The 144,179-nt window shown below is 41.4% G+C and overlaps 6 protein-coding genes and 2 long non-coding RNA genes across 9 annotated transcripts; 3 read left to right on the top strand and 5 right to left on the bottom strand.

Moving 5' to 3' along the window:
- Window positions 1-11,783: 11,783 nt before the first annotated feature.
- LOC114559374 (uncharacterized) lies at window positions 11,784-13,229 on the bottom strand. The gene is made up of 3 exons (XR_003693086.1): window positions 13,145-13,229; window positions 12,795-12,839; window positions 11,784-12,264 (listed from the first exon to the last, which is right to left on the bottom strand). It is a non-coding gene; the product is annotated as an uncharacterized LOC114559374 (long non-coding RNA).
- A 2,090-nt stretch (window positions 13,230-15,319) lies between these two features.
- LOC114558226 (THAP domain-containing protein 6-like) lies at window positions 15,320-24,722 on the top strand. The gene is made up of 7 exons (XM_028582041.1): window positions 15,320-15,329; window positions 15,712-15,718; window positions 19,810-19,858; window positions 22,723-22,926; window positions 23,049-23,138; window positions 23,413-23,625; window positions 23,965-24,722. The coding sequence occupies exons 1-6, from the start codon at window positions 15,320-15,322 to the stop codon at window positions 23,569-23,571; spliced, it is 519 nt and encodes a 172-aa protein (XP_028437842.1). The 3' UTR covers window positions 23,572-23,625; window positions 23,965-24,722.
- Window positions 24,723-26,360: 1,638 nt separating this feature from the next.
- hsd17b10 (hydroxysteroid (17-beta) dehydrogenase 10) lies at window positions 26,361-33,070 on the bottom strand. Its single transcript, XM_028583495.1, has 6 exons — window positions 32,985-33,070; window positions 29,648-29,812; window positions 28,938-29,102; window positions 28,283-28,411; window positions 27,789-27,897; window positions 26,361-26,914 (listed from the first exon to the last, which is right to left on the bottom strand). Exons 1-6 carry the CDS (start codon window positions 33,006-33,008, stop codon window positions 26,724-26,726), a joined length of 783 nt encoding a protein of 260 aa, XP_028439296.1. The 5' UTR covers window positions 33,009-33,070; the 3' UTR covers window positions 26,361-26,723.
- Window positions 33,071-34,462: 1,392 nt separating this feature from the next.
- LOC114559074 (uncharacterized) lies at window positions 34,463-39,721 on the bottom strand. The gene is made up of 3 exons (XR_003693009.1): window positions 39,523-39,721; window positions 39,069-39,126; window positions 34,463-35,476 (listed from the first exon to the last, which is right to left on the bottom strand). It is a non-coding gene; the product is annotated as an uncharacterized LOC114559074 (long non-coding RNA).
- A 4,979-nt stretch (window positions 39,722-44,700) lies between these two features.
- LOC114558313 (family with sequence similarity 120 member C) lies at window positions 44,701-69,345 on the bottom strand. Its single transcript, XM_028582196.1, is given in 18 exon segments — window positions 44,701-46,978; window positions 47,147-47,210; window positions 47,367-47,502; window positions 49,360-49,525; window positions 49,527-49,598; window positions 50,585-50,794; window positions 52,052-52,166; window positions 56,979-57,228; window positions 57,779-57,950; window positions 58,753-58,836; window positions 58,952-59,114; window positions 59,349-59,623; window positions 59,996-60,060; window positions 60,201-60,303; window positions 63,502-63,630; window positions 64,913-64,995; window positions 65,176-65,422; window positions 67,754-69,345. Coding segments are annotated over 18 exon segments (3,108 nt in total). The 5' UTR covers window positions 68,270-69,345; the 3' UTR covers window positions 44,701-46,720.
- Window positions 69,346-70,530: 1,185 nt separating this feature from the next.
- Window positions 70,531-83,466, top strand: LOC114559019 (isocitrate dehydrogenase [NAD] subunit gamma, mitochondrial-like). 2 transcript variants are annotated; one of them, XM_028583408.1, is made up of 12 exons: window positions 70,531-70,784; window positions 72,768-72,815; window positions 73,673-73,678; window positions 73,892-73,989; window positions 75,190-75,305; window positions 75,680-75,740; window positions 77,607-77,739; window positions 78,175-78,308; window positions 78,880-78,982; window positions 80,600-80,746; window positions 82,203-82,358; window positions 82,900-83,466. In XM_028583408.1, exons 1-12 carry the CDS (start codon window positions 70,716-70,718, stop codon window positions 82,999-83,001), a joined length of 1,173 nt encoding a protein of 390 aa, XP_028439209.1. In that variant the 5' UTR covers window positions 70,531-70,715; the 3' UTR covers window positions 83,002-83,466. The 2 variants fall into 2 exon arrangements, with proteins under 2 accessions (XP_028439209.1, XP_028439210.1); XM_028583409.1 differs by lacking the exon at window positions 73,673-73,678.
- A 3,959-nt stretch (window positions 83,467-87,425) lies between these two features.
- LOC114558409 (vasopressin V2 receptor) lies at window positions 87,426-99,725 on the top strand. The gene is made up of 7 exons (XM_028582400.1): window positions 87,426-87,443; window positions 91,234-91,410; window positions 92,538-92,783; window positions 93,998-94,144; window positions 96,729-96,852; window positions 97,631-97,750; window positions 98,437-99,725. Exons 1-7 carry the CDS (start codon window positions 87,426-87,428, stop codon window positions 98,619-98,621), a joined length of 1,017 nt encoding a protein of 338 aa, XP_028438201.1. The 3' UTR covers window positions 98,622-99,725.
- A 2,657-nt stretch (window positions 99,726-102,382) lies between these two features.
- On the bottom strand, window positions 102,383-136,046 carry LOC114558408 (monocarboxylate transporter 1-like). The gene is made up of 5 exons (XM_028582399.1): window positions 135,894-136,046; window positions 116,708-117,028; window positions 105,665-105,808; window positions 103,959-104,774; window positions 102,383-103,194 (listed from the first exon to the last, which is right to left on the bottom strand). The coding sequence occupies exons 2-5, from the start codon at window positions 116,922-116,924 to the stop codon at window positions 102,905-102,907; spliced, it is 1,467 nt and encodes a 488-aa protein (XP_028438200.1). The 5' UTR covers window positions 116,925-117,028; window positions 135,894-136,046; the 3' UTR covers window positions 102,383-102,904.
- Between the last annotated feature and the right edge of the window lie 8,133 nt (window positions 136,047-144,179).

Raw genomic sequence — 144,179 nt, 5'->3', positions numbered from 1 at the left:
TACGTCAGCAGGCTCTCGATGGACGAGCGGTAGAAGGTCAGCAGCAGGTTGGAGTCCAGGTTGTGGTTCCTGAAGACCCTCAGGAAGTGTAGCTGCTGTTGAGCCTTCTTGATGACCGCTGTGATATTGTCTGTCCAGGAGATGTCAGCAGAGATAAGGACGTCGAGAAACTGGAAGGTGTGGACCCTCTACCAACAGTCACATGAGCTAAACAGTTCACATCACCTGCAAAACTCATTCACAGCAACACAACTCTTAACACACTTCTCAGAACAGGAAAGGAAGTGTTTTTCACATGTTTTATAGCTGTGTATGTAACGTCGAACATCTTACCTGGACATATTGGTATCTTTGCTCTTTTATCTGTTCACTTTTTCTCTCGAACGGTACAATGCATAACTGTTTCATTCCTATTTTAGTTTCTTTATAAAAAAAAGTCTTTCTGAGCTTTCCCTATATATACACAGTATGTAAATATATATGTACAGTACAGGCCAAAAGTTTGGACACACCTTCTCATTCAATGTGTTTCTTTATTTTCATGACTATTTACTATGTAGATTCTCACTGAAGGCATCAAAACTATGAATGAACACATATGGAGTTATGTACTTAACAAAAAAGTGTGAAATAACTGAAAACATGTCTTATATTTTAGATCCTTCAAAGTAGCCACCCTTTGCTTTTTTGATAACCCTGCAAACCCTTGGTGTTCTCTCAATGAGCTTCATGAGGTAGTCACCTGACATGGTTTTCACTTCACAGGTGTGCTTTGTCAGGGTTAATTAGTGGAATTTTTTCCCTTATTAATAAAAAAGCAAAGGGTGGCTACTTTGAAGAATCTAAAATATAAGACATGTTTTCAGTTATTTCACACTTTTTGGTTAAGTACATAACTAATGTGTTCATTCATAGTTTTGATGCCTTCAGTGAAAATCTACAATGTAAATAGTCATGAAAATAAAAGGAAACGCATTTGAATGAGAAGGTGTGTCCAGACTTTTGGCCTGTACTGTATACCGTATATGTTCACTAACAAGTCTAAAAAAAGACACCTGCTTACGCAGTCTTTCAGCTAAAATTGCAATCAGCAGGGCTGAAATCCATTCTGTTTTGAGTGTGTGGTTAACAGTTTTGACAGCAGTGTGTTAGCATTTGGACAAAGTGCTGTAGATCCACAGTGTTGTGCACGTTGTGGTTAAAGTCATGGGATAAGTGTGTAGAGTTATGAAAACTGTGTTCAAGCAATGGAAAACGAACTAGAGTTTGATCCACATGAACTGCTGCTGTGCAGACTGGAGTTAGAGTTTTGCACATGTGACTCCACTGTGTCCACTGTCGTTTAGAAATTGAAAAAAAAAACTGTAATGAATTACTTTGTTTTCAGTGTCATGATAATGCAGAGAGCAAATCCCAAAGGTCGGCCAAACACAAAACATGTGTGTGTGTGTGTGTGTGTGTGTGTGTGTGTGTGTGTGTGTGTGTGTGTGTGTGTGGAGGAAATGTGTTACCATCAAACACCCTCCTCTTTCTCTTCAGAAAATTATTTAAAAGATTATTACAAATACAAAAATTCATTTAATCATGGTTAAGCTGTTATGTTTAGCATTACATGTCCTTCTCACATGCCAAGTTGTTGGCACGAAATGGAGCAATCGAGGCAATGCTGCCATCTCATAATGTAAGATCATCGTTATTATTCCTGAGGAGCAATTTGTTGCAAAGCCAGCCTTAAAACAACCATTGCAGCAATAGCTGCCGATCATAACAACTGTTTTTCTTCCAGTGAGATGACTCTTTTTACAAGCAATAGACAAAGATCGGAGGCAGCGATATCTTTTATGTTTATCACAGTATAATCTGATAAATGTAGGGTTATACAGCCCAATACACTCTCCAGGGGTTAATACCTCCAAAATCAGATAACTTTATCATATTTCCAAACCGGTCCCTTTCTGTACAGCTGAGACACGCTTGTTGTTTCCATTTGTGGTCCACGCCTTTATCTCCTCCAGACTGGATAACTGTAACGCACTTCTCATCGGGATCGATAACAAAAGCCTGCAGAGACTGCAGTATGTTCACAATAGTGCTACAAGGATCCTGATGAGAGTGTGAAAATACGACCACATCACACCCATTCTCCATTCACTTCACTGGCTTCCCGTTTCTGTCAGGATTGAATATAAGGTCTCACTTCTTACCCACCAGTGCATCTATGGAAATGTGGAAATAGCTGTTTGGAGCAGTTTGTGAACAATGTTTTCTGTTGGAGATGGTCCCTTTGGGGTGGACTTTGGGCTTTTTCCCTTTCTAAACCTATAACATGCACAAAAAAAGAGATATGTGATATAACACAATAAAGGAAAGGGAAAGAGCCAAACAGCATACTATGAATATGGTCCTGCATCTTTGCACCAGGTGGAAGCAACCAGAACTCACTTAACAAATGGTGACTAACGTTGGCCTTCTTTGTGACTTTGTGATATTAAACATTCTCATAAAGGTGGTGAAAATGTTAAAACTTCTGAGCTTCTGATAAAAGTGCATGCACAACACCAGTATTAGGCCCAAAGGTCATCATCAATAATTGTCCAGATATACTGTTAAACAACTTGAACAACAGGAAGAGTGAGGGGGGGGGAGGCTTCTTCCTAAAGTCAATTATCATTTTTATTTTGAATATGTTTATGTTAAAGAAGATAAATGTTTGGAGCAATTCATCCACCGCTGCACCATTGTCAGTTTCATCTTCACTCAGCAGGGTCACAGTAATGACAATCGTACAATCTTTTTTCTGCACTTTATTTTCACACTGCTACATTTTATACTATGTGCATTCTATGTTATTTAAGAGCAGCAGACACAGAAAAAAACAGTTTGTCATGTTCAAATGTTAGATCTGCAGTGACATTAATACAGGATATAAGAACGATATCTCGGTGGAGATTGGAAATGTCAGAACCAGTTTCATTAATAATGCTGCTCATTTCAAATGCTTTCATTGTTTCATTGTTGTCATAGATGACATAACACACACTCACAAAGAGCTGTGTTTGGCACAAAGCCACAGTCTACCATAATTTAATTTCAACCCCAGTGCCAAACACATAAACGCCCATAGTACGACCGAAGGAGAATCCTGTTCCCAGCACTTTTGCCTCTATACCTGACGGACCGATGCTGCCACCGGTGTCTATTGCCAGACCGAGTGTGGCTTTCAGCGGACCAGCGGAGGCTGAAGCACTGGCCAGTTCTGCTTTGGCTATGGCTCTGACACCCACTGCTCTAGAGATTTCGGCCCCTGCGCTGACGTTGGGCCCTTTGGCCTCTGCATCAAAAAAGCTCCATTCAGCACGGACGTGGCCAAGTCCTGCACCAGCATAAAATCCAGTTTCCTCCTCAGATTCATCTTCGAATTTCCCGGCACCAGCATAGGTACCAGCAGCAAAAGCTTTACCGGGCCGGTCAATGGCATCGGTCATCATCTGATTCCCGCCTGTGCCGACCGCTAGATCTCCTCTCACTACTGCATGGGTTACAAACAAAAAGACGCTACAGTTAATCTCAAAGAAGATATTTGAAAAAATAGATGTACTTGAGAATAACATTGTAAAAAACATTTCAAAACTAACAATTTCCAAACAGATATCCGCAGAGACCTTGTGATAGTGTTATTTATAAAGTGTTGGGTTGATCAAGCCTGACTGTGTCAATGGTATGAAATCTTTTAATAAATGATCAGGCAGTGTTTTCTTCTTGGTGAAACATGTGATTATATGGGACATCTAAATTGGGATGCAGCAAACCCAGAGTTCGGGTTCGGGTATGGCTGAATATTGAGCTTTTTGACGGAGTTCGGTTTCTGCCGAACTTCAGAATTTTTTTCCACCGAAGCAAACTCTACCAAAGAGAAGTAACAAGAGGCGAAACTCAATAGAACGTTGCGTTGACTTTCTCCGTTCCTTCGTTCCACTGCAACAAACGCACCCATGACCGAGCTTCAGCTCCGCCATCTTGGACTGAACGCAACACAACGTTCTATTGAGTTTCGCCTCTTGTTACTTCTATACTCTTTGACCCTACGCTTGCACTATGCGCGCTACGCTGATCGACGTAATGACGGCAGCGTTGATTACGGGAAGGTGTTTACGGAGGTGGAGCGTTCAATGCAGTAGGCCGTGAGAAAGTGAAAATGGAACTCATGAGCAGAAAAAGTGTTGTTTGGCAGTACTTTCAGTCAAAAGAAGGTGATTCAAGTCGAGCTACATGTTCAATTTGCAATGCCGATTTGTCTCGTGGTGGCGAGGACCCTAAACAATACACAACATCGCCGCTGTTAAAACATTTGGTATGACACATCCGAATACGAGTTGTGCATGAAGGAATCTCCAGACAGCAGCCAAAATGCAGCAACTTCAGGTACGGCAAAGGAAGGACAGTCACAGCTAAAAACTTGCGTTAACCAGACGTTGTTTACTACATTAATGTGTTTACCGTGTTAATGGACTGAGGATGGGAGTAGGGTTTGGTTCGGTTCGGGGTTCGGCAGAATCTTAACCAGTGGGTTCGGTATTTGTCCGAACCCCAAAAATCTGGGTTCGGTGCATCCCTACATCTAAGCTCATATTTCAATATGTTAACTCAAATAAATACCACTTTAATTTGTTTTCATAATTTAAAAAAATCTCTATATTTGGAAAGTATCACATTTGGCTTTTTCTCAAAATGTTGTTCTCATAATCAACAGACCACTGGACTCAAAGTTCAATTTGACTGACAAAAAAAACTATCCAAAATGTTTCTTTACTTACTCTTATCAGCATGGTCTAAAAAAAAGAGAAGGGGAAAATTAGTTGGATGCTTATTCAGGCAAGTTAATTTCTTTCTTTTGAAATCATAACGTCACATGAAAAATGTAAACAACAACAACAGAGTGATGGACTCTGCACATATACTAGGTTTATATAGCATCAAGATACTTCAATACTAACGTTAGAGATTAACTAAAAGATTATCAGTCCTCAATAAACCAGATTTCTATTAATAGAAAGTATGCACTGCTGTACACGATTGGTGTTTGCCTACCGGACATCTTCAGAAGAGTAGTTCACTGGGAAAGAAAAACAGGAAATGTCAGCAGCAGATTACAGCTAGAGTTTCTCTCAACTGCCTCAATAAGATCTGCAGCAACTTATACTTTATATTATATATTATTTTTCTTCACATTACATAACACATTGCATTCAAATGGTATTTGTTGATTATTGTAAATTAATTCATGGATTAATTGGAATAGATAATGATGTTACTGACGATAACATTTCATTATTCTGTACTGAATACAAACAGTCAAAAATATAAATTACTGATACAAACTGAACTATTTAGTGCAAGATACTAATAATACCATAAAGCATGCATACATTGTTGTTTGCATAACAAACTTTACATGATTGATCAGTTACCTGAACGAGGTTGTTGATAGAAGGTGATGTGTGCTGCGCGCTGCTCTCAGCTTGACTGCTGGACTGCACCCAGTGGAGGCATATATTCCCCACTGCAACAGATACTGAAAGTCTGAAGTTCACCTTCGTAACAGCTCAGAGCAAAGGGGCATAGAAAGGGAGGGGGCATTGGGGAGATTTCCTCCATTTTTATAAAAAAAACACACAAAACTAATTTAAAGCTGCAAGCAGCAATAGACGGGCCCTCACTTCTTCCGCATGTCTAGATCAGAAATAGTGTACCAAGTATAGGGGGCGGGGCAAACCATGACCAATGAAAAAGGAACTCTCTGCTGAGCACAACGATGCAACACACATGTGTCTTGGTCAAACGGTTCATTAGTTATGAAAGGGGGTGTGGCTACAGTTTAGAGGGCGGTACTAGACATGTATTTTTTTTGCTCGATATCATGTGTAGACTGGATGACGTTTGTCACATTAAGCTCCAGCAGGGGACCCCAAACTTCCCTTTCCCGAGCCACATTTAAACAGCTCTGACTGGGTGATCCCGCGGCGTTCCTTATGATCTCTCCACCTAGTCCTGGGTCTTCCCCGAGGCCTCCTCCCAGCTGGACGTGCCTGGAACACCTCCTTAAGGAGGCGCCCAGGGGGCAACCTTAACAGATGCCCAAACCCCCTCAACTGGCTCCTTTCCACGCAAAGGAGCAGTGGCTCTTCTCCGAGTTCCTCATGGATGACTGAGCTTCTCACCCTATTTTTAAGGGAGATGCCAGCCACCCTCCTGAGGGAACCCATTTCGGCCGCTTGTACCCTGGATCTCATGACCCAGCCTTCATGACCATAGGTAAGGGTAGGAATGGAAATTGACAGGTCTAAGACTGTATCAGAAAATGATTAAAAGCATCAAATTATCCTCAAATGTTTACCATTCAGTGTATAATTCTAATTAAAAAATGTGCTTCCAAATAACTATCAATCTAGACTTGTACTGTTTGAACCAGACCACATTGTTTGGTTTTTGGTTTGTTTATTTGACTGCTAAATCGATGCCCACAATAAACAAACAGTTTGCATTTTCCAGACTGAATGAACGAATTGAATTTCATGTGGGGTTTTTCATATATTCATTCATTCATTACCAAGCTGCAGTCAAGCACTTACAGTATATTTGTATTTTGTCTGACAATGTTTTGATCATATAATAATGACTTTACCTGCAGCTTAGCAGCTTGGTAATACTGCTGCTCAACTGGCTTGGTATTTATGAGCCACAATGAAGTTTCATACTTTAAAATATTACTAAATAAGAACAACTTTTTGGTGAATTCTGCTGTATTAAACCACAGCGATCATCCAAAGCAAAATGGGCCATCTTGGAGGTCAAACGCGCACAGTTTATTAATCTGTTTCCACCTATTTTTACATCAATTTTTATGTACTACCACATTACCCTTGGGTGTCTTCATGCCATTTAACATTGTCTTTGTGATGATAGAAAACCGAAATCTTTGGGATTTGGCCTTTGGTTTAATAATATATGAATAACTCATCCTGGGCTGTGGGAGTTTATAATCATCATTTTACAGACAATCATCCATCAAGATGAACTTATAAATAAAAATCATCTTTAGCTGGAGCCCTACTGTACATATTTCCACTCCATTTATACAAACTCCATCCCAGTCATTCATGAGTGGCATGATTCCCAAAGAGGTCCGATTGTTTGTTCCTAGTTGTGCATGTTACTTATACTACTTCTGAAAAAGTTCAATGTCATAAATTGGAAAATGAGAGAGTCAGAGGGCTCTTTTAAAATGGTCTTGAGCAGTTTATTTGGAGCTGACAATGTCTCTGAAGGTTGCAGTTGCCGTCACTCACTTTACATCAGGTCTTGTAGGAATCTATAGGAGACAGAACAAAAAAGCAGTCTCTTAGTGGTCATTAATGTCTACAGGATGGGCCTTTATAAGTTCTTTTGAAAGACAATCTCACATTTCCACTGGCTGGAGTCACATTGATATATTAGCACATTATATTACATTACACTGACTTTACTAACTAACTTTACATTACATTTCCTACTGATCACAGGTACCTGGCTGATGCCACTCAAAAACACTAAATTATTTTTTTTTTTTTCAGTTGTCACTGTTCAATTGCGAGATCATTTCGAGCTGGTCTTTGTGTTGTTGGTTCTTACCTTCTTCAGAAAATCCCTTTCACTGCTGGTAAGTTAGTGTGAGGCTGTGGTGTCTGTTGTAAAGCAGTTTGCGCGTACTGTGCAGGGTGTGTTGTGTGACAATCTGGTTTGAACTGTTTGCGGCTTGGGAGTTATTTAGACTTGGATTTGGACTTTTGACTTATTGTCACCAAGAGGAAATTCTTTTTCACAACACTGTTCGTTATGGACAATACGCTTACAGAGAAACAAAAGTCCAAACATAAAAGAATGCCATATAAGGAAATAACAGACATATAGATAACACAGAGTGGCAGAGATGTGTTTTCTCTCGGTCTCTTGACTGCTATGGCTGCGGGCACCAAACTTTTGCCATGGCCAACTCTCTTGCACCTCAGGGTCCTGTACCTGCGTCCAGGGGGCAGAATGGTGACATGGCTGTTGATTTGTACTTCTAAGTACTAATCTCTATACTTATTTACAGTGTGTTGGGTTGATCAAGCCTGACTGTGTCAATGGTATAATACCTTTTAATAGCTAATGTGTCACACAGTGTTTTCTTCTTGAGGAAACAGGTAAAGATAAGAGACATCTGAACTTATATTTTAATATGTTAACTCTCAAACCCTTGTCCTCAAAATAATACAGCTTTAATTTATTTTTATAGTAAATACTGTGCACATCCAGGATACTGGATGTTTATGCAGCATCAACATACTTCAATAATCATAACACTTTCTTCAATAAAAAACAAAGTATGGACATTTTTATCTGACATCTCTTTGTTCTGCTTGTAATCACGCTTTCAATGACCAAATCAACTTTGTTCTCTTTTTTCTGGCAAAACACTGTATATCTGCAGCACATTGTTCAAATGCTAACACACTGCTTTCAACACTGTTAGGAACACATTCAAAGCAGAAGTGTGCAAATTCTGTGCATTACCTCTCTCTCTCTCTCTCTCTCTCTCTCTCTCTCTCTCTCTCTCTCTCTCTCTCTCTCTCTCTCTCTCTCCTGGTTCTAAGTCTGTCGCCCAGGTTATGTCCTGCCTCTGGTTGTATGCATAGGTGTAAATATTTACAGTGGTTGTAACCCCCCAATTATCAAAACTGGCCAGTGCAACCCCACAAAAGAACTAATACAATATCCTTTACATGAATAAAGACATTTGCACAATAACTTGATGCAGAAAAGGCAAACATTTTTGTAGAAAAATTCACCAGAATGCAGGAAATGAAGTGATTGTGTTTGATATGCTCAAAATTGAGCATATCAATATTTGAGCACCATAACCCCCATTTTGAACCCAAAGTAACGCTGTTGTATGTGTCTCTGTGGTTGTGCTGTGTGCTGTTGCCGTGTTGCTCTACAAATGGAAGACCAGTGAGTTACCCTCCAACTCTTTCTATCCTGTCAGTAAATATCCATTCACATACAGACACAGATCATTGTTTTTGTTCTTTGTGCTGCACAGGTTTGAACACCAGAGGGCGGTCAGATGACAGGAACACACAGGTGACTTTCTTCAGGCTCCTGGATGTCTGACTGATCACGTATTTGTACCAGGGGTGGAGGAAGGAGTCAGAGCTTTTACTCAGGTAAAACTTACAATAGTACTCGGTTAAATGTGAAAGTCCTGCATTCAAACTCTCACTTACAAATACAATAGTATCAGCAAAAAAGTAACAAAAGTAAAGGTACTCAGTATGCAGAATGGCCCTTTACAGAATCATGTTATCACTAGATTATAATTATTGATGCATTAATGTGTTCATCACTTTAATGTTGCAGCTAAAGGTGGAGCTCATTTTAATTACTGTAAACTGCTGGGTATCTTAAAGGAACACGCCGACTTATTGGGAATTTAGCTTATTCACTGTAACCACCAGAGTTAGACAAGTCGATACATACCCTTCTCATCTCCGTGCGTGCTGTAAGGCTGTCTGATGGCTCCAGCGGCATCAGGCCAGCACAGAACATGCAGGTGAATGGTTCCAGTAATCCTACTGCTCCGAATAAGTGACAAAATAACGCCAACATGTTCCTATTTACATGTTGTGATTTATAGAGTCACAGCGTGTACAAAAAACAACGTAACATGAGACACAGCCATCTTCTAACTGTAAATAAACAGGGAACTATATTCTCAGGCGGAAGAATATAGTACTTGGGCAGAGTGATATGCTCGCAGCAAGCCTGTCTGAGAATATAGTTCCCGGTTTGTTTACAGTTAGAAGATGGCTGTGTCTCATGTTACGTTGTTTTTTGTACACGCTGTGACTCTACAAATCACAACATGTAAATAGGAACATGTTGGCGTTATTTTGTCACTTTTGTCACAATTTGGAGCAGTAGGCTAGTTGGAACCAGTTACCTGCAGGATCTGTGCTGGGCTAAGCTAATGCTGGAACCGTCAGACAGCGTTACAGCACGCACGGAGATGAGAAGGGTATGTATTGACTTGTCTTACTCTGGGGGTTACGGTGAATAAGCTAAATTCCCAATAAGTCGGCGTGTTCCTTTAACTAGTGATGGTCAAATGAAGCTTCGTGAACCACTGTTTTCTGAGCTCACTAGATGGCGCTCTCTGTTCAAAGAAAAAGGTTAAAGGAATGGCATTTCAGTGTGTTTTCAACCCTTTGTTAAACAGCGAGCGCCATTTAGTGAGCTCAGAAAATAAAGACAGTGGTTCGCGAAGCTTCATTTGACCATCACTAATCTTAACCCATAGTCTGGATCAGTGGAAGTACATTTCCAGGATAATTGCCCAACATCCTCGCCCTCTGCTCTCTTTGTCAGTGACCACCTAGGATCATAAAATGGCCCTGGCATTTGCAACACACCGGCCCTATTTCTGTCGCAAACCTAGCTTGGAAAGTAGTAACTCTGCCTTCTGAGGGAATCTCCACGCACCTCTACAATCTTGAACATTTGTTGCTGCATGCATAAAATAACTTATCACAATTAACCAAAGACAAATTATCAATGGTGGCCAATAGGGGTCCGTAAGGTGGGCAGGCCTTCTAGAATTTGCCCAAATTCCAAATGGCCAGTCCGTCACTGCTCTGTGTGTTGCCGTTCTCAAATTCTGCTCGCATCAGAAAACAACAAACTACACGCAAAAAAAGTTTTGAAGAAAATTTGGATGGTGCAACAAGGCAGGCCTGCTTGGTTCTTTCGGGCAATGATTGTAAATATTTACAAAGAATATGTTTACGGCATTTCCTCTCTAACTGGAACTTTTTTGGGCCAATTGGTGGGATTGTTGTGGACGACGTACACACGGAGATACACTGGTAAGAGCTAATGAGGTTACACCATGTATCAGCTAATTTAAATAGCTCACGTTACTGTATTGTGTCAACAGTTAACTTAATTTTATATTGTATGTGGCGTTTTCTTTTGCAGGTTGCAAACGTTCCATCAAAACCAATTCCTTCCTGAGACTATTTTTAGCAGAGCCACTGTCGCTGTGTCCAGAGCTCAACACCGCCCAAGACTATTGTGATTGGTTTAGAGAAATGCAAACAAAAAATAAAGCATTTTTTTCTCCTATCCCAGAATGTATGTGTGGTGGTGATAGTTATGGTAATGCAAGACTAGGGTTTGCCTAACTGGACAGATTTTTCAAAAGTACTTTCAAAAGTATATGGCCAGGTTGGCTCAGTGGGTAGAGCAGGCACACATATACTTGTATACAGTGGTCCAGGGTTCAAGTCCAACTTGTGACAATTTCCTGCATGTCTTCCCCCTCTCTCTCCCTAGCTGTCCTGTCGATTAAAGGCAGAAAACCCCAAAAGTCAGTTCCTTTGTTTTTTGACACATTTATGTCCAAGATGGAGCGTTTGAAGCAATTCATCCACCTCTGCACCATTGCTCCTTCCCTACTTCCTAGTCCCTACATTCGGCATCCTTGCTCAGACCACACCCATTTTTTTAATTCTGCATTTATTTTGATCCCACCTTCACACCTGTAAAGTTTCTGGACTGCATCTAGAACGGTTGTGATGCTGTCATTTTGTTTTAAATATGTTTATGTTAAAGAAGATAAATGTTTGGAGCAATTCATCCACCGCTGCACCATGGTCAGTTTCATTTTCACTCAGCAGGGACACAGTAATGACAATAGTACAATCATCTTTTTGCTGTACTTTATTTTCAGTATGACAAAGATTGCGACATTTTATGTTATTTAAAAGCAGCAGACACAGAAAAAACCCTTCATCATTTGCATGAATAAAAACATAATTTGCAAACATTTCAAATGCTTTCATCCTTTCATTGTTGTCATAGAAGACATAACACACACTCACAAAGAGCTGTGTTTGGCACAAGCCACAGTCTACCATAAGTTGAATTCAAACCCAGTGCCAAACAGAGAAATGCCCATAGTACGACCGACGGAGAAGCCTGTTCCCAGAATTTTTGCCTCTACACCTGAAGGACCGACACCGATACCAGTGTCTGCTGACAGACCGACTGTAGCTTTTACCGAACCTGCAGACAGTGAAACACTGGCTAGTGTTGCTTCAACAAAGACTCTGGCACCCTCTCCACTAGAGATTCCAATCGCTGCACTGGCGTTGGGCCCTTTGGCCTCAACTCCAGAAAAGCTCCCTGGTGGGATGGGTTACAAACAAAGAGATGTTACATTTATTCTCAAAGAAGATATTTGATATACTCATGAATGACATTCTAAAAACATTACAGAAATAATATTTTCTAAACAGATATCATCCACAGAGACTCTGATATACATCTTTATAATGTTTTGGGTTGATCAAGCCTGACTGTGTCAATGGTATAATACCTTTTAATAACTGATGTGTCAGACAGTGTTTTCTTATATTTCAATATGTTAACTCTCAAACCCTTGTCCTCAAAATAATACCACTTTAATTTGTTTTTATAGTAAATACTTTTCACATCCAGTATACTGGATGTTTGTGCAGCAACAAGATACTTCAATAATCATAACACTTTGTTCAATAAAAAACAAAGTATGGACATTTTCATCTGACAGCTCTTTGTTCAGCTTTTAATCATTGAAGTTAGAAATTATTAGAAACTAAAGGTGTATCAGTCCTCAATATACTATATTATGTATAGAAAGTATACACAGCTGTACACGGTTGGTGTTTGCCTACCGGACATCTTCAGGAAGAGTAGTTCAGAGTAAGCCAAGTAGGTCACTGGGAAAGAAAAGGAGGAAATGTCAGCAACAGATTACAGCTAGAGTTTCTCTCAACTGCCTCAATAAGATCTGCAGTAACTTATACTTTATATTATACATTACATATTGCATACAAAATGGTATTTTATCAATGTTACTGAAAATGCAGCTAACATTTCATTATTCTGTACTGAATATAAACAGTCAATAAAAATATAAATAAGTGATACAAACTGCACTATTTAGTGCAAAATACTAATACTATCCATAAAGCATGAACACATTTTTGTTTGCATAACAAACTTTACATGATTGATCAGTTACCTGAACGAGGTTGTTGATAGAAGGTGATATATGCTGCGTGCTGCTCTCAGCTTCACTGCTGGACCGCACCCGTTGAGGAGGCATATATTCCCCACTGCAACAGAAAGTGAAAGTTAAAATTCACTTTCAGAACAGCTCAGATGGGCTTCCCCCCCCACACACACACACACACACACACACACATTTATTGTAAAACCTGCAATTTCCCTGAAATTTTCCACTTTTTACTTTTGCTTTTAGAGGCCTAAACAGTCAGCTGTAACAGTGAAAGTTAAAATTCACTTTCAGAACAGCTCAGAGGGGGTACACATCTCTTTCTCCAAACAGAAGAAATGTCTCTGTAGTCAGCTGTGTGTCTATGCATCAAGAAGGCTAATCTTAGAACATGGAAAAAAATAAAAAAATAATCTAATTAAAATAAAAAATTAGCTCATTCAGAGTGTCATATTTCCATTCATGGAAGTATATTTGCTGAAAAACTGTACTTCTGTACAATTTGGAAAATGTATTTTCAATTGAATCTTGCTTCATACTATTAATCCACTGCATTATCCTTTTGATTTGTTACTTTGCAAATCAACATTTTACTTACAAAATATATAGATAAGATAAGATATACTTTATAGTCACCAAAGGAAAATTTGTTTTGGACTCTGTCCGTTCCTCAGCTTTACAAAGACAACACAAAACATACAGAAAATAAGCATCTCTCAACACATACTCTCATGCAACACAAAACATGCTTTCATATACATTAGACAGGTACGTATATACTAAGCACACAAACTCCTCCTTTCATTGGCAGTTTTGAATTGAACAACCCTGTCGGGAGCATTCTCCACAATAAGTGTAGCACAGCCCTTGCACAATGAGATATTGCAAAACTAACATATTGCCCAACCCCAACAGCCTACGTATTGCACAAATGACACAATGCACTGACATAATGCACAACCCAAATAGCCTACAGTATATCAACATCTTATGAAGGATGATACATTGTTTTAGATTAGACAAGCCAGCTGTCTGGGACTAGTTTCTTCAATAATGTTTTCATACATGGGAAATAAACGGAAGTTACAGTGTGTGAAAAAGATAATCAACAGTAAATATTTATAATATTTTGAGTGATTAGTTTTTTTGTGAAGTGGTTTTTGATCTGTTTTATTCTGTTTATTTTTCACTCAAGAGAAAGTCATGACTGTCCTGTGTGGTTTTCTTCTCTTTTTTTTAATTTTTTTACAATATAACAAATTATTGAATTAGTTCTGCATTTTGTTGTCCATCTGTGTGTGTGTCTCTGGGGGAAACACTTCTCTATCTGCCTTTCACATTAATGTGTTATCTGAGGTTTTACTTTCGCTTTCTGTTTAACAGGGTGGAGATCCCTAATTTGTGAATCAAACTCAAAGCATGTTATGCTGTTAGGATACAGCATCTCCTGTTCTAAAATATTAGAAACACTAAAGCAGAACCAGAAAACCAAAGACGTTATAAATGTGGTGTTGCTCCATTATTTCTGAGATCAGAAGTGTCGGCGAGTTTCGGATATTCTGTCCATTAACCAAGCGACAGTTTTCGATCACCAAATGAAAAATGCAACAATGTTGCAACTTCACCCCCGAATCACACTGAGTCTACCAAACTATAGATGTGAAAGCGCCCTTAAATGAAAAGATGAATATGCACTATTGTCATTACTGTGTCTAGACAGTGGACTAATTGTTGCTAGACATTTCACATCTCATATGTAATGATGGTTCGAGGAACTTATTTGTCAGACTTATTTGTCTTGAAGCGTTATTATGTTGTTGAATACATAGACAAGGCAATATTTTCTTTTTTTTACTAAAGCCCACAATTTGCATGAAGTTTTTACTTTTGCTTCTGTAACTGTCAGCTGTAACTGTCAGTCCAGCGGAAAGTACCTTTGAAACAACCTATAATAAAAACCATGTCCCCCATAACTGAGTGTTTGACTATTTGCTTCCTGTTTATGTTCCAATCACGGAGGGGGAAATACGACCCAACCCACTTCCTCTCTGTCCCACTTTGTTCCAAACTGTTATAAAGAAGTTAGTGTCTTACTTTCTGTTACACACACATCTCCTGTAGATCAAGCAACATAATTCTGGTAAGTAATCCTTCATGTGAAGCTTATTATGCAAAACAGAAATGTATACACGTATATGGTAATATTGGTGTTTTACTAAATATACAAAATGTTAGTTTTATCAGTAAATTATATTTTTTATTCACTAAGGTCCAGTGATCTATACTTTTCTTATAAATTACTTTCTTTTTACTTTTTCTAATTCAGTTCAGAATAAGGAAATCTTACTCACATGCATTTAATCTGACCATTAACACAATTGTGCTGGTTGACCATTGATGAACAAATATTTCTATATATCATACCTGTAATTTGCTATAGATCTATACAGAATATCTACACTACCATCATTGCTTTTATTCCATTTGAGGCAGTTACCACAGGAAAAATTCTAGTTCTAATCTGCTGCCGACATTTCTTCTTTTTCTTTCAGAGTCTTAAGTATATACGACAGAACCCAGGTAGGCAAACGTCATCTCAAAGAAATAGTATATATATATATATATATATATATATATATATATATATATATATATATATATATATATATATATATATAATGAATAGGAAGACCCGGATGACACTGACAAAAAAAAGTGACAAAACAGGGCTATTAGGTCAGGCTGCGTTGACAAACACTGCTGCCGTCCTCAGATGGCCCGGCAAAAACACAGGTCTTCCTATTCATTTTGAATGGGGGTAGTGCGTTTTGGCGTTGGGTTCCACAGAACAGATCTAACTTTTGGAGAAACGCAACCCAACATCATGCTGCAGTGGCCAATCCTATAAATAGACTTGTACTGTTTGTTGGTAAATGCTTTGTATCTGACAATGTACCTCATCATAAAATTATATTTTTTGTAACAAAATTCTTGAATAGCCTATATAACAAGCTCACTCTTAAAATGTTACTTTAAAATGTCATTTTTTTCATTCTTCCAATTGTACTTAAACCTTTCCTAGTGGTGTGGGATGTTTTCATTCACTGTTCATAGTTACTGTGTACTAGGGGTGCATGATATATCGACTCAATATCGTTATATTACGTTGCGCAATATTATATCGAAAGTGTCACGATAAGTATAAATATTTTGTTTATATCGTGGAGTGCTTTGTCCCGTCCGTTGGTTAGTTGTGTTCAATTAAGAGCCCGCTTGAAACGCTATAATGATCATGTTTCATTGGACAGTTACCGTGCCACTTGAAACGCTATGATAATCATGTTTCATTGGCCAGTTACCGTGCCACTTGCACATGTTACATAGTACACGTCAGCGCACCGGTCCACTACGTGACAAACCCTATGTAGCGTACCACGTGTGTGCACATTTCGACAGAGTGACAGTGTAAGTGAAGAAATAGATAGAGACAAAAAAATGGAACAAATCAGAAAAGCAAAAGAAAAGTTGTGTCCTGTTCCCTTTATTTATTTGGTAACACTTTACAATAAGGGTACATTAATTAGCATTAGTTAATGCATTAATAAGCATTAACTAACCGTTATTAAGGGTTGAATAAATTGTCTAATAAACATTTGTTAACAATGCTCATGTTAACTAAGGTATTAATTGATGCATTATTTACCATTAGTTGATGCCTTAACTGTTAATCACAGTTAATTAAGGTGTCTATTATATCATTAGTAAATGCAATAATAAGCCTTGACTAACTGTTAATAACAGTTAAATGTGTATATTTAACCATTAGTTAATGCAGTAACAAGCATTGACTAACTGTTTATAACAGTTAACTAAGGTGTCTATTTTACTATTAGCTAATGCAGTAACAAGCCTCGACTAACTTTTAATCACAGTTAACTAAGGTGTCTATTTTACCATTTGTGAATGCAGTAACAAGCCTTGACTAACTGTTAATTAATATGTGTATATTTTAACATTAGGTAATTTACTAAAAAGCCTAAACTGGAAATAAAAGCTAACTAAAGTGTCTAAGTAAGCCCTTAGTTGATGTTGATGAAGGTATTTTCCTAATATATTACCAGGTGGTTGATGAAAATGTTTGATAGCATGTATGTCTTAAGGTTTACGGCCAAGCCATGTCATTATGAGAAAACTTTTTTTATTGTTTATTTACGGGTTATGATTGTCCACATACCTTTGTCCACTATATTTGCCCATCCTCCAACATATGACTTACTTTTGATAGAGGGTGAGATCAGGGAAAAGACTCCATAGTCTCCAGGCAGAGGTTTGCTTCTTCCTTTGTCTTCATGTAGACATTAATTTAAATCCCAACCTACATAAATTATTGTGCATGCTATATAAGCATTACTTAACCTTAAATGGTCATTTAATTAATGTGTAACAATACTGAATAAGCCTTACTAAACCATAACTAAACAGTTGTTAATGCTCTTTGGTAGACTTATTGTAAAGTAGAGAACATATGCACCTTAACTAACACTTAACCAATGTGTAACAATACTGAATAAGCCTTACTACACCATCACTAAACAGTTATTAATGCTCTTTGGTAGACTTTTTGTAAAGTAGAGAACATATGCACCTTAAATAACAATTCATGTATAACAATACTGAATAAGCCTTATTAAACCATACTTAAACGGTTATTTATTCTCTTTGGTAGACTTATTGTAAAGTTGAGAACATATGCACCTTAACTAACACTTAATTTAGTATTTAACAATACTGAACAAGCCTTACTAAACCATAACTAAACAGTTATTAATGCTCTGGTAGACTTATTGTAAAGTAGAGAACATATGCACCTTAACTGACAATTATACTGAACAAGCCTTACTAAACCATCAGTAAACAGTTATTAATGCTCTATGGTAGACTTATTGTAAAGTAGAGAACATATGCACCTTAACTAACACTTAATTAAGTATTTAACAATACTGAATACGCCTTACTAAACCATAACTAAACAGTTATTAATGCTCTTTGGTAGACTTATTGTAAAGTAGAGAACATATGCACCTTAACTGACAATTATACTGAACAAGCCTTACTAAACAATAAGTAAACAGTTATTAATGCTCTATGGTAGACTTATTGTAAAGTAGAGAACATATGCACCTTAACTAACACTTAATTAAATATTTAACAATACTGAATACGCCTTACTAAACCATAACTAAACAGTTATTAATGCTCTTTGGTAGACTTATTGTAAAGTAGAGAACATACACACCTTAAATAACACTTAATTAATGTATAACAATACTGAATAAGCCTTATTAAACCATACTTAAACGGTTATTAATTCTCTTTGGTAGACTTATTGTAAAGTTGAGAACATATGCACCTTAACTAACACTTAATTTAGTATTTAACAATACTGAACAAGCCTTACTAAACCATAACTAAACAGTTATTAATGCTCTGGTAGACTTATTGTAAAGTAGAGAACATATGCACCTTAACTGACAATTATACTGAACAAGCCTTACTAAACCATCAGTAAACAGTTATTAATGCTCTATGGTAGACTTATTGTAAAGTAGAGAACATATGCACCTTAACTAACACTTAATTAAATATTTAACAATACTGAATACGCCTTACTAAACCATAACTAAACAGTTATTAATGCTCTTTGGTAGACTTATTGTAAAGTAGAGAACATACACACCTTAAATAACACTTAATTAATGTATAACAATACTGAATAAGCCTTATTAAACCATACTTAAATGGTTATTAATTCTCTTTGGTAGACTTATTGTAAAGTTGAGAACATATGCACCTTAACTAACACTTATTTTAGTATTTAACAATACTGAACAAGCCTTACTAAACCATAACTAAACAGTTATTAATGCTCTTGGTAGACTTATTGTAAAGTAGAGAACATATGCACCTTAACTGACAATTAAATATTTAACAATACTGAACAAGCCTTACTAAACCATCAGTAAACAGTCATTAATGCTCTTTGGTAGACTTATTGTAAAGTAGAGAACATACACACCTTAAATAACACTTAATTAATGTATAACAATACTGAATAAGCCTTACTAAACCATACTTTTATTAATGCTCTTTGGTAGACTTATTGTAAAGTAGAGAATATATGCACCTTAACTAACACTTAATGTATAACAATACTGAACAAGCCTTACTAAACCATAACTTAACAGTTAGTAATGCTCATTTGGTAGACTTATTGTAAAGTAGAGAACATATGCACCTTAAATAACACTTAATTAATGTATAACAATACTGAACAAGCCTTACTAAACCATAACTAAACAGTTATTAATGCTCTTTGGTAGACTTATTGTAAAGTTGAGAACATATGCACCTTAACTAATTATTAATGTATAACAATACGGAATAAGCATTACTAAACCATAACTAAACAGTTATGAATGCTCTTTGATAGACTTATTGTAAAGTTAAGAACATATGCACCTTAACTTACACTTGATAAATGCATCAACAGCATGAACCACTTTAAAACAGCAACCGTAAATTCATTGGAATACGTTGATGCATAGTAACATTTTGGTAACATTGATGTTTAGTCCTCTTTGAGATTAAATGTAGTATCTCTTTATTTGCAGCCCATGCAGTTGTGAAAGGAAGTGCAGAAGTTTCTGTTGGAACAGCCGGGTTAGTGGAGATGATTGACACCATTGACCGGCCTGGTTCATCTACTGCTGTTGGTACCTACGCAGATGCCGGGGTATATGCAGATGGTTTAGAGGATAAACCTGGGAAGCGTATTCCCAAGGCAGGACTGTGCGCTGGTGCAGGAGTGGGCCTTGCTCGTGCTGAATAGAGCATTTTTGAGGCTCAGGCCAAAGGGCCCAATGCCAGCGCAGGAGTCGGAGCCTCTGCTGCCTCTCTCAGTGCCAGAGCCTTTGCCAAAGCATAAGTGGCCAGTGCTTCAGCTTCTGCTGGTCCACTGAAAGCTACAGTCGGTCTGGCAATAGACACCGGCGTCAGTGTCGGTCTGACAGGTGCAGAGGTAAAGGCTTCTCCTTTGGTCTGGCACTGGGTTTGAAGTTAACTTATGGTAGACTGCAGCCAAATGAAGCTCTTTGTGAATGTGTTTTGTGCCTTCTATTCCAACAATAAAAGCATTTGAAATGTGCAGCATTTATAAATTAAACTTCATTTATGAAAATCTGTTAGATTTGTTAGGTCAGCACTGTGGAATATTAAATCATCTATTTTTGCTCACAACTAGGGCTGACGGTACAGGGACACACAGAAAGGCATTCTCTATGGGCCCCTCCCCGCATCCACTGCTATTCATTGTAGCATCTTTTTGGTCCCTCTTCACGAGGGCCCTGGGTAGTCAGTCCCTTCCACCCCCAGTCCGACACCCCTGGTAGAGAGCTATAATCCGTAGATAACCCAATTGTGAGCCAGGAGGCGGAGCTTATTACGACCCATACTGGCGTTTGTAATGCGGCGACCTCTAGTGGCCGTATTAGTAGAGACAGGCGCAAAAGAGTAAGTAAGGCGACGAATTACAAAGAGCGATAAAGTCCCTTTAAGGATGGATGGGTCAACAAACACAGGACTTTGACCCCGTGTAAAAACAAAAGTCAAAGTTATTTTTAAGTAAACTTATAAACTAATTTCTGTACTAACATGCGTCACTATGTCATATACTTATCTGCTTCCAGTAGTTACAGTATGTATGAAATAGTTGTTTTGACCCAAACCCTGGTTTTTTGAGGCTCAGGCCAAAGGGCCCAACGTCAGCGCAGGAGTCGGAGCCTCTGCAGCCACTCTCAGTGCCGGAGCCTTTGCCAGAGCAGAACTGGCCAGTGCTTCAGCCGCTGCTGGTCCGCTGAAAGCTACAGCTGGTCTGACAGGTGTAGAGGCAAGGGTGCTGGGAACCGGCTTCTCCTTTGGTCGTAAAATGGGCGGTTCTCTGTTTGGCACTGGGTTTGAATTGAAGCTCTTTGTAGTGTGTTGTGCCTTCTATTCCAACAATAAACACATTTGAAATGTGCAGCATTTATAAATTAAACTTCATTCATGAAAATCTGTTAGATTTGTTAGGTCAGCACTGTGGAATATTAAATCATCTATTTTTGCTCACAACTAGGGCTGTGACGGTATAGTGTTTTTTTTACCGTGGTGACGGAGCAGCATATCACCGCGGTATGGCGGTTAACCTTAACCCCCTTACGAGAGTAGCATAAGTTAGAGCGAGAATGGCAGGGTGCCTAAAAGGGGTGATAGAATGCAAAACTGATTTTACCCTGTCATAGTTGAATAACGACAGTTTGGTGGGTAAATAGGACATACATAGAACCTCTAAATCCCATTGACACCCCTTTCCTCTGCAAATCTCACAATTTGAAACTGCTGCTGAAAACGGGCCAATCTGAACAAAGCTTGTTATATTATATATTAGCTACACTTTTGTTGTCATGTGAAATTAGCGCAACTTAAAGTAGTGTTGAAGATAAAAAAGTTAAAACCATGTTTTCAATTTTAGTACAATATACTTTTAGGTAAAAAATGTAACTTAAAAATGTAAACTGCTGTGTGACTGAGTGAAGGAATGTTTCAATACTGATTAAGTCTAATCAGCATTGGTCTGGCTCACACCTACTCAAGCTTCTAAAGAATTAATTAAGTCATCGCTGTTATTTAGCATGAATGTAAAAGCTCTAGAAGACTTATTGTTTAAACAACTTTGAGAGCCATCCCCTGTTGAGCTAGACGTGATTAGAACAAAGAATGTGTATTCATATAGTTGGATTGATTGGGAACGTACACCTTTTCGTTTGAGAGACATCTGACCAATAGGAGAAGATTTCATTTGAGGAACCACCCAGGTTTAGGGAATAAATGTGTTATCCGGGGAATGTCTCATGACTTCAACTGTGACCCCACAAGGGGAAGCATGTTGAGGTCCGCTGTTTACAGTGTATTTGTTTTGTCATGTCTCGTGACTGATTGACGTAATTCCTGAAGAGGAGGCATGTCATTTCGGTCCGCTGTCAGCTGCAGTGTATCATTTTGTTTTTGTCTTGTCGTTTTCATCATGTTATTCATTAAACCTTTTGCTTAACTTTCAATTCGACCCCAGCCTCTCCTTCCTCCTCAGAAATTGAACGAACACGTCTTTTAGAGATTTCTTAACAGTAGCTTCCTATGTAGTGAACTAGCTACTGCTGTTTTTGGGTTACTTAGCTTGCTACATGTGACTGGGTGGTAGTTGGTAGCTTAGCTCACTACAATTTCCAAACTGCTTGCCCATATTATTCACATGTAATTCACCCTAACAAAAGTAAGATACCTCTCATGTCTCATACCCACCCCACTTACATAAAATAAAGGCAACAGAACATCTGACTGTAGAACGGTTTGCAAACAAGTTTATTCACAATTTCAGCAACTTTGGTTCATTGTCAACAGATATGCATCAAAATAGGAGTTTTGTTGAAGAAAGATTCTAAGAAATGTGAAGGAAGAAAATAAACTTGACCTCCTTTGTGAATTTTCAGAAGGTTTTCAGGTTTCCCAAGAACAAAGATGTGAGGAAGAAGTGGGAAGTGGCTTTGAGGAGAGAAGGATTTACTGCCACTTGTTCATTAGTGCTTTGCTGTCACCATTTCAAGGAAGGCGATTTTGATAGGTCGGGTCAGATTGTTCGACTCCGAGATTGTGTTATTCCATCCGTCTTCAGCTTCCCGGTTCACCTCCAAAGAGTAGGTGTATCATCAGGCTCTTAGCATTCATAAATGTAAATATTATATTATCAATCACAGGGCAGGGTGAGATGCTTATCCCTTTTATATTGTATTATGTTTATTATGCTTCTTCATTTTAGTTGGAAAAGGGCAGGGCTACGTCTACCTCCAGAAGAGCTGAAGAAAGCCTGTCCGTGGCCTCTCAGGATTCCCAACCTCAGCCTAATGATGTGAATATTTCTCTTTTAACATCGCATCATAATGTTCCTGGACATATTAAAATCTCACTTTTTTGCTGCCACTCATTAAACACACTCACAAATAAACCCATACACACACAATTGAAGACACATTGAACATGCATTCTTGGCACACACACACACACACACAGTGCCGGCAGTGGCTTTGACAGGTGATGCCTATAAGAAAGAATGTGGGTCATAGCCAAGCCATGTTTGTGAAGTGAAACATTACTCAAACCATGTTCATCCCTCTTTCTACTAGGATCATGGCTATGCCTTGCCTTCATCTCCTACTGCTCTTAAGACCAGACTCAAAGAGGCCTTGGCAAGAGTGGAAAGTCTGGAGCGAGAGAAGAAGAATGCCATGGCCAGAGAAAAGAGGGCAGGGACCACAGTGAAGAGTCTTTTTGGGGGGATTTGAGGGAAAAGAACCTCATTAATGAAGAGCTCCAAGAGAAGCTTGAATTCTACTCCGGTAAGACAAAATTAGCACTTTGAAATTCATGTACATGTTATTCTTACTCTCTTTAAACTCCTTAGTTATTATCTGAAGGGGACTTATTCATTTGAAATCATAACATTTCAGATCTTCAGATAGACCTCATGGCAAAGCAGGGTCATGAGTACACAAAGGATTACAGAGAGTTTGCGCTCACGCTCCATCTACATGGTCCAAAGGCATAAAAATACCTCAGAGAGACTCAACATTTTCCCCTCCCACACATCCACATACATTACAAAGCTAGGCTTAATGTTGTCCGAATTTTTGGAATTACTGATGCAAACAAATAGCTTCTTCTCAATTTTTTTACAGGTGGCTGCCAACCTTGGCCTGAATAAGATTTTTTAATTTAACCAGGTAAGTTGATTGAGAACAAGTTCACATTTGCAGCAACATCCTGTAGTCCTAGTATGCATGTCTTTATGGTGGGAAGAAACCAGAGCACCTGGAGGAAACCCACACAAACACAGGGAGAACATGCGAACTCAGCACAGGCCCGGAACTACCTGGACTCAAACCCAGAACCTTCTTGCTGTGAGGCAGAAGCGCTAACCACTGAACCACCGTGCCGGATATGCTGGAGAGAAGATGCCAGGTAGATCAGGCTGAATATGGATGTGTTTCACACATGTTGGATGCCATGTCCATCAGAAAACATGTGCAATATAATGCAGATACCCAGTCAACGTCTGGTTTTGTAGACATGGGTGATGGAATCAGTGAGACTGATGCTGCTACTGAGGCTCTTGTGTTCATGGTGGTTGGCCTACAAGGACATTGGAAGGCTCCCATTGCTTACTTCCTGACCAAGTCTCTCTCAGGGTCCTTCTCAGTCATGCTTTGGAGGAGTTGCATGCACGGGGCATTCGGGTGGTATGTGTTACAATGGATGGGCATGCCTCCGATGTCAGCATATGCAACCAACTTGGGTGTGAGCTGAAGGGAAACCCACGAGAGCCGCTTCAAACCAATTTCTCGCATCCGGTGACTGGCGAGAAAGTATTTGTAATGATGGACGCTTGCCACAACTGTAACAACCAGTAGAACATGTCCTGTTCTCTTTATTTATATATTTATTTTATACTGTACAACAAGTAGAACATGTCCTTTTCTCTTTATTTATATATTTATTTTATACTGTACAACAAGTAGAACATGTCCTGTTCTCTTTTATATATTTATTTTATACTGTACACCCGGTAAAACATGTCCTGTTCTGTAGACATGGTCCTTATTTATTTATTCATGTTGTACCAGTCCAATATGTCAGTCAGTTGAAATAAACCTTTTGTTGTAAGAAAACTTGGTTTAATTTGTTATGAATCTATTTTGTAATTTTACGTATGTTGAAAAATATCGAAATTCATATCGATATCGCAATATCACATTTTGTCAATATTGTGTAACCCGTGTGTGTGTGTTGGGAAGGGGGCTGCTAAATGTCAAGGGCTGGGAGATGGATGCAGAATAGCGTGGTAGAACAGTGTGTGTGTCTGTGTGTGTGAGACAGAGAGAGACAAATATAAAAAGCTTCAAGTAGACTCTAATATAATATAATCATATATTGTTTGTTCAACTTATTAAAATATCTGACTTTACTGCCACTATCTGTTTCTGCTTTTCTATCATATTTTTAGTGTGTGCTTTGCAAAATACCTATCATAGCCTACATCACATATCATACGATGACCAGACGTCCCAGGTTTCAGGGGACAGTTCCCGTTTCCGATTGCCTGTCCCTGGCTAAATACAGAAGAAAAAAAAAAAACTACCTCTGTCCCTAATTTGTTTCTGAAGTCACATTAGGATTTTTCCATCAGATTGATAGTCAAACTGGAAAATGTCCTTGTTTTTCTCCCCTTTTCGGGGATTATGTTCCCAGTTTTGATCTCGGACGTCCGGTCACTTAATATCATATATCAGAATATTCTATTACTGTTAAGCCCACTATGAATATTAAAATACACCGAACCATGTGTCTTGTATCATAGGAACACGTATGACCTTTGCACCTCTTTCTTAGTACCTTGGTTCATAGAATCACTCTTTGTATTAGTTTCACTTCATGGATGAGGTGTAATATGTATCTGTTACGCTCAAAATCCTACAAAAAAAAAAAAAAAAAAAAAAAAAAAAAAAAAGAAGGTTGGAAGCGGAATTGTCCTTTACCGTTCTCATTCGAACTACAGATCCGCTACCTGATCTGGCAAACTTGCATAGTGCGGTTATAACCGACAGAGGGCCGCAAAGTGAACACAGGAGTGCCGTTCACCCTGTTACGAGTTGATGAACCACTGAAATCATTTTGGAGACATTATTTGAAGGTACAAAAGGTGTTGGTGTTGCTTTAAAAAATAAATTCTCTCCATAAACTCTTGAATGTAGGATAGAAGACAGTCGATGAGGAGGACTACACAATGATTATTGCTTTGATTATATTTCATATCACACGATATCCGTTAACTCCTGTAACTTCCACGAGCAAAAAGTAAAAAAAAAAAAAATCACCGCAGTAGTGGCACGTCACCTCTGGTATTGCGGTGATGCGGTTATCGTCACAGTCCTACACACAACATCTTAGCCTTTCTTACCCTCAGCTGTGCATACACAACAGTTTATGACCTTTTTAAAATACAAAAATGTCACATTAGTTGTGCGATCAGGAGGATTTGAAAGACCCTGTATGCCAATAACATTTCTACACTTTCTGAAATAGATCATCAAACCCATCGGAGGTTTATTATAATCTGGATTAGTTTACAAAACAACCAAGGTGGAGTTCATAAAGTACTGCAATGCTCTGAATGATGTACAGACATTTTTTACACACTTTCTCTCACACAAACTTGATAAATGGTGTTTCTGATCCATCACAGTTTATGTTTACCGTATGCAGCTTTCTACAACAAAACTACACCAGGTAGCCAGGCACACGCATACTCAGACATAAAAGTGTTCTTAATTTGAGGAAGGTGGTGATCAATGCCTTGTTTTTGTGGCCCCGCAGACAGACAGACAGACAGACAGACAGACAGACAGACAGACAGACAGACAGACACCGGCTGTCCATCTCAGGGTTGCATGCGAATGGCTCCGTCCAGTCTGATCACCTCTCCATTAATCATGGGGTTCTCAGCCAGCGCGGTCACCAGGTGGGCAAACTCAGCAGGGTCTCCCAGGCGCGAAGGGAAGGGCACCTGGCGGGCAAGGAAGGAGCGCACCTTCTCTGGGAGACCAGCCAGTAGGGGAGTGGAGAACAGACCTGGAGGGGGAGGGGGAGATTTAGCCACCAAGGAAATGTCTCTTTCCATTCTTAAGATAACTCCGATCATATGATTGAACATGGGAAACAGGGATAGAAGGCCACAATTGTTGGAAAAGAAAACACGTGAAAAGTGAAAATATGCACTGATATGTTGCCCAGCCCTACCATGAACACACAGCGGAGTTTATTTTTGACTTAATCCCACATACAGTGTGCTGTTCACTAGCGCACCGAATGTGGATTACTTTACAGCTGAAAACAGTTCCCAACGAATGCACCATTTCCTCCTGTTGGAATAACATTTCTTAAAAAAGTACAGTGCCCCAGCTGTTTCAGGAAAATCACTGAGCTCTTTTTAAAAGTGAAAGTAAATATTCATACCTTGTTTTTAAAAAAAGGGTTAGTTACATTTTGGGAAACCCATATTCGAGTTTGGGCCCGAGAATTTAGGCGAGAAGATCGCGACCACTCTCATGTCTGTACGGTAAATATGAAGCTCTTCAGCAGCCGCTTAGCTTAGCATAAAGACTAAAAACAGTGAGAAACAACTAGCCCCGGCTCTGTCAAAAGGTAAAAAAAAAATAAAATAAATCTGCCTACCGGCTTCTCTGAAGCTCACAAATTCACACTTTACATCTTGTTGGTTTAATCCGTACAAAAACCTGAAGTATGAAAACTAGTGCTGTCAAACTAAATATTGAATTTGCGATTAATCGCATTAATGTCATAGTTAACTCGCAATTAATCGCACACAAAATGTACGCCGTTAAAATGTGTTTGTGTTAACGCTGTTAATAGCACGTTTAACTGACAGCACTAATGACAACGTTGTGTAATGTTTACACTCTTTAAGTATGTAGAGTACACTGACCGGGTGCTATGGTGATGACTCGGATGCCCATGGGTGCCAGGTCTCGTGCGATGGGGAGGGTCATTCCAACGATGCCACCTTTAGAAGCCGAATATGCTGCTTGGCCAACCTGGGGGGAAAAAGGGAGAGCAAAAAAGAAAAGAATAAGTTGATAAAGCCTTATATTTGTTGTGACTATTATTGCTACTGTTCATCACACCCCCAACCGGCACCGGCAGACGCCCGCCCACCAAAAAGCCCGAGTCTGTCCGAGGTTTCTCCCTAAAAAGGGAGTTTTTCCTCGCCACTGCTTGCTCTTGGGGGAATTACTGGAATTGATGGGTCTTTGTAAATTATAGAGTGTGGTCTAGACCTACTCCATCTGTAAAGTGTCTTGAGATAACTCTTGTTATGATTTGATACTATAAATTAAAATTGGAAAATCGAATAAACGGCGCAACAAATTAGTTATTTATTTATTTATTTTTTATGTTTGCGTGTGTGTTTCAAATGACCTGCCCATCAAAGGCAGCCACGCTGGCCGTGTTGATGATGCAGCCTCGGTGTCCATCAGCGTCAGGCTCGTTCTTCCCCATCGCACCCACAGCCAGGCGGATCACATTAAAGGTTCCTGCTATGTTCACCTGCAGGAAAACGCACAAAAGGAAAAGTAACTAACACAATACTCTATATGAATACTGCATTCAAAATAACTTTTTTTTACTTCCAAGTATTATCAGCAAAATGAAATTCAAAAGTATCAAAGTGAAGTGTTCCCTCTCTTCTATTGGATGTTTCTGGATTCATATTCCAGCTGCATTCATGTGTATGTTGTATTTTACTGCTGTAGATGTTTGAGGTCGTGCTCTTTATGAACTCTTCATCCTTCAGTTTATCACAACCCTTCAACATCAACACATCTGGAGATACGTGGTTTTCACTGGACAGGAAGGGGATGAGAAACCGTAATCTCAAAAAATTGACTACTGCTGTCAGACATTAAAAAAAGGACAATATAAACCTCTGGGATGTAGTGGAGTAGAAGTATAAAATTGCATTAAATGCAAATCCTCAAGTAAAGTATAAGTACCTTGAATTTGTACTTAGTTACTTCCCACCCACTGGTATTTGTTTTTCTACTAATGCATGTGTTTTTTTAGTACATCTTACATTGATGACACGCTGGAAGTCCTCCAGGCTGTGAGGGAGGTCCTTCTTAAAGTTGTACGTTTTAACAGCGACGGCGATGCCGGCACAGTTAACCGCCAGGTCCAGCTTCCCAAACTTCTCTCTGGCCAGGGACACTGCTGACTGCACGTCTGCCTCCGACGTCACCTAAGAAATGACAAGGCCACGACCCAAATATCACCAAAACATACATGTGGAAATGCACATTTTTCGTTCATTTTGTATTCAAGAATTGGAAAAAGGTCCGGTATAAATAATTTGGAGCTTGAACTTGTGTCAACATGTACCACATTCTGTAGTGTGGGAGTGTTGGATGATGGGTGGGCGCCATCTGCTGGATGTGAGAGTGTATTAAAAGCTGCAGTTACAGCCGTCAATTGTATTTTATGGTTTTTATCTTACAATTATAACCACGGCAATTAGTACACCTTCTCCCTACGGAGATAGACCTTTGGTTGGTCGGTTCGTCTTTCCACTGAAATTATTCACTGCATCGATGCATCGCGATGCGGACCTGGACGATTCTGCATCCATGAAGTGACGGACCAATTTTCTGTTCATATTAGTTAGTTAGACACCAATGCATGGGAAAATAGGGTCCAGTTTGAAAAAAAAAAATACCAAAATGACCCTTTATTGGGCCATACAACAATGATGGCAATGATATCATGTCTGGTGAGTTTTGAACTCACGTCTGCAGGAGCGAAGGCACAGCGGTCCCCCAGACTGGCTGCCAGAGCCGGTCCATCAGACGAGGGCAGGTCCAGGATCACCGCAGACGCTCCGTTCTGGACCAGCCGCTCCACAGTGGCCCGGCCCAGACCGGACGCACCGCCCGTCACGAGGCCAACCATACCCTATACACAGACACACACAGACACACACAGACAAGAGGAGGGAGGGGAGTACAGGAAAGGGGAAATAGAAAAATGTAAACAAGTTCAATCACAGGGGAAAAACTGGTCACTGAGCTACGTAGAGGCATCACTTCAGCATCTGGGAGTTGGACAGCTGGGAAACTTGTGTATCACAGCCTGTCGTGAGCTATTGCTATAAGTATTTACCTCTAAATTGTAGTGGAGAAGAAGTATGAAATGGCATAAAGAAATAATACTCAAGTAAAGTACAAGTAACGTAAATTTGAATAAGCAGAGTAACGTAAGTGTGACCATGTTCGGACAGCGTTTGCGGTTATTGGCCATATCCGGACACATCCACTCTGATGCAATTTCTATACACATCTAAATATACGTGTGAACTTTCCCATGCACATTTAAATGTTTAAATAGCATACAAAAGTGACTTTGAGAAAACACCAAGAAGGCTTGGGCGACGGATGCTCAGGTTGGCGGTGATAGAAATAGAAAAAATAGAAATGAATAGACATAACTAATACAAATACAATTGTGTACTACTACAAGTTATGTTTATTAAATGAAGCCCAAAATATGTCGCCGACTAGAAATCGCTAGTATCAGCCATAGACAGTATATAATGGACCAATAGACCCCGTTGCTCTGGACGGAGACCAGTGAAGGATATTAGAAGCACTTTTCCGGTGATCTCTTGCTTTACTGCGCAGCCTCCAACTGACAGAGACAACGTAAATGTGACGTGAGCAACGTGTCTGAAAGTTGTAAGTCTTCTGGTAGCTGTGCCAAGAGAAATCTCAATCATTCCCAATCTTACAGAGACGGAGAGTGTAGGTATATGTAAGGAGATAACATAAGCACAGGCTAATTATTGCTAACTAACATGCTAGTTAACATTAGTAATTAAACCTAAACAGCTAATTTAAGTCGAAACTGCCTGCAAGCTTCTCCTGTACTATACGGTAATTCCTCTACTGTGCGACAGTAAGTCACTTGGTTATGACACAATCGTTATTTTTACAAAAGCGTCTGGTATCAGCTAGCGCTAGCTAACGTCAACGTTAGGTAGCCTAAAGGGTTTGTCGTGACTTTGCCTGGAATGCTACCAAGTCATGAGTCATGACTTGAAGTCGTAACTTGCGGGCTAAAAATTGTGTCTGGAACGCAGCATAACTTTACAATCATAGTTACAATTAGGAGCTTTTACTGAATTATTTTGAGTTTTTGAAACATGTCATTTTATGTTATGCTGTGTTCCAGACACAATTTTTAGCCCGCAAGTTACGACTTCAAGTCACGACTCACGACGTAGCGTTCCAGACAAAGTCACGACAAACCCTTCTAGCTAGCGTTAGCTAGCGGCTACCTAACGTGTAGCTGATACTAGCGATTTCTGGTCGCCAACATATTTTGGGCTTTATTTAATAAACATAACCTGTAGCATCATTACAATCATTTGTGTATTGTTTTGATTACAAAAAAAAATTACTTTACATTGCCTATTTATGTATTTCTATTTCTCACTGTTAATCATGGTATCTGTACAGCGTTGTACACATTGTTGTTTATGTGTGTGTGACATATAGAATATTAGCCAAAAAGTGTTCAAGCATGGGCAGCATTCCCGTTACTTGACTAATACGTTATGGACATTTTTGACTTGCCATAGTAGGAAAAGCACAGCTGAAATTGATAACCTTAACATGGCTCAATTGCACCAAGTGTCCCAGTAAGCTATTTCAGTAAGTCGGCATGCCCAGTACCAGGGCCTCTCCCAAGTGGACTGCAGCCATCATTAATGGTTTTGAATACACCTGTGCTTTTCCTACTATGACATGTCAATATGTCTGACTGTAGGGTGACCAAACGGACATGTCCACTTTTTACCTACTGTCCGGGGCGTCCGGGGGGTGGGGGGTGGGGGGTTATAAATTCATTAAAATGTCCGGTTTTCACTGTTTTTCATGGGACCATTAAGCGTGTACTTAAATTGACTGGCACTTTGCTCAACACAATGCTACGGTAGGCTACTTTGTTGTGTGACGTAATTGCCTTGTGAGCGGCTCTGCGACGCGCACATACACAGGGACCAGGGCAGACAGCGGAGCAGCATTACACACAAAATGCCGAAGCGTTTCCTGCTAAAGATTTCCCACCGTGGTCAGAAAACACAGGGGAGACACTTTGCTTCTCTCACTATGACTCGCTCGCTGTCACTCTAACTTCTCCCCCGCTCTATATCACCCACTCCCCCCACACACACACCGTCTCGACGCACACACTAGCGCACAAGTATAAACATCGGTTCACTTACAACCATAAAACAAGACTAGTGCAGCTTCACAGTTGAACTGCAAAAAAAATGTCCCACGTACCGTCCCGGTCGGGACCGGACAAGTGGGAGGCGGAGTGCACCGTGTGCAAAGCTGGCACATATGTTTCAGTGTCTTTATTATTTATGTTATTACATTGAAAAGGTATTAAGAGATATTTTGTTGAAGCTGGATTTTCTAACACAGAAGAGGTCATATTTAGAACATTATTTCATATTATTTATTTATTTTAAAAAGATAGCTATTATTTTGTTACATGTTGTTACAGATTTTATTTTATTACAGAAGTTATTTTTGCACAATTGAGGCATAATAAAGCATGTTCATTAACCTCTGAGAATCACCACTGTCTGGATTTGTCTCGAGGCCAGGCCGAGTGTCCTCTATTTTGGAAATCAAAATATGGTCACCCTATCTGACTGTAAAAAAAGGTCTATTTACTTCCCACCGTCGGGGATATGTCAGAACCAGGGCAAATAAAGCCAGAACGATCTGTAAGGCCAGGTAGCACTCCACCCAAGTGACGAACTACGTGAGGTTGGTGCTTTAGGTGGACTAACCCTTTAAAATATTTAAACTCCTGACTCAAATGTCAGTGAAGGCAGAGGTTAAGCAAACACACTGCTGAGGGCGCTGCTGGCTGGACTCATCGATCTCCAACATGTTAGCTACAAAATGGAACTTTTCCTCTGAGCTACCGAGGAAAACTAGCTAACAGGGAGGGGGGAATACACGCATATAAATCACAACACAAAGCGTGTTAAAAGTTAAACGCATCACATTATCTCAGAGCTTATAAGTCATGCAGTGTTTTCTTTCCTCACCTTGACACACCGAATGTTCGCCATGTTGGTCTGGCTTGTCTTCTTCTTAATGAGCTTTTATCTATTGGCAACGTAACGGTGCATTACCGCCACCAACTGGTAGGGAGTTTAAGACTTATTAAAATAATTTAAAAAAACATTAAACGATAAAATACATTAAAACTATAAAATAAAATGAAGACTTACTATATTTAGATATTATGTTATTTATATTATATTATTGTAATTATTATGTAATATGCAACAAAAAAAGTGTTAACCCTGCTTTTTGTTGTTGCCGTTTTACACTTATTTTCACTTACATGTAGCCTATAAACCATAAACACCACTAACACCAACTTATTACTAGTTTCACATTATAGTTGTAAAACTAGTAATAAGTTATTACAGTTATTTTTGGAATTCATGGTCAATAAACTTCATTTATAGGACATTATACCTAATTCTTGAGTTTAAAAAAAAGCTGAAATTATGAACTATTTAGACTAATATTAGGCTAAAGGAAGAATAATCACAGACTGGTACATGTCAACGTTCAGTTGGGATCATAGACTGTTTTCGAAACGTTTCAATTTCTTTTTCAAATGCAAACAAAATTTAACAAAACACCGCAAATTCAATGAAAGTAGAGATCCTATCTTTTTTTGTACTTGCGAAGCGCGTTGTATGGAATCATTATTTTTGGTTCATTGAAATTAGGAAGTTAAAAAGTAACCCATATTTCTGATATAGATATTTAGGAAAATGGGTCAAATCTGACCCAAAGACAACACAGGGGTTAAACAAAATTTAATTTTAATGGCAAAAATATATATTTTTGAAAGTTTCTTATTTCAAAAATTAAAATAAGTCTGTGAAAATATACATTAATATGAATATATATTAATAGCAAAGATAAATTGGCCTATTTGTAAAAAAGTATTAACACAAGATAAGCTTACTATAGGTGCCTATGGTAGCCATTCAGTTACGCTTTAGGAGTAACTGTGCCTTCCAGATGTATGTTTAACATTAGAACATGATGCATAAATAATATCCATTTCTTTCCATCCATTCTGCCCAGTTTAAAATGCAACTCAATTGTATACAATATATGCAGTGGGGTCCCTACTCGGTCAATCTTTCAGTTTAAGGGTCCTTGGCCTAAAATACGTTGAAGACCCCTTGCTTTAGAGACCATCAGTTGTGTTGGTGTCCAGTAAATAGCCCTGTTCCACTCCTGTAGTAATCCATTTTATGGCAACAACCTCCCAACTGAGTAAAGAGAAATGACAGTCCCTCATTACTTTAAGACATAAAGGTCAGTCAATCAGGATAGGAAGACAGGACTCACCTTAGACTACGTTCATACAGTACAGTATACAAAAACCATTGGATGAAAAGGTGTCCTAACTTTTGACTGGTATTATATAAGATATATCAAATACAAATGCAACCTGTTATATTTATAATTCTTTATTTATTCCAGCACTATTTGCACTTTTGCATTCATGTTTACAATCCCCATCAAGCTGTTAGTTTATATGTGTAGGTACAGTATGTGTATACACACTTTTTTTTTATATACAAACTTATATCTGTACATGTCTAATATTTATGTTTACCCCTAACCGTTTCAGTGGAGGCTCAGCGAATGGAAGTGGAAAAATATTATCAAAAGAAGATCACATATATGTGATTTGCTTCAGATATATAGTAGTTTGTGACTTCCCCAGAGTCAGAAACTAATACATGCCTTATACAGACCTTTTTCATGTATTTGGTATAGTCTGAAGTTATGTCAAACAGCAGTAGGCTATTAGGATCAATTGCTGAGCATATGGTTTTAAATAATTAGACCATTCATGATCCCATAGGCATTAAGGAACTGAGTGAAACTAAGCAGGTAGAGAGCGCTTCTTGCTCCAAGATTTGTCTGAGGGTAGGCCCACAGTCTCAGACTTTAAAAAACCCTGATCTACAGTTTTCCTGTGTGCTAAAGTCACGTCTTCCTGTTTTAAATAATGTGCTGTTTAGTCCTGCATGATTTAATAAATCCTAATCTGGATATTCTAAGAATCAGATGTACTTTGGTGCATATAGCCTGATTGTCACAATAAAGACAGTAAGAGAAAAGTAAATACACCTATATCTAGACTGTTTGAGACTTTTAGGGAATAACATTTCTCCTCATCTGGGGTGAGGAATAAGTTTAACTAACGACCTCAGTTAAATAAAATAAACTTTCGATATTCGAAAATACAGAGTGGGAGAGCGCTTTCATTTTGACTCCTCTTTGGATGATGCGGAGTGGAGGAGCACAAACGTCCCGCCCACTTTGGTCTGAGTTGACCAATCAGTGCGCGTTTCAGGGAAACGCCCCCCTGCGGGCTGATTTACAGCATGAATGAGGGATGTTGTCCAATCACAGCAGCTCTGCAGCTGCACGAGGTCAACTCAGGCGACCAACTGATGCATCAGGAGATAGTATGTCCACTGTACATGGTTTTAACCTAACAAGAAAGGCATAACAACGACTTTAATTAGTGGTGAAAGTACTTAGATCTTGTATTCAAGTAAAAGTACAAATACCGAAGAAATACTTTGTAACCAGTTAAGTCATGCATTCAATTACCAGTAAAAGTACAAAAGTATTAGCATTAAAATATACTTAAAGTACCAAAAGTAGTGAAATGTAGTGGAGTAGACAGTTAAAGTAGCATAAAATGGAAATACTCAAGTTAAGTATAAGTACCTCAAAATAATACTAGAGTATGTATATTATACCCAACCTATTTCATAATTGCAGTCATTAATCCTTCATTTGACACTGGCTAAAAATCACAAAAACAAATATCCCAACATGACATATAGCAAAGCACATAAACAACAGTTATTAAAGATATCTCATTTAATTTAAAGTTAATGCAAAAATACAGCGTATAAAATATTAAATCATCTGATCTTTCTACCGTCAATTTAAGAGTATGTGACTAGAATGGATTACAATGAAATGAATCAGCAACAGTCCAAAAGCCAAAGATATTTAGTTTAAAGCTGCAAAGATTAGTAGATTGACAGAAATTGATATTTCATAAATGGTTTCAGTCATTTTAAAGCAGTAACTCTCCATTCATTCTCTGGTTGCAGCTTTTTCCAATGTGAGGATTTTGCTGCTTTTACCTTTATTATACCACTTTAAACTGAATATGTTTGGGGTTTAGGTTGTTAGTTTCATAGGCCGAGCTAATCAAGAAAATTATCCGCAGATTCATCTGGTTAGTAGCAGTCCTAATTCAGTGGTGGACTGAGCAGCAAAAACTACAATACTAAGAGGATGGAACAAGTACATATATGCTGAAAACTGACTTAAAACAGTTACGCAATTATCAAAACAGTAGCAATCGGTCAATTGAAAAATCATTTCAGTGCCAATAAAAAAAAAATATATATATATATATATATACACACACACACACACACACACACACACACACAGTGGCTTGCATAGGTTTACACACCCATGCTAAAGTTGACTAAAAAGAAAAAAGAACATCTTTTGGAAATTGATCTGATAATTTTTTTTTATTAAAATCCAGCCTTTAAGGACATCAATTGTATCGTAAATAAATAAAATGTTCTTCCTTAAAATACAGGGGGCATAATTATACACACCTCTATGTTAAATTCCCATAGAGGCAGGCAAATTTTTATTTTTAAAAGCCAGTTATGTCATGGACCCAGGATACTATGCATCCTGATAAAGTTCCCTTGGCCTTTGGAATTAAAATAGCCCCCCATCATCACATACCCTTCACCCAACATGGCATCATGACTTTGCGTAAATATACACGCCACTTTCACAAAGCAAAATGTCGTGTTATTGTACGCATTTTCAGCTATCCACGTGTATGCCTACGCAGTATACAGCTGATCTAAACATACCCACCACGTGGCCTCGCCACGTTGCGTGTTATCGCGAGAACGCGGCGTACTATCGCGAGAACGTCACACGCCTTTAAAAAAAAAAAGGCATGGTTTGAGTTCAGTTAGCCTAATAGCTGGTTTGATTTGCATTGAGAGATGATTTTATGGAAAGTACCCCATGCCAATCTCTAGGTATGGTGAAGGGTATGTGATGATGGGGGGCTATTTTAATTCCAAAGGCCAAGGGAACTTTATCAGGATGCATAGTATCCTGGATCCATGACATAACTGGCCTTTAATAATAAAAATCTGCCTGCCTCTATGGGAATTTAACATAGGGGTGTGTATACTTATACCCCCTGTATTTTAAGAAAGAACATTTATTTACAATACATTATTCACTCACAAAGAAAATTGGTGTCAAAGGTTGGATTTTTCCTTTTTTTTTTTTTTAATTAAGGCATTAAGATCAATTTCCAAAATATATTTTTTTACTCCTCTTTTTAGTCAACTTCAGCATGGGTGTGTAAACTTATGCAAGCCACTGTATATAAAACAAATACAAATAAAAATACAAAACACTAATCATGTAATGCACTTTCTAGAGAGAATCTAACCATCTTAATCAGAACATGCAATGAGGGCGGTCAAAAAAGGGAAAGGATGTACACGTCTGCACCCTAGACTGTAAGGCCTGCGCACGCTGCAAAGATGGGACACAGTGCATTTTGCCGCCACATTGTGGAAGGCAGTAAGTTGTATAGTTGTATCTCCAAAATAGGGGTCGCAATATCCCACCCCTCACAACAACACAACTTACTACCTCACCACAGCACAGCTACAGACACGTCTGCCCTGGCACACGGTAAAAGACGTAATGAGACCAGAGCCAGGTTCTGTCCAAAGTTTATGCCTGTTAAAGGAAGGGTCTTTGTAAATTATAGTGTGGTCTAGACCTACTCTATTTGTACAGTGTCCTGAGACAACTTCTGTTGTGATTAAGACACCATCAATTAAATTGATGGAACAGTCCTGTGGATTTGTGGGAGTGCAGACCTTAATTTGTTCCATCCTACTGAAAGTTCAAATCTTAATTTTAAACATGTACAATTGAGCTGCAATTTTACAGAGCAATATATTCTCAGTGCATATGGTGTCACTGTTTGCGGCAGGAGGGATTCTCCTTCAATGGCTGAGGAACTGAAGCTGAAGTAACAGAAAGACTGGATTCATGGGAGAGGCGTTGTCTCCTGGCCGCTGTCCAATTTCTCAACAACCAGGGACACACCCAGGACAGCAATACAACAGAATATAACCGGCGAAATGAATCTAGCTTGTGATGTCATCTTTGGAGCACCGTTGGTCACCAATGGCAACAGAGAGGCTTCAGTCACGGTGGCAACTGAACACAAGATGTGGATAGGCGGGGCAGCCTCCGTCAAGTAGGTGATGGTTTGGGTTGCCGTGAGAAAGACAGTAGGCTGTATAGTTATCTCCCAGATCTGGTGTGATCCTAAAACTATACAAACTACTACCTCATCCCACAGCTCCCCTTCTTCTCCGGAAGTCCAAATCATTAAACATCTTGGGTTAAGGGGTTGGAGTCTGCGTGCGAGCATGGCTGTCTCTCTCTCCTGCCGCAGCCACACACAGTGACTCAGAGGTGGGGCTTGAACTTTCTCACAAAAAAAAAAAAAAAAAAAAAAAAAAAAAAAAAAAGTAAGCTGCGTTCAAGTCCAGTTATTTTGAATGCACCAGTAACCTTAGCTTATGGCCTGTTTTCATGCAGAATGTGCGTGCCGTCTTGTACTTTAATTCTACAGATATTTTCAGATTGATGTGGACACAGCCTCTTCAATGCATTTTATTGAGAAAAAAAATTGTAGGCGTGTCAAATACGTGTTTTGTAAAAAAGTATACATTTACACCTATTCGTTCTTTTGGTTGTGCCACGCGTTTAATATTACGATCATTTTAAGCCTCTGGTACAACATTTCCCATTTGACAACGGTGGTCTCCACTGCCAGAGGAGAACCTAGCTAATGCTATAAAAAGGACCAGCGTCAGCAATGCATTTCAAACAGCTAAGAAACACATCTGACAAGGACACACGAGTGAAAGAATGAGATGTGAGAGAACAGAAGAGGTGACCAATCCTCCGAAAAAGATGTAGCCTACTTCTCAAGAAGCGTCCTGTCCTTGAGGGGAGGGGGGTCCTCCATTGCCAGAAAAGTACCTGGGGAACAAAACGAAACATGCTATAAAAAAAAAGAAAGAAAAAAGGAGCACGACTTGACGAACTGGCCTCACCACCAACGCATATGAAACAGCAATAAATGAGCGACCGCTAACATGTTCTGCTGGTAGCTTGTATCCTATAATCAGGTGAGGCTAACAGGCTAACCTGGGTATCACCCGTATCACCTCAGCCCTCCAAGCTCCATTAGCCGCGAAGCTAATAGGCTCTTGTTGGCATTACGACGACATTTATTAAAATAGAAAAAACGAAAACTAGCGTGTTGAAAGGTAGTTGCTTTAGCTTTTAACTGCAGCACCAGCCTTGGAAGACAGCTAGCCAGCCAGCTAGCTAACAGTGGTAGTAACAAGCTAGCTGGAATTGGCGGTTCTCGACCTCTCAGTCTTCCTGCTGCCGAATCCGCAGGGCCCCGCACGTCCTCACAGGCCCGCGGCTGTCGGGGGGAGGTTTGTCTGTAACGGTTAGTGATGTTAATCTCGAAGCGGACGTTACCCGTCCACGGTGTCGACCTTTCGTAGCAGACGTACCGCTGCGAGATGTTTCGATGCCTCGCTTCACCACGCCAAAAGTCACGTGACCGCCCCAAACGACTCGAGGCCTCGCTACGTCACGCTCGTACCAGAGAGGTGTCGCGCGCCGTGCTCGCTCTTAATATTGTTGTAAAATCCCTGAAATGTATGAAATGAAAATCTGCAAACGAACTGCTAAAAGGTGATTGTATATTAATATATAAGAGCTTGACTGTAGTAAGACATTTAATGGACATGGAAGCCCATATCTAATCATATCTAATTTTATTGTTTTATTATTTAGTTTATGTAGCCTACCTTTAATTTATTTTATTTGTTTTTGTATTTTACTACTCCGGCACAGATTTCCAACCAGCCTCAGTATCAGAGCTGTTTGAATCTGTTTTATAACCCGAGCTTTATTGAACAAAATAACCACAATAAAAGCAGTTAAACCACTTGTAACATTTTTATCGTGGACTCCGATGCATCCATACGAATGCACCACAGACAGTTCGGCCAGCAGATGTCGCCATTTGGCATCAAATGCTTCTAAAACTGTGAACCATTTAAAACACTTGACATTAATTCAGAGTTTTCCCCTCATCGCTATGTGAAGGCGTACTTCTCCCTAAAACTCGTCGTCTGTTTGGGAGCCAAAGCAAAGCAGCAGCGAAGTTTACGTCAAGCCTTCAATAAGCCCAAGCGGCTCCGCGTATAAGCCCATCCACCAGTCATCTTTACCTACCAGTCAAGCGGGGGTGTGTGGTGGTTCCATAGGGTTGTTGATGGTGTGCCTAAATAACGCGAGATTCACGCATATGTGGAGCCCGCACAGAACGAGACTTAAGTGCACACTGACCTCCAGCCAGACAGAGCAAGTCATTTGAATACAGGTGGGGACATTTACTTCAAATTAAGTATTGTTCTTTCTTTTACTTCTTAATACATACGAGTGGAGTGTAACTACGTCAATTTTCTCAAATACAAATTTGAGCCATTTTATGCAACTTTATACTACTGCACTCAGAGCTACATATACTACTGCACTCAGAGCTACATATTGTGCTCTTCACTCCACCACATTTGTGTGAAGTTTTAGTCCCTTTACAATTTCTTAATGCAATCTGTCTTCAAGCTTTAAACATCAAAAACAAAAAAATAAATAAAAAAATACAAATCAAGACACTGGAAACAAGATGTACTTTTTTTACTAAAAGAATAAATTTTATTTCAGCACTGTAAGTCATTTCCCAACCAGTACAAACATGACTGCCATCTGTCTCTTTCTGAACCATTCCTCCCCTCCCTCTGTGAGATCAGACCACCAACAGCCAGACAATAAAAAAAAAAGCTTTCATTTTTCTCGTCTTTCCACAAACAGTCCGGTGCTTCCATAATGCTAACAATGATGACAAATTATACCAACCATAATTATAACAGCAATAATGATAATATTTCTATAACAATATTATTGATACATTTTAACCTCTTTTTTTTTGCTGCACAGGTAGTTTAGGGTGGCCCTGGGTACTGAAGTACATGCATCGGTACACTTGTGACTGACGGCACAATTCGACCAACAGGACAAGAAATAGCTCAAAATGATCAACTTGAACCTGTTACTGGGACCCAGCCATCGGATGGGAGGGGAGGGCAGGGGGGGGGGGGATTATACTGGAGCGTAAGGGGGGGGGGGGAGTGGCAGTGTAGAGAGCGAGACAAAATAGGGACCTTTATTCAAACCGGACAAAATGCTGTGAGAATCCTGCAAATAGATCAGAACAGGTACCACGCGACTGATGACTCCTTTCCACATTCTGTATGACAGACAATAATACTGTTGGACTTCTACAATACTATATAGTACATTTCTATTGTGGGACTTTTGGTTCTCTTTTAACATTGTCGAGCTCTTCAGTGGCGCTCCCGTTTGCGTCGGCAGTGAGGCAGGAAGCTTTTCTCCGCTGGACAACTCTGATCACTCCATCATCAGTCACAGGGAAAGGGGAATTTTCCTCGCAACACTTCAGCTGAGATTTAGACGAGACAAGAAACTGGAGACCATTTAGAAATTGATCTGTTGACGCGTGTGGAGGCAGCAACATTGTTGGCATTTTGGCTTACTTTTTTTCTTCAAATTGTTGGTATCTTTTCTGTCAATTGACTATTTGACAAATCTAAATGAAATGCAGCTAACTGAAAAGCTGGAAGTGGAGCATGTTTGCTATTTCCACCCTAAAAAGAGCCCTGTCGTTGCAGATTTATCAATTCATTTCTAATCTATTTACCGACAAATTGTTTGAGCTCTCAAGTCTTTTTTTTTTTCTTCTTTCTTTCAAATTTCATCACCATACAGGGGAATTATTTCTCGCGAGCTCTTAGGACATCCATTGGAAGGCCAACTAATCTCAGATTTGTGTTTTGAGGAGAATTCAGCCACTTTTAGCAGCCTCCATGCCCACACATGGAGAGACTCAGTACAGCGAAAAGCAATCAGTCCGAGTCTGAGAAGTTAAAAGGCAAGTTTTGACAGAGCGCAACGATAACGTGAAAGGAAAATGCAAAAAGAGGGCGCCAAAAAAAACAAAAACAGCATGACTGAAAGCATATTCGCTAGGCGTCGTTCCTTCCTGCGTATAAGCGTCGATCTGAGCGTGTGCAGTGGCTCACACGGCCCGAATTCAGTCACAGGAGAAGTAACGCGAGCGAGCGACGGGAGCGTTGAATTTACCCACAATGCCTGAACAAAACCTGCCTACTCGCTCGCTCACTGTCCACACAAAACACAATTCCTTCCTTCCTTCCTTTCCCTGTCTGTCTGTTTCTCTACATCAACCGGTGTTAATAAAAACACCGTTACCTCACAGACTTTGTCAGATAAATCACACGTGCTGTAATGTCGTTATATATATAATCATACTCATCAGAAAACTTGTTACTCGGGGGGGGGGCAAACCGTCGATGTCGGGGAACTATTGGGGGGGGGGGGCTTTATAGGGGATATATGGGGATGCTAGGTGTACTTTGGTTCTCAGGTGTTTACAAGAGATGTTTCGCTGCTTTGTGCAAGGGCGCAAGTTCAGCTTAGATTAATAATGAGTCGACCACGAAATTGTTATCAGGGATATTATGAGAATCATAACATAGTGCAGACGACAATTTTCGAAGAAAAAAAAGGGGGGGGGCAGTATTTACTTACGTACATAATAAACGGTGGTCTAAAGATGCCATATAAAATACAAGTAAGGAAAATCGCAATCATTACAGTTCAAATCTCTAGGTTGGCTAAGCGTATTTCAGTACTAACTGAAGCAATGGTAGAAGGATTAGATTAGAAGATGTAATAACATTAAAAATAGTAAGAAAAAACACATTTGCACAATTGAATAAAACCGTTTTGATTTTTTTTTTCCTGTTTTTTTTTTCCAGACTCTGGCTAAATACATACATAAACTGATTATTAACGTTAATATTACCTTTACTGTTAGTTGGGTTGATTAAGGGGCGGGGCAGCCCAAAGAGAAAAAGAGAAAAACGGCCAATAGAAACGGTCCTAAAGGGCTAAAAAGGAGGGGTGGGGGGGGGGGGCGGGTGATAAGAGTGAAAGACAGAACTGAAATACAGGAAGTGAAGGGAGGGTTAAACTGTGTGTAAAATAGGTGTGTTGTTTGTGTAACTGCTTTGAATGGGAATCAGTGGGCAAGGTGTGTGTGTGTGTGTGTGTGTGTGTGTGTGTGTGTGTGTGTGTGTGTGTGTGTGTGTGTGTGTGTGTGTGTGTGTGACTGCTTTGAATGGGAATCAGTGGGCATGGGTGTGTGCGTGTGTGCACTCTATGAGGAAGATTAAGGGGGCAAAGAGAAGAAGTGAATGAACATTTTGGAGGGAGGGGGCGAGAAAAAGTGTCATAGCAGGGGGGGAGGGGGTTAGGATAACAAGCATAAAAATCACTGATCAAATATCTATTGAACTAAAACAGACAAGGACGAGAGAGGGACACTACATCATGTATTGTGTTGACTTTTTTTTTTTTTTTTTTTTTTCCATACTAGCTACTGTGTAACTCAGGGTTTAACATCTATGTATCTGTGTATGTCATGTGCTAATGTGTGGTGTGGTGTGTGTGTGTGTGCGTGTCTATAGATGATCGTTTCTGTGCCGTCCATGCAAACTTGAAAGTGTTGGACTTTTTTTAAAGAGTCAGTAGAATGTGTTACCAAAACGATCTCCGATGAACTGACGACCACTCCACTGTGAACTGAAACTGCACAAAATCACTTCAGCACAAAAGCAGAGAGAGAATGCTGCTGGTAACAAATGCAACTGAATACCTGTTTGTCACGTCTGTGTGTGCGTGTTTCGTTTGTATATGTGTGTGTGTGTGTGTGTTTGCAACGGTTTGTCTGGCGAGCGAATCAAGAGAGGCCATCGTATACCAGATCACACTCTGGCTCGCCGCAGAAAAGCAATCTTCTAACAATGTACGGTTGCGATACACATACTTTGTACTAATGTCAAAAGTTGAAAGCAGTTAAGTATATGACTCCTAGTAATTCTAGACTTAGTATTTCGGCCAGTGGAGCTATATTCTCTAGCCTAGTCTCGGTGTCCGTGTATTACAGTCCTGTGTTAAGCCCGACGCGGTTGCCTACTCTTAACCTACGAACACCTACAGCACTCGTGTGTGCTTGATCCCTACCAGTAACGGCTAAAGTCAGAACCTCTGAATTCACTTGGTGTAAGAGACGGCGGCGTGGCCCAGCCTCTTCTGACAACGAGTGTAGGCCTACACTCTCGGCTGGGTCAACGGTCATGGTTGAGTTCATAACTGAGGGGATGTCTGACGCGACTACATTAACACTTACATCTATATATATATATATATATATATATATATATATATATATATATATATATATATATATATATAGTCATAGTTTTTTCCTTCAAAAAACGGCATCTCATGAGAGCTTTTTTGCTATGTCAATTTTGTGGCACACAATAGAGCGTCAGTCAACATGGTAAGAAAATAAGGTGCTTCTTGTTGACTTGCTTTTTTTTTTTTTTTTTAAAACATAGTGAGCTCATTTCAACCTCTCTTAGTAAGTTTATAGGAGATTACGATGTTCATGGCCAGCATCTCTCAGGCAGCATGTCTACTGCTTTTACATTTGCAGTTGTGCTACCAGCTATTGGTTAAGTTGCATTTCCGTAGTCAGATGAAACCTACTATGGGGGAGGGGGAGGGGGGGACACACACATCTCATTCTCTACAAACATAAGTGCTCTAATAAAACAATTCAGTATCTTAGAAGTCTCAGATTGTGAGCGGCACACTCAGGTACGCCATGAGGCCTCCCTCTCTCCTGTCGTGTTATATGGGATCCGACCCGTAAAGCCTCTGCAGTGCTCGGGGCCGAGGGGCTTTAGGGCAGGGAAGTGCTTCTTGCTGGTCTAAAGTGACACACCAGAGCTCTGCTGGGGGGGGGGGCTATCAAAATGACAACCGTTGCTCAAATCACCACCAGGGGTGGGGTTTTGTGGGTGTCTTTGAGGCCTTTTTGTTGCCACACCCCTTTTATATCACTGGCTGCCTCATTAGGCTAGCCTTTTTTTCCTCTCTCTTTTTTTTTTTTTTTTTAAATAGACTTTGGAAATAACTTTAGAAATCTGAAAAGATTCCCAGGAATCCTTGACGTGGAGAATCAGGAGTCCTTTCAGCTTCACTGCAAAGTTCATGACTGAATGTGTGAGGCCAGTCTGAAGGGAACTCTGCCTGGCAGCAGTTACCCCCAAATCCTCACAACTCATTTCCATCTTTCGCTGGGCAGCATATATTCTTTTCTTTTTGGCCTTAACTCCAGAAGGTGCCCCAGAGTTTTTTGTTTCTTTGTCACCTGGTAGAAGACTGTCCAGTGTGGTTTAATATATTTGTTTTTTTTTAAAACAAAGTGCTTCTTTGTCTGAAACCACTCCGTTAACATTCTGATGTCTCTCAAATAGATCTCTACCTTTAAACGCAGTTCTACATGTCATAATGATTTATTTAGGCGCAGGGGACACCCCTCTTAGACTGTCAATTCATCTGTATAGGGGCTCGCTCCAATCCATTATATTTAAATACAACATGAAGTGCTTCTGTTAGGGTAATACAATCAAAGCATTGGGAGAAAGGGGCAAGGGGGGGGGATATAATATGATAATGCACTTTTTTTTTGGAGGAGCAGAGTAATATCTTGCATACTTTAGGGCTTAAGGTGCATAAAATCATGGGGTCTCTTAGCACAGCTAAGCACTAGGCTTTGCTACATGGGTCAAAGTAAGATAGCACGCTAATACCATGATGGTGCAGAAGTGCTCCTGTGATAAATAATCAATCAATGTTGCTAGTAAGTATACCAACATTGTGTTTTTAGCAATACTACGGGTGGGTGGGTGGGGGTGGGGTCACTGCACAAAAGAATGGTAAATCACTTTGTTAAAATCGTACTCGCACATCCAGAGTCAAACTCCGAACATCTCTCTGAATTCATGCAAGACAAAAACCTCACACGAGACGGCTATGGCAACAAACACACAACTACCGACCATGGCGACTAGGCCTAGATGATGTAACCATGGAAAACCACATCCATTCGGTCAGCGAAACCGCGCGCTTTAACAGCTGTGTGCAGAGATTCCATTACAAACGGGACCATTACAAAAAAAAAAATAATAAAATAAAATAAGTTATCGTTTAGGTGGTGGGTCGTAATGGGGGTGGGGCTTCAAGCTTATTTTATACTCTTGAGTGCGGGAGGGAGGCATTTGGGATTTTTGAGGGGTGGGGCGCTTACAGACTCATGGAGGAAAAACTCTCTTCATAAAACAATGTAAAACCACATGAGAAAACTAAAAAGGAAGTAACTAGCTAACTGCTTTAGCCTACCACGTGGAGCAGCAGGGAGGACCTCCTGCTCCAGGTGGTAATGTGCTCAGCTAGCAGGCAGGGCTACAAAAAAACAGGGAAAGGCAGTCAAACACAGAGAACCCTCTCAGAGCAGTGCACCCTGGGAAGGGTGCCATCACTCCTCCTTCTGTAGTGCTCCGTCTGACGGGCAGTCGTCAAGGCAACAGGGGGTCTCCACTTCCACCCCCTCGGATTGGTTGTCTCTGCTGGCTAAGGCACACGGGATTGGCTGGGCCAGGGGGGCCAGCTCCAAGGGCTGGCCAATGGCTGAGGCGGCTGAGCTGCCGTTCAGCTGCTGAGTCGCAACCTCTGGCGTGCAGGCCGCCTCCTCTGAGGGCTTTGGAGGACTGCTGGATGGGGGGGGCGGCGACATCTGGAGGGGGGGACGGACGACAACAATCGGACAGAACTTTAACAGAACAGCAGTGGCCACGATGTCAAGTAGGAACGTGACGAAGAGGGAATTTACAGCTGCGATTACTCATTGTGGGAAAACGTACGAGATTTAAGAGCTTTGTGTGAAAGTCTGCCCGTGCCATACCTGTGTTCTGTTGGTGGGTGCCTTTTTCACCGCCCTTACTTTAGCTGGAATCTCTTTACCCCTCCTGCGATGGAGAAACAGAAAGGCGCTCGGATCAAAGTGTGGAACACAACGAGTATCAGTAGTCTGCTTTAGGGCTCGAGGAGTAAAGCCAATGCTCTGTATTGCCTTCATTCTCAGTTGTTCGCTGTATTGATTAAAAGATCACCATCTTACTCACCCTCTGCCTGCTCCCACGGACACCACATGCATGTTGAACCCCCCTCTCCCACGGACTGGTTTGTTCCCAGCCCACTGGCCAACGACCATGCCAGCTATCTCCAGTTTCCCTCCCTGAGGGGGGATGGACTGAAGGCCTGAAAAAAGAAGGAAAGTGAGTGACTACTGAGACGTTTCCTGTTGTAGAGCCTCAATTAACAAACTATAGCTGTGTTCCAATTCCATACTACCTACTGTATACAGTATGCATACGTATGTATGTTTTTTGCAGTTAGTATACAAGAATACTGGATATTTTACTGCTTTATATTAAAAGGTGGAGTCTGACAACACCCAAACAAATACACCCCTTCAGTCATTGCTCTTTTTTTTTTTTTTAACCATCCTTCTCACTCCCACCACCTCTCTCTTACATCAATGGCCTTTTCCCTGTCCTGTGCACGAGCGGAATACTGTCGTGTGTCTCGGTCCGAGCCACTTTGTTTGTTTCCCATTTACAGAGCTAGCGGACCGTGAGAAGATAGATGCTGAATTTGAAAAAGGAGTATATTGGATTAGAATCACAGACTGCACCTTTAACAGGAAAGTATGCAATGCACGTGCCACAGCGTTCAGTTTTTATGCACCACATAAAAGAACAACCTGAGGTCTGCTTTAACTGTTTAAATCAAGTAAAAGACTTTTCTGTTTGACACTGCCTTTTATTCAGTTTGGGACTATTTATTCATATCTTGACTGCACTGTAGTTGCGCTGTAGTGTGTGTGTGTGTGTGTGTGTGTGTGTGTGTGTGTGTGTATGTATGTATGTATGTATATATATTTTAACTATTTGTGTCTCTTTTTATTGCATTGTGTTGGTCCTATAGCCTTTTACGCCTTATGTTAAAGGAACATGCCGACTTATTGGGAATTTAGCTTATTCACCGGAACTCCCAGAGTAAGACAAGTCGATACATACCCTTCTCATCTCCGTGCGTGCTGTAATGCTGTCTGACGTCCCCAGCGGCATCAGGCCAGCACAGAACATGCAGGTGAATGGTTCCAGCAATCCTACTGCTCTGAATAAGTGACAAAATAACGCCAACATGTTCCTATTTACATGTTGTGATTTGTAGAGTCACATTGTGTACAAAAAACAACGTAACATGAGACACAGCCATCTTCAACCGTAAACAAACCGGGAACTATATTCTCAGGCGGAATAATATAGTACTTGGGCGGAGTGATATGCTCGCAGCAAGCCTGTCTGAGAATATAGTTCCCGGTTTGTTTACGGTTAGAAGATGGCTGTGTCTCATGTTACGTTGTTTTTTGTACACGCTGTGACTATACAAATCACAACATGTAAATAGGAACGAGTTATTTTGTCACTTTTGTCACAATTCGGAGCAGTAGGATTACTGGAACCATTCACCTGCAGGTTCTGTGCTAGGCTAAGCTAGCGGTGGGTGCGTCAGGCAGCGTTACAGCACGCACGGAGATGAGAAGGGTATGTATGGACTTATCTAACTCTGGGGGTTACGGTGAATGAGGTAAATTCCCAATAAGTCGGCGTGTTCCTTTAAGCTCATTGAATTTCCTTGTTGTTGAAAGGTGCAATATAAATAAACTTGTCTAGCCTTCCTCTGCAAAGGCAACCAAAACTGTGACTTTAAAAATGGCACTGCCAATCAAACTTAACAGAGACCGCAAAATGTTTTTTCCACAAATTGAATGGTTACTTTTTGTTTTCTGGGGTGTTCCGGCAGCAGAGTTTCATCACCATCCACAATTAGTTTTTATTTTTTTTATTTCCAACTTTCAACAGCTTCTCCATTTCCTTTTATACATTGCATTGCCTTTTTGAGGGTTCTTTATTTTCTCACTTCTCCAGCATAAACACACAACATACTCAAAAAGCGGTTTAGAACTGGCGTGTAGTATGGAACTAGGACAAAAGCAAAGCTGATGTCTATGACAAACAGGTCTGTGTGGAGAAACCAAGAGGTCTGTACCTGGGAAGGCTCTGGGTCTGTGCTGGGCAGGGTGATGCGGGTGATGATGATGATGATGATGATGAGGCATGTCCATGGGGCGGGGTGGGTAGAGGGGAGGCATGGGGTAGAAAGGGGGCACCATGGCTGGGGGGAGGAAGGCGGGAGGTGGAAGAGGGGGGGGGGGGAGGAGGGCGGGACAGGTTGATGCCTTCGAGGATTGCTTGACGCATCTTCTCCACCTTGGACACCAGCTCCTCCTGCAAAGCAGACAACACTGTGACTGCAGTAGAAAGGTCTTGTGAGTTCTAAGGACCGGTATCAGGGCCGATTACTCCGCGATGTGTTCTCTGTAGCAGATCGCGTCACGTCAGTTCCAGGTTATTCATAGCATATAAATAATTTAAGCTTATAAACTTTATAGTTTTGGATCAGGACCTTCAGGATTTGGACTAGTAGCTCCTGAAAAATAAGGTGGGCTGAATTATGAAGGCTATACAGTCCCTCCAGAAAAAAACGTGATATGCATTGAATTATGCGATTGCATTTTTTTTTTTTTTAAATATGCCGCACTTTCGCCGCATAAATTGCCAATTTGAGCAAAATATGCATGGCTTGTATGATTTCATAAACCCTGCATTTTCGTTGCAAAAAAAGTCACATAATATATCTTAGCAGAAAGTTGAAAAATGTTGCGTTTACTTCACACAAGAGCAGCCATTTTCCCGTTGCCATGGCAACGTTATGAAGTGATGTAATTCCGCGACTTGAACATCATTGAAAAGCAGGGTGTTGGGGATTTTTTCAAGTTCCCACAATTTCTTCGCATAAAATTGCATAAACATCCCGCATATTCCATCGCATTTTTTAAGAAAACGTGCCGCATAATCAAGGATTTTTGCCCGCAACAATCACACAAAAAACTAAAAAAAAAAACAACTTTCTGGAAGGACTGGCTATAGATGTTATTACAGATTAATATATTTACCTAAATGTTGAATAAATAAGTATTGGATCAGATATTAAAAAGGACTCCGATCGGGACCAAAAGAACTTGATCAGGAGTATTCCACTTACTGACAACCATCTTACTTAGTAACTACTGTCTATGGACCATTTAAACAAGGAACTAAAATGCTTTTTGAACTAAATTTCATACTTACTTTATATAAAAAAAAAAAAAAAAGACATCCATCATATCCTCGGGTGATTTCTGCCACAGGATTGTATACATGCACATACATACCTGTCCTTCACACATGTCCAGCAGGGCGGCCCGGTCGCGAGCGGCCCGGGCCAGTTTGCTCTGAAACAGTTTGCCATCAAAGAAGCCCCAGGGGCAGCAGTGTTCCCACGGCAACGGTTGGCCACACACATCATTGATGAACAGCGCTGTGTCGACACCCGCCATGAAGAGAGAAGCCAGCTGCACGCCGCGGGCATCCACCTTCTCCACCTAACGGCAAACCGAATGTAAATATTTTTAAACTGCAGGCAGAGGAGTTGAGAATTATGAGGTCTTAGACCCATGAGAGGTTGTAACACCAAAATCACTTAAAAGGAAGACGCCAACTTATTGGGACTTTAGCTTATTCACCATAACCCCCAGAGTAAGACAAGTCGATACATACCCTTCTCATCTCCGTGCGTGCTGTAACGCTATCTGACGGTTCCAGCATTAGCTTAGCCCAGCACAAATCCTGCAGGTAACTGGTTCCAACTAGCCTACTGCTCCAAATTGTGACAAAAGTGACAAAATAACGCCAACATGTTCCTATTTACATGTTGTGATTTGTATAGTCACAGCGTGTACACAAAACAACGTAACATGAGACACAGCCATCTTCTAACAGTAAACAAACCAGGAACTATATTCTCAGACAGGCTTGCTGCGAGCATATCACTCCGCCCAAGTGCTATATTCTTCTGCCTGAGAATAGAGTTCCCAGTTTGTTTACAGTTAGAAGACGGCTGTGTCTCATGTTACGTTGTTTTTTGTACACGCTGTGACTCTATAAATCACAACATGTAAATAGGAACATGTTGGCGTTATTTTGTCACTTATTCGGAGCAGTAGGATTACTGGAACCATTCACCTGCATGTTCTGTGCTGGCCTGATGCCGCTGGAGCCGTCAGACAGCATTACAGCACGCACGGAGATGAGAAGGGTATGTATCGACTTGTCCAACTCTGGGGGTTACGGTGAATAAGTTAAATTCCCAATAAGTTGGCGTCTTCCTTTAAATTAGTCTTTAAAAGAGAAAAACTTGACAGAGACACGTCTAATATACATCACTTATTATGAAAGGTAACTTCCTTGAAAGTTCACAACCAAAAGATGGATTTAATAGTAGTTTATCTTTTGAAATCATGCCAAAGTCCCACATTTGCTATGATAAAAATCTTGTTGTTGGTCCATTTATTTTCAGGACACAAACTGAACCCTCCTTTCATGCGGTCTCAGTCTGATTATTTGGACTGACAGCTTTCAATCAGCGCCCACTAACTGACCAAAACAGGCAGAAGCAACACGGTTTGTTTGAACCAAACCAAACAGGTTTGGTGTTATTACTCTTGTATGTCAAAAGGTTGTGCCACTCAAAAGTGCGCTGCCCCATGGGACCTAATCAACAATCATATCTAGTCTTCAGTGGAAAAACCCTGACCAATGATTATTCCAACAATGACAGCGTAAGGACCGGGGTGTCTCACCTTGAGCTCCTGTAGCTGGTCGGGTTCGTAGAGTTGGCTGGAAACGGCCTGAGCCAGAAAGGCATCTAGCTCGTGTCTCTGGAGGATCCTTCCTCCAGGCCACTGCATCATATACCTGAGAGAGAAGGAAAACAAAGCCGGCTTTACACAGCAGATACACAGAGCTACAGTGTACTGATGTTTACAGTCAAGTGACAGCATTAGCACTTGCAGACGCACAGGACACGCAGTAAAAACATAAGGCTCTCATATATAGGAATGACATTTGTGACCGATGACCTGATGTGATTTTCAATACTATAGTCCATATTCTCACATATTAATAAAAAAGCTAAATGGACTTCATTTATATAGCGCTTTTCTAGTCTTAGTGACCACTTAAAGCGCTTTAAAAATGCAAGCCAGCATTCACCCATTCACACACAGATGGCAGACGCCACCATGCAAGGTGCCACCTGCTCATCAGGAGGGGAGGGATAAACACTGACACACCGATGGCACAGGGAGCAATTCAGAGCAATTTTCCGAAGGACACTTTTGACTTGTAGACTGCACACTATGACGCGTAGATTGCAGGGGCCCGGGATTAAACCACCAACCCTCCGATTAGCGGAAGACTACTGCCTCCTAGCCACAGCTGCCCCATAATAATAATAATAATAATAGTAAAATGCTGTGATGATTAGCGCAATATTAAATATGTCCGCATTACTCGTCATAATAAGAAGAAACCACAACAGTTCAGCAGGTAGGAGACACACGGTTCTGCAGTATCGTTTAGTTTGTATTAAAAGATGTTTTGACATGTGACAGTAAGAGATGTGTAAACAATACAATTGGTGATGGCTTAATGCAATTGAGCGGCTTCTGTTTCAGGGTCCTGGTATCATGCACGCGGGCTCACTGAACAGAACAGAGCCCAGCGTTAATGTTATTAGTAACAGCTGTGCTTTATCTACAGTACTAGGACTAAGGCAAACTGTCTGCAGGATGGGAAGAACAGGAGAACGGTAGACTTGGGAGTAGGGGTGGGAGATATTGACAAAAATGAATATCTCAATATTTTTTTTCAATATCTCGATATCGATATTCAGACGATATTTTTGAAATCCTTCTAGAAGTTAAAAGAAGCCCTGTTCGGAGGCTATTTTGGTGGTTCTCTTGGGAAAATGTACAAGTAAGATGAAATCATAACAATAAATAAAGGGCTCTGTTCTGTAACATATTGCACACAACCACGTCCTTATTGGAAGCAGTCCTGAAGCTGGGACAGGGCCGGGTCAGACTAGGTTCTGATAGTCCTACTTGAATGTATAGTCCTTCTGACCGGGATTTATGCTGGGATCAGGAGTTGGATGTGACCTGACTGGCCCAGGTGAGGGAGAGGTGCAGTTCTGTGTGCTTTTTTGATGTTAGAGTATACATGGTCAGTGTGTTCTTCCCTCTAGTAACACAATCTACATGCTAGGAGAAAGCTGGAGGGGAACAGACTTTAAGGACGCCTTGTAAAAGTCCCCTGTATCCCGTATCCAGGTGATCGCGCTGCAGTTTGTTTACTATGGTTAGCAGTGAACCAAACTTTTGCTAACGTTAGCATTGGGGGCTATGTAGACGGCAGTGTGCTGTTTTCGTAGTAAATAAAATGGTCAGTATATTACCGACAGGGCTCCAGGTCAGGTGAGCCGTGCTGGGCAAAGATCCTGCAGTTGGTACTCCATTCATTGTGCACAAAAATGCAGTCCTCCGCCTCTGGTCGTACCGGAGTTATTTTCTCATTCCGTCGGTAGATAGCTAGCTCGGCGTGCTAGCGCCGACAACAACCTGGAGGGCTCGGTCAGGCTATTTCCTCCGGGATGTTATGAGCCGCCTGGAAGGCTCTCGTAACGGCTGTGTTGTATCGTGGTCCTGTATTGATTAGTTCAGTGTGGCTGTACGTACTTGTATAAATATACACCGACAGGAGAGCCGCTGGACAATCGAGCACCGCCATCTTTGTTGACATGAGTGAACGTGATAACACACAGGTAAGAACTAGTAGCAGCTTACTCTCGTGCGGGACGATCGTGATTTTGTACAAAAAATACAGTCAAACAAACCCCTACAGTATTAAAATCGCTACATATAATTGTTTAGAAGGTTATAGTGTGCGTTATTTGTTTTCTCTTTAACTTCCTTCAGCTCTTTTCATGTTTGGGGGGTCGGATTGTACAAATTATGAAATATTCGATATCCCAATTTTGCATATCGTCCAGACAACAATTTGGATATTATCGTCTAAACGATATATCGCCCACCTCTACTTGGGAGTGTTCACTTATTGCTTCAAAGTGGTTATCTTCTAGTCTTGCAGTCACATCATTTGAATATCTTAAATTAGCCATATTTGCCGCGTGTTTAGCTCCTTTTAAATTAGCTGAATGATGGCATTAATTTCAAGAATGGATTTTAATTGGATGTTACTGCCAGAGGCGGAGTCTTTGCGGCCATTTTGCCATTGGTTTGTCCACACCTCCTGCAGTTCTTTCAGCCAAGAGGAAGCTCAGAAATTCCCCAATATCTACGACTCTGAATTGATTGAGGCTGATGTGAACTATTTTTCGGACTCGGTAGGTCAATTAGACGAGCTTAGCACGCGGAGCAGTTGAAACAAAGCCTAACCCAGTCTTGTGGGAATGTTACACGGCTTAAACAATTAATCGATTATTAGAAATAAACACAGATTTTCTGCAGCTCTACAAAACAGACCGATCTTTGTAAGAGAAAATGCATCCAGCAGCTTTAAACCTCCACTAAGCACAATAATCAAAATGTTGTCAGGGGCAACACAGTGCTACTGGAACCAAGAGTATTACTGAGCAAAATACTTAAGTCCTTAAGCGACGTACCCATTAAAGTTTGAAAATCACAGAATAACTTCCTACTAAAAAAACAACACGGAGCTCAACATAGCCGATTGTACACACAATGTGTATTTTGAAGTGAAATACACAGAGAAAATGTGTAACCTTAAGAGAATTAATTTAGTAGCAGTAGACATTTTTATTTATTTTTTTATCCATTTGTCTATAAAATGTCAGAAAATAAAGAAAAATGTTGATCGCCGTTTAGCAGAGCCCATGATCCCCCATGATGTGTCCAATGTCTTGTTTTGTCCCAAATATTCAAATTTTCTATTATATAAAAAGCAGCAAATTAAAAATAGATTTGAAAAGTTGGAACAAACTAATGTTTGGTATTTTTGCTTCAAAAGTGACTTAAGCAATTATTAAAGGGTTGATAGAATGATTATATAGGGTATTTTACACTGTTCCTTAAGGTCTCATAATGGGGTATGTAACATTGGTTGGGCTGAAAATTGCCCGAATGCTATTTTATTAGGCCCTTAACTACCCTGTGAATATGGCTCTATTTGGAACAAGAGCTTTTCTTCCAAATATGGCATGCACATGAATATTCAGAATGAGCTACGTGCTGATTGGTTTGAGCAAACTACATAGAAACACATGAGATACTGGACAGCAGGTCTCACTGCAAAGTTAAACATTGTTTGTCGGGCTATTACGTTATTAAAATTCACTTCTGAGACTTTAAGCGAGAAATCAACTATATAAAGCTCAAATATGGGACGTTTTACAAAAATTGATGGCTTATTGCAAATTTGGTAAGACTGTGTGTCGGAGTTCAGCTGCCGGTGCTGCCTGTGTTGCTGAAGAGGGGAGCCCTGGAGCTCTGTCAGAGCACCGGCGTTTAGTAGTCCATTATCCAAAAAACTGTGAATTTGCGCGGGTATGGAGTGCTGTGGACTGCCAGTCGTGCCGGAGCTCCAAGTACCTCATAGCAGGCCGGGGTGTGTGAAGGAAGGCAGGTCGGGCGGCGAGGCACAGGCAACACAGGCAGCACTGGCGCTGAACTCCGACACACAGTCGGACAAAATTTGTAATTAGCCATCCATTTTCGTAAAACGACCCATATTTGAGCCTTACGATTTCTTGCATAAAAAAGTTTCAGAAGTGAATTTTGTAATGGAATAGCAGAGATCTGTGTGACCTAGCTAGATTCGGAAGACTACCTGATCTCAGGTCAGTTGTGTAGCCTATGTAAATGTTGGGGCGTGACCGTTCTCTTAATACACCCATGGGCTGACAAAGGTTCAGGTTTTTGGGAGGTTGATGTCAACTTCCAGCTTTGTTGGGATTCGCCCGTTTTCAGCGGCAGTTTCAAAATATGAGATTTTCATAGTAAAGGGGTGTCAATGGGACTTTGAGCTTCTATGTATGTCCTATTTACCCACCTAACTGTCGTTATTCAACTATGACAGGGTAAGATCTCTAAAATCACCCCTTTAAAATAGTTGCCTGTCAAATTGATAGACTAATTAAATAATAATTTCATCTGTAGTGCACGGTGAAAAGAACGGCGCACAAATGTTCAAAGACACACACAAGGTGTTTGACTCTCTTAATGAGGTTTTTCGTGCAAAGCTCACTTTATTTAGGACAACACACACACACCAACACACACACACTGTTTGTTTCACTATCTTTGTGGGGACCGTCTCTGACATAATGCCTTCCCTAGCCCCTTACCCTAACCATCACAACTAAATGCCTAACCTTAACCCTTACCCTAACAATAACCTAATTCTAACCCTAATCCTACAACCAAGTCTTAACCCTCAAAAAGCTTTAACCTTTAACCTTGTGGGGTCCAGCATTTTGGGGCCCACAAGGCTGTGCAGACCCCACAAGTATACTGTATTCCCCGGTTTTTGGACCCCACGAATATAGTAAAACAAGATACACACACACACACACACACACACACACACACACACACACACACGCACACGCACACGCACACGCACGCACACGCACACACACACACACACACACACACACACACAATACAACTAGCATTGGTGTCATACCTGAGCACGCAGCACATGAGCAGCAGATGCTGAGGGACCTGTGCTGGGTTGAGGAGGGCTGGGCAGTCAGAGCGTAGGCAGGCCAGGAAGGCCCTGGTTCTCCTGGAGCGGTCCTCGCTGGCACGTCCCAACCACAGCCGCCGCAGGTTGGGGCAGGTCCACTCCCTGAAACACAGGGCCGGGACCAGCTCCGGAGTCAGGGCTGACTTGGCTTTACCGCTGCTCCACTCTTTGACAATCACTGGAGGAACTGTTAAAACAGAGGCAAGAGAAGTGGGTTAAACATGTACTGTACAGGGTTTGAAGAAAAAAAAATACTGATGCGATGTTGGTACACTCGATTCTTTAGAGACAACGATACAGGTGTTTAAGTGCCGGGCTTTGGAGCAGGCTGTTATATTAACGTTGATATATTATTCAAATCATGTAGCTAACACACTCTGATAAGGGTTCAGTGTGTCATTGAAATATAGGCTGTTGTGTCTATCAATGTTGTGAAAGTACAGGTTTGATTCCATTAGTAGAGAACAGACCTTTCTAACAGCAGATCATTTCCGTGTAACCAATACCAATAAGGATGGCTCCATTACATTTAGATATATCAGTGAGCAAATTAATGAGATCAATAATTCCTTGTTGGTCAGGCCAGGGCCAAAAAAGAAGAAATCCATATAGTTACAGTTATCTTTACTTTGTAGATCTGTGGAAAGCTTTAATCTCTGGCTGGATTCCCAGAAAAAGAAAAAGAAAATCTAAGAATAAATCTGTCTCCATAGACTCCACTCTGTCCCAGGACCTACCTTCCAGGGGAGCCCTCTTGCGGAGAGCGAGCCTCTCCAGGCGGCGGTGTGTTTCAGCCAGACTGAAGAGGACGCCGTAGGCATACTGTCTGCCAGCACGGAACAGCAGAGAGGCAGGAGGCAGCTCAGAGTTACACTCATCCTCTATACACACTGGCATCTTCATCTCTCCCTGAGGGGCGTGGTGGGGTAGAGGGACAAGTAAGGACAGAGAGATTACAGGGAGGCTCCGACGAGGTTGATACATTACTGCCTCCATCGCCATTTTTATAACCCGTGTTAAACTAGACAAGATGACTTGGGGGGGACCATGCAATGACAAAATACACACTTGCAGATAGGGGTGCATGACATATCGACTCATACTGTATCCAAAGTGTCGCGATAAGTATGCAATATTTTGTTTAATATGTGTCCCGTCCGTTGGCTGTGTGGCTTAGTTGTGTTTGATTTAGAGCCCGCTTGAAACGCTATAATGATCATCTCTCATTGGCCAGTTACTGTGCCACTTGCACATGTTAGTACACGTCAGCGCACGGGTCCACTACGTGACAAACCCTACGGAGTGTACCACGTGTGTTCATATTTTGACACACACGTGAAGAAATAGATAACAAAACGGAACGAATCAGAGAAGCGAAAGAAAAGTTGTCCCCTGTTCCCTTTATATATTTAATACTGTCCAACCAGTAAAACATGTCCTGTTCTGTAGACATGGTGCTTATGTATTTATTCATGTCGTACCAGTCAAATATGACGGTCAGTTAAAATAAACCTTGTGTTTTATTTGTTATCAATCTATTTTGATGCGTTTTCCCATAACTTTTGGAATTTTTTACATAGGTTTAAAATTATTGAAATTGATATTGATATCGCAATATCACATTTTGTCAATATCGTGCAACCCTACTTGCAGAGACAAATGCAAACAAATAAAACACGAATGACATCCAAAAGTGTGGAAAACGGTTTACCTTGGTCAATATGTGGTAAATCTGGGGGTACATCAGTCCTCTTCGGTGTCTGTGCTCGGCTACACGAAGAACCTCAGCACTGACCTGAAATGGAGGGGAACAGGAACAAGGTGACAAAATGCAAATTTTCAACACAACCTACAACTGTGTTATTTGGTTTGAAATTATTATTATTTTTTTATCTCTCATGGACACACACCTGAGGCAGAGGGGGTGTGGTTATGTCCATGTGACTCCGCGTCGCCATAGACAGCAGTGACGGAATGTGTGACACGCTCCCGTTGCCTTGGGAACCATCTCCGGAGGCCGAGCCCCCCCTTCCAGCAGGATCTTCCCACCGAGAGGGCTTGTCTGTCAAATGGCTGAGAGAGAGGCTTCATGGTCACGTTTAATCATCCCGGACGTTTTTTTTAAGTGAACTTGTTGTGACACACTGGCATATTTATTTCTTTTATTTTATGTTTTTTTCTCTCCTTATGATTAGTCAAAATGTGTTTCGCTCCACCTAAAATGCCCAAATCCCTGTTTCTCTTCAATATAATTAGAGAGCTGAAACCCTAACAGTGAAACACGACTTTACGGTCTCTGGGTCTTACTTTGCGTTGCTGTCGTTAGGTTCATCTCCGTCTGATGACGATGAAGGAGATGGAGAGGGAACAGACTGAGTGGCGGCGTGGTGATTGGGTAATCGATTTCCCCCCTGAGTGGAATCATATGGAGCCGACCAATCTGAGAAGCCCATCTTGCTCGTCAGCGAATCGTTGCAGTCTTGGGACGGTGGCGGCGCGTTCGGGAACAGAGGGTTGGAGCCGGGTCCGTATGGAGCATTCTGATAGGGTGGCTTTAACCCCGGAACCTGGGGAGGAGGGAACTGGGATTGGACAGAGGAGGAGGGAGGAGAAAGAGGATGAAAGGAAAAACGGATTGAAAAAGGAAGAAAAAGAAGGAGCAGAGGGGAGGGAGGGGGAGATGTCGTTTCAGGGACGTGAACCGATTCTGTTCTATTTTATTTCAGATCAAACCAGAAGCATCTAATCAAGGATGGTTTGGGGGATTTGGGATGTGAAGTTCCCCCCCTCCTCCCTCAGCCAGTTTTTTCCTCTGAATGAGCACATGCCACAAAGGGATTTCAAAGAGCAACAAACTTAATCCACTCTGCTACATGTAGATTCATGTAGAGAGCAGGGAACAAATTACACACGCATCAAAGAGGACAAAAGGATAACCAAGCTAAGGAATCTACCTGATTCTTTCCAGGCTGCATAGGTCCCATGTGACCAGGTGGTCCCCCAAATCCAAACCCAGGTACTGAGCAGAAGAAAAAGAAATACAAGGATGTAAATGAACATTTTCTTCTAATAAACACATTTCTTTGTAAGCCAAACATGATTACATAATGGCGTGGAGTAGACTATTGGTTCTGTTGTCTAAACGTGTTTACTACTCACAGATAAAAGAGGAGGGCCCCATGTTGGGCGAGCGAGGTTTGGAGGCGGCAGAGAAGTACTCCACAGCTTTCTTGAATCGCTCCACCTTGTCCTCCATACGAGACTGGAGAGGAAAGAAACAACGCGTTATGTTGACCGCATTACGTGCTGGGGTGGTGACCGCGAAAAGGTTGCATGCACACATCTGTTGCTGGGTTATTCCCCATTCAGACCAACACAGGGGGGGCCTGGAGGAAAACTGGTAATGGAACTGGAAATGTTGGGTCGTTGATGTTTATTTGTTAACATGTGTTTTCAAAACTGACCTGGCGTTTAACACCAGTATGAAGCAACTTAGCTTTAATATGAAAGGGAACACAGGTGGCTTTAATAACTACAGGATCAGCGTAGCTCTGTAGAAGTATCTCTTTTTCTTATAGTCAACTAATCCTATGAAATAAGTCCCTAAACTAACAATGTGTTGGCTCTCATCCACAAACCCAATGTGTTTCTATTGGCAACCTAAAAACGTTTTTTGAAACGTGTCAAATACATACATTTATTATTTATTTTTTTAGGCTAAACAATTTCCTAAGACAGCTGGGCACTGTAGTTTTTCGAAAAGGTTACTGATAAAAAGGATTAAATGGTGTATTTGCTGGGGACTTTTAGCTGGGGACTATTTTCAGTGGGGGATGAATACACATTTGGTGGTGCTCTGGTGAGTACTTCTAATCAGAATCCTTCTACGGTGTGTGCGGGATTGAGTCAAAATCAACAGCAGGGTGTGTGCTCATGATAATGAAGGAACACGTCACCCAGAGCAACGGCGTTAATCATTGATGTGTTTTAATAGTTTACGGACAACAATGGAGCTCTATGGCGCCGAGGAAGAAGGTAGCTCAGACTTTGGATCACAGATAATACTTGTTATTTATAGAGTGTCACCAGACTTATCCTTTAAAAAGGTCCAAGTCTAACAAATCTGTCTACAACTGACGCCTGCAACTGATAATGGAATATAAGGACGTGCTGCTCTAACTCAAGAGAATCAGTTTACTAGACACACTTAATATGGCAGTGTGCCTCAAATATTTCAAAGTGCAGACATACTTCACGTAATGGAGAAGAAGAAAAAAATGTACCGGTGTAACGGTAAACCACGGTAAAAATGTTGAAGATAACAATTAGCGTTTTCATTTAAAATATCATTGTTATCTCAGTGGATTACCACGGTGTGGATTACCACGGTGTGGATTACCACGGTGTGGAAACCGCGTGTTCCCATCTTAATCCTGGGCTCCTGAAGTTGCCGCGCGGGCGCAATGCATAGCCTACAGTGCGTTTCTTGACGTTGGAATCACGGCGTGAGGAGGAAATGACAGCGCTCAGGACATTTATCAGCCTTGTAAAGAAGACTCTCTCTGTCCTGAGATGATTGACCAATCATTGACGAGAGTCATCGCTTTGATCTCCTGCCAATCACTCGCACTCAGACAGGACAAGGGGACAGAACAGCAGCTGTGAACTGACTTTTTCTTCATCATTCCTTTCCCGTTTTCGGACTTGTTGAAGTGAAGTGTGTAGCCCAGAACGTAAGTTTAAACTATTCTTTAGCTTGCTCAACTGTCATGGGTTTTACTGCCTCGTTATCTGTGTAAACGTTAAAGCTACTTTCATATTTCAATAAGTGTCCTGCTAGGATGTGGATTAAGTTTTGCCCGTGTTACGACATGACATTTATTTGGACAGAGAGAGAGATACATTATCGTCTTGATAATATTGCTGTTGCTGTGCTTCTTATTGCATAGCTGACAGATGCGCATTTTGTTTAATATTACTTGTGCAGCCACGTGTTGATATTCAGGTTGCGCTTGCTAGCAAGGTGCAATTGCCAGTAAACAGCATAGACAGTAAAAGAAAGGTAAACAGCCTAGCGCTGTGGAGCCACATGCTTAGCTATTAAAAGGTATATTACACTGTTTGCTCCGTTATGGATAGGTGTGCTGTGATAGACGTGGCTTATTCTCAGTTTGTGTTACTGAGCAATATGTTACATTTATCTTAATTATTACAGAGAAATTAATGTCATTCTTAGTATTGTTTCTTGTTATATGCTGGTGGCTATAACATTTAGTGTTTGGTAAATAATGTTCATAGTAAGTCAGATGCTTATTAATGTGCATTATTATTTGCTTAACTTCATGTTCGAGTTGTAAATAAATCTTCCTGGATCTCAAAGTCAGACATCTCGGGTTCAAGTTCTTACCGGACACCCTACAGCGGGCCGGTGTTTCAGTAGTTTAATAGTTTTTACAAGCCTATTGCCTATATTTTTGTAATATAATAAACACTTTTACACTTTTTTAAACCATTTCAGCTTGTGTAGGCCTATCGGTGCTTTCTGAACATATTGAACACACTTTTAAAAATACCGCGATAATACCGAAAACCGTGATCATTTTGGTCACTATAACCGGGAGGTTAAATTTTCATACCGTTACATCCCTAAAGACAACACTAGAGGCAACATTCTCATGACAAAAGGTGAGCTTCAAGTCCTCAGCCTAAACATTTATCTACCACACATCAAGTCACTGTAAAACTGTTGGATCACAAAGGGTTATGGTCCTTTGAGAACATGCTGGGGCAAGTACAACCAGTTTTTACACATGTGCAATAACGGTAGATTAATTAAACCGACGTTGGCTAAATGAGAAAGTAGAATTAATATTACTGACTTTACAAAACCAACAGCCCAAAAACACAAAAAGGGATGTCATACATTAGAAGAAGAAAAAAAAAAAAAAAACTCACTTTTAAGGAGCTAGGGCCACTAATTTTTGCATTTTTGACTCCGTTAATAAAAGATTCACTTTTCAAAATTGTTGTCTATTCATTTTCGCTCAGCCATACATATAGATTTGATAGGCATAAAGATGTGGATTTGATAAAATGCTGCTGAACTCCAACCCTAGTTGCTCAATCACAAATATTAACTGGAGAGCAAATTTACACTTTAATAAATGTCTTCTGTGACATGAGCTTCTTCTGGTGAATTAAAAACTAGACAATCCTATATAGCACATACTGTAGACTTATATAAAGTGTGGTGCAATTCTATGGTTGAACACTGATATGTGAGGAAGTGCAGATGCTGACTCAGGGTCTTGTGTCAACAGCGATGACCTATTTAACCATCAGAAACCGTCCGGTCGGAGATGGAACATGGAAAACCCATTTCAATCAACTCAAATTAAACCCAATAAAAACTGACTGTGTAATTATGACGGACAAAAGGGGCAGCGCACACTTGACCCACCTGTGACTGTTTGAAGACATCTCTGGCGATGGCGTCGAGGTTCCCCAGGTCTTTGATTGAGGACACGTACTCCGACACGGCCTTGATCACCACCTCACAGGGCGGCAGCACCAACTGGTGGGCTCGCACCTGAAACCGCAACAGTACAAAAGGTTGTAATCCACACACACGAGAGAGACACATCAAGATATTTAACTGTGGGGTATTTAAAGTTATCTAAATTATTTAAAGTGGACCGGAAGTTATCAGGTTTTGAAAAGGCATTAGGGTGATCTAATGTACTAGTCGGCTCTAGTGCCTATAGTTACGCGAACATCTTTTCAAATGTTATTTGAAATTCAAAATTCTTGTATTGTGAAAACCTTAAACCACATATTGTCTCACAGCCACGTAAAAAATTAGGAGATAATATTCAGAAGATGCCATTATTTCAGGCTAAATAAGCTGCATCTGATTCTGGCTCATTGAGTTACAACATTTTATTCATTGGTTCATCTGAAAAGACCAAATTGACTCCGTTTTTGTAGACCATTACCCATAATCTGTGTATGTTATAGGAACGGATTACTGCTCAACATTTTAATATTCATGGAGATCAGCACAGCCAATGTCATTTTGCTTTGTAAATTACTGGCATGTCCTTTTAAATTGCAGAATTGACATAAGACTGGTGTCATTGCTAAGCAATAACACACAACAAGGTGTCGGGATACAAGAAAATAACAGACAACGTGGAGGCGAGGAATGCAGAGGAAAGCGGCGAAGTGGAGTTCTCTTTGCGCAGTCCTTTGATTTCACATATAAAAAATTGGTCTAGACCACACATTCAACAGTCTAACAATAGAAAATAGACGTTAGACTTAACGTTTATATACTTTACATACAGTAAGTTTCATGTTTGTGGATGAAGTGTAGGTAATCAATAATAAGATGTTCAAAGATAACAAAAATATCTACAACTATTTTATTATGGTGTGCGATGTCTAGTCTTTTTTTCTCCTGATAACTGAATACATTTTCGTCCAATCACTTAGTCATTCATTCCAATCATGTCTATCAATGTAATGATTTTAAGATGTCATTAATAAAAGTCATTTCCTGCATTTTTCACAATTAAAGCCTTCTATTGATGTCCCTAATCCACTCAAAAGGATTGTATTGTGAAAGACCAGCAAATTAAAATGGGAGATCAGAAAACACTCTTTTCTCTAAAAATGATAATATACTTATAAAACACGGAAAATATTGAACTGAATATTGAATTGAATGGAATATGTTTATATTTGAGGTAAATCAAGGCTCAAGTCACTATTTGACTAATACATTAGTATTACATGATTGTTAGAGCTACTATTCTTGCAGCCTAAGCTGTGGTTTGCAGAGGACTTTGGATTTAGAAATATTATGGCACCTTAAGAGAAGCTAGTGGGTGTTCTGGTCCCAGCAGACTCCAGTGGAAGGCAGCCAGGTCCTCATCAGGCAGAATATGATTTCCTGCGAGACAGAAACTCTTTCAAATGCTCGCTGCGTCAACGAACGAGGACGACAGACACAGAGGGGTGCCGAAAATACAACTTGCAAGTAGGGGTGTGCGTTTCAGGGAAAGAAACGTTGGATACATGTTTGCTTTGTGTGTATTTGTAAGTGTACGTGAGAGAGTGTGCGACTCCTAACCCAGCAGAGCAGCAAAGCAGGGCAGGTGCTGTGTCTTCAGCCCGAGCTGCCTGGCAGCCTCAGACAGCAGGTACTGATGCGTGGTCAGGTTCTTGCCGTTCCAGCTCAGTTTGAGCGCATGCGACGAGAAGTAGGCGGGTACGTTGCAGAGGGCGAACTCAGAATCCTGAGCAATGAGGCCAGCGAATCCAAAGTCCCTGTAGAGAGACAGCACTTCCTGGTGGTGGTCCTCCAAAGTCTGTACAACCTGTAGATGCAGAGGGGACAAACTCAAGCCTGCTGTGTCATAAAAACACAAACTCTAAATAGAGTGGGAAATGGGTAAAATCCCGCTAACCTGGTTTGCCATGTGTTAGATTTAGTTGTCATATTTCAAGTGTGATTTATCTATCAACAGAATATGAATTCCCAACCAATTCTAAATTTTTTTTTAGTTTTCCCAAACTTTACCCAGTTCCAGCTTTTCTCTGAACTTAACTTAATATCGTTGCATTTTGGACTGTTAGACAAAACAAGTAATATAAAGAAGTCACCTCAAGACTCTTACTATTTTCTGATGTTTTATAGACCAAACGACTAGGGCTGGAACTAACGATTACTTCCATAGTCGTTTAATCCGTCAATTGTTTTCTGTATTAATCCATTAGTTGTTTGTTCTATAAAATGTCAGATAACTGTTACAAATTTCAATCAGTGTTTCCCTAAGCCCAAGATGACGTCCTCAAACGTCTCGTTTTGTCCACAACTCAAAAGATATTAATTTTACTGTCACAGAGGAGAGAAGAATCTAGAAAATACATTTAACAAGCTGAAAGAGAGTTTTTTTTAGTTTTCTTTCTTAAAAATAACTTATCAAAATAGTTGCCGATTAATTTAACAGTTGACAACTAATCGATTCATCTATGCCGCTACATATTCAATGTATGAGGAAGATAGAGGTTACAGACAGTCGGTCAGTGGTGCTGCCACTCTGTATACCAACAAAATACTAAAGCGCCACAGGCCTCGCAAAAACACATCTGGGGAACATCTGAGCTTGCACCAATCTGTTCCGAATCACTGGGGGGGTGACGCAGATACCTGGACCTAGGGCAACCTAAATGATTCACAGCCCACTCGCGCTGAACCCAATTGGTGGGTGAGGTGCCTGGTTATGCCAGAGAGAGGGAGCAGGAGAGCGTCGCAATAGTGCCAAAATTGGTATGTTAATCTTGTTAAACAACGTCGGTGTTAATCAGTGTGAAAACTAAATAATTACACTCCAGTTACTTCATTGAAAAATCTATTTAATGAGCTGGTGATCAAATCTGTGTCTTCAAATGAATGCAATATGTGGCAGTGATGGCAAGGCTTGATTATGAACAAACTGTTTCAGGACTTGTTCAAATTGATTAACATGTGTGTGCTCACCAATAATAATACAACTAATAATCAATGTAAAAAAAAACAACAATAATATATATGCAACGATTACAAATGGACAGACTGCATGCGGCACGTGTAAAGTTGAGTAGGGCACCAAAGCTAGATGGAGGAACAGCAATGGCTTTAGTAAAGGTGTAATTCAAGCAGAGGTGAGATACTTGAAGCTGCAGAAATACTACTGTTTCTCAGAATACAGGGAGGAAAAAAACAAAAAAGTACACATTGGAACTGTGAGTAATGATGCTGTACGCACACGGAGCATCAGAATACGTTGTACTGTAATGTGGGTGGGATTGTTCTATTCTCTATCCTCTCTATGGCACTGTGTTTTTTTAACACTAGCATGCAAGCAGATGGGAAAGTAGATCGGAAGCAAAAAGAGACAGCCAGGTAAAGTTGACAGGAGGGAACAGCGGTTTTGATGCATTGTCGGAACATTATGAGACCAATTTCCTTTTTCAAACACATGTAAGGTATTCTTTGCCCCATAATAGTAGCGTAAGGAAGGTATAGTACACCCACCTACTATATTTAACATCAGAGCAAATACTATTGTGCTAATAGGTCAGATACATAAAACATATTTTATATTTTTATATTCTCAATCACCAACAAACTGAAATGCACAAAATAAGTTATTACAATGTACCAATGGGAACCTATATATACTCTATCCACTCAGCAGTTGTTCAACAATGTATGAAAGGTTCAATGAGTTCATGTTATGTAATATATAGACTAGGTCATGTTGTACAACACATGTTGCTCTAATTCATGGACTGGTTTAACCAGTAGCCGCTGCATCATATATAGAATACATTTCTCCTCCCAGTAGAGCAAACACAAATACATCCATGAGAGGAGCAGGCCAGCTACAGGCATCACAGATAGAATATATGCTCTGTTGGCTAAAAACAGCCAATGCTCTGTATGTATTTATGTATAATATTAAAACACATATCGAGATTGACTCATTTCAGTGGTTAGGGTTGGTGATTGCACTTGTTACCCAACTGGAAGGAGTTAAAAAGGGCCCTGGATGATGTAAGCTGCTAAATGGGCGTTCAACAATAAAGGGCAAGTGTTAAATGAACAGCACGCCATATGAACACAATAAAACAACTGCACACCACCATGATCAAACATTGCTCACCCGCACTCGGAAGCGGAACATGGCGAGGCGGACGCAGTGGCTGAGGCAGGCCGGGGGCAGGAACCATGCACGGGGAGGCGGGGTGGCCTTGCTGCCGACGTGGTTGACTATCAGCTGCGCCGTCTGTCGCTGGCCCTGAGCTCGCCGCGCCCACTCGGGCCAGCGCTCCTTACCCAATGTGCCATTGAAAACCACGACGAGCTCCAGGCCACCCTGGTACAGACAGGCCTGCGACAGGGCAGCCAGGTAGCCCAGCATGGCGTTCCACTCGCCCCCGCACACCCAGTCCGTCTGGTAGCCGCCGTAGAGGCGCTGCAGGCCGGAGTCAGCGTCGATTAGGATCCTGGCAGGCGGGGGCGGGGGAGGCATGGGCCCTGGGTGATGTGGGTGGTGGTGTGGGTGATGGTGGTGAGGGGGCTGGCGGGCCGCGGTACGGGCAAGCTTCAGGAGGTCCACCGGGACTGCGGCCCCGGGACACCGCTTCTCTAAATACTCTTGAAAACCCTGCACTCCCATGACTGTGTTGTTAAGCCGGTGTGTCTGGCCGGGAGCAGGCTCTGAATACGTTCTGTACGCCGTGTTTGAAATGTGATGTGGGGCGAGACCGTAGCTAGCTATGCACTTTAGGCAAGCTAACTGGTCTCCGATGTAGTGACTAACTGTAGTTTAGTTAACCCTGCAAAACAACTTATCTGTCACCCAGACTAGTGAAAATGAGTCACCACACAGCGCTGTAGACGCGTGTCACTTGTCGTTACTTATTCCGAGATATCGAAATGCCAATTTCTCAGTTTTGGTCGTGGGTTCTCAATTTAGTGTCCATCCCTGTGGATTTTTGGTGAGATGCCAGCAAGGCCAGTGTAGCTACCTACAACCAGAAAAAGTTCAACACATTCCTGCTCCCATAATTTGGCTTTAACATAACCAGCTTCAAAAACGTAGTTGGCAGCAAATAACGGAAATGCAGCAAGGTGGTGGATATTACTGAAAAATGCCAATAAAATAATTATCCTGCTGGTTTGTGCACATGAAACAGATGCAATACTGCGCATTAGTTAGCACACCACAGGCTAGATGGCCAGTTCGCGGACATGATGTTAAACCGAGCAGCTTGCAAAATGGTTATATTTTTATTATCGGACAACGAAAATATTTGACATGTATTCTGCACTACCTCAGGCAAATCTTAGCATATTTGTATCGGTAGCTTGTTGGCTCGCAGGTGTCAGAATATTAATTAGAACAAACTAACAAGCTATGTGCCTGGCTGACTGGCTAGCTGTAACGTTACTAACGTTGGCTAGCTATGTGGCTAGCTGTTAGCTGCTGGCAGGGTCCCCGGCGTGATTTGACGCGTCAACTCCCGAAGACAAGTCCGGGGCGGACACGACGCGGAATGAGATGGATGTTTGACGAAATAAAAGAAAAGTAACTAAAATAAAATAAAAATAAAAGCCCGATGGTGCCTCCCTCGCTGTCTTCCACACTCACGGCTTCATGTTGCAGAGGGGAACATTACTTCCAAGCGACATCAGCCATCTTGCGACTTCCTCGCGGCCCAGTAGAGTGGGAGGGAAAGCGGAGGGAGTGGAGGGAGGAGGCGCGGTCGCGGGGGACGCTGGGAAATGGAGTCTAACATGTGTATCACGTCCTACTTGGACGGATGTGGTGGCAAACAGAAAGAAACTACAACTACCAGAATGAGAATATCAACGGGTTGGACGGGGATAAAAAAGCTGGAGAGTAGAAATTTCTCCAAGTGGCCCTGAAGTGATTCAAGCACAAACCCCGTTATTTGTCAGTTACCTGTCCGGTGCTATTAATAACTCCTCTTTAATATCAACCAGTAAATATTCATAATGTTACGCTAGCTAACTGCCGTTATGGCAGGCCACTGCTGATGCTACTGAAGTACTTAACAAATACTTTTAGCAGTGAACATAATGAAAACCAGTTAATTTAATCAAACATGAAGTAGCCGTTATTAATGCATGAAAAATGAATAAGTCGTGTAACAGGTAGAATGGCGCTGACTGTCCCGTTTCGCAAAATTACGAATCCCACTATGGCCACGCCAAGACCCGCCCTACGAAGCAGCTCGATTGGCTGGGGTTAGGCATGTCACCTCGAGTGGTTAATGTTAGGGTTAGGGGATTGGTCAGGGGATATGACCTGTACACGTAAGCATGGACGCTTGGCCAATAGTAGTGTGTGAATGCTATTGAAGGGCGGGTCTTGGCATGGCCATAGTGGGAAAAGAAAATATCGCGTCCCGTTCATGTTAAACCTGTGGGTGTGTCTGTCGCCTCCCGGTGGTTCAACTCGGTGCTCTCGGAGGAGAAAAAAAGTGCCACGAGAAAAAAAAATGGGGGAACAAACTAACTAGGCCACCGGGCCCTCGAGGCTGTCTGTTACCATGGTGACGCGCAAGCAAGCTTGCTTCAACTTAACATGTGCTCGTATCAATGTCTCCGTGTCATCTCTGATTAAAAAAGTAGAACAATTTCCCTGAAAGTGATCCCAACGATATCGTTGGGATCACTTTCAGGGAAATATGATGAACGACAGACACACTGCAGCCATTCAAAAATCCATCTGGCAGATGATCCCTGTTGAGAGAAGGTGTATTTGTATCCACGCAGGTGGGCCGTCGGGTCACCGACTTTTCCACTTGGCGGGGCTACTATCCTTTAGGTAGCTCAGTGTATCTTTGTACTTTTTAAACATTTAGCTAGGCCTCTGAAAGTAGTTCTCATATGTCACAGAAACCACTGAGCTTGAAGCTCGTGCTGGTTATGGATGTTTTTTTTTTTATCATACTGTCGGTCGGTGATATGTTAGTGTATTTGGTTCGTTCCGGTGCTCGGCAGTCGGAGAGAGAGAGAGACAGAGAGAGATAGATTAACTGTGAGCGCGCACAACACGCCCCCGTTTCGTCCATTTATCCGCGGGGAGAGTGAACATGACGGCCCGGTCTGTGCGGTCCCTCTCCGGAGCCTTGAAGCTTGTGTTCAGCAACCGGTTAACCAGGGTAGGAGCAGTCTCTGAGTTCACCAGCAGATACAAAAAAAGACTCTTTTTAAAACATTTTAAACGGTTTGACGCTACTAGTTAGTTTGTTGGAACAGCTGTGTGCCTGTGAGTGAAGCTAAGCTGATTAATGGTCGGTTGGTTGGTTGGTTGGTTGGTTGGTTAGTTGGCTAACTAAGCTAGCTTGGGTAATGTCGCTGTCCTTTCAGCACCACTTTAAGTCAACTTGATGTCAAATGTACAAATCGCTGCAGTGAAAATGTATTGCTAGGCTATTATGCAGCATTCTTTTTTTTTTCTCCCATAGCGAGATCAGGCTGTAAATGCATCCTGAAACTGCTCCAGTCCCTGCAGGGTCGTACATTATTACATTATTATAAGTACTCTGTCGACTCACATAGCAATACCACAGTGTTTGAGTGTGTGTGTGTATATATATATATATATATATATATATATATATATATATATATATATATATATATATATATATATATATATATATATATTCAGTATTCAGAATGGACGATTTCAGAATAATACATTTTATAACACTGGTTATAGTGATGCATTAACGTCAACATCACTAATGTTTCAGCATTTAAAAGTTCATATACTGCTGGGTGGCTTAATTTATAATAATAATAATAATCATCATCATCATTTATTAGTTGATTTTTTTGTATTTAAAATTTTAATATGTGTACAGAATAAATGTAGGGGAGTAAAAAGTATAAAAAGTAAAGTAGCATAAAATAACAGAGTATAGTATACAATGAAGAAATACTCAAGTAAAGTTCAAGTACCTCAAAATTGTACTTAGGTAAGTTATATTCCGCCTCTTGCTAGTTGCCAGTTAACAACTTTTCCTCCCAACCTAAAAGGTCTGTATAGAAAAGTGTGACTCAAATTATACAACACAACTTTTAAAATGCATGCAATGCATTGGTAGGAAGTGTAGTTTAGCCTTTTTTACGGGAGCAGATGAACCGCATATTCACAGGATGCATTCATGTCATATAGCAGAAATAACAACAACCTAAGCAAATTTGCAACGCTTGTTGCATGTAAACAATAAATTCCTATGACTAGATTCAACTTTATTGTCATTGCACAGAGTTTAAGTATTGAGACAACGAAATGCAGTTTAGCATCTAACCAGAAGTGCAGAGAATAATAAACAAATAAAATAATATAGGGAGTAATTTAATTCAAAACACTGTATTTATCCTGTGGGGCAATTTACAGAGGCACGTAGAGTAATACAGGAAATAAAAGTAAAAGAAATACAAGTATAAGCCGTATACATTGTTATACTAGTATAACACGTAAACGCAAAAATGAGCTGCACAAACCACAATAACAGTGACATGAGAACGATAATATTAGTGCAAAAACAACTGCACACAATATTATTAATGATAATGATATGAGAATGACAATCTTAGTGCAATACAAGTATTATGCAGTAAACATAAACAGCCAGGAGTAGATAGGACCACAGCTCCGTCAAATATAAACTCACTTTGAGCTCAAATGTAGGTTGATGAATTGATAATGAATCGGCCACAATTTTCATAATGGAGTCATCATTTTGATAAGCTAATTTTATGGAACAAAAAGGTCCAAAAACATAACCCTTTGGATCCAGCACTTTAAATGGAAGTATTTGCTGGTTTTCTATAGTTTTCTATGACTGTAAACTGTATTTCTTTGGGTTTGGACTGTTTGTTGTCCAATATGAGATGAACTTGGAAACTGGGGAATAGGATTACAAAAAATGTTTGACATTTTGTAGATTAAACAATGAATCGATTCATTGAGAAAATAATAGCGGAGTAACCCACAATGAAAATAGTTGTTGGTTGGTGCCCTCAACTCGCTTTGACAGACAAAACCGTTTGTTCCTGACTATGGTGATAGTATAATCTCATCAACTCATAAATCTTCTCTGCAAATAACCACCCTTTCTCTATATTTACAGGTTTACAGTGCGGCCGCATGTAATGAGAGACACAAGTCCACTTACACTGTGAGTAGTTCTGGATACAAGATGGATTTTTGAAAAGGAGCTCAGTCTCTCACACCTGGTTTACCTTATGACCTTCCTAACCTGATAACCCTACGGTTGTACACCTTAAAGCTTCCCTATCGTGCTCAGATCAGATTCATACTTCACTACTATTTGGGGTTTCTACTAGAACCTGTTTACATGGGTTAATGTTCAAAATCACTTTATTAATCTCATACTGTCTGTCTGAATATACCTGGATTCACCCTCTGCCTGAAACGCTCCGTTTTAGCGCCTGTCTCTTTAAGACCCCCCCGTCTGCTCTGATTGGTCAGTGTTTCTGGGTCTTCCGCATCTGCGTTCTCAGCATCTCTGCACCATCAGTGCAGCCGGGGAATGACTGTAACAGCACTGTAACAGCACTTTCTACCTATATATATATACTGTATATATAGAATAGTTGTGACATCACAACCGTACAGGAAGTCCTGAAGTCTCTATAGCATCTCCACTTGCTTTAAAAAAAAAAAGGCGTGGCACTCTCACTTTTTACAATATGGGACCTTTAAAGGTGCAGTAGGTAAGTCTTATAAAACTAACTTTCTGTCATATTTGCTGAAACTAATTCTAAGTCCTGGATCTTCGCAATCCTACCTACAGCACCTTTAAGAGATTCCCAAAACAAACATGTCAACATGTCTTTACTGCATGTCCACAGGAGCACCAATGTTGTTTTGTCTCATCAATGTGCTTGTGGATGCCACCAGGAAGCTGCTGGTCACCGTGTATCTTCCCTCTTCTTTTTTGTCCAAATAACCTCCCTGTTTTCTCTCCTCTGCTCTGAATCCCTCCTTCCTCCACCCACCCACCCACACCAGACCATCGTGAGTATGGCTGCTTACGACACACACAGACAAGACGTGTAGCATTAGTGTTGGGACTCGTTAGGAGAGCCAACGGATTACAATCAGATTCATACTCTGTGTCTTTCCAATAGCTTAGAGTCTTCTCAGTGGTTTTGTAGAGGATGTACAGTATCAACTGCGTTGTATGGGGAGGACTTTGACTTTCTGCGTTTGTTTGTGTGCGCGTTACAGCCTCCGCCGGCACTGTACGGAGGCAGACACACCGTGACTCTGATTCCCGGAGATGGCATCGGACCAGAGCTGGCCAAGCACGTGTGTGAACTATTCCGGTGAGAATTCACACACACACACACACACACACACACACACACACACACACACACACACACACACACACACAGTGTTCAAAAGCAGAGGGCTAGACGTTATGACCTAAAATCAAAATCCCGATTAATTGAACATTTTACCTCGATTACGATTAATAAATTATTATTTTGTAAACAAGGTTTGTCCCGTTAATATGCTCAACTATCAATGGTGAGATATTTTTTTTTATATCTTTTATCGACCATTTATTTGTCATTTGAAATCAAAAGCACACATTGCGACATTGAAATGAAAGTTCTTATGAAAAAAGTCTATTTTAGTTGTAATGTAAAAATTATAATGTATGTTGTAATGTGTATGTTTTGCAAACAAAATGAAGGATTTTACATATGGCCATGTCAAAAGTAAAACACAAGACTTTCACCCAGGGTCCCGGGAGTACTACTTTAGGGGACCAGTGTTTTAATACAAACCACAAACCATTTTCTAATATGAACTAGTCTTTTTGGTGTCTAAAGTGTAACTATCCACACAGTGGGAAAAGTATTAACAGGATGTAAAAAAACAAACAATAACCAACATGGAAAAATTACGTCGGTTAGAGGTTCTGTATTTTGGTTTTGCTTTCTTTTCGATTGGTCTCGCATTGTCATATCTTCCTCCACAGCGCTGCAGAGGAAGGTCTGGCTAGTCCACACAGCATTCTGGGATGGGAAAAAAAACATTCTCTGGTTTATTGGCATTTCTTTAAACCAATCACAATCGTCTTGGGCGGGGCTAAGCGCGGACGGAGCCGCGGTGCCTCTGCAAAATAGCCTCGGGATGGAACTTGTTTTGGTGGAACATGTTTACGTTCAAAAGTAGTTTTAGTTGGGCAACATAAAACTCAGATTGGACAGATAGTCTAGCTAGCTGTCTGGATTTACCCTGCAGAGATCTGAGGAGCAGTTAACCATAGTCCTCAGAAATCCACCAGAGTTTAGAACGCCAACACAAAGAAAGCGGAAGGTAACGGACATCCGGCCGAAAAGAGGGACATCCGGCTGAATTTCCAGTGGCACCTGAGCAATCCCGGAAGTGGAACGTTGTAGATATAGACTACTTTTTGATTAATCGTCTAGCCCTAGTAACCAGCTCATACTGTCACTAAATGCCTTAGCTCCGTCATATTGAAGTGATCTCCGTCTGTTCTGTATTATCAGGTTCTGCTGTGTGCCAGTGGACTTTGAGGTTGTCAATGTGGACTCATCTGTGGACTCAGAAGAAGACATCAATAATGCCATCATGGCTATTAGACGCAATGGAGTTGCACTAAAAGGTACGTATTTTTGTGTGCGTGTCTGTGTGTGTGTGTGTTTTTGTCACTTTTTCTTCGTTTTTGTTGATTTTCTTCTATGATGGCTACGATTTTTTTTGCTGACTTTTTTAGGACTTTATTTCGACCAAACTGTGAGTGAGAAGACTATACGAGACATGCAATAATACAGTCAAAAATATTTAACTTTTTGGATTCAATAAAAGAATGTCATTAAACCCGTACATGTCAAGAATAAAATATGCTAAAAAAAAGAAGCTCTGTTAGGATTTCAGCATTTATAAAGCGAAGGGTGTAATTCAAAAGGACGCCCAGACATTCTTGGGTCACTATTTTAGTTGTCATTCTTCAGGTGTAGCTTTTGTTTGTTTATCCAGGTAACATTGAGACCAACCACAACCTGCCCCCCTCCTACAAGTCCAGAAACAACCTGCTCCGGTAAGGTTTCACCACATCTTTCATCTTTCATCAGCAGGGGTCTTCAAAGTTTTTAAGTCCAAGGACCCCTCAGCTGAAAGCGAGACAGAGCAGGGACCCCTACTACATGTATTATATACAATTGAGTAACTTATTAACCTGGGCCAGATGGATGAAAATGAATGGATATTCATGTATTACTTATACATCATGTCTGAATATTAAACATACATGTGGAAGGCACAGCGAATCCTTCACCTTTTTCTTCCTTTGTGTTGGCGTTCTAAACGCCGGTGGATTTATGAGGCTATTTTGCAGAGGCACCGTGACTCCATCTGGGGCTTAGCGCCGCGCCCAAGACGATTGTGATTGGTTTAAATAAATGCCAATAATAAACCAGAGCATGTTTTTCTCCCATCCCAGAATGCTGTGTGGACTAACCAGACCTTCCTCCGCAGCGCCGTGGAGGAAGGTCGGGCAATGTGAGACTACTACCATAGTGGCTACCTTACCTTGATGAGTAATAGCGTTAATTTCGTCAGACGAGACAAGACTAAATATGTTCGTCAATGACCTTTTTTTCCATGACTAAGACGAGACAATGACGAGACTGCGCCAATGTCCAAAAACGCTGACTAAGACTAAATTAACATGCTTTGTTGACAAAAAAAGACGAGACAAAAATGTTTTGAGTAAAATAAAAACTTAGATAAGATAAAATCTCTCTTCATTTTTGTCTACAAACGTCTCTACTTTTTCCTCACGAGATAGAATATTCAGCTGTTACTAGGGTTGGGTACCGAGACCCGGTGCTAATACGGCACCGACCAGTTCCTTAACGACCGTTATCTACTGGACGGAATAGCAATGCGGATTTCGGTGCCACTTAAATGTCTGCGCTTCTCTCTGATGCTCCTAAACGGACGTTAGAGGCAACCCAAACATCGCTGCACGGGACGCTAGTTAACACTACACTTGGCAGCAGGTAACGTTAGCCTAACGTTAGCTAGTTAACACTACACTTGGCAGCAGATAACGTTAGCCTACCGTTAGCTAGCAGCTGGAGTAAACACGGTTAAAATGCTGACAGCTAAACGGTGTAAAAGTGTGTCTGTATTTCACTGGAGAGGATTCAAACACCGAGACGTACGACAGTCTACAGCTGCCGTTGTCTGAAAAACAACACATAGTTGCGTTCACTTGAAACTCGCCTCGCCTCGTGCTGCATTCAAAGTTATTGTAAAATACCCTTTTCCCATCCAGTGGTTGTTTTTATCGTTTAACAGGAATTTAATGGTGAAATAAGGAAGAGGCTTGATATTTATATAACTTTATATAATTTATTTTTATATAACTATTTGACTGAAATGCTTATCAGAAATAATCTCAGAAATAATTTGTCATTTAAAATGTTGTGACTAAAACTTGACTAAGATATAGACTTGACTAAAATGACGAGACTTTTAGTCAACTAAAAGACTAAGACTAAATTAAAAATAGGTGACAAAAGTAACACTAATTAGTAAAGCCTATCATCAATGTTGTGTAAGTTAAATGTTAGTTTTTTTTTACACGAATAGGCGGATTTGTCTTTGCTCATAATTTGTTGTAGTCATGTTAAGGTATTATTTTTTTTTTTTTTTTTTTTTTTTTTACTTTCGAATTCAATAAATTGGCAGACCCCCTGCAGTAACTCTAAGGACCCCCTGTTGAAGATCTCTGTGTTAAACAACAACCGTAGCGTTGGTATAGAGCAGTGGTGTTACAGTGTTTGTTCTCATCTTCCAATCCGTCTCCATTTTCTTTTCCGGCCTCTTTCATCCGTCTGATCTACCCTTCTCTTCTCTTTTTTTCCCTTCACCTCATCGTCTCTCTCTCTCTTTTCAGCACCACTCTCGATTTGTATGCCAATGTGATGCACTGCCAGTCCCTACCAGGAGTGAGGACACGCCACAGAAACATCGATATCATGATCATCAGGGAGAACACCGAGGGAGAGTACAGCAGCCTGGAGCACGAGGTGTGTGTGTGTGTGTGTGTGTGTGTGTGTGTGTGTGTGTGTGTGTGTTCACAGCAGGGAAACTAAAACCAAAAAAAATATATTATTATTAAACTGAAACTAAATAAAAAACTACAACCTTCAAGAAAAACTAATTGAATATACATATACAGACAGCATGAATTTGTGTGATTTCTCATCATGACACTAAACCCAACTAACTCAAACTAAATACATAAAAAGTGAACTGAAACTAAACTTAAAAACTAGCAAACACACTCTGAAAAACTAACCAAAACTAAACTAAAATGAAATCCAAAAATCAAAACTAATCGAAAATTCTAAAACTATTATAACCTTGGATCACAGTTCCCTTGATAGTGAAATAACACACGTCATAACAAATCCAACCTCCGTGTAACTTGCCCTCCTATTTCTCTCCTTCTGTTTCCGCAGAATGTACCGGGCGTCGTCGAATGTCTGAAGATCATCACCAAGACCAAATCTCTACGCATCGCTGACTACGCGTTCAGAACGGCGAGGGCCAAAGGACGCGGACGAGTCACGGCGGTACACAAAGCTAACATCATGTCAGTTTCTGCCGGCTCAGAGGACCAGACCCCCCTGTTTTTTATTCATCTTTCCCTATAAAACACATGAAACATCTTAATGTGTGCGTGTGTGTGTGTGTGTTTGTGTCTGCGTGTCTGTGTCTGTGTGTGTCTGTGTGTGTCTGTGCGTGTGTCTGTGTCTGTGTGTGTCTGTGCATGTGTCTGTGTCTGTCTGTGTCTGTGTCAATGCGTGTGTGTCTGTGTGTCTGTGTCTGTGCGTGTGTCTGTGTGTGTCTGTGTCTCTATCTGTGTGTCTGCGTGTGTGTGTCTGTGTGTGTGTGTGTGTATCTGTTTCTGTGCGTGTGTCTGTGTGTGTCTCTCTGTCTGTGTCTCTGTCTGTCTGTGCGTGTGTCTGTGTGTGTGTGTCTGTCTCTCTGTCTGTGTCTGTGCATGTGTGTGTGTGTCTGTCTCTCTGTCTGTGTCTGTGTGTGTCTGTCTCTCTGTCTGTGTCTGTGCATGTGTGTGTGTGTCTGTCTCTCTGTCTGTGTCTGTGTGTGTCTGTCTCTCTGTCTGTGTCTGTGCATGTGTGTGCGTGTGTTTGTATGCGCAGGAAGTTGGGTGACGGCCTCTTCCTGGAGTGCTGTAAGGAGGTTGCCAGCGGTTACCCTGAGATCACCTTCGACAGCATGATTGTGGACAACACCACCATGCAGGTAGCTAGCCAGGGCACGGCTGCACCGCCATGCTGCTCATCTCACCGTATGGTGGTTCTATCGTCACCGTCGTCACGTTCAGCGCCTCACATTTCTCTTGATAGAATAAATCGGATGGTTCTGGCTTGAGGATAACAGGATCCTGTTTAAAATACAAAGAGTTTCTACAGTTGGAAGATACATGAATGAGAAAAACCTCTTCAAAATGTTCTGAGATTATCTTTTTTAGACGCGGTGTTGGAATGTAACTAAGTACTAAAGCACTCAAGTACTGTACTTAAAGGTCCCATGACATGCTGCTTTTTGGATGCTTTTATAAAGACCTTAGTGGTCCCCTAATACTGTATCTGAAGTCTCTTTTATATAGACCTTAGTGGTCCCCTAATACTGTATCTGAAGTCTATTTTATATAGACCTTAGTGGTCCCCTAATACTGTATCTGAAGTCTCTTTTATATAGACCTTAGTGGTCCCCTAATACTGTATCTGAAGTTTCTTTTATATAGGCCTTAGTGGTCCCCTAATACTGTATCTGAAGTCTCTTTTATATAGGCCTTAGTGGTCCCCTAATACTGTATCTGAAGTCTCTTTTATATAGACCTTAGTGGTCCCCTAATACTGTATCTGAAGTCTCTTTTATATAGACCTTAGTGGTCCCCTTATACTGTATCTGAAGTCTCTTTCCCGAAATTTAGCCTTGGTGCAGAATTACAGCCACTAGAGCCAGTCCCACAATGAGCTTTCCTTAGGATGTGCCATTTCTGTGTCTGTAGCTATTGAGGAGGAGGAGGAGGAGGAGGAGGGTGGGGGCAAGGTGGAGGGTGGGGGTGTGGCCTTGACCAACTGCCACTTTGCTCGTTTGAAAGCCATGATGTCTCTCTCTCTCTCATGGGTGGTGCCAAATTCTCTGGGTGGGCAAAGCAGAGAAAGGGGAGGTAACCTTGCTCCTTATGACCTCATAAGGAGAAGATTCCTGATTGGCCCATCTGAGCTTTGATTTTCTCAAAGGCAGAGCAGGATACCCAGGGCTCGGTTTACACTTATCACCATTTCTAGCCACTGGGGGACCATAGGCAGGCTGGGGGAACGCATATTCATGTTAAAAAACCTCATAAAGTGAAATTTTCATGCCACGGGACTTTAAGTACAAATGTTGAGGTACTTGTACTTAACTTGAGTCTTTTCTTTTCATACTTCCGCTACATTTCAGAGAGAGATATTGTACTTTTTACTCCACTACATTCATCTGACAGCTTTAGTTACTTTACAAATTAAGGTTGTTGCACACAAAACACATGTAGTTTATAAAATCTGATGTTTTATTATAAATTAGACTAGCCACAATAGAGCGGCCTACAATCCAGCTGAATTAAACACACAACTGTTTTGGATCCTTTCCACTTTCTAAAATGGGAGGATTTTTCTGCATTGAGTACTTCTACTTTTGATACTTTAAGTACATTTTCCTGATGATACTTACATACATTTACTTAAGTACCATTTTCAATGCAGGACTTTAACTTGTAACAGAGTATTTTTACAGTGTGGTATTAGTACTTTTACTGAAGTAAAGGATGTGAATATTTCTTCCCCCACTGTTTATCTGTGTGTGTGTTAGCTGGTTTCCAGGCCCCAGCAGTTCGATGTGATGGTCATGCCCAACCTGTACGGCAACGTAGTGAGCAATGTGTGTGCCGGGCTGGTTGGCGGACCGGGTCTGGTGCCTGGAGCCAACTATGGACAGGACTACGCCGTGTTTGAGACGGTGAGAGGATACAAATCAAACAAAAACCACACAAAAAAAGGTCTCTTAACCCTCATGTTGTCAAATTTGACACATTTTCAAAATGTTTCTATAAAAACATGTCGACGCTATTCACAAGTTTTCATAGCATTTTAATGTTTGTTTTTTTTATATATATAAGAACATTGAAAAAAGTGACAAAAATGTGGGAAAAGCTCCAAAAATGTGGGGAAAAAACACAAAAAAAACGTCAAAAGGTGCAGAAAAAAATGTGAAAAAAGTGACAAAAACATGGGTGGAAAAGCAACAAAAGCGTCGAAAAAGACTTCCCTGGAGCGAACACACAATAGGGGCTTTGTGCTGCATTCATGCGGTGTCGGAATAACCAGAAAAATTAGATCCCGAATTGGGAAAATTCACACTGCATTAACATTGTGAGATAGGACATGTCTTGGTGGAGGTCTGCGCTCTCTGAGTGTCCATTTAGTTTGGATTTGTTTTTCTGGTCAACTGGTAGCTAAGTCCAGTATTCACTCTTCTTTAAAGGTGCAGTAGGTAAGACTTATTAAAAATAACTTTCTGTCATATTTGCTGAAACTGACCCTGTGTTCCAGTACAACTACATGAAGCAGGTCATTTAAAAAAGAAAATCCTGCTCCTCTGGCACCACCTACAGCCTATAGTGTGATTTGCAAAAATCCATCGCTCCCTGTTCAGATGCACCAATCAGGGCCAGGGGGGGTGTCTAACTGCGTGTCAATCACTGCTCATGCACAAGCATTCATTCTCCCTTGTGGCGGGAGGGGCTTAGGAGACCGTTTTGGGAGGGACTGAGAAGTTGTTCATGTTCAAATTTTTTGGCTAAGTCCTGAATCTTCGCAATCCTACCTACGGCACCTTTAAGTTCTGTTTTTGGTCTCCACCAACTCCTGAAGGAAATATCTGGCTCTTTGGTTGCTAAAATGTTCCACTACGGTATGTTAAGCGTGTGTGTCTGTAATTTGGGATGACGGTGGGTTTATAAGAGTTGGGTTTAACAGAAAAGTAGCAGCCCGGAAAACCAAAACAATGAGCTTAAAGACCCAATGCTCTCTACAGAGGAGGGCGTGGCCTCGTCACTATGCACGACAACCTTTTACATTCCATGCAGTCATTTCATCCATTGCTTGGATGAAAATATTGATTAGTGCAACTTAATTGTTTTTCAAGCCTTCGTTGACTTAAATATTGATGTCTCGCTCCATTACATAGATTTAGAGGTATTATAAAAAAAGGACAAAATTCAATAAGTATGATGACAGTGATGATAAGAATATCCTTTACTCTTACTTTAGCCATTGCTCCTTCTCAGTGCAAACTTAAATGAGTACAGAAGTATTTCAGCACTTCAGCAACATCGTAAATGATCAGATGTCAAAGCTGCTACAGCCCTACATGTTCTCCATTCGTTACTGTCAACATGCTCTTCTACGTGCAGGGCACCAGGAACACCGGGAAGAGCATTGCTAACCAAAACACGGCCAACCCCACGGCCATGCTGCTGGCCTCCTGCCTGCTGCTGGATCACCTGAGGCTCCACGCTTACGCCAGCATGATCCGCAGAGCCATCCTCTCCACGGTCACTGAGACTCGGGTAACGCCACGGCACACGCTACACATTCTTTGTCCTTTTATAATCCCTAAACGCCTCTTAGCTCTTCTGCTTTTTACTTGCATACTATCGCACAAATAAATAAATAAATCGGCAGATCAGCCTTTGTGGAAACTGTGGAAATGGCAACCCAGGGCTACATGAGATGCAAGCTCCTCGGACATTTTTAAAGGGCAATTGAAAACCTATTTATTCAGCAAAGCTTTTAACTAATTGTCACAGTTGTTCGTTTTATTGTCATAGTTTACATGATTTGCTTTCCCCCGTGTTGTTTTGATTTGTACATACTCTATTGTTCTGGGCATATATTTGCAGCCTCTGTTGTTTGTTGCTCATTTGATTATTTGGTAACTGATTTTATTGTTTTAATATGATCTTCTTTGTTTTGCGGTCCCTCCACTTTGTTGTAAAGCTCTTTGAGCTACACTTTCTGTATGAAAGGTGCTATAAAAAAAACAAAACAAGTTTCATGAATTGAGATGTTGGAATCACATATTGTTTGGTCGTGTCCTTTGTCCTCCAGCTGCACACGGCGGACCTGGGGGGCCAGGGCTCCACCTCTGAAGTGGTCCACTCCGTCATGAACGCCGTTCAGAGCACCGGGCCCCTGACACTGAGCATCTAGAACACACATTCATGTGCAAACTCACTCTCTCTCTCTCTGGCACTGCAGAGTGCATATATTACAGTGTGCCTCTCTTCAGTAGTCTTCTATGCAATTTCATAATAACAAGAGAGTTGTTTGATAGTAATACTGAAATGAAACTGTACACACAAACAGTCTATGCAATATTTTTCATCTTAACATGATTGTTTATTTAAGTGGTCTGAGCACTTTGTTTGCATCTGTACTTTACCTGAACTGACCAGCATACAGTTTAGGCTTCCTGCACACTGGCTGCGTGGCGTTAGCGTGTCAGCTGCGTGGCGTTAGCGTGTCAGCTGCGTGGCGTTAGCGTGTCAGCTGCGTGGCGTGTTAACAGGTTAGAGCTTGCACACTGGCTGCACAACGAGCACGTCTCAGGCGCGTGCATGCTAGAAACAGGGCCGACGCCTATTTTTCACGCAACACGCAAGCGTGTTAGAAGCGTTTCCAGGCAAAATAGAATACGGAAAGATGTTTATATGTCATTTTGACACGAATACATATTAATAAATGACATTTTGATGTTTGAAAGTCTCTAGGTTTTGACATAAATGCCGATATAAATGTAATTTAAAAAGAATAATGATAAATAATTATCGATTTTCAAATATTGCACCTGTCAATACAGAACGGAATATTCTGTAGCCTATTTTGTCGTCAATACTGCTGACGTCTTTGCTTTAATCAAAAAAATATTATAAAGTTAAATAAAGTTGAAGAACACGCTATTATTTCATTTCATCAATGGGAAACATACATGTGTCCAGACGAGGCTAGCAGCAGCAGCAGCAGCAGCAGCCCCGCGTCAGACCCGTTTCTGGTGTGCAAAGACGTAGAAAACGCCACGCAGCTGACACGCCACGCTCACGCCACGCAGGCAGTGTGCAGGAGGCCTCGCTGTGTGGAACGGTGAAAACACGATACTACACCTGTTTGAGTTACACCTAACCCTTTCCATGTTTATTAGTTTGGTTCATGTATTTATTATGAAGTGAAACCCTTTATCCTTTTTGCGTTTAACTTATTTCAACCCAAACACGGCTGTTGTCTGTCTACCGAGACACAGCTGTCCTACTACTGCACTGAATGTATTGGGCAACATGTCGGCCTGTCGCTGCGAGCCCTGTACACCTCTAATAAAGCTAATACAGCTTCTGTCGTTCATTGGTGTGTCTACTCTCTGTGCTGAAACCATCAGATCTGAATGCGTGCAGCACTGCCTTGTCTGGACCACAGGGAGGCCACATTGTCTTGTCCAATCAGATCGCTGGGACTTGAGGGGAAACCTTGTAGGAGTAGTAGAGTTGTACTGCTAGTGTATTTGATTAATAGCAGTAATAATAATAACTTTATTTGTGTTGCACCTGTCAGGCAAATATGCAGCCCAAAGTGCTTCAGAACTCAAAACAATGTTTCTAAATGGAAATCAACAATCACAATAAGTCATGTGTGATAACAATACTATGAAATAAATTAAAACAACAATAAAACGAAGTGGTGGAATGTCACATTTAATCAAGTACCCACTTGAGTATTTCATGCTACTTTAACGTTCTACTCCACTACAATTTGGAGGCAATTATTGTACTTTGTACTCCACTACATTTTGTTTTTTACTTTAGTTACAAGCAAATTTAAATTATTAATATTAAATACAAACTATATTATTAAACTGATGTATTATTATAGATCAAGCTCTCCAGCCGTTTATGAGGCCATTCAAATAAGCTCCACATTTACCAGTGGCAACATGAAAGGGATGAACACATTAATAGTCCAGTCATTTTAAGCCAAAATGGGGGTCAACCTAGGCCAAATTGCAACAGAAGTAAAGTACTTCTTCCTGCCTCTATGTATTAATGCTCATCAGTAGCCTAAATGGGTTCCATTCAGACCTTAACATTAATTTAGTATTATATGTCAACAAGATTCAACAAGACATTTTCCCCTGGCTATACCCAATGTTTAGCTCTGTTGTGATATTTATGCAAATTAGCACATACGTAATTAGATTATGCGTTTGCCCATGTTAACAAACAATTTCAAAAAAACTTGTAATACATTTTTCGTTTGTCTTGATGTATGTAATCAACTCAGTAATTTTCATGGTGATATCTAAAGGTTAACATTTTTACCCTATTCACGTGAGAATAAGGCGTATGAATGGGCTGTATTTGGGTCTTTTTCGAAACTTCAGTTGAGTTTGCTTCTGTTGCAATTTGGCCTACCTTTTTTCATAAAATGACTGGACTATAATGCAGGGGTTCTTGAACGCATCGCTCAAAGGTCCGAATCAGATTTTTATTTCAGGTCAAAGAAAAACATTTGGTCCGCTTTTTGAGTTTCATGCGGTAAAAGTACAGCAGTGTTCTTAACTTCATGTAGTAAAAGTACAGCAGTATTCTCAGATTTGTGCAGTAAAAGTACAGCAGTATTCTCAGATTCATGTAGAAAAAGGAAGTTTTTGTCGCTTTCACATTTTGTTGAGTTTGCTTGTTATAAGATATTAGCAAAAATATTAATCCGCTGCTGAAAATAGTCCCAACAAAAGCACTATTCACTGGCTCAATGTCTTCAGTATTCAGTGTTCCACAGACAAAATGAGAACATATTGTGAGATGGATGCTTCGTTGGTTTTGGACTTTTTCAGCAGCATGGTGGCCCAGTGGACGGCCCAAGCCGTTAAGAAGGTTACGGGTTCGAATCCCGGGCATCCCCGGGCCTTTCTGTGTGGATGTTTGCATGATCTCCCCATGTCTGTGTGGGCTTTCCCCCTGGGGGTGCTCCGGTTCCCCCCACCTTTAAAAAAACATGTAGATTAGGTGATCAAGGCACTGGGCTCAGATCTGGAGCTGGTCCCCGGGCGCTGTACTGTAAGTGCTGACTGGTTAAAGTGAAGAATAAATTTCGCTAAGTGAATGTGTAATGTGATTTTCTTCATGGGATGACAATAACAAAAATAGTATCCAAGACATTTTTGTCATTTCATCTTTTTCATGATTTCATTTTATATATATTTGCAGTAGTTAGAGAGCTTGCTGATTACTACTACAGACCTCAGAATTCATTTCATAATATCAAAAAATAGGAGCAGCCTCTGTGTTTGTGTTTCTGTGTGTATGTTTAAGCTCTCTCAGCGGGCCCCCTCGATAATTAGAGGCTTCTCCCGATGAGGGAGTGATTTAGGGGAGGCAAACAGATTACAGCAGAAAGAGAGGTGGAATGCGGGAGACGGAGAAAGAGAGTGACAGAGGAAAAACAGGGAGCAGGGGTGAGAAAGAAAAGGACAACACTCGTCCTGTTGCTGCCTTCTCATTTCTCTCCCAAAACATCCCATCTGTCACAACACCTGACGCCGTCTCTGCTCCCTCTCTAGCGCCCGCCCGATGCCAAATCACACACGTACACACGTCAGTTTAATGTGTGCGTACGAGAGGTCTTTGATCATTCCGGGGACGCTAATAACAGAAATCTAATTTGATCTGCCGGTGCATGGCCTTCTCGCGCACTCCCTGTCCTGCACCAAATGGGGATCAAAGTCGGTTCCAACAGCAACGTGGTCCATATCTAAACAATCAGCAGGAAATGACATTAATTCACCGCTGCAGCCCGGACATCAAAACAACCCGAAACCAAGGAAAAGGGGAGGGATGTGTGAAAAGAGGAGGGTTGACAGGGGGAGGAAGACGGGAGGAGAAGGGGAGACGGGAGTCAGCAGCGGGAGTTGGCCGAGTAACAAGCAGGAGGGGAACCCAGCATGGATGCGGCTCGTTTGTGCAACAGCAGATCAGGTTGTCCCGGATCCTCCAGATGCTTCGCGGGACGCTGAGGGCGAGGACGAGGTGAGTGAGACGTCTACGCTCGGCGCTTGTGCTTCCTCCTCTCTTCTGTTTTTCTGCTTGAAATTAGGGGAATTAAAAATCGGTATGATATGCGGCTGTTACTCTTAATGAGGCTGCGGAGGTTACAGGTTAATATGTTTACTCTTGTGTTTAGGGATGTTTCAGTTGACGGGAGGATCATTTCTGACCGGAATAACGGAGATAAGAACAAGTTTTTTTTTAAGTACGTGGAAAGGATTGATTTGAGCTTTTTTTGTTTTCGTGAAAAGATAAATTGTATTGCATAGTTAAGTATTCACCAGCAGGTGTCCGGTCTTCTAATTGGATTAACAGAGCCAAAAGATGTCAACAAAGCAGAATCAGGGGCATAGAACCACCATCAGCTAATGTAGATCCTCTATTTCGCAGCTGCATGGTGTTTTTAAAGTGTATCCTCCGGCTGCATGGAGCGCTATGAAAGTAATACTTTTACCACATTCACACTGAAATATTTACTTCCTCAAGGTGCCATGAACAAAAAATAAAACGATTTTTAAAGGCAATATAGAGAAAATAAAACAGATGATTTCACCTTTACAGGTTTGTCATTTTTGTAAATAATAGGACAATGACTTTTGTTTTAACAAAAGAGGGTTTCAACAGTGGAATTCTCAGTGGAGAGGTAGAACCACAATCCAATGAGCTTGTTCCAAAAAAAAAGTAAAAAAAAAAAGAAAAAGGTAGCACATCTCACACCAAGAGGACAAAATACTCAAAATTCTCTTGTTTCAACCAAATGAACAGGTGCAATGTGAGGGTTTAGAGATGGTATACTACAGCAACTCAACTCTTAACTTACTGTATGTAATGTAATGGTTTCCAGTCTTGTGTTTAGAGGCAGAATCCCTATAAAAAGCTATTTTTTCAAGACAAGACTAATGGATCAAAGAACTGCCGCGTGCACTGGAAAGCCTGTTTTGTGTTAATATGGATGGACGATACAGTCAGCAGCTTTCTTTTGTTTCTGATTCTCCTGTTGACAGTGATGGAGGAAGTGCTATCAGTATTATCAGCAAAATGAGCCTAAAGTATCAAAAGTAAAAGGACTCAGTGACTAATATATTATTACATATAACATGATTACATTACTAATACTGGTGAATCAATTTGTAAGCAGCATTTTACTCAGCGTTTGTCTCCATGAAAACACTGTCTATGGGAAATTCACAAATTCACGAAAGGTTGGTATCTCGTGAACACCTTTACACAATCACACATTAAAAAGTGCTATAAAAATATTTTATATTCTGAGTACAATGTTGTCAGTGTGTTAATGTTGGAGTCCCGACCCGACTCTTAGCAAACCAGCGATTGTGCCTGCTTTAGAAAGTTAACTAGTTGCAAGTTTGCTGTAAAATGCAGTTGGGTTGTCGAGGTCAAAACACTATATGTAGCAGCTGTTGTGTCTTACACTGAATGTTTGCGGCTTCAATCCAGATGAGTATTGGAAAAGTATTTTCGGCGACTGAAAAAGGCACGTGTTGAGGATAAGGACCAGCCTGAACCAGAGGTATCAGTCTGAAACGGAGCTGAACAGTCCGACCAGTGTAATTAGTTATGTTATTAATTTGTTTATAATATTTTCAGGCTTCAACCAGTGGTGCTCAAGCAGAAAGAGATCGATTTGTTAGGCATTGAAGAAAGAGTAGGAGAGGAGGAGAGCATCCAACAGCGTGTACTCCTCAGTTTTAGATACTTGATTGTTACGAAAATAACACCCCTCGAGGTCAATGCCGAACCCCAACCAATCCGGCTGCTTCGCAGGGCGGGACATGCCTAGAAGTTACGTGGGATCCATAATAACGCCTCGCGTTTAGAGTAGACATGTTTCTGTGATCGGTCACAAGCCAAAAGAAATGCCAGAATAGTAAAACCCAGCTCTCCTGCTGCAGCTCTCCCCTCTCTGTCCTCAACCCCTCCCTTCATACAGTCACCTGTACAAGTACTAGTCTTTCATTTCGATCATCCCCCTCGGGACTGTGATCCACAATCCATTATATAGCGGAAATTTTATGAGAAATACATCCTGTTTTCTTTGAAAAGCCTTTTGAGATGACTCGAGGCTCTAGCTCGCTACAGAAACATGAACTTGAATTAGTCTTTGGCTACGGTTAGAAGGCTAAACTAGTAGCAACACTTTCTCTCCAGCTCTAAAACACTTCGCAGATATTGACACGTGTTTTATTGCGTTTATTTTGAGTCTGTCTGCCTGTTTTTGGGGTTCCTCTGCAGTGTCGGCACCGGTTGCCAATGCTGTGTAATAGCAGGCTTTCACCATGTGAAGGGACATGCGCGTGCATCTGCGTTGGTAGAACAGCCAATTGGAACCCCTCTCTCTCTGAAAAGACCTGTGATTGGCCAACGTCTCTCGTTACGGGCTAGATTATCTAAAGCCTGAAAACAGAGCCAAGAGGAAGAGCAGAAGTCTAGTTTTCTCTCAGAGCACTTGAATTCAAATATGCTAAAAGGATATTAGGTTTTTTTTTTCTGCCCAAATGTACATACCACAGCTTTAAATGGAAATGCTCTAGTAAAGTACAAGTACCACCGAATAAAACTTAAGAAAAGCACTTGTACCCAAATGTACTTGTCTTTGCACTTGCTCGTTGGTTTTTGATAAACCCCTAACTGCCATGAGTGTGTAATGCTGATCGCTGGAGATTGGTCATCCAAATGTGACCTTATTAGAGCCTGCACATTTGCACTCAGTAAATAGTCCCACATGAGGGGCCCTCTCCGCATGCCTCCGCGAATGTGTGTGTCTCTGTGTGTGCTCAACTGTAAAAGTGTGTGAAGGCGCTGCTGTAAACATTGTTTCGTGTCTCATTCTTTTACAATTAAAGTGCTCACTGGAGCTTGACCCTGCACATTCACCCCTATTAACTTAAGCTGTGTGTGTTGGTGGAAGGTTTATAGGCAGCAGAAGTGAGATAGAGTTGACGTGGCTTTGACCACAAACATACAGCTATAGACACACATCCAGTCGCTGGCCATTATAGACAAACTGAACTGAACAACGCTCATGCCTGTTTCATAATCAATGGCATCACAATACATCCTGTGATCATTTCTGGCAATACGTCCGAGGACTGCAGAGAAAAGAGGGGAACAGCTAATTGGCATTCACTAATTGGGTGAAGAAGCCCGCAATAAGTTCACAGGCAGTGGTGGAAAGTGCATTTACATTTAAGTACTGTACTTAGGTTCGATTTCGAGGTTCTTGAGCATTTCCATTTTATGCAACTTTATGTCAGTGTGAGTGGAGGGGTATTTAGTTGGTTGCAACCCACACGCTAACTAAATCCTACACACCGCTTCCTTAAATCTCATTGGCTGGATATTGGATTTCTTGGCAAACAGGTTCCAGTAGATCAGGGTCAACAGGCCTCTTGTACTAAAATGTCTGCAGAAGCAATTTGAAGGGCACTCAGAGCGCCCACACCTCTGCCAATGCTATATGCCTTACAGCAGGGGTGTCAAACTCAGTTTCCCTAAGGGCCAGACTGGAAAATGAGAATCACATCAAGGGCCAGACATGTAGAGATTATTGACATGTGTCTATTTAGGAGAAAAAAAATTGTAAAAAGGCTGAAAAAAAGCATAAAAATTCAAAAACTTCCGAAAAAGTGGCAAAACATTGAGTAAAGCATCCAAAACGTTAAAACAAAGTGCCTAAATCTTGAAAAAAGCGCATAAACCGCCGTAAAAAGGCGTCAAAAATGTTGAAAAAAGCACCAAAAATGTAAAAAAATAAATTAAAAGCACCAAAAACTTTGGAAGAAGCGACAAAAACTAGGTGGGCCTAAATTTATTGTGAACCTAAATTGATTTGGCCCTCGGGCCTTGAGTTTGACACGTGTGCCCTACAGTATCTTGCAATGTTAACAAAAGTGAAATATAATTTGTGTATCTGCCCCGTGATTCAGATACGCTCCCAAATTGAATGGGTTTTCGCCTGACCCATGCTCCACCCTACCAGCAAGTTCCATGAAAATTGGGCCAGTAGTTTTTCCATCATCCCGTTGACGGACAAACAATCCAACAAACTAGCTAAAATAGTTAAAAACATGTTACCATGATAGTGACATGTCTCTATTGGATAGATTACCATGACATTTGGTAGGAGTTCATGTCCTTCTTGTTATAGTGTATTTTTTTTTATACATTTCTTAATTCATAAATATATTTTATATTGGTGGTGTGTCAGTCCTGTTTCTCTGCTCCTCTCCCAGCCAACATGTCAGTCTCCGTGGTAACAGACTCAGACCCGTCCATTGGCTGGTCGGTGGTCTCTGTGACCCCGGCGGGTACCAACGCCACAGACTGGGAGCGTGACGCCGTCCTGGCGGTGGCCGAGGTGGTGGTGCTGGCCATCATCTTGGTGATGGCGCTGCTCGGCAACGGGCTGGTGCTTGTGGTGTTGCTAAGGCGGAGAGGACACCACAACCCGCTGCACCAGTTCATGCTTAACCTCTGTCTGGCCGATCTGGTGGTGGCGCTGTTCCAGGTAAAAGGAATTGTCAGCATTTTGGTCCCCACAAAGATGTCTGACCCACACAGTGAGTGGGCTCCATGGGTGTATTATAAGAACTGGATGCAACGTTGGAGGCGCAGCCCCGTTCATTACCATGAGAGTTGCTCAGTGGCGCATGAAGGCCAAAAAAGTTCCTTGTATTAAATGACCTCTGTTTCCGCACCATGTGGCAATAGAGACCTCAGCTGGCCCAGTCGGTTACTTCCAGTTTAGCGCTCTGCTAACTTGAATGGGGATTCAATTATTTAATTGTGAGGCTCTTCTAGACTCTCCGCATGTGGATCAAATTCTGATTCTGAGTGAAACAAGTCATTTTTGCGGGGGTTGTCACTCTGAAAAAAATGGATTCACTGCTATACAGATGTCTCTTTCGCCACCTAAGTCTATAGGAAAAAAAGTCTTTTTGGGCCAGAGGGCATCACGTGAAGGGCCGGAAGTTGGGATTCCACCGTTTGGCCTCTATGTCAAATTGTCTTCAAACCCCGGTGCACACGGGCCTGGTGTGCTCTCGGGATTGGGACCCCAACAAATATAGACCCAATCACAATGTTGGTTTACAGTAACTTCTGGGTAGAAAACTCCTGCTTCCCGTACGTACACTTTAACGGTGCTGAACAAACAGGGACGAGGAACAACTGGATACATATTCATCTCGTTCATCTAAAAATGCACGTTTTATGCCTTTATATGTCAACACTGTCACTAACGTTAGCTTGGAGAGCTAATTTACCTGTTGGGCCATGGACTAAAGAAAATGACACCACCCAAACAACTACACTAAATTTGGTTTATCAGAGACGCTAGCAAAGCAACACAGGACAGAAAATAAGCACAGCAAAAACGTGTTTATCTATATACAGTATATCTTGAAACAGTTATGCCTGAAAATGACAACAAAAATATACAAGTTTTTCTCATATCTCCGCAATTCAACTTAACGGTCAGTTCTACCCAGAAGTGATTTTTGTGTTAGCACGACATCAAGATGATTCTTTCTATAAAAACACAAGAGCACAGGTGCACACACACTCACACACTGGGTGCACCCCCTCCCTGCATCTCACTCCACCCTTTCTCCCCCTCCTCTCTCTCTTTCTGAGGTGTTGCCCCAGCTGGTGTGGGATGCTAAAGGCCGCTTTCCTGGCCCGGACTTCCTGTGTCGCCTGGTGAAATACCTGCAGGTCCTCGGGATGTTCGCCTCCTCCTACATGATCGTAGCCATGACGATGGACCGGCACTACGCCATCTGCTGCCCCCTGCAGGCGCACCGCAGCGGCGCCACCCAACGCTGGAACAGCTTCATACTGCTGGCATGGGGACTGTCACTGCTGCTCAGCCTGCCACAGGTCAGTCTTAAACACAGGAAAGGAAAACAACTTAGATCAGACTTAGAAAATGTAGTTTAGTTTACTCAAAGTCTGCTCAAAAACAGAAGAAAAAGAAAACTTTGGGTTTTGTTTGAACAAAATCCACCTACCAGCACCTTTTAAACTCACAAATGAACACGCTATATCTCAGGTATATTAAAGGTCCAGTGTGTAACGTGTTTAGTTGTTCTTTATCATAATCTGTGTTGCCCGTTCACAAGCTTGTCCAGTTTCATGAATATTTACCACCACCATCAATTCCAAGTATTCCTATTGGCTTGAAATGTTACATTTGCATTTGCATGAACTGGGGTAGACGCTCCATATTCATGCGCCATCTTGAAATATGTTAGCCGGTAAGGGACATACAGGACATTCGGATCCGGCTTTCGCGTTTTCGCTGTCACATGATAAACTCACAGGTGCTGCTAATGCTGCTAACTGGTATTGTAGCTTCCCGGCCCCAGCAAGTTTGAAGAAGGAAACATGGAGGAGCACACGTATTCAAAATCCAAATTTCAGGAACAGGAGTCTTCTTCTTCTTCGCCCAGAAGAAGAAAAAGGAGATTGAAAAGAGCAAGAGACCGGCTTTTTGAAGCGTGAAGGCTACCGTAGCTGTAATACGTACTTTGAACTGTGTGGCGCGAGATAGTTAATTGCAATATATGATCTCAACGCTAGTGGGAGAAAATCCTACACATTGGACCTTTAATCCATAGGAAAAAAATGTGTTGAGAAACAATTTTCCATTTTAATGAGAGATTTGTACCAGACTATTTCTTGGCTCGGAGCCGCCCATTGCAAGGCCACCAGCAGAGGCTCTAGGCAGCTCTTATCCAAGAAATAGTCGGGAGACATAACCCCACATTAAACATTGGATTGTCGACTTTATACCTAGTTTTTTGGTACAGATTAATGATAAAGTGATATGTGAGATATAACATGTTAATTAGCTTACTTTAGAGGTGCTGGTAGGTTTATATTGTTTGTTTAATTTGTAGAAAAAACAACGTTTTCAAGTAGGGAGTTACTGCTACTGGCCAAGAAATGACCCCCACACAACCCACATATAAAAACCACAATTTGTCGTTTCTAATCTTCTTTTTAAAATACAAATCAAACAAACAAGACATAACATGTCAATTACATGGTCTTTTACAAACGGCAGCCAACACACCTCTTTACCCCTCCAGGTTTTCATCTTTTCCCGTTCAGAAGTGGCTCCAGGTGTCTACGAGTGTTGGGGCAACTTTGCTGAGTCGTGGGGCCTCAAAGCCTACGTGACCTGGATGACCCTGGCTGTCTTCATCCTCCCTGCCCTCGTCATCACTGTCTGCCAGGTAGAGAGGGACGGACCAGACCGGAATAGAATTGATGACCCTTTGGGGTGGACTTTGGGCTTTTTCACTTTGTTAACCTATTACGTGCACAAAAAAGCATAATATGAGCACTTTAAGTAAAAGTACTAATACAACACCGTAAAAAATACTCTTGTTACAAGTAAAAGTCCTGCATTGAAAATGTTACTTGGTAAAAGTATTTAAGTATCATCAGGAAAATGTACTTAAAGTATTACAAGTAAAAGTACTCAATGCAGAAAAATCCTCCCATTTTCTAAACTGGAAAGGATCCAAACAGTTGTGTGTTTAATGGTCTAATCATTTCAGCTGGACTTATAGGCCCTTATATTGTTGGGTAGTTTACTTTATAATACAACATTGTACCTCAAATTTAACTTAAGTACAGTACTTGAATAAATGTACTTAGTAACATTCCACCACTGGTGGAGACACAAAATAGTGATTCTGACAACAGCTGACGGTTCATGTGGTGTTTTGGGAATCGCCTAGGATTTCCCGAAATCGATTCGTTTCCAATTCACAATGTCCTGATTCAATTACCTTTCCGATTCCTCCAACCCTGGGACATTCTCAGAGATCTTATGCTGTAAATTGTACGAGCAAGAAGCAAGGGGGTAAGCTTTTCCTCAGAACGCGTGGCTCCTATGGCGCCATTTTGATGCTAACAAGCCATCCCCTCCCGTTAGCATTCCATTGTCTTTTTGGAGCCACTTTGACAGCGAATAACTTTACATCTGAAGCGTTTAAAGACTCTATTTGTCCATTGTTTATTTCTACAGAAACACTACAATGTATAAAAGGCTGCATTACCTTGTACCTCACGTTATGGCTCCGTAGCAGACGTTTTTGTAAAAATAGGCTAACGATTGTGTCATAACCATGCAACTTACTGTCGCACAGTAGAGGAATTACCATACAGTACAAGAGAAACTCCTGAGACAGTTTTGACTCACATTAACTGTTTAAGTTTAATTGCTAATGTGTACTAGCATTTTAGTTAGCAATAATTAGCCTGTGTCCATGTTATCTCCTTACATATACCTACACTCTCCGTCTCTGTAAGATTGGGAATGATTGAGATTTCTCTTGGCACAGCTACCAGAAGACTTCCAACTTTCAGACACGTTGCTCACGTCACATTTACGTCTTGGAGCTCAGTTGGAAGCTGCTCAGTAACGCTCAGCCATCACCGGAAAAGTGCTTCTAATATCCTTCACTGGTCTCCGTCCAGAGACACAGGATCGGTTGGTCCATTTTATATATGTCAATGGCAAGAAGCAACCCTCAAATATTTTGTTTATAATGCACCAGGTTAAAGCAACACTAGAGAAGGTCCCCCTACATTACATTACATTATGCAAGTTTGCCAGATCGGGTAGCCAAACTGTAGTTCGAATGAGCTGAACAATGTAATGGACAATTCCGCTTCCAACCTGTAGGGGGACCGAAGCGGGTAAACTTCTCTAGTGTTACTTTAATGTTTACATTAAGAATTGACCTCCCCCCCCCCCAAAAGTTTGTTTAAAGTACTTGTTTAGTTAACAGGACTAACATGACAGCCATTGACAAACTACTAGTTACGTGATGCCCTTGCAGTATATATACATCCATGGTGAAAAGGCATATAATAAAAGATAGATTTCGTGTCAAACTCAAGGCCCGTGGACCAAATCCGGCCCCCCACGAATTTTGATCCGGCGCCCATATTTATTACCTTCGTGAGACCGTCCTGATCTTGCGAGCTCCAGCTTTCCACTGGCAGATCAGTCTGGCATCTTGAAACGACCGACCAATCAGCTTTGGTTTTGAGGCAGATTTAGGTGCGACGCAACGAGAAGCGACTGTTCAGTCTAAACAACATGGCAGCTTCCACGGAGGAGATGAGCGTAGCTACTGCGCAAGTTTTATCTGAATTAGAAAGTATTCCTTCATTGAAAGAAGAGCAAAAAACGGCACTGGAGGCTTTTCTCTGAAGAAAAGATGTTTTTGCTCTTCTCCCGGCTGGTTTCGGCAAGAGTTTGATCTGATTGGTTGATTTAGCCCGACAGATGGTTTATCCAATCAGCTAACCAGTATTTTCGCCCCTTCCCAAAAGTTCTCCAACGGAAAGTTCGCAAATGTGAAGCAATCCATCTGGCGGAGTCAGGTTACATATAATATATTCCCCATATTTTGGTTCACAATAAATTTTGGCCCGCCTAGTTTTTGTCATTTTTTACAAAGTTTTTGCTGCTTTTTCCGGCATTTCTGTCGCTTTATTCAACATTTTTTACGCTTTTTGGCATTTTCATTGAAATTTTTGTCAACCAAACTATCAGTGAGAAGACTATAGGAGACAAGCAATAATACAGTCAAAGATATTAGACTTTTTTGATGACATAAAAGCAATAAACTCTACATGTCTGGCCCTTGATGTGATTCTAATTCTGAGTTTGACACCGCTGAAAGAAATCTGAGAAATGATTATTTTAACCCAGCCCTAATTCTGACAACAGCTAGCGCGCCATGTGGTGGTTTTTAATTCACCACAAACATCACTGGACGTGTCATCTTCTTCCCACAGGTGCAAATCTTCATGGAGATCCACAACAGTCTGCACCTGAAGTCAGAGCGCCGCCTGTCCCCGGCCTCCCTCTCCCCATCCAGACGGGACAGCCAGAGAGCGGGCGGGGGAGGTGGGCGCTCCGGTCTCTCCCTGTACGTTTCACCAGTCGTGTTCAAAAACCCCGGGAGTGACACCAGCTTTGACCCTGGCTCCATCTCTCAGCACCTGCCCATGGGTCCACTCGGGGCCAACAGCATCATGTCACGCTGTGATCCTCACACATACGCTGTTCACCCAGGTGAGACGCCACACAGACTGCTGTCACTCTAGATTAGGGTTGGGAACCGAAACCCGGTTCCAAATTACATTCCAAAATGCCAAGAACCGGGGATTCTTAGAGCAGACATTCTCATGAAGCAATGTCTTGAAAATTATTTAAATGAAATGCAGATTTTTTTTTTTTACTTGTTCTGGGAACTGGCTGATTGTATATGGCCCAATGTATGTTGGACCCTTTGACATTTCGGCGGGTTACAGTTACAGTGCAGGGAATGTTGAATCATATTATTTGATAACAGCAACTAAATCAACTGAAACTATGTATGACATTAATTTGACAGGTTCCATAAACTGTATGCAGTGAATTGTAAATATGAATATAAATGAAGGAACGGGATCCATAAACAGAAATGGAATAGGAATTGCTCAAATCCAAACGATACCCTACTCTACTCTAGATGTTTATTTTATTCTATTCTATTGTGGCGGATGTTTTCTCCATTTCTGTTCATGCATCCTCATCCTGTGGGTTTTTTTGTTAGTAGAGTTGAAGCCTGACGTGCTGCCTGGCCCTGTAGCGCCCTCTGCTGTCGGCTGCCGTTTGCCCAAAGCCCCCCCGGCCCGTGGTGGCGAGGTATCAGCGGCCATGTCAAAGACAGTGAGGATGACGCTGGTCATAGTGCTCGTCTACTCGCTCTGCTGGGCCCCGTTTTTCAGTGTCCAGTTGTGGGCCGCCTGGAACCCCGACCCATCCCAGAACGGTGAGACACACACACACGCACACAAAAGTGTTTTCCACACTTTGCACTTTTACTCTACATCCCTCAGAGTCTTGGCAATCTAGTTTATTCTCTACAAGCTTCCCTATCATTTGTTCCTTGGCTGTAAGTTACCACTTTACCTACCAAACAGTATTTTTTATAACATTAACATTTATTTTTTTATAACATTTATTATCTACACTCTATAATATATTAGAATCTACATTAAAGCTATAGCGCGTAGTTTCTTTCGTTTTCTTTTGTTGTCATTCTAAGTAATGACAACAACAGTGTTCACATGATACAAACCTTCCGTGATCGCGCACGTGCCCCCACCCCTCCTCCACGCAGTTGCTAGTAGCCAAGGAGGACACGGAGGATAAAAAAAAACACAATGGACTCTTCAGAAGAGGTAATTACCTTCACACGAGTTTCTGTGCGCGAAAGTCACCGGAGGCCAGAATCTTCCGAACATAGCCACACTGAGAAATCCAGAGAGAGTTGTGTGGAGCTGATGGTCTTAATTAGCTTTGTAACAACTCATTTGGCAATGGCTTGAATGTAACGGACGTTCATTAATATCAAAAAGTTACGCACTAAAGCTTGAAGGTTTGATATCTTGAATAAAAACAAAATCTGTGTCAAATACCAACAACTGAGTTGTGTGTGTGTGTGTGTGTGTGTAGGTGCAGTGTTCACCCTGCTGATGCTGCTGGCCAGTCTGAACTCGTGCACCAACCCGTGGATCTACTCGGCCTTCTCCAGCAGCGTCTCCCCGGAGCTCCGGCTGCTGCTGCTCTGTCGCACCGCCTCACAGCGCCGGGGCTCGTTACCGAACGACTCCACCACCACACACAACTCCAACTGCTGAACAACACAGTCAAGTGCAAAATCTTGTAATGATGGGACACGTGAATAAAAAGTCTGTATATTGTACTATCCACAGTATGCTATAAAACTAGAGCGCTTACTTTTCCACATTGCTGTTTAAAGAATAGTTTTTTGACATTTTGGGACGTTACTCGCTTTCTAGCGGAGAGTTGCCTTTTTCACCACCGAGTGAGTACGCAGCGCCCAGGTCCTCGGTAGTCTCGCATTGACAGACAGCGATGTGGAGTACCGTTAACGTTAGGTCCTCGGTGATGTGGACACGGATACCAGGGTACCAGGGTACTTGAAGCTGTCCCTCTCCACCGAGGACCCGTTGATATGACTCTAGTCTGCTGGCAAAAGAAGACGTTTGGTCACCCTAACCTACCAGCATTTCTTAAACTCACAAATTAACACATTTGATCTCAGGTACCATATATTAATCCGAAGAAAAAACTATGTATTTAAAGGAAAATACACTGTTTAAAGAGATTTGTACTGGACTATTTATTGGCTTGGAACCGCCCATTGCAAAGCAAACGTTAGTAGGCAGTAAACTGCTCTTATCCAAGAAATAGTCGGGTACATCATGTAACCCCACGTAAAAACGTCATATTGTCAATTTTATATTTTTATGTTTTTTGTACAGATTAATATAAAGTTGTATGTGAGATGAACCCATTTTAATTAGTTTAGAGGTGCTGGTGCGGTAGGTTTATCTTGTTTGTTTAATTTGTAGACAAAAACTTAAGTTTTCCTCTAGGAAGTCACTGCTACCAGCCACAAAATAATCCGACACAAACCCACAATTTGTCATTTTTAAAGTTTATACAAATTAAACAAACAATAAATAACATGCCAATAAGTGTGCTTCGAGGTTTTAGGGTGATTCTGCTAAATTTCATTTGATAGTGCCCAAATAGCCGTTTTCAGTAAGCTAAGCGAATCGGCTGCTAGCGTAGCTATGCCATATGCATCATACTGATCCCTGGGCAAGGAAGCAAATGGTAAATAAGGCTAATAATATTTCTCACAATGTCAAACTTTTTCTGTAAGTACAGTGTAGATACAAACTGCTGTAATACATTTTATAAAATGTAATTACTGTAAATGCATATGTTTGGGTGACTGTTTTCCTCCAGACTGCTGATTTAAAAATTTGCCTAATTTCCTTCTCCTAATTACAGAACATGTGCAATGAGAGGTTTTAAAAACAATTTATTCATTCTCTCAGCCATAAAACCATTCATACATATATATACATAAAAACTGCCACAACTATTTAAAAAAAAAAAAAAAAAAAAAAAAAAAACACATTTTCCAGAAACGTCATGAAATAATTTGTTTTTGTTTGTTTTTCTAAAAACACAAAAATGTGCGGTGCCTATGCAATACAGTTTTCAAAAACTCCTGCACTGGGAAAACAAGTGACATTCAAGTTTCAATGAAATGGTTTACTTGCAGTCTTTCAAAAGAGTCTCCTTTCCTTTTTAAATACTTGTATCAAAGGCAAAATAACGGAAGGTTTTAGTCAATCAGAGTAAACTCCGTTGTTGAGTAACTGTATAATAATATACCCATAATATCATGAGTGTCAGTCTGCTGTAACTGAAGGAAAATCAGGGTTTAGAGCAGGGGAATGTGGACACACTGAGACAGCAGGCCTGTCTGCAGCCATTTTCTCTACTCCTTCCCCTCAAATATGAACCCGTCCACTCACAGAAACTTGCTTCAAATTCATGTCCATAGACAGGTGGATACTTAAGGTTGGAACGAGAGAAACCGTTCTCCCATTGGTACAGACAGACTTCTGACAAAATCAAATACTTTTAGACAACAATGTAACACGTCGTTATTAATTGGTTTGAAAATCAATACTTACATTTGGTCAGTAAAATTACTAAATCCTCTTTCAAACAAACAATACAAGTAGCATACAGTGTAAACACACGCTTTCAACACGTTCATTTAAAAAGGTGCCCTGCCATACAAAACCGGTTTTACTTGCATTTTTTTTAAATATGTTAGGTCCATATGTGTTTGTGTTATGTGGTGAATGTGAAAATGAACTGCTACCTCCTCTGTCAGCTCTAGCCACTGAAAAGAAATAAGCGCAGAAATCAGGCCAATCACAAAAGCTGGTCAGTCTGACATCATGTTGCCTGAGCTCATTACTATTCATGAGCTCGCCCAGTTGCGCTGGGTAAAGGATGCCGATAGCCATGCTCTCATTGGCTAGCTGTTAGCCAATCAAAGTCAAGCAGTTTAGCTTGTTGAATATTAATGAGAACTGGCACAAATTGAGCAGAGTCTTCCTATATCACGCTAGAATGGCTTGAAACAAGGTAACCAAGGCATTTTTTTCCACAAAATATGTTACAGAGTCCATGGTAGAACTTCAGACATTACCACAAAGTAATGAAGAGCGTGTGGCAGGGCACCTTTAAAAAACAAAACAAAAAAAACAAAAACGTAGTGCTCTATGACAACAACAACAGTTGTATCTTTAATTTGAACAATTTCCATTTACTTTAGATTAGAAAGGATAAAGCCGGTCATATTCTATAAATAGGTTATTGTCAACAAAAAAGCAATAATAAAAAAAACAATATGTTAGTTCATCTCTCAATACTTTCTGGTTTCCGACCCCGTCTGTGGCATGTTCAGTGAATCTTTTAAGCACATCACAAATACATACCTTCATTTGTTTTTAAAAAAGGCTCACTAAATTCCCCAGAACAGCAGTTCAAAACTAAATTAAATGATGGAAGCTGGCTACAGTTTAAAACTGTCTGCTGACAAAACGCACACAAAAGTACTCTCGTCCAAATACATCAAAAATCTATTCATATTAAAAAGATTACTTGTTGCAAGATTGTCATTAAACAGTGCACTAAAATAGATAATTTTTCTTTAAAAACATCACAAAGGCTTGTTGATAGAACCGTAATCTACAATGTGTTATTTGCAATAAAAAAATAAAAAAACAACGTATCGGGTACTGAAACTCCTCTCGTCCTAGTTTGGCACCACATACACACCCAGGAACACACTCCCAGCATCTTTTTCTCCTAAAAAAAACCCCCCAAAAAAAACAGGGTGTGGTGTCCTTTAATACCGTGAGTGCTGGTTACACAGCATGTAAAGGGGGGTGCAACTGTGTGAACATTTTGTTCAAATGTGTCTTATCAATACAACAACGCAGGATGTTGGGAGGGTGTATGGCACGAAATTACACACACAGTGCACACAACACATTTATGTACAAGCATGCTATAAACGCATGCTATAAAACACACACACACACACACACACACACACACACACACACACACACACACACACACACACACACACACACACACACACACACACACACACACACACACACACACACACACACACACACACACACACACACACACACACACACACACCAATGTGACCCTCTGGACCCCTCAAAAGATTCCTACATTAGTTTTCAACTTCCTTACTTGCCTATATAGCTTTGTATTTTTTAAACCATTTGTGTGCCTTGTATCCTCCGCTAAGGGTTACAAAATGGTACTGCTCCCTGTGGTGGTGAACCCAAATAAAAAAAAAAGATTTTGTGCATGAATCTACATAGAAACCTGGAAATGCCACACTCTGAACTAACACGTTAACAAAGAGATTTACTGCATCTTGAGTAATATGAATGGGGTCCTTTTAATTCACGTCCAGCCCTTGGTGGAGTGAATGCAATGCAAGTATGGGAGGGAGAGGTGGGGGAGGGGGGGTGGGGATGTACAGTATTCTTCCAAGTACTGCAACAAAAATATCTACCGTTCGACTCGGAGTCTCAGTTTTGACTAAAACCGAGTCAAGGTTTGTGTGTTTTCACGTGGGTGTGTGGTTCTGACATTTTGACGGCAGCTCGAGACCCTGAGAGTAAAGTCCTTCTGTCCGTTGTGCGTCTCTCTGGCGTTTAGACGATATATTATAGAAGTGGTGTTTTTTTTTTTTGCTCCTGGGGGGGGACCTTTGAGTTCACCAAAGGCACGACAAATACCAACAACCAGAGGTCTCGACGCGGTGAAAAGCTGCGTGATGGGCATCCCCAACCGCCAATCTTCACGGCTTCACAGCTGCTGGTCTCAAGTTTTTAAAAAGGACAAAAAAGGACATTTCTATGGCTTCGGGGGTTGTGTACAAAGGTTCTATCGCTCTAGAAATCGACGGCGTGTGGCTGCTGCGACTCTTGTGTGGGTTTCCGTGAAGGGGGTGTTTTTTTTTTGACGTTTTCTACACCGTGTCCTCGTCCATCTTGGCGACGTCGTCCAGCGTGACGGCGGCATTCGCGTCGTTCTCCTCCTTCCCCGCGTCGGATTTCGACGGAGAGGGAGGCGCCAACATGGCGGCGCGCTCTTCCTTGGCCTCCTCCTTTTCCATCTTCTCCTCGGCTTTCTTCTCTCGCGCCAACAGGCGGTAGTTGATGCCCATTCCTACGAAGAGCATCACGCCCGCGACTATGAGGATGACGCCAGAGGAGATGTAGGTGTAGTCGTAGTTTTCGTAGTAGTTATAGAAACTACCTGGGGAGGGGGACAAAAGACAGGGAGACCAATCAGATTTGTTGACCCATTTTGACCATTGGTCTTTATAAGACAGTCTGATAAACATAAAACTAGAAATGCACCTTTTGGACTTTTACTCTCCTGATTGTCAATACCCTTTTCCCCCCCAAATGTGAAACCTGTTCAACTCTCTCGCTGTACAAAACTCACCATTCCTATGCAAGTACACACGAGGCTGCAACAAACCGTTCACTTCATCAGCTAATCCGACGATTTTGCTCAATGAAATGTCAAGAAGTAGGCTCTCTTTTGTATGAACATCCAAAATAAAACCAAGAGACAAGTTGACAACTGAGCACATATATAGATATTTTCATTTTTGCTTGATAGATCAATAACTTAGCAGCTCTAACTGTTCACCTAACTTCTTAAAAGAGATATTTTGCGGATATAAATCCGCTCTGTGTCATTTTAGTGTGGGTGTTTTTTTCCCCACCTTTATTTATTCAGCGGGTGTATACCCATGCTGACTAATGCTCATTTTTTTTCCAGAACGCCCTGAGTTACACATTCACACCTGGACGCTGTCCATTACAGTGAGCAGTTGGGGTGGGGGGGTAAGGGCCTTTCTCAAGGGCACCTCAGTGGTGGCGCTGCTTTTTCACTTTCCTCAACGACTGACTGGATTGAACCGACGGACCTTCCGGTCACAAGCTCGCTTCTCTAACTTTTAGAGCGACCTTTCACCCCCCCTTTCATGCGATGCACGCTGGATGTCTCACCTGTTAGCGGTGGGCCCAACAGCACCGGCCCACACTCCACTATGGTGACCAGACCCACGGCCGAGGAGAACCTCTGAGCCCCCACCAGGTCCATCAGCGTCTCAAACAAGACCGCACTCAGCCAGCCAAAGGCGAAACCAAAGAAGATGGCGTACACCACGAATCCAGTGTAGTCCACGGACAGCGGCGCCAGCACGTGACACAGTCCGTTGTAGAGGACGGCAGTGGCGAAGAAGTACTGAATCCTGGGCCGGACCCACCTGGTGTTGGCCAGCATGCCCATGGAGGGCCGGGCAACCATGTCAACGAACGCCAGCACCGAGAGCAGGAAGGCGGCATTCTCTTTGCTGATGTCCTTACTCTTGGCATAACTGGAGAGGAAGATGAGCGGGGCAAAGAGGCCGAAGAACATGACAACGTTGCCCATCAGGTAGAGCAGGAAGCCGCGGTGTTTGAAGAGCGTCAGGTCGATGAAGGAGTTGATGGTCTGCAGGACGGTCCTCTTGGGCTGCGGCTGAACCGGATCCACCGCGTTGAGCGCCCCCGCCTCCGAGTCGGGCTTGGCCGGCTGCGGCTTGGGTCCGATGGGGCGCATGAGGGAGCCGGCCACGCAGCAGTTGAACAGAAGTCCGCCCAGGATGAGGAAGCTGCCTCGCCAGCCAAACTGATCGTACATCCACGAGTTGAGAGGGGCCAGGGTGGACAGAAACACGGGGCTGCCCGCCATAGCGATGCCGTTGGCGATGGGCCGCCGCTTGTAGAAGTATTTACCAATCATAGTGAGGGCTGGATTCAAGTTGAATGCCAGTCCCAAACCTGGAGGGAGAGAGGGAGGGAGACCGAAAAGAAGGGGTACATTTCGGGGATTAATAAAGGAATTCTTCTGGTGAAGGAAAACAGGTGAAAATATTTGGTGAATAATAGTTTATACAGAATGCGATAACATTTGCTGATTTCGCAAAGTCTGCCACAATAGGATTTCAATTAAATTGACCTGCGATCAATATAATATGCCCATTTAACTTCAGTTCCATTCATATTAACTCACCAAAAGCACCTAAAATGGGATTTGAAAATGTTATTACTAAGCAGGCATTTCAATAAAATAAAAAAATAAAAAACTCCCACAATGAAATGCGCTAGTAACGACATCGTTCTTAACAGCCAAACCGACAGAAACCAAAGGAGCACTGTAATGTCAATGTTTTCATTTACATTTCAGAATAATTCAGATTTTGTAACTGCAACCTTAGGTGTAGTAATTTAAGCATTATCTGGCAAAGCTGTTAAAGACGAGGTCAGCGAGGGTTACCATGGTTACGCATCTCAGGAAGGGACATTGAAAATAACCGTTCAAGTGTGTCCGAAAAGATACACACTACTGTTTATTTACACAAAAGTATCTATACATGTTGAGTACGTAGGGCAAAATAATAAAAAGAATTAATTAGGTGCATCTTAAAGACAATGGGTATTGATATTTTCACTTTGCATCAATGATATTAGATCATTGATTTCATATATCAATGTATCATTACCCTCCGAGTGAATAAAGATCTCTTTTTTGCAGGAGAAGAGTTGTATGGACTCTGAGTTTAAATGGACAAGCAAAACGGTTTTAAATCTCCATGTGGCACAAACACAAGAGCTCACCGTAAGTTAACAAGTCATTTGACAATTCCCTCTACTCTGGGTAAATGACTGACCTCCCACTACACCAATGAAGAAGTATAGCTGCTCCACGGTGTTGCAGAAGGAGGCCGCGATGAGTCCCGACCCTGACAGACAGCCGCCGAGTAAGATGATTGGCCGACTGCCATATTTGTTCACAAGGATGCTGCTGATTGGACCTGGAGAGAAAGAAGAGAGGAGGGAGAACTGACGTCATATAAAGCACAGATACATCATACTGAAATCAGATGAAAGCAGTGTTGTAGTGTTGAATCTTAACAAGGATTAATCACTAACTATTTGGGCATTTTTTACTTTACTTTAGGTAAGTCATTTGCTGGTTGCAGCTTCTCAAAAAGGACGCAATGCCTTTCTTAGTCATATTATAATAAATTGAATATCTAACCATTTTTCACAATTTGACATTTTATAGACTAAACACATAATGAATCATGAATCGAAAAAGAATTTGACTGATATGATTGATAATGAAAATAATAATTGCTTTAGGAGACTGTAAATGTAATTTGATTGACCAAACAATTCATCTGCAGGTTAACGAATAAGGAAAATAATAGTTTTTTGCAGCCCGATGCACATGTCCAGGTTATATGCTGATTAAAAATAGTGACAAAGACATTCTAGTGCGAGAACGACGATATTACATCAGCTCACCATTTCAACTTTTCACCGACAGGTGGTGCTATGGTGGCAAAAATGAAAGCGGGACAATGACTGATTGTGTAACAGTGCCGGTTGCATGGAAGAAGAAGGGAGGGAAGGAAGAAAAAGGGGGAGGTAGAGGGAGCCAGGCAGTGCAAGGACACACGTCAGAGTGAAGGTTAATGGAGAGGATAAAAAATGTAAGGAAAGAGAGAGGAGGAGCGAAGAAGAAAAAGAGGAGGAAAGAAGAGAGAAAAAGAGAAGAGACAGGAAGACTTTTAGACTTTTGATGTTCTTTAATGGAACATCTCCTGTGAAAACACCAGTACAGGGGACTTTAACCACCTCATCCAGCTGTCTAGACTCATACCTTCACTCGCAGAGAAGAAGAGCAAAGAAGAGAACAAGAGGAAAGCAGAAGAAAAGAGAGAAAATAAGGAGAGGGGAAAAGAAGAAGAGAATAAGAAAAAAGGACAACAGGAGAGAAGAAAAAAAGAGATGGGAAGAAGAGAGGGGAGTGGAGGCGTTCCACTATGAATGGGACTCCCATGCCTATAGAGCAACACTGGATGCTGGACTGAATACAACAGCAGCTCTGTGTGCAGCTACACTGCCCTACAGCAGGGCTTTTTTTTTTGCAAAGAGTTGATAAGATGATAAGAATTTTTAACTGAGATCTCATCCAAATACTGAGATCGGCGGTACAGTTAGCCTGGCTCCTTCCAAAAAAGGACAAAAATAGGAAAACAAATTCCATACCAACATGCCATTTAGTAGGCTAAAACAATATGAGAGATGTTTTAGTATTTACGAAACCTTAATAAGAAACAAATAGTACGTGAATTGCATACTATTTCTGGTAAAATATGACAGTATGCAAACACTGGACACTCCGCCAGACTACAGACAGAAAGCAAGGAGCTCTGTAATATCAATAACTATCATTTACTGTCCATTTCTACTTCTTTTGTCACTGCGACCGTAGGCGGTTATTTAAGCATTATCTGGCGATGCCGCTAAAGCCAAGGTCAGCGAGGGTTACCATGGTTACGCATCTCCAACTGCAAGGACGAGGCCCTCAGGAAGGGACGTCAAAAATAACAGCTCAAGTGTGTCCGAAAAGATACACGCTACTGTTTTACACAAAACTATGTTTACATGTTGAGCACGTAGTGCGGAGTATGCGATTTCGGACGCAACCTATATGCTGTTTGTTTGTCTCAAAGATACTCCGATGAATTGATTATTAAAAATAGTTGGTGATTCATTAAACGGATTAAATTGATTAATCTATGCAGCTCTAAAATAAAAGATAGAAAATGAAAAGTTGAAAAGAAATGATCTCTGAAGATCCACTCTCTTTCTAGAATCACTACGGCTGTGCTGTCAGCTGGCATCCATTTCCTCAGAGCCAGCGGGTGTCCTTCACACACACACACACACACACACACACACACACACACACACACACACACACACACACACACACACACACACACACACACACACACACACACACACACACACACACACACACACACACACACACACACACGAAACTCAGCAGCTGACAATGTGCTCGGTGGCAGCTCTGGATGTACGGGCATTCACTCACTCACTCACTAAATCCCTCCCCAGTTTCTGTGTTCGGGAGTGGTGGGTTTCCATGTTGCAGACAGGGAGGAGATATAAAAAAAAAAAAAAAAAAAAAAAAAAAAAAAAGAGGCGAGCACAGAGGCACACACACACACTCTACCAGAACACCCATGGGACACCCAGGACTACAGCATGAAGCGGAGCTTGTTGGAAGCTCTGCGGGTGAACAAAAGTGAACGTGTACAAAGACAGGAATGAATCTGCATCCACTCTACGCTCACGCAAACACACAAACTAAAATCGGTAGTGACAGTCTTTGTTGCCGTCTGGCAAAACACAAAGAGGGCAGTGAGTAGTGTTCTCAGAGATATTATATAAACAATTTGTTCCCCCCGCCCCCCTCCCTCAATCATTTGCTCTCGTTCTCTATGTGAAAAGAACACCGAGTGAAGAAAAGAAAGACTTGTCCTCAGCTACACTCTGACACAGCATCCACAGGTGAGGAAGAAAACGCATGTCCACACTGAACCCAGCGGTGACCACATAGTCCTAGGTCTAATTTAGGGATAGACTGATTATATGGATTGAGGAGACTTCACAGATGACTGACTCAGAGGTCTTCAGATTAGATGCAGCTTTATTCAGATCTATAAACATACACGCTCGAGTGGGAGAGACGGTCATATACACAGATCATGCAAAGACCAGTTTCTCTCTGAACAATAAGTTAAAAGGTCCCATGGCATGGAAATTTCACTTTATGGAGGTTTTTTAACATTAATATGCATTTCCCCCCAGCCTGCCTATGGTCCCCAAGTGGCTAGAAATGGTGATAGGTGTAAACCGAGCCCTGGGTATCCTGCTCTGCCTTTGAGAAAATGAAAGCTCAGATGGGTCGATCTGGAATCTTCTCCTTATGAGGTCATAAGGAGCAAGGTTACCTCCCCTTTCTCTGCTTTGCCCGCCCAGAGAATTTGGCCCACCCATGAGAGAGAGAGAGACATCATGGCTTTCAAACAAGCAAAGTGGCAGTTGGTCAAGGCCACACCCCCACCCTCCACCTTGCCCCCCACCCTCTCTCCTCCTCAATAGCATTTAAAGCTACAGACAGAAATGGTACATTCTAAGGAAAGCTCACTGTGGAACTGGCTCTAGTGGCTGTAATTCTGCACAAAGGCTGAATTTTGGGAAAGAGACTTCAGATACAGTATTCGGGGACCACTAAGGTCTATATAAAAAAGATACTTCAGATACAGTATTAGGGGACCACTAAGGTCTATATAAAAGAGACTTCAGATACAGTATTAGGGGGACCTATATAAAAGAGACTAAGGCCTATATAAAAGAGGGGACCACTAAGGTCTATATAAAAGAGACTTCAGATACAGTATTAGGGGACCACTAAGGTCTATATAAAAGAGACTTGAGATACAGTATTAGGGGACCACTAAGGTCTATATAAAAGAGACTTCAGATACAGTATTAGGGGACCACTAAGGTCTATATAAAAGCATCCAAAAAGCAGCATGCCATGGGACCTTTAACGGACCCCTTTATACTGTTTGGACTCACATCTGGAGAACCAGATGTCAATCACATAATCCTAACACTTGGGGTCCCCCAATTAGGTGGCCTCTGCTGTCGGGTAGGCCCCCTCCAAAAAGGTCACAGGTGAAGATTACATAAGTTGTTATTCAACTCTTCTTCACACAAAACATAATAATTCCACTTGGAGAACATTAGTTCTCATGGCCTCCTGATCCTGTCATGGTGTCATTCCCAGATGTTTCCTATAACTCTCACCACAAAGGGCCCCAGGCCCCCCCATCAACAGTCAGGCACGTGGGGTTCACACACATAATAACCCTATGTAATATATTGTATAAGATATCTCTGAAAGCATGCAGATTCAACCTATCAATTCCTAAACCTTAGTTTTGACTTTAAAAAAAATTTCATTTTCACTGTTAACGCATATCAGTTCCAAATATCGGTTATCGGCCTTGAAAAAACAGTATCGGTCGATCTCGATCGGTCTAATTATTTTTTTAGCTTTTGCTTCTTACTGTGCAAAGGCTTGTTGATTTTATTCTATATAACAATGTACTCGTCTTTCATTTAGCCAGCCATTCATTACAGAGCAAATGTTCTGTTTCGTGGCCAACTGAAGAGTACGACTGAGAGCTGGTGATGAGTCAGTCTGACCACAAACAGAATAGAAGAGAAGAGGGACAGGAGAAAAACAGCTGACTGGAGCCGCCCCAGCAGTTAAATGCCTCACGTTACACACAGCACACATCATCCCTCCATCTGGACAGAAGCATGCTTAATCCCTTTCTTTCAGTGTTGGATAAGACCATCGATACAATGGTCACGCGAAGCTGGAGCCAGAAGATGGCTAGCTTAGCATAAAGCCTGAAAACAGGGGGAAACAGCTAGCCCGTTCTATCCAAAAAGGTTAAAAAAGTAAAGGATGGATTGGAGGATAAAACCAGCGAAATACAAATGTGTTCATAAGTAAGCTTTAGAGTTGCTGGTAGTTGGATTTATTTTATATATTTTTTTATCTTTGGACAGAGCTAGGCTAACTGTTTCCGCCCGTTTCCTGTATTTATGCTAAGCTAAGCTGTAACTGGCTCCAGTCTAATATTCACCATACAGACATCAGAAAGCTTATGACGGCATTTCCTAAAATGTCAAAACTATTCAAGCGCCTTCTTCTCTACTTTGGCCCGGATGTTCTCTGGATGTGTGAATGCTACACTTGGCTTTTGTCTAAGTATACTCAGTGGCCACTTCATTAGGAACACCTGCACAACGTAATGCAATCCAATACAACAGCTCTGCTACAAATTCTACCTTTACAAAGTTAATAAATGTTACGTTTGTGTTGACATCGTCTTAAATGTGTAAAATTAGGTGTGGTGTTGTTCTGGACTACATTATATTGAGCGGCAGTGTTGCCACAGTTACTTTGAAAAAGTAACTTAGTTACTTTACAGATTACTTAATTTTAAAAGTAACAAAGTTAGATTACAAGTTATTTTATTAGTTACATTCAGCAACTGCCGACAACACCCCCACAGCCTCAACATAAAAATGACAACCGGTTTAATGTGAGGCAGCTCGGCATTGCCAGTAGTAGGATCTGGTTTATTATGGCACAAAAGAGAGCGAGTCAACGGTGTTTAAGGGCAGCATTTCCTCTACAACATACTGCCCGACCAACTTCTTCAACTGGTTTTGCACCGAAGTCCAGCTTTTGTTGTTTGGGTGGTGGGGGACCTCCTTCTCTCTGCTTTGCACCACCTGGTGGGAATTGCTCTGTAAGTTTGACTGCAGTGCTGCGACTCCAAATGGTTCTTCAAATGTGACGTAGTATTTTTGTAGCTAGATAGCACTTTGTCGCCACCAGCACAGAGTGTACAACCAACCTTAATATTTCCGTCTTTAGCTGACACAAACTGAAAATAGGGACTGTATTTCCATCTCTCTCCTCCCTCCATTGTTGTTTACATTTGTGTCGCTGCGTGGTACACGTGAACTGTCCTCATGATGAAAACGTGACTTGTCGCATACGTGACTTCACTCCCCGAGACCCAAGAAGAAAGCTAAAATATATATTTTTACTAAGGAAAATGACAAAAATAATAACGCACAGTGACTTGGATAAGTAACTTTTACCCGATTACTGGTTTGGAAATAGTAACGCGTTAGATTACTCATTGAAAAAAGTGGTCAGATTAGAGTAACGCGTTACTAAGTAACTACTGGCATCACTGTTGAGGGGTTTAAGGTTTTGTCCTTATTTTTATACATGAAGAGGAGATAATATTAGGAAGACCTCTCAATACAATGCAGTCTAGTACAACACCACAGTTGGGCTTAATTGCATTGGATTGTACAGGTGTGCATTAAAGTGGCTCCTGAGTGTTTCCTATGTGTCTGTTGTACTCTTGGGAAGCCAACTTTGACAATCATTTCACACATTTTTCATTCATTTGCTGAAAAACGGCTTAAATCTAAACCCCCCTCCCATGCCTAATCATATCAATATCCTGTAATCCCGAGCGCTTATTGCATTAAAACGAGCGGATGTGCACCCATGCACAAATTCACACACGCAAACACACACACAGACGCTCTCCATCAGGCACCGGCTACTGGCTCTTTTCCTGCCCACATAAGAACAGAGAAAGTCACATATCGGCAGTCTCACTCAGTGAGGCATAATAGGCAGTGTGGCAAAAGACCCTCCCCCCCCCAAACACAAAATCCTGAAATCAAGGGAATTTTAAAAGAAGAAAAAATGGTGCGTTTGTAACTCCACTACACCTTTTAAAGCCACGAGGATTAGACAAATTAGTAGCGAGTGAAAAGAGAAAAAAAAAAAAAAAAAAAAAAAAACTTAATTGGTTCTGTTCTTTTCCGTACTGCTTAACTGAGTAAAGCATTATATCCCCAGTTCTGCTGAATGTGATTTTTAAATATACTGCTCGTCAGCAGTCCAGGTTTGTGGTTTTAGAATCTTCTTTTTGTTTGCCAGCGTTAAAAAAGGTTTTTTAAAAAAAGAAAAAGCACGAGTTCAGGGAAATCTCCAACTATTGGCGTTTTTCCATTACATTACTGCTCGACTCGACTTTTTTTGGTTTTCCATTACAGAAAAAAAGTCCCCTGTAGCGGCTAACAGGTACTTTTTTTAGTACCACCTCCGTCGAGGTTCCAAGCAAGCTGAGGCGATACCAAAAGGTGACGTGAAAACCTGCAGACTACCGATTGGTCAGAAAGAATTGTCACTAGCGACAGACCTGTCCTGAAAAACACCCCCGCCATTTTTAAATAGTTTATTTTATAGTTTATTTTGAAACTAAATTTTTGGGCATGTGGCTTTTGCCCAGAGTCAAAGACAACACACCTTCAACGTTCTGTGCGTTTGTGTGTGTGTGTCGCGTTAGGTCATGGCAGTTTCCTGCGGCGTCGCTATGATCACCAGCCACGTACTAAATCTGCAATGGAAAATGGAGGACGGGGCACCGCGGCCGAGCCGAGCCGAGTAGAGCTAGGTAAACTCCATATATGACCATTTAGACAAAGAGGTCCACTTTCTAGATTAACTGCTGGACCACCTGTCAATTTTTTCCAGAGTTAGCTCAAAGCATTTATATGTTTTGTATCTTTTCATTTGGTTTCATTTCTTTGACCATAAAACTATTTCATGGCATTGTGGTTCGTACACATCTGTGAAGCACCTTGTGAACTCTAGTTTTGAAAAGGTGTTTACAAAAACTATTCAATAAGTCACTCACTGCGATTACATACACCAGTGTTCTTTCCTTCCAAATGCAATAATTAGTCCTTTCGTCAGTTCCCACAAAAGTATTTACATGAGACCTGAATACAACAATAACATACAGCTTCCTGTTTATAAGCCATTGCAAAAAAAGAAAAAAAAGAATTAACTAACTTCTAGAAATTTTTTTAAAAGATGGACTAAAGTCAGTTAGGCCCTTGGCATCATTACTATGCTTTTGTACCTAAGAAACAGTTTGATCACTTTCAAGGAGACCTGTGTTATTCTTCCCAAACAACCGCAGTACATACTGCTAATTCTGATACAGTACAGGCCAAAAGTTTGGACACACCTTCTCATTCAATGAGTTTCTTTATTTTCATGACTATTTACATCGTAGATTCTCACTGAAGGCATCAAAACTATGAATGAACATATATGGAATTATGTACTTAACAAAAAAGTGTGAAATAACTGAAAACATGTCTTGTATTTTAGATTCTTCAAAGTAGCCACCCTTTGCTTTTTTTGATAACTCTGCAAACCCTTGGTGTTCTCTCAATGAGCTTCATGAGGTAGTCACCTGAAATGGTTTTCACTTCACAGGTGTGCCTTGTCAGGGTTAATTAGTGGAATTTTGTCCCTTATTAATAAAAAAGCAAAGGGTGGCTATTTTGAAGAATCTAAAATATAATACATGTTTTCAGTTATTTCACACTTTTTTGTTAAGTACATAATTCCAAATGTGTTCATTCATAGTTTTGATGCCTTCAGTGAGAATCTACAATGTACATAGTCATGAAAATAAAAAGGAAACGCATTGAATGAGAAAGTGTGTCCAAACTTTTGGCCTGTACTGTATTAACACAGTAACACACTCCAGTTAAAAAAAAGGCGGTAGAGTCATTGTGATTCTACAAAAAAAAAAAAAAAAAAAAAGACAATGAAATCTTACTGGAGTGAGCTGGTTTATTGTGAACTGGAATGTCATAGTTGAGCTCTTAATGTGATTAGCTAAATTGGCAGTTCCCACTGTCGGGAGTTGGTCTACTTTGGTTAAACACATCAAAGAACACGGATACAATTGAAGTCATATTACCGAGCGCTATACAGCGTTTCCTCTATGTTGATGTTGTAGTGGCGGCCCACCATGGCAAAAATTTCTGCTTCCACGGTATCAGAAATGGGGCTGGACAAAAAGTGTAGTCGCGATTGCCTTTTAAATTCTCTCGCCGACATAATGCACCCCCCACATTGCAATTTAACAACAAGTAGAACTATTTAGAGGTTATTGGGCCCGTCCAGTTTAACTCCACATACCGTTGTGTTGATGTAGTTTATTGTCAAAACGTTTGCTTTCTTCCGAGTCGACTATTAAACAAACAGCTCCACCAAAAACGTCACCGCGGGGGGGCCGTTCTAAGTGTAGGTTGTTCGGACAGACCTGCCCCCACTGCTACAAAAAAAAAATCCTAAAAGGGAAACACTGGCTATAACCTATAATAAGACATGAACTGCACTCCAAAACGTCCAAAATGGTAAAGTCAAAGTAGTTTTAGTTCAAATTTGAAATAAGTACAGTACTTGAGTAAATTTACTCCGTTACATTCCACCACTGAAATGAATAAATAGACCAAAAACCACAGATATGTGTATCCTGTTTACAGTGTGGTTTGTTAAAAGAGGTGACTATGTATCGGCAGCTGAACATGATGCAACTCCTTTGCTTTGTTGCAGTTGGTTTCCTGCCTTAAAAGGGGAGACCGAATCAGACTCTCAGATCCTCCTCTTCCTTCGCGCTGAGCATTTTTAACTGGTTCACACTGTTAGTCAGCTGTCAGGCAGCCCCAATAAATTAATATGCATGTCTTTTTCGTTGGAGTGTGTACTTGCACTTCCTCATGCCTAACCAGTTGCGACATCAGCACGTCATTAACTGGTGAGCTGGCTGAATTTTGAAACGGGGGAGGAGAATTTGAAAGAATTGGAAAACTACTTCAACATCTGGCTCACCTCAGCAGTTTCCTCTCCTGAATGCCGAAACCTACTGCTGGCTGGCACACAGTTTAGAAAGTTCCCTCCTTATTTAAACACACTCTCTCTCTCTCTCTCTCTCTACCACTGCATACCCTACATGTAAGACACCATCATCTCCCCTCTCGGGAGAAAGAGTAAGAGTGCGTTTGAATTGAATGAGGAGGGAACTTGCTTTGTGTCTTGAGACAGAAAGAGAGACATCTGATATGAAACATGGATCCGAGTATTGAGAGCCTGAGAGCCTCAGTTGGAGGGGCCTGGAGCTCTCTAGGGACACCTCTTTGGTCCTGACTGAGCGCTGTGGAGAGGTCTGGCAATGAGAGACTCTTTGTTTGCCATCACTCCAGAGTATCCATTTCTCACATTGTCTCATCTCTCCCTTCAGCAGTAAGTGAAACTCAAGTTAATGAATAAGAGGTGAGAGAGAGAGAGAGAGAGAGAGAGAGAGAGAGAGAGAGAGAGAGAGAGAGAGAGAGAGAGAGAGAGAGAGAGAGAGAGAGAGAGAGAGAGAGAGAGACAGACACTCTATCACCTTATGTTTAAATTGGTGTTTATGTTGTGCCAGTTAGTTAATTTCCTTTTATTTATGTTGTCTGCTTTGACAACATAAGCAATGCCTTGTCATGCCAATAAAGCTCTTTAAATTGAGAGAGAGAGAGAGAGAGAGAGAGAGAGAGAGAGAGAGAGAGAGAGAGAGAGAGAGAGAGAGAGAGAGAGAGAGAGAGAGAGAGTTTGTTTTGCTCTAGTGAAGGGTAAACCATAAAAATGCAGCGCTTAAGCCTGCAGAGTGTGTAATCCGCTGCATCAAATTCCATTCTTTTGTTATGTATAATACATTCTCTTACGTTTTCTCACACTTTTTTTAAATTTTTTTTTATATAAATTGTAAACTGCAGCTGCTTCGAGCTGTACGGCCTGGCGATATCATGTCCTATCTACTGGCAGCACTTTAGATTTGATTCTGATTTGAAAGAAGACATTCCTCGGCGTCGATGACCTCAGGGTTTCAGGACACGCACACACACACACATAAGGAGAAAATGTGCCACCATGTGTGTGCCGACTATTATTCGCCACATTGGAAATGGAGCAGAAAAACTAGACACTGTGCCAGTCAGGGTTTTTGGAGCACAGCCAATGGGCACAACACCACACCTATATGAATCACTGAACAAGTTATGGGTGGCGATTCAGGCTAGCGTGGATGTACGGCTGATTTAAGACTTGAAAAGGAACAAGCCATGCCTTCTGTGTATAACGTTAGACTATTTCAATGAATGAGGGTTCCGACAACTTATTTGAAATATAAATATTTCCATGCGCGTCTAAATCGCAAGGGTTTTTTCAACTGCCCAGACAGTAAAACATGTCCCCTAGCAAATTAGGCAAATCTGTTTTGTTGTGTGTTAAATACCAATAAAAAGAACTTTAAAAAAAATAAAAGTTGTTTTCTCTAATATGGAACACTTTCAAGTACACACACGCCACTCACCTCCAGCATACATGACAGCCAGCATGATGGAGGAGATCCAGGACACCTGACTGGGCGTGGCATCGAAGATGACCGCGATCTCTTTGAAGAACACCGTGATGGATTTGGGGAAGGCGTAGGAGAAGCCGATGGAGATGAAGGCCCCCACTACAACCGCCCAACCCCAGCCACCTTCAGGAGGGGTGTACCCCACGGGCCCACCCACCGCTGGAGGCATGTCTGCTCACGAGGAGAAGAAGACGAAGAAGACGAGTGGAGGACAGCTGGGCTCAGAGGAGAAGAAAAGGCCGTACCAGGTGCACTGAGATCAGGACTTCGAACCTGTGGGAGAAACGGAGCCGAGAGCTGGTAAAATAAACACATACTCTATTTTCTGCTCCTTCTGCAAGATTAAATATGAAGGAAAAGAGAAACACACACAGAAATATGAGGAGAACAGAAAGAAAATAGGTTGTGAGTTTCATCATTTCTTGAATTGCGGTGCTGCATGCCAACATACCAGCAGTAGACAAACGGTGGGCATATTTAGAAGATTAGCCCATGACAACTTGGTTTTCATGGTCTACTGCCCTGCCCCCCCTCCCCAAAGTGGAAAAAGCCCATCACAATTTCCTATACTCCAAAGTTACATCATTAAATGTCCTGCTTTGTCAAACAAGCAGCAAATCCTCCACATTTAGAAGCTGAAACTAGAGAATAGTTGGTCATTTTCTTGAAAATTACAATGAATCAGTTGTTAAACAGTGGGCGATTCCTTTTCTGTAGATCGACTAATTGTCAGTAGACTAAGGCTCTAACTATTTCCCTTCTAAAATAAAAAAAAGGTGCAATTCTGCAAGTGCCCAAGGTAACAAAATACCTGCTAGTGTCGACTGACCAAGGGGGGCCTGATGAGGCAGTTCTTTCATTGTAGAGATTAAAAAAAAAAAAAATAAGGAATTAAGCAAAAAAGATCATGCTACTCTGAAGAAATAGTCTCTGATTTTGATTTGAGCAGTGCATTCTATGGCAGAACTCACTAAAAATGATTATTAGTGTGCAAACGGCATGAAAAAAAAAAAAAAAAGCCCATGATGATTACCAACTACTGACTACTAACTACTAACAGAAGACTCAGCTCAACCTCATCTCACAGCCTGCAGTTGCAACCAGCTGGTAACCAAACTGTGGTATGTGAGCTGAACTAATTTGATTTGATGAAACACTTTGGTGATATGCATACACAATTGCCAAAACCAGCTGGATATCCTTGGGCTTCTTCAATGTACGTGTATATCTAAATGTTCTCTCTCCCCCATTTTAGGCTGCACATAACAAAGCTATTTATGGTCGGCACTCACATCAACTCTGCTAACTGTTTGGGCTGCTGACGGTTTCTGGCCGTTTACCTCAAATGGACTCTAGGATACAACTCCACAAGCCACATAAAAGACTTCCTACCAAATCTGTATAGTGATCCTGTATTTGAAAGAAAAAAGCAGAGCAATGCTGTCATTGTTGGGGAAGATATAAAAAGGAAAAATAAAAACGGCGTTGATTACATAACCGTACAACCTAAAGTACTGAGAGGGGATTCACTGCCCTTGGAATAACTAATGAACAGCCAGGAGTCTTGCTCTTCTACATGTTATATGGTCTGGATCATGCTGTAAACAACCATGCTCAGCCAATCATTACACAGCCAGCCTGTTACAGTAACTGGTTAACTCAGCTCTGGGTGCTTCCAGACAGCTGATGCTCATCACCTGAACTTCTACTTAACTTTCTGCTCCCTATTTTATGTCCGTGTCCTCACCACAAAGAACAAAGTTTGCAACCAATTACAACGACTGACACGTATGCTATATATGTAAATGTTTGCATGAAGAAACATATTCAACAGTTTAAGGCTATGTTTAGACGGAAATGATCTGAAGAGAAAACGCAAAAGTGGCGTTGCGTTCTCACTTTTTATTCCGCGTTTAGACGAGAGTTTTGGGGTTACATCCAGCCGCAGGCTCTATCAATGAGACTCGCGGACAAAAATATATATATATATATATATATATATATATATCCACACGAGAAAGACGCCATCTGTAAAAGTCAGATATCATTAAAGCCATCCGGACCAAGTATAGGTAGGCTGTGGGTACCCAACGGCGACATGGCCATGGGCGAGTAATCACTCTATATTTGGATTTATGTAACGAAATATGGGGTGGGTCGCCAGCCACGGCACAACAATAGAGGCTGCAGACTTTTGAGTTTTTACCCTTTAGACGGGAATGTGATGGTGGAGGTTTCACTTTTTCGCGTTTTTAAGCCCCAAAAACACCATCTAAACGAAAGGCACATCCGATAAAATATTTTTACGTTTTCACCTGCGAGTGGTCTCGTGTAAACTGGGCCTGAAACTCACAGTAAAATACTGCATGAATTGTGAAAGGTTCATCATGACCAGAAGAACTGTGATGCAATATTGGAAAGATTGATGCAGACTTGAAAAGTAGATGTGAAACATTGGATGATCTTCATAGCTCCCGCTGCATTAAAAAAAGCTGAGAGCCTACTCCATCTCACCCCGGATGCTTTCTGTTTGAACTACTGCCCTCAGGCAGACGTTGTAGGACATTTAAAACACGAACCAACAGACTGAAAAACAGGTTTTATCCGAGCTCCATAATTAAACTTAATGCTATTTAAGCATGAATCATGCAGCAAATGTCGTTTGTGTGGTATGCCTGTGCTTTTGTATTTTAACTTTCCTTTTTAAACCATTTTTATGGTGACTTTAGAGACTTTTTCCATGTATATACATACGGATATTTATTTTCCTGTTTTGCACTTTTTTACTGATGTTTTGCACTGGGAGGACTGCATTCAATTTTGTTGTTCATGTACAATGACATATAGACTATTCTATTCTAAGATGCAATTCACCAGAATTAAAGGCTTCAACCCAGAGAAACAACAGACGTTACCATCAACTTACGATTGAGTTATCTGAACTTTTTTAACTATATAAAAATAAATAAAATAATAAATACTCCAACTACAGTTTTCACAATAACTTTAAATGAAATGTAGAATGTCTTCTGGGACGAGATAATTAGCATTTTTAATTTAGTCTTTTCATTTAGGATTAGTTCTTTTATTACAGAGATGAATTATCGCTGTACACTGCACATATTTATACTGTAAATTGTGAGCTTTTGCACATTCCTTGGTCAACTGTGCAGCTCTTTCATAAAAAAATTTATTGTACATGTACAGATATATTTTGTATTTTATATATCTATGTTTCTTGACTTGTGCAGTACTTGCTTTTCATACATAGTTTTATTATAGTTTATTGCACCAAAATACCCAGGGAAATTCCTTGTATGTGAAAATCTACTTGGCAATAACTGATTCAGATAGCCTTTTTTAATTTTTTTATTTATTGATTGATTTCATGTACCCAGTAATCCAGGTCAATCAAAGACTCTGACTATAGTCAGGAAACGACGTGTGTAGCACCTAAGACCAACAAAACAGTCAAACCGATGATGTCAGAAACCAAACAAACAAACCGTCGGCAATGCGCACACTACGAGCATACAGGTAGTTCCACTTCCTCAAATCTGTTGGTACGTACACACACACACACACACACACACACACACACACACACACACACACACACACACACACACACACACACACACACACACACACACACACACACACACACACACACACACACACACACACACACACACACACACACACACACACACACACACACACACACACACACACACACACAATACACTGTGTGTAATGTAACAACAGTGTGCGTGTAAGAAATGCAATTTCCCCTTGGGGATCATTGAAAGTATGCATTCTTCTTGACACGTGCACTGCAAACCTAAAATTATCTAGACATCACCCGGCAGAGATGGATGCGAGAAAGCAAAATGTCCGAATCGGTTAGACCGGACATCAAACGGTTTTCACCCTGCCAGCTCCCTAGTACAGAGTCCGTTTCATCGCCGATTGAGCCCAAAGTGTGAGAATTCACAGCAAGCGAGTGGGCGTGTTGATGACGTTTCTATCATGCGGCTGGCGCAAAACCGGAAGAAAACAAAGATCCGTGGGTGAAAAAGAAAAACAAGAAGAAGAAGGGTGAGTCACACAAAGAACCCAAAGAAAACGTCTAACTGGAGAGACGGCCAGAATCAGGAACTTCTGTCGGTAAGTGAATGAGAGCCAAACTGCTCCAAAAACCCACACCACCATCAACAGTAATCAATGCAGGCCATCTGTGTGAGGTGTGTGTGTGTGTGTGTGTGTGTGTGGTTATGTGTATTTATTCAGCAGAACATGTTACTGTTAATGGTTAGTAAGTCCGGAGATTTTAAGTCACTCAACCCTGAGCCCAGTCACGAAGCTTCAATTTATCCAAACAGACATAACATAATTCTCTGTTCCTCTACAGAAGCAGTTGGCCAACCTTGACATCTTGGAAGGAGGCAATTAAAGCCAACTAAATGCCACGCTACCAAGTCATCCAGGGGCCAGAATGTATAACTGGCGAAGGCTTGCCTGCACCTCCCCCTCTCAGGAGGGGGTTTGCCAAATAGCTCTTCCTTTAGTGACGTTACTGACACGCAGCTACACACACACACTTTTTTTTCAAGGGCAATACAGATTAGTAGTTAATGAAACCCATAGATATTTGGAACTGATCTGCATATACAGTGAAAATGAAAATCATGGTCAAAATTAAGATTTTGGAAAGTTCCCAAAAAAAAAAAAAAAAAAAAAACATTTAATACATTTGAATCTTTCAGCAAAATACCCAGTAACAGAGAGTCAGATAGTGTTGTGGGCGGGACCATTAAGTCGGACTCGGTGGTTAGGAGGGACAGACACAGAGGTGTAGCCGAGCCAAAGTAGACCACTTTTTAATTCATTAACTTTATCGGTTAGCAGGCAAATAATACGCAGATACAGATAATCTGCAAAACGGACAAAAAAAAAAAAAAAAAAAAAACAATAGCCCGATAATCTGTCTATCCCTAGTGCAAACACTGGTTTCTCTCTCCAGGCGCCACTGGAGCTCTGCTTGACTAAACCTTGGATTTGTTCCACTGGAGCTACACTTTAAGGAGGTGGAAGGGGGGGGCGTGACGTACACATCGGTGCTAACCAAAGCAGCAGTATGCCAAGCATCCGTTACATAACGTCCTGTAACCTTTGCTGCAGCACAGCCTTCCTGGACCAGGACCTGCCGCAGCCAGTCCTTCCTTTAGCTCTGACGTGGAACACTCGGGACCAGACTGCATTCACTCGCATACAAAACACTTTTCTCAAGGGAGTTACCTCCAATGTTATCAACAGTATAGACCCAACCATTAATCGAGAAAGTAATCTGCAGGGGACACAACTTGCAACTCGGACAAACATAAAATAGAAAAGATGGTTTGTCTTAGTGAACTGAAGAGCATTCAAAACAAATAATCTGTTAAAAAAAAAAAAGAAAGAAAAAAAAGACTAAATATATATAGACTATAGCTAGTCTAATCATTTTACAAACTGTTATGTTGTTGACGCTACAGTTTAAAGGGGTGATAGAATGCAAAACTGATTTTACCCTGTCATAGTTGAATAACGACAGTTCGGTGGGTAAATAGGACATACATAGAAGCTCAAAGTCCCATTGACACCCCTTTACTATGAAAATCTCATATTTTGAAACTGCCGCTGAAAATGGGCGAACCTCAACAAAGCTGGAAGTTGACGTCAACCTCCCAAAAACCGGAACCTTTGTCAGCCCATGGGTGTATTAAGAGAACGGTCACGCCCCAACATTTACATAGGCTACACAACTGACCTGAGATCAGGGTCTTCTGAATCTAGCTAGGTCACGCAGATCTCTGCTATTCCATTACAAAATTCACTTCTGAAACTTTTTTTATGCGAGAAATCAACTATGTAAAGCTCAAATATGGGCCACTTCACGAAAACGGATGGCTAATTACAAATTTTGTCCGACTGCGTGTCGGAGTTCAGTGCCGGTGCTGCCTGTGTCGTTGCCTCGCCGCCCATCCTGCCTTCCTTCACAGACCCCGGCCTGCTATGAGGTACTTGGAGCTCCGTCACAACTGGCAGCCCACAGCACTCCATACCCGCGCAAAGTCACCGTCTCTTGGGGCAATAGACAACTAAACGCCCCTGCTCTGACAGAGCTCCAGGGCCTGCAACTCCCCTCTTCCTGCTAGCTAAATGCCCGGTGTATGTGAGTGAGAGCGCGGTCAGCGAGCTTGTTACACCAGCAATCTCTTACCACAGGTTTCAGTTAATCTTTTAATGTGTGTAATTATAATATGTTGAGTTATTTAAACAAACAATTGGAGAAATACACGCCTCTTGTCCGCGAGTCTCATTGATAGAGCCTGCGGCTGGATGGAGCTAGCTAGCCTCCTCTTAGAATTCCTCTGGAATTCACAGAAATTCATTAACTTGAAATCGTACACCGTTGTTAGCTTTATAAAACATTTAGTTAGAGGTTGTATAAGTGGCGTGACGAAATTCAAACTGTAAATATACTCCAATTACGACCAAAAAGGAAGCTAACTAGCCGCAATCTTGTACACATAGGATTGTAGGGACAGTCGCAGCTAACGAAACCCTTACAGCTCACAAATATTCATTAACTTGAAATCGGACACCGTTGTTAGCGTTATAAAACATTTAGTTAGTTGTGTAAGTGGCGTGACGAAATTCAAACCGTAAATATACTCGAATTACGACCAAAAATTAAGCTAACTATCCGTGATTTGTAGCTACACATAGATAGGATTGAAGTGACAGTCGCAGCTAACAAAACACCTAGCTAAACTTAAAAAATATTCATTAACTTGAAATCGGACACCGTTGTTAGCTTTATAAGACATTTAGATGTTGTATAGCTAAGTGGCGTGACATTGTGTGTAACATGTGGTAAGAGATTGCTGGTGTAACAAGCGCGCTGACCGCGCTCTCACTCTCACACAACGGGCCATTTAGCTAGCAGGAAGAGGGGAGTTGCGGGTACTGGAGCTCTGTCAGGGCTGCCAGCCTAACGGAGCTCACAGCAGGCCGGGGTCTGTGAAGGAAGGCAGGCCGGGCGGCGAGGCAGCAGCACCGCCGCTGAAGTCCGACACTTACCATACGTCTTACCATATTTGCAATTAGCCATCAATTTTCGTAAAACGGCCAATATTTGAGCTTTATATAGTTGATTTCTCATAAAAAAGTCTCAGAAGTGAATTTGGTAATGAAACATTGCAGTGTCTGGAATAGGAGATTCTGTCGCTTCTCTAATGTGTGTGTGTATTGGGGATTCGCTCAACCAATCAGCGCGCAGCTCATCTAAATATTCACGAGCATACCATATTTGGAAGAAAAGCTCTTGTTACAAATGGGGCCAAAACACAGGGATGCATCGGGGCCAATAAAATATCAACCAGGCCATTTTCAGCCCAACCAATGTTACATACCCCATTAGGAGGCCATAAGGAACAGTGTGAAATACTCTATATAATAATTCTATCACCCCTTTAATAAATGGAGAAGCTGAATGACGCTGCAATATTCAAGTTCCTCTCTCAGTTAGGTCTCACAAGCAATGTGCTCACTGTGCATAAAGAAGCCACGTCACTGCTGATCTCAGTGGTCTGGTCACGCACAGTCATGCAACCTCTTTTTTAGGTCACACAAGGAAATGGGGCAAACACAAGCACAGCCATACAGGCGTTGATGTATGTATGTGTGTAATCCGTATGGTGTGAATTTATGAGCGCTGGTGTACCAGAATGTGTGCCAGGAAAGATCAGGAAGACAAAAACTGTGTCAGTCAGTCTGTCATCACTCCAGTTATGATGCTGAAATAAAGCTTTAATTAAAATGGTTTCTCAATGAGAGACTTGGAGCCAAAACCCAAGTCTGGACTTGGCAGGATTTTAATGTGTCCCTGTATTATTCTTGACAAACTGGTGCTGAAATCTAAGCTCTTATTTAAAGCTTATATAAAAAAGTTTGTCATGTGACCTCTCAGTTGAACTGATGTCAATCAGAATTTTAAAGACTATGCGTCATATAACCTTTCACTGTCTACACTTGAGTGCAACCAAATAACCCATTATTAGGACACATTTAGAATTATAAATCCAACTTAAAGAGCAACTTTATACCCACAACACCATGACTATTGGCACTCTCAAGCCTCTAACAGCTGAGATTGTTGCTCCGGGGTCCCTCTTTATATCCCCCCCCCTCCGGCAGTCGTCCAAAAAAAAAAAAAAAAAAAACTCATAACAGCGTAGTCACAGACATCTCTCGATTTCACTGCTACTCTGGCTGGTAACGCTGACCATGGTGTATTTTTGTATTGGCTGACATGCGAAGCAGGGACAGTGAGTTCAGTCCACCTGAGGGTTCATTGCAATGCGATCTTAGCAAGGCTCTAGCAGACGCAGCACAAGTCCCGGAGAGGGCCAAAATAAGGCATGTGGGCGAGCAGAAGCGAGGTTGTAGTAGCATTTCTACTAATGCTACTTTCAGTTGCGTGCTCTCAATATAATTTCATATTTTCTATTAGAACTCCAAACTCTCCACAATGCTGAAAGTTGACTTCTCTAGGCTATATTTATATGTTGTGTGGGATGGGGGTGTGTGTGTGCTAAAACAGTCGATTAATGAATCAATTAGTTGATTGAATCATTTTTAGATTTAAAAAAAAAACAAAAACAAAAAGGAAGACGCCGACTTATTGGGACTTTACCTCATTCACCGTAACCCCCAGAGTTAGACAAGTCCATAAATACCCTTCTCATCTCCGTGCGTGTCGTAACTCTGTCTGACGCCCCCAGCGCTAGCCTAGCCTAGCCTAGCACAGATTCTGGAGGTAACCGGTTCCAACTAGCCTACTGCTCCCAATAAGTGACAAAATAATGCCAACATGTTCCTGTTTACATGTTGTGATTTGTACAGTCACAGCGTGGACAAATAACAAGGTCACTATGCTTTTACTATCTAGTAATTGTTGACTATTACTCCAACTCTGAGCCAACTCTCTGCTCCTCACCACAGGGCTTCAGGTGCTGCGAGCAAATCACTCCGCCCAGGTAGCAGAAGTAGCAGTGCTTTGCCTTTCTGAGAATATAGTTCCCAGTTTATATACGGTTAGAAGATAGCTGTGTCTCATGTGACCTTGTCATTTGTCCACGCTGTGACTATACAAATCACAACATGTAAAACAGGAACATGTTGCCGTTATTTTGTCACTTATTGGGAGCAGTATAGGCTAGTTGGAACCGGTTACCTGAATTCTTGAAAAAGAAAAAAAAACATTACTGTTGTAACTCCCGTTGAGACCCGTGTATGATATTACCGACATGTAATTAGTAATGATTTATATTACTTACTATATATTACTGTAATTGCCTTACACCCAACACTGATTATGATAGATGCATCCTCAATGTTACTGTTTTGGCCATTGAATCTGACTACAATGCTCTTTCTCCTTCTTACTTATTTAGGGGACACCATCCAGTGACATAGAGACAGAATAGCTGCAGTGCCACAGTCAACTCCCAAGAAGGCGTCAAGCTGGTCATCCAGCCAGTTTCAAAATAGTTATTTCAAGTCCACAGAAGAAAAAAGCCCTTACCCCGTCATGGACAGAGAAGAAGGCGACTGCTTTGTAACATAGCCCCAGTTCCTCTGCTGGATAAGAGTGAACTGGTTGCTCAAGCCAGGTCACATTATAAGAGCATGTTCTAGGCCTAGGAAAAGAGTACTGAACTATTTTTTCTTTGTACACTTCAGACTATGCTGCAGCATGATTATGTATAAAACCACACTGTACATACTTTACATTAATTGTGTCTAGATTGTGATATTATTTCCTTTTTGTTTAAATAAAGACACAAAAGCACAAATGTAATGTGTATTGTTATATTATAAAACCACTATAACAGACAGGTGCAGCATAGATCTGCACAATGTACTTATTCTTACAATTTATTTATTCTTACAATTTACATATTCAACTGTACTTGTACAATATACATATTCTTACGTTTTCCTAATAGAACTGTGCAATTGCTTTGTTTATTCCTAGTAATGGCCATACCAAGTATTACTAGAAATCATAGTTTTTAACTCAGAAAATGTCCTCTGCCTCTTTGAATCCTGTGTAACTTCCAGTTGGGGAGGGGTACTCTTGTCTGGTCGCTGCTATAACACAGGTAGGCAATGTTCTTCTGGTGCCCCGGCCAAGGCGCTCTCCTCTCAGAACCCACTCCAGAATCACCTGGTAGGCCACGAGTCTGCATTGGCGGGGGGCATTTCGAACATGTTTAGAGGCTAAAAACACGTTTAAAACTTGCCCTGTTTAAGCCTTGTTTAAGACTGTTGGGTGCAAAATCTAGCAGGAGGATAACTCGGTGTAGGCGGCACCGTTTGTTTTCGTTTTTCTCGCTACGGACAGTAGTCCTGATTTACCAACAACAGAGCTACGGGTTGAAAATTGACCGGACTTCTCCTTTAACCTCCCCATAACCAAAAATCACAAGAGCAACACTGTAAGCAATGGTTTAAATACCGGTTCAGTGTTTCCTCTATGTTGATTGGCAAGTGGCGGTCCGCCATGGTTAGATTTCTCCCGCCACGGTATCAGAAAAAAGCTGTCTATCAGCAGTGATTGTTAGAGAGTCGCAGAATAGCGCGGACATGCGCTTCACAACGCGAGTGGGCACTCTGAGAAAAGGGAGAAAGAAAAAAAAGAGACCGGCTGTCCTGAGGACCCGGTTGAGATGGCATGTGTGCATCCTTGAGAACTGTAAGTCGTATAACTAATATTGTCAGTTCATTTAAGCCTGTATTAGTCTATAGTTCTTACACATTTTTAGTTTCACCTTCACCTGCTAGCTAAATTGTACTTGGCTGTTGATTGAATACAACGCCCTTGATATCATATCATGGCATAGTAGGCTAAACTAGTGGTGCACGATATATCGGCCGCCGATATAATATCGGCCGATATGGTCATTTTTTTACACATCGGTATCGTTCCGATGTCAAAATAGGGCCGATGAATAGGGCCGATGTGAATCATTCCTGTGTATTTGACGTGTGTAGGCTTAGATGTGAGTGTGTGAGAATTTAGATCTAAATCTGACCTGTGGAGGGCAGTAATACGCTTAACAGCGTCTATACTGCTGAAATCAGAAGAAGAAGAAAAAGTGTGGGCGGGGATGTTGGTTTTTGCAGACGGAATCTGCGCCGAAGTGGGACACTGGAAACTTTAGTAGACCACCGGCTCTTGGTGGGCGGGGGAGAGATTAATGTTCGGAAATAAGAGGTTGCTGTTCGGTTGCTGCGGCCCGCCGTACAGCTTAGTTTGACCAGTGGGCAGCAGTGGCCGCCGGAGTGGGCAGCAGCGGCGGCCGCCGGAGTGGGCAGCAGCCGCGATCATGGGGGGACATTCTCAGCGGTGAAACGCAAACGGGGGCTGGACCTAGCTAAGTGGAAAGCTAACGCTAGCCAGCCACCTGTTCCATCGATCCTGGTTGCAAGTGTCTGCTCATTAGACAACAAACTGGAGTACATCCAACTTAAACGAAACTCCAATCACGACTTCAGAGACTACTGTGTTTTTCTTGTTGTGGAAACATGTCGCCGGGTAAGAGTGGAGATTTTGTTAACAGGGACTTGTGCAGAAATTAGCTGCTTGTATCCAACTAAATGCTAACTGCTGGGGAAGTTTGTGACTAGTAAATGCCGACCGTTCTACATTTCACGCAAATTTACAACTGTGTTTATAATCTGCTACATTTAGCTATTGCACACACACGTAAAGTTCAGCTAATGCATACTAGCATTAGCACTTGGTTGACTGTAAACATGTCGTTTTTATATATTTTAAATGTGTAACCATTACAGCCACGGTGAAATGTTGTTTCGTGTATATGGTTGAAATGACAATAAAACACATTTGGGTTGAGTTGAATGCTGCCTCACTGTCGGTCTGTAGGTGGGCGTGGGAGTAGAGTCTAAGCAGCGAAGCAAGTGCATTCTGGGATTTGGTGTCTTTCATCCAGATGAGCAAAACACACATTTTCTGGCTTATCTCGGCCTAGAAGGCACCAATTTCTATAATTTCAAGGGTTAGGCCTAACCTTTAAGTACTTGGCAGTTACTGTACTTCCAGTTCAGACTGCAGTCTGTTTAGTCCAGTTTGTTCTGGCTCTATTTTCACATTTTACCTCTTTCAATACTTTTGGCTTTGGCCATTTAAGGCCTACTACTGTACTTTATAGTTTTGAACTGTTGTACAATGTTCACAGAATACAGTGACTTGGTCTCAAGTGAGTTAGATGTTTATTGTGAATACTCAGGGTTGGCTTATTCATAGTGTGAATTCAGGACACACTTGTATCCTTTTAAAAATGTATTTTTATATAAATATTTATTTTTTCTTCTGAAAATCTGATGACAGTCATATTTTGCACACAGGTAAAGGTGCCCAATATCAGTTATTTAAAAAAAAAAACATTAAAATTAAATAGTTCCTTATTTGATTATCATAAAAAATTTGTTCTATACAGAGATATCGACATCGGTAAATATCGGTATCGGCCATAACAGCAATATTAATATCGGTTATCGGTATCGGCCACAATTTTCACATCGGTGCATCACTAGGCTAAACCGTGATTATTTCATACATTCATGAAACATATTGGGGGAAATTCATTCAACATAATTCACAGCCAAATAACAATTAAAAGTAGGTTATGTTATTTGAACATTTATAACCTAACCTAACTGGCACTGCCTCCGTTTTGGTGTCTGCTGCGGTGCGCAGCGCTGCTTGGACCGTGCGCCGCTGCGTTACCGACTCTGGCTTTGCCTTCAGCCCATCGGTGATGCCCACTAGAGTCCGGATGGGGCCGAATTTTTCTGTCCGAGCCGGCCCGCGTCCGACAGAGCCGTGACCGAACCCGATCCCGAGCCCGACAGGCATTAAGAAATTTGTGTACGAGCCCGATACAATTAAAAAAAATGTTCCTCCTACTAATGACACATGTAGGCTTCGTTTGGTTGTGTGGAAAGCCCTTTTTTATTGAGCAACTGTAGGAAGGCATTCGGAAATGTCAACAGATGAGCGCATCAGCACACACGGGGCAACAAGCGCACGTTAATCAGCTGTTAAAATGTTGAATGGGTTAACCTCTCCTGATCGCTTCGTTTCCGACCGTGATCAGAAAACCAGCGGAGACTCGTTACCTCCAGGGCCCACGGTATAACATGAATAACCACCAACTCTGCTCCGGTTGCATCTACAACACGTCTGCTTCCTCTTTCTCTCTCTCTCTCTCTCTTCTGCCCACTTAGGCTACCACCTTAATGCCCTTAATGCCCACACTTGTTAATTGAGACCGCTAGTTACGTTTCTCTGACAGAGACTATGATTATTACTAAGCAACCAAGATGCATCTTCAACCACGCAAAAGATTAAAAACAAAATCGCGAAAATGGCCAAAATAGGTAAAAGTGATTGTATTTTCTTTGCCTTGTGTAATGTATATAGCCTAAAAACAAAATTTTAAATGAAAATACAGACTATTTTAAGAAAAGTCAGGTATGCAGGATTGTATTTTTTTATTTAGCAAAGTTATTACACATAAATTAAATATATAAAAGGATTTTTGCCCGCAACAATCACAAAAAAACTCAGCATTTTTCTGGAAGGACTGGATATAATGTTAGTTACACTACTAGGACTAGCTAGCTCTATGCTGCAATACAAGAACAATACTGTTTATTTAGCTTAATTGGCTAATGTTTGCTTAATTAGCTAGCTATTGCTGATATAATATGCTAGTCACAGCCAACAAAAATCTAAATGGCCGTCGGCTAGAATTGAGAAGCCTTCTTTTGTTGACGTCTGAATTCAGGGTGCCATCATTTACTGAGAGTTGTACGTCTGCCACTGTTGTCACTGTAAACTGTATGTGCTGTGTGAGAACAGAAAGCTTGGCAGATTTAGCAGCAGTAAACAACTTTGTAGACATTTTGAATGTCAGAGGCAGACAGGACCCACATCAGTTGCGCAGAATTGTTAAAATTGGAAAAAGATGGGGGCGCAGGAATCCGATATTCACTTTTCAACCTGGACTTAAATGGGAAACAGGCTTCTCCAGTGGGAGATTGGATTTATGTTGCCATCTCCCCTGATGTCCCACTGCTCTGTGCTGGAGCTCAGTTAGGTGTGTGTGTGTGTGTGTGTGTGTGTGTGTGTCCCAGCAAAGCAGGACAACTCCTAAAGGAGTTATCAATGAGGCCATTCATTCTGCAGAAACAATATGCTCCCTTTACTAAAGTGTGTTGAAGGAATTACGGAATTACCTGAAATCTTGTATTAAACAATAACAAATAGTATCAGCAGATGAAATGTTAGAACTTAAAAAAATAAAAATGGTTACGGTTTCTGGGACAATTGACGGACCTGACAATTATAGGGTTCAACTCCAGGACAAATACTGTCACAACAATGATTAAAAAAAAAAAAAAAAAAAGAAAAAGGAGGCTGTCTGGCCTGCTGGATTTCCTAAATCTACGTACATAGTGCACAAAAGACAGGATACTAAAAGCCACTCTTACAAAACCTGTGATTATTGGGAAGGAAGGAAGTAAGGGTGAAGTTAGTGAAATTTGACAGAGTCATCGTGACTCTGTCAAATATCTTTATTCATGTAACTAAACAGTAACACACACAAATTAATAAATATAAAAAAGGAGGCATGAGGGATAATTAGAGAACACAACACAAAGCATGTCTTGCACACTGAGCCTCAATAAAAGATAAAAAGTCCCATTACCAACATTATATTACACATTTGTTCTCCACAGCCAAGTGGTAATAAAATACTTCTTATCTTGGCACCAATGACCACTTTAACCACACACACACACACACACACACACACACACACACACACACACACACACACACACACACACACACACACACACACACACACACACACACACACACACACACACAACGGTTGGTTCCATACGACGTCAGGGGCGTGTATGTACTTTGTACAGCCACCGGGTAGCACAGCCGTGGTTATGTTGTAGCCCCTTTTGAGCTCAGCTTTGGTCGCTGCGCTGATATGACAGCGATATGAATCCCAGGCGAGGAGACGAGGGGCAAAGTTAAGCTTTCCCACCACTCTCTGAAGCCAGTCTGCAGTCAGCTCCTCGTTCATCCATCCATTTTTGGACGTGGCCACCACCACCCCACTGATATTTTGCATTGCTTTCACCTCCTTGATCCCCCCTTTGAAGACAACGTACGGTTTCATTTTGGTCCCGTCTGCTTTCGCAGCCAACACCACAGTTAAGTGGCTCTTCTCATGACCTGTGGTTTTCAGTGGGACACTGCGCGCACCTCTTGCATCCACCGTTGTAGAGCCCACCATATCAAACCACACCGCTGTTTCGTCCATGGCTATAATGTTTTTAGGCTGCATTTTCTTTGACTTAATAATCCACGTTGTATATGTTAAAAAATTCACCAGTTTCTCAGTGAAGTGCTTGGCATCTTTCTGGGCTACAGTTGTGCGTCTTCTGACTGAAAAGTCGTTGCGCTTCAGGAATTTGTCCAGCCAGCCAGCGCTCGCAGTAAATCTCTCCTCATCCCTGCCGTCACTCACTGTTGCATACACTTCTTTTGCCTTGGCCCTGATCATATTACGTGAGACTGAGATGCTTTGCCCGCATGCTGTGGATCCACTCACACACGCTCACCTCCAGCTCTTCACTGACCTTCTTCCTCCCTCCACCTCGCAGTCTGGCCCTTTTGTCGTCTTCCTCCGACAGACGTTGCAGTTCTGCTTTACGTTTGCGCCATTCTCGCACACTCTTAGGATCAATCGAGAAATGTCTTGCCGCTGCTTCTCCCGGATTTTGTTCGGCAAATTTGACAACTGTCAGCTTAAATGTCAAATCATACTTTTTTCTTTTTGTCTCCATGGTGGTATTGAGAGAAATAAGAAAAACTGAAGACTAAAAGAAAGTTCGTTAACCTGTTGGTTATGTTGCCATAGTGATGAGTCGTTTATGAACGGTTGCGTCTGTCACGTGAAATCAAATGAAAACATAGAACAAACGATCTGACGGGTTTTAAAAGATCAAATACAACCAGACACGAAAAAAAAAAAAAAAAAAAAAACAGACCAGGCCTCTATTTGAGACCAGCCTTTATTTACCCAAATCTGTTGTCACACCAGGCGTTTAAAAGAGACAGGCGTCTATTTGGGACTCGGCTATTATTTGAAGTTTTACGGTATGCATGCACGTACAGTAGATAAGTCTGAACAGAAAGGTAGGTTATTTGTATTCAGGTTACTTGTATTTAGGTACTTCAGACATAGTATTACGTTTCACTTTGCACTTCAATTTCCGTGTACACTGGCCCCTCCCCACAACAGACAAGGTGTGTTAAGTCTATAATGAAAGTAAAAAACCTACAGTTTGAGGGCTCATTCCTTTTCCCCAAATCTAAATAAAAATGGTGAAATGTAGCAGCGCTAAGGGGCAGGGATGTTTACTGTACAGGACTTTCACACCGCTTCAAAAACGACCGATAAGTCTGACCACCGGTTACATGACCGGCCACTGTACGGTGACGACTGGTTGACTTTCTCCAAAAGTTGAATCGGAACATTTTGCCAGAGGCCCTACATGAATTACCCCCATTCCAAATGAATGGGAAGACTTGAATTTTTGCCGACAACAGCCTGAGCGCAGACTTACTCATTTACACACACACACACACACACACACACACACACACACACACACACACACACACACACACACACACACACACACACACACACACACACACACACACACACACACACACACACACACACACACACACACACACTCCCTTAAACAAAGGCTCAATCAACGTTCCTCGTTCGTTAGTTGATATTCTGCAGAATCTCTTATCTCGAAAAGCTACAAACCACCTCTTTACTCGTTCACTGATGCATCCCCATTTCAAATACTGCCCAATACATTTAGGATACGGTTACCTGCCAACAATCACTCACAACAGTAGTAAACAAGGAAAGAGTCAAGTCAACACTGGTGAATGGTAGGGGTGGGAATCACCAGAGGCCTCACGATACGATATCATCCCGATACTTATGTCCCGATACGATATTACTGCGATTTTAAAGATATTGCAATATTCTGCGATATATTGCAATATTTTACCTTTTTTACAACTTCAGATTTTTCCCAATTTCAAATGATGTCCCGAAAGGACAATTTTGTCAACATCTATTGTATCTAAAAATATACATTTCTCTGTTTGTTCATCACACTTCAGTTTTATTGGTGCAAAATGTGATTGTCAAGCAGACAAACTGACCAACACATATATCATAAAAGATCGATACTTGGCGTCTGTGTATCGATACAGTATTGCCACGAAAAATATCGCGATACTATGCTGTATCGATTTTTTCCCCCACCCCTAGTGAATGGACAATTATGTCTCGGGATGCCTTTCAGCCTTGCCTGGCAAGTAACAGCAGTAAAGATTATGCAAATCAAGATTGCATAATGTGGGCGTATTGTCCGCCTACAGTCAAGATTGGGTGCCAACCTATTTCTTGAGTAGCACAAGGAAAACCACAACTGGATAGGTCAATATTGAAGCAGCAGCATTAGTAACCAGGTAAGCAGATTGCCAGAGAGCAGAAACTTTTAAAACCCCTACTCTATTACATAATACACTTAGATCTGCCAAATATAAAAACATAAAAAGGTCTAAAAACTGACACAACACATTGATTTAACTACTCTGCCATCTACAAGTGTTAGAAGAAATAACTAGCTGTACGCCCTCCAGAGAAGTCAGAGATTGGAGGACAAACCCCTGGCGGTGGAACATTCATGCACTCACCAAAGCTAACTTTGGAAAGCGGGGGGTTTTGCATGAATCCAGCTCCTGTGCTTTCTACAGGTCACCCTGCCGCCACACAAATGGAACAGGACAGCAATCACTCACACACACTTTCAGAGAATATCCCTCGGTTAATAGACAACAAGCAGCGCTGGCTGTTTTTTTTTTTGGGGGGTACAATGGGGGACTGCAAGGGAGGCAGCACGTGTGGCTGTTTTGTGATCTTTCCACTGAACTCGGGCCATTGTTGAGGGAAGTTGACATTGATCGTCGCTGTAATATCTCCCTTACAAGGTAACCTTTGAATGAAGTCACATTAGACCAGACATATGACATTAGGTCAAACCTCCCTTGTATTTGATCACGCTGAATCCTTTACAATGAATGAATGAATGAATGAATCTTGACCTATTTGCATTAACTCCCACCTGGGTGTCATCTGAGGATTCTCACCCCCCTGGTAGCTATTGTCTTGAGGACAAAGGCATGCAAAACACTAAGTAAAAGAAACTACCCTGGGGGAGGAGGGGGTGTAAAGCAAGAGAGAACAGCTTAGCATCGGTGTGCATACTACAAACCAACCTTTGTCTTGTGTAGCCTACCATGCTCTGAACATTAAAAGTCTGACAATACTGCGAGAGATTTTTGACTCCTTCCTCGTTGTCAAAGTGGGTTTGCAAAATTGCCACGGCACCCTCAAAAGAGCCAGCGTGTGAAAAATCACTCCGCTTTGTACGAATAGAAAACACACCAGGCAGCTGCGGTCAAACGCACTGCAAGTGCAAGTCAAAGCCCAAGATCACCTCTGCTCTGGGTCAGATGCGGACAGTTCAGACTCGCCGACTTCACTTATGGATGTAAAAATAGCACCAGCATCACGCCACGATGAATGGAACTAACGTTACGTCGGTCGGTGGAAAACTGCCCTATAAAGCCGGCGGGGTTTATTTTAAAGCATGTGCGCCCCTATCGTAATGAGACCAAATGAGAACGACAGCGGAAGCAGAGATAAGACGATACACTGGCGAAGATAATGGAGGCGTGAGCTAGCTAATTTACAACTTAGAAGCGAGGTACTCAGCGCACGCTGAGATGTTAAGTCAACAGAAGAAAAAAAACAAAACAGCGGTATCTTTGTCTCGACGGTTAGTCCACCACACACTCGTTCACACTCACCGTGGTTGTAGTCGGTAGTTCGGCTGTGTCCGGTAGAGGCTCGGTTCCGGCTGTGAGTGTCTCCCGGGGTGTCCTTGCTTGACAATGGCTACACACTGATCCAGCAGCCGCTCGGGGTAACCGCAGACTGAAGCAACTTCTGGGATGGTGATGATGATGACACTACAACCAGCGCGCATGCGTACGAGAGCGTGAGCGGCAGTAGAGGAATGATTAAACGCACGTGCGTGTAGATGGTGGAGAGGGACGCCGGTTTGGCGATATAAATATATATTTTATGACTTTAATTCAAACCTTTTTTGTGCAAAACTTATGTCTACAGTAAGCGCAATACAAAATTGACATAACAGTATGATTCACGACAGAAATATGCATTAGGAGGGAAAGAAAAAAATAAAAGTAACAAAAATAACATGGTTAAATATAAACAGGTATGATATTGAAGAGTGGCATAAAGTAATAGTTTTGCTTATTTTTTACAAACTTACATTTTCATTCAGCTTACTAAAGTAAAAGTACAAAAGTGTTAGCATCAACCTATACTTAGAGTACCAAAAGTACTAATTATGCAGAAAAGCCCATTTCAGAATCATATCATATTAATGTGTATTTAACTTTAATGTTAGAGCTGATAAAGGAGGTGGGGCTAAATCCAACTACTTTATACAGTATAGCCTACTGCTGGATGGCATTATCCATAATAATAATAATAATAATAATAACAACATCATTAGTTGATTTATATTTAATACAAATAATATTAATTTAGCAAAGTAACTAAAGCTGTCAAATAAATGTAGTAGAGTAAAAAGTCCAATATTCTCCTCTAAAATGTAGTGGAGTAGTACAAAGTAGCATGAAATGGAAATGCTCAAGTGAAGTACAAGTTGTACTTAAGCACAGCACTTGGGCAAATGTACTTAGTTACGTGTCACCACTGAGTGAAAGTATAAAAGTATTATCAGGAAAATGTGCTTAAAGTTTTGCAAGGTAAGTACTCAATGCAGAGACATATGAGTTTTTATGAGTTAACATACTAATGTGGAAATATATATGCTATTATTGTGCCACCTCTCTGGCACAGACATTGTGTTGGGAAACTTTGTAAGCGTCAGAAGCCAGTATTTCTTTGCAGGTCCATTTCATTTCATTGCATCTATATCGTTTGATGTGTCCACACACCCGCATGCATGTCAACATTGTTAAAAAATATTCAGTTGAAATCCTTCCCCTTAATTTGTGCAAGCGGGAAGATCCCTTGCACAAATTGAGAAGATGAGAAATGACTTGAGGCCGGGTGTGTTGCAGAAAGAGACACATTTAAAAAAAACAACCTTACTTGCAATTTCATTACAGCTGTAGAAAGAGAATTAAGTGACGCCCGCTCTCTGGCACTTTTCACCACTGACATCTTTACATTATTACATGTCATTTAGCTGACGCTTTTATTCAAAGCGACTTACAATTAAGGGCTTTCAACTTTGAAGGTACAAACTCCAGACAACAAGTAGTAAGTGCAAATACATTAGCTTTAAATAAGCAAAGCTACAAAGAGACATGAAAGTGCAGGTTCAAGATTATTTTTTTTTAGCCTTCGGCGGAAGATGTGTAGGCTTTCAGCCATCCTGATGTCGATGGGGAGCTCGTTCCATTTGGGAGCCAGGACAGTGAACAGTCTGGATTTCGTTGAGTGATTAGTTCTCCCTCGCTGTGAGGGGGCAGCAAGCAGTTTGGCTGATGCAGAGCGAAGTGAGCGGGTTGGGGTATATGGTTTGACCATGTCCTGGATGTAAGCTGGGGCTCTCTGTTCATGGCCCTGTATGTAAGTACTAGTTTCTTGAAGCGGATGCAGGCGGCAATTGGTAACCAGTGAAGAGAGCAGAGGAGCGGTGTAGTGTGAGAGAACTTGGGGAGGTTGAAGACAAGTCGAGCTGCTGCGTTCTGAATGAGCTGCAGGGGTCGGATGGCACATGCCGGCAGGCCAATCAGGAGGGAGTTGCAGTAGTCAAGACGTGAGATGACTAGATCTGTTAAGGTAATCACCGCTAAAGATATCCTGTGTAGGTATAGTGTAATGTTTCCACATTTTCAAAAGAATACACACCCACAGCATACAACAAGCCACTCTCAAGCTAAAGCACAGTACATTGAATTAACATTCCTCATCCTCCGCTAAAAAAGAAACCACGTGCTCTTAAAGGCCCAGACACACTGGCAGAAAAGGCCGTTGGGCTGATCAGTCTCCTCGAGTTGGTCCCAAAAGTGCCTCGCAACACACCAAAGAGACGAGGCGTAATATGTCTCCATAACAGCAGGCGGCGCTAATCTGTATTGTCGCCCAAAAATGAAAACCGACAGCTGATTGGACGAACACGTCACTTGGGTCTGGCAGTGACATATATGAAACGGACCAACAGATCCTGTTGCTCTGGACGGAGACCAGTGAAGGATATTAGAAGCACTTTTCTGGTGAGTGCTGAGCGTTACTGAGCAGCCTCCAACTGAGAGAGACGACGTAGATGTGATGTGAGCAACCTGTATGAAAGTTGGAAGTTTTCTTGTAGCTGTGCCAAGAGAAATCTCAATCATTCCCATAATTAGTAATTAAACAGCTAATGTAAGTCGATCTGCCTGCAAACTTCTCCTGTACTATACAGTAATTCCTCTACAATGCCACAGAAAGTCGCGTGGTTATGACACAATTGTTAGCCTATTTTTACAAAAACGTCTACTACGGAGCCATAACGTGAGGTACAAGATAATGGAGCCTTTTATACATTGACGTGTTTATTTAGAAATAAACAATAGACAAATATTTGGGCCATAGGAGCCACGCGTTCCGAGGAGAAGCTCACCCCCTTGGAGTCTGGTTTCTCCGGAAATTCAAAGCCAGACTGTCATGGCGGCTTGTTCAGAATACAATCTCATATTGTACTAAAATACTTCACCGAAACGTGTTTCTGAAAACATTTGAAGCGAGAAATAGGCCGTGCAGTTGCTGAATCTGTCTTCATTTCAGATCTTGACAAAGGTCAGTTTAAGAGATTTTCGTCAGATTTTGAGAGACTCTAGTCACGCTCATCCCGATCCCCGTTTCCGGGTTAGCACTCTACCAATCAGATGGGTCATTTGAGTCTGACTGCCGGCAGTGCCCGCCCCGCCAATTATACATGTCAAATCGGCCAAAAAGAAGACTGACGGCCCCTCGGACTGACAACGGCACGGAACACACCGAACAGACTCGAGTCACCGACCTCGCCAGGCCATCCGACGGCCGATTATCGGCTCGGTCTGTCTCGGGCTTTAAACCCGTAACAGTAAATGCAATCAGACCTTCCGCTGCAAGACCTCGGATAATCTAAAAAAAAAGATGACCTCTTTGCTCTGCACTTGGGAAGTCCGCAATGGCTCCACCTCTTTAATGTGCTTTTGTTTGATTACTGCAACCATCACCAATCTTCTGTCAAATTGTTTCCAGCTGACAGCATGTGAGGATGCTTTTGGCACAGCGATGTGACAGTCCCTAATTGGAATATTCAGTCTGTTTCTGCTAATGAGGAGGAGGATGAAGAAAGAGGCTGGCAGCAGTGGCAGAGCTTGGGCGAGTGGAACGTCTGTCTGTGAAGATTTTTTAAACAGCCCACACATCCCATATCAGGACCCAACTACTGAGACTTCCATCATATAGCTCCAGTGGTGGAGGAAGCGTTCAGATCCTTTACTTAAGAACTAATAGCACACTGTAAAAATACCTAAGTCCTGCATGTTTGTCTTGTCCAACCGGCAGTCCAAACTTCAACATTAGTGCACATACATTGAAATAATTAAAAAAAATAATAAGTAAAAGCAGCAAATCTTCACATTTGAGAAGCTGGAACCATTCAATGTTTTAACATGACAAACTATCAAAATAGTTGCCAATTCGGGCAGCACGGTGGCCCACTGGTTAGTGCTGTGGCCTCACAGCAAGAAGATTCTGGGTTCAAATCCAGGCCTTTCTGTGTGGAGTTGGCATGTTCTCCCCGTGTCTGCGTGGGTTTTCTCTGGGTTCTCCGGTTTCCCCCACCACTAAAAATATGTTCCCCTCCCTAACTGGCTGATGTGTGGTGAGTGTTCTGGCGTATGGCATTGTATGGCTGCCGTGCATCACCCAGGTGGGTGCTACACATGAGTGGTGTTAGAGAGCAGTCCCCCCTCCCCCCAAATGTGCTTTGAGTGTCTATGATAAAGCGCTATATAAATGTAATAAATAATAATAATTTTCTCTGTTCTGTTAATTGAATAATTAATCAGCTGTACTTGTATAAACTGTTTGGTAGTTTAATTTATAACAAAGCATATTTTATATGAACTCTTTTCAGAAGTAAATAGTAAGCAAAACTGCAGGGAAGTTAAAAGTACATGTATAAAGAGGCATTAAAAGAAAAGACTTAAGTACAAGTAACTCAATTTTGCTACTTGAGGGGCGCCCGGATAGCTCAGTTGGTAGAGCAGGTGCCCATATATAGAGGTTTACTCCTCGACGCAGCGGGCCCGGGCCCAGGTTCGACTCCGACCCGCGGCCATTTGCTGCAGGTCATTCTCCCCTTTCATGTCTTCAGCTGTCCTGTCAATTAAAGGCCTAAAATGCCCCAAAAAAAAAAAAAATATATATATATATATTGTAATTGTACTTGGTTACATTCCACCACTGTTAAGCTCTGAGGGGCTCCTGTTGGACTCTCTCCCACCAGGCGTTCGATTTCTCCCAAATATTTATCTGGCCTCAAAGGCTGCAACAAGCAGGTCGTCTCTTTGCCTAATGGGTGTCTCTGTCTGTTCTCAGGGCTTACTAACAATAAACAGTTCAAGGGAGATGGAGGACACGCACTCCTGTTATGTTGATTTATCCCAGGGGGGAGAAAAACAAAGACATGAGGGGAGGGTGGTGGGGGGGGGGGGGGGGTGCTTAAAAGAGAAAAAAGTAAGGGTGAGGGGGATGGGGGATGGGAACATTTTCAGGAACAACTGAGAGAATGAGAACCAGCTTTTGTTCCGGGTGTTAGGGATGCATGCTGTGAGTGAAAACAGTGTTCCTGCTTCTCTCCAGTAGAGGATCTCAGTCATTTTAGCACCCTGATAAACACAACCCCCATAGGTTGCATTTTTATCATAGTCAGACAAACTTTGAGACCATAAAACACCTACCAATGGGCAGAGTCCAGTGTCAAGGCACACTTGTTCTTATTAAAGAATAGACACAGATAAGATCCCTCTCTCACTGCATGTTGTTCCTGTCTTTATCATTTTACTGATGTCTGCTTTCTTTGAAGGTCTCTTTTATCTTATCTTACAGTGTGTGTGTGTGTGTGTGTGTGTGTGTGTGTGTGTGTGTGTATATGTGTGTGTGTTTGTGTGTGTGTCTGGTCCACACCCAGTACAGGTGCAGAGTATTTGTTCAATTACTGAAAGTGATACTTATTTTCCCTATTACCTGTGGTGCTATTTATCAGTCTAGAGATAGTTGTGGTGCGAGTTGCCCAGTGGTGGAGATACCGGCCTGTCCTGTAGAGATGTACGGCTGCCTCTCTTGTTCTATAATGGAACTAGATGGCACTCGGCTTGTGGTGCTCAAAGTCCCCAAAAAATAAATTTCAAAAACTTAACGACAATGTCTGCAACTAGTTTCTTAGGAACTGTTTTTCTTTCTTTGCCAACCGTATCACCGTGCAGAAGGAAGCATACTTATGGACGAGACTGACACAGAATGCACATCTTTGGGGCTGCTGGCTGTTAAAGTGTATTTGGTATGTGTATGTGTATACAGTATGCTCGCATTCTCAAAGTGACGATGCAACATGCTGATGTTTAGCAGGTGTAATGTAACCATTTTCACCTAACCTTACTTTTGCAGTCAATGGCCTGGGTTCATTTTGTAGCCGTTTGGTCATCAACCACAGAATTGGACAAAGAGTATTTTTACAGAGCAGTGTTGCTACTTTTTTACTAAATTAAAAGATATGAGTACTTCCTCCACCCCTGAATGACTGTGGAAGTTAAACCTACCATATGGACTACTTGCAGAGTGTGAATGCAATAGGAATAAATTTAAAATTATGAGCTATTCCTTTAAAGTTGGAGAAAACGCTCTAAGGGTTTAGACTTTATCATTTCACCATTTCACCTAGAAAAATCACAAGTACACAAATATCAACACAAAACTAAGTGTACTGTTTGGTTGCGTCTGTACAAATTGAGTAATCTTCTCTGAATGGATCCAACAAGTTGTGACGTCCATGCTGCGATAGATTAGGGGAAAAAAAAGAGTTTTTTAGGTCATGTTGTCTGGAAACTGGTTAAACTCCCAGTATTGAGCTGTTTATCTTCTGTTGAACTGGTTGGCTTCCCTCACCTTTGTCCTACAGGTCATCTCCGTCCTCCTAACTTTTGTCCCATTTAACTTTTGCCCACATTTTCTCCGTCCGTCACTGTCCACCTTCTACCCTTGACCTGATTGTAATCACTCTCCTTCAGCCCCTTAGATATAAAATAGCTTTTCAGAATAAAGACTATAGAGCTTTATCTGTCTGGGGTTGAGGCCTCTGCTCTTGCAGTGTTTAATTTGACTCAGTCTTATTTAACCTTCCTGTTGTCCTCCGTTTACAAAAACTTTCTGTATCAGAACAATGACAAAAGAACGTTGAAAAAAGTGACCAATGTTGGAAAAAGCTACAAAAACACAGGGAAAAAAACATGTTTTTTTTAAATGCTGAAATAAGTGACAAAAGAAATCGGAAAAATTGACAAAAAAGCACCAAAAAACGTGTTAAAAAATGCCCCAAAAAGTGACCAAAAAATTGGAAAGAATGTGACAATATCTTTGGAATAAAATCGACAAAAACGTAGAGAAAAGTGTAGAAAAAGAACAATAAAATGTTGAAATTTCGACCAAAACAAAACACAAAGTTGCGTGGTCGATGGGAAGACAACACAGGGGTTAAGAAAGAAAGGATAAAAAAAAAAAATTGGACAGATGGTTAACAGGGTCCCCACACATTTTCATGGACAACATTTCAAAACTTTTCCATGACCATCATAAAATTCCAATGACCATTTTACAACGTACAACACACACATACTGTTACTGTATAGTACACTTCACCCCAAATGTTAATGACTGTATGAAAACCTTTTATGAAAATGAAGCCATGTACGAGATAGTGAAGACATTGTCACGGATCGACTCATATTAGACGTTAACGTCAACAGCTACAGAAAATAATACGTGGAAGATTACTCATAACAAAATTCCATGACTTTTCCTAATGCCATTGTTATGTCTCGTTAAGTATTTTAGTTTAATCACTCATGTCTAGTCTCGTTGTGCACTTCCTGTTTTATTTTGTATTCACCTTTTCCCCCTCATTTCAGACCCTGACTTCCTCCCTTTGTGTGAATTTCCCGCCATTGTGATTGTCTACCCTGATTGGTTTCACCTGTTTTCCCCTACCTCGTGTAGAAATAGTCCTCGTCTCCCTTTGGCTTGTGCCGGTTAGTCTTGTTCGGTGGTCCAGCCAGGTTAGTGAGCTGGTCATTTACAACAGGAGGGTTAAGAGGGAGGAGAACTTTCTCAACACATAAAGGAACACTTCGTCTTTCAGTTTATCAATTTAAAAATCACCAAATGTGTCATCTGAAAAGTAACTGAAGCTAGATAAAGTTAGTGGAGTAAAATGTACAATATTACCTCTGAAATATAGTTAGTTATAAGTATAAAGTAGTATAAAATGGAAGTACTCAAGTACAAGTAAATTTGTCCTTGAGTATATACTGTATGATTGTGACCTTCAGCAGGAAACAGGAGGTCATCAGGGTCAAACCCATTATTGCCATATTAATCATTGAACAGCACGTCCAAGTCTCTCCATTCATGCGTCGCCGTTCCAGATAAATGTCATTTCACTCATGTGTCAAACACAGACTGTAAAAATAAAGTGTCCCACTCACACAGCAGCTCAGAGCTGAGGCCCAGCAGAGAGAGATCCTATCTCCCACCCCCCCTCTTTAACACTCAGCACATAGACAGTATATATGAATGGACCAACAGATACCGTTGCTCTGGACGGAGACCAGTGAAGGATATTAGAAGCACTTTTCTGGTGATGGCTGAGCGTTACTGAGCAGCCTCCAACTGACAGAGACAACGTAAATGTGATGTGAGCAACCTGTCTGAAAGTTGGAAGTCTTCTGGTAGCTGTGCCAAGAGAAATCTCAATCATTCCCAATCTTGCAGAGACAGAGAGCGTA

This window comes from Perca flavescens, chromosome 7, assembly GCF_004354835.1.
Source record: "Perca flavescens isolate YP-PL-M2 chromosome 7, PFLA_1.0, whole genome shotgun sequence".
In the NCBI taxonomy this organism is placed as follows: Eukaryota; Metazoa; Chordata; class Actinopteri; order Perciformes; family Percidae; genus Perca; species Perca flavescens.
This window is presented reverse-complemented; position numbering and strand designations above follow the sequence as displayed.

What these genes read in the sequence shown, in the direction of transcription:
- LOC114558226 (XM_028582041.1), top strand. An exon ending in TCCCGGTTCACCTCCAAAGA is followed by an intron (nt 22,927 to 23,048) that starts GTAGGTGTATCA and finishes TCTTCATTTTAG; the next exon opens with TTGGAAAAGGGCAGGGCTAC. An exon ending in CCCAACCTCAGCCTAATGAT is followed by an intron (nt 23,139 to 23,412) that starts GTGAATATTTCT and finishes TCTTTCTACTAG; the next exon opens with GATCATGGCTATGCCTTGCC.
- hsd17b10 (XM_028583495.1), bottom strand. Translation starts at nt 33,008, where the DNA reads ATGGCGAACATTCGGTGTGTCAAG. An exon ending in CGAACATTCGGTGTGTCAAG is followed by an intron (nt 29,813 to 32,984) that starts GTGAGGAAAGAA and finishes GTCTGTGTATAG; the next exon opens with GGTATGGTTGGCCTCGTGAC. An exon ending in GTGCCTTCGCTCCTGCAGAC is followed by an intron (nt 29,103 to 29,647) that starts GTGAGTTCAAAA and finishes GTCATTTCTTAG; the next exon opens with GTGACGTCGGAGGCAGACGT.
- LOC114559019 (XM_028583408.1), top strand. Translation starts at nt 70,716, where the DNA reads ATGACGGCCCGGTCTGTGCGGTCCCTCTCCGGAGCCTTGAAGCTTGTG. An exon ending in CAATGGAGTTGCACTAAAAG is followed by an intron (nt 75,306 to 75,679) that starts GTACGTATTTTT and finishes TTGTTTATCCAG; the next exon opens with GTAACATTGAGACCAACCAC. An exon ending in TCCAGAAACAACCTGCTCCG is followed by an intron (nt 75,741 to 77,606) that starts GTAAGGTTTCAC and finishes CTCTCTTTTCAG; the next exon opens with CACCACTCTCGATTTGTATG.
- LOC114558409 (XM_028582400.1), top strand. An exon ending in CGGGGGAGGTGGGCGCTCCG is followed by an intron (nt 96,853 to 97,630) that starts GTCTCTCCCTGT and finishes GCGAGGTATCAG; the next exon opens with CGGCCATGTCAAAGACAGTG. An exon ending in CCCCGACCCATCCCAGAACG is followed by an intron (nt 97,751 to 98,436) that starts GTGAGACACACA and finishes GTGTGTGTGTAG; the next exon opens with GTGCAGTGTTCACCCTGCTG.
- LOC114558408 (XM_028582399.1), bottom strand. Translation starts at nt 116,924, where the DNA reads ATGCCTCCAGCGGTGGGTGGGCCCGTGGGGTACACCCCTCCTGAAGGT. An exon ending in GGCTGTCATGTATGCTGGAG is followed by an intron (nt 105,809 to 116,707) that starts GTGAGTGGCGTG and finishes CTTTCTCTCCAG; the next exon opens with GTCCAATCAGCAGCATCCTT. An exon ending in GTTGGGCCCACCGCTAACAG is followed by an intron (nt 103,195 to 103,958) that starts GTGAGACATCCA and finishes CCCCCTCCCCAG; the next exon opens with GTAGTTTCTATAACTACTAC.